At 38.6% G+C, this 131,752-nt stretch overlaps 2 protein-coding genes and 1 pseudogene across 2 annotated transcripts; all 3 read left to right on the top strand.

The window, feature by feature from the left end:
- Nucleotides 1-11,463: 11,463 nt before the first annotated feature.
- On the top strand, nt 11,464-11,902 carry LOC134472291 (ubiquitin-like protein ATG12; annotated as a pseudogene).
- A 2,646-nt stretch (nt 11,903-14,548) lies between these two features.
- Nucleotides 14,549-59,368, top strand: LOC100734717 (cytochrome P450 3A9-like). The gene is made up of 13 exons (XM_003469878.5): nt 14,549-14,739; nt 18,070-18,163; nt 18,713-18,765; nt 19,179-19,278; nt 20,821-20,934; nt 21,539-21,627; nt 22,858-23,006; nt 29,482-29,609; nt 32,244-32,310; nt 36,863-37,023; nt 57,187-57,413; nt 57,761-57,923; nt 59,168-59,368. The coding sequence occupies exons 1-13, from the start codon at nt 14,669-14,671 to the stop codon at nt 59,255-59,257; spliced, it is 1,506 nt and encodes a 501-aa protein (XP_003469926.3). The 5' UTR covers nt 14,549-14,668; the 3' UTR covers nt 59,258-59,368.
- A 62,077-nt stretch (nt 59,369-121,445) lies between these two features.
- LOC100721800 (gap junction gamma-3 protein) lies at nt 121,446-131,704 on the top strand. The gene is made up of 3 exons (XM_003470015.3): nt 121,446-121,583; nt 130,126-130,910; nt 131,382-131,704. The coding sequence occupies exon 2, from the start codon at nt 130,127-130,129 to the stop codon at nt 130,895-130,897; it is 771 nt and encodes a 256-aa protein (XP_003470063.1). The 5' UTR covers nt 121,446-121,583; nt 130,126; the 3' UTR covers nt 130,898-130,910; nt 131,382-131,704.
- Nucleotides 131,705-131,752: the final 48 nt, after the last annotated feature.

The raw sequence follows: 131,752 nt of genomic DNA, 5'->3' as shown, positions 1-131,752 counted from the left end.
GCAAGTGGTTTCTATTTGTTGCAGTCACTTTGGGTTCACTGATTGATACTGAGGGCATCTGAGGCTCACAGACTAGATAAGCTTTGATAATTGAGTAATAAAGAACTATCTTGGAAAAGGGCAGTGAGCTTTGGTCCTCCCAGGTGAGTGGACTGATGGGCTTGTTCGATGAGCTCATGTCCCAACACCTTGGATAGGAGGACTCACTTATCAGGCAGTTGGTACCAGCCCCCAGGGATATTAGGCTTTGCTTGAAGTTGAGCTGCCGGATGCAAGTCTTTTCAAGCATAAATGGGCTCTGACAGAATAGGTGGGATCAACAGTAATGTAGGGGCTGTCTCAGTCCCCACTGATTTTATGGTCACCTTTCAGGCAGTGGCATCTGTCAGGTTGTTTCCTCATATAACAGGATTATCTCCCACTTGATGGGTTTTACAGTGGATGATGGCCACTTTCCTTGGCATCCAAATGGTGGACAACAAATCTAAAATTTGGGGAGCATTTTTGATCTTTTGGCTCCCTGAAATCAATAAACCCTGTTCTTGATAAATGGCCCCATGAACATGGGTAGTAGCAAATGAATGTCTGCTATCAGTATAAATATTTCTTTACTTTCTGACAACTTGAGGGCCTCAGTGAGGGCAATGAGTTCAGCCCATTAGGCTGATATTCCTGGATCCAAGGTTTGTTCCCATAGAATCTGAGAGTCTGTGGTAATGGCAGCTCTTGCCGCCCACTTACCTTGATAGATAGATCCCATCAGAGAATTATGATGGACCTCCAGATAGGGGATCATCTTCCAAGTCCAGTCGGAGCCCCATGAGGTGATGAATTACCTCAATACAGTCATGGGAGGGGCAAGGAGTGGTCACCATCATCCAGCAGAGTAGCAGGATTTAAAGCTTCTGTCTCCTTAAAACTGATAGTAGTCGGGTCCAGAAGTAGTGTTTGATAGTGCATGACTCAGGAGTTGGACAGCCACGGATTTGGTGGAGCCTTGATGAGGGTCTCCAGTGAATGAGAGGAGACAATTAAGAGTTTCTGTCCAAAAGTCAACTTTTGGACCTCCTTTACCAGGAGGGCTCACCCACAGATAAGGAAATCACCCAGAGATACAGTAGCCATCTGTCTGTCACTTTATCAAGCCTCTTGGAAAGGTAGACAACAGGCCTCTGCCATGGTCCCAAACTCTTGGTCAGTACTCCTTTTTGCTATCCTTCACCTCTCATCAACATAGAGGGAAAAAGGTTTTTTGAGGTCTGGCAGTGCCAAGGCAGGAGCTTCAGTTAAGGCTATTTCAGCTGTTTAAAAGCTTGATCTTGAGAAGCTGTCCATTTTAGAGGGTCCTGAGTGGCTCCCTTAAAGAGTCATAAGAAGCTGAGCTATCTCAGCAAAATAGTAATCCAAAGCCAGCAATATCCTATGGCTCCTGGAAATTCTCACACTTGCTTTTTAGTCACAGGGACTGGAATCTGTTGGATAGCTTGCACCTGCTGGGAGGAAAGAGTCCATTTTCCTTCATGGATTTGGTAATCTAATTAAGTCACATGTTTTTGGCATAGGTGGGCCTTTTTAGCAGAGATCTTATAGCCCAGCTCATCTAAGGCATACAGAAGAGCTTGGGACAGTCTTTTTTACCAAAGCCCAATCTCTTTGCAATAAGCACATTGATTTTTATCTAGGGGCGCATAGACTTCGTATAGGCCTGTGTGACTTTGTTGGCTAGCATTCCCAGCATCTTTGTTCAATTCTGGTCTTTGGGGTCCACCAGGCTGCTGAATATTTTTTGAGCAATCTCTAATAATTGACTGAGGGACATTCTCTCAAATCCCTCAAGTTTTTGAAATTTTTGCTTAACATCAGGGGTCCACTGGGTTACAAAGGCAATATTAACAGTCCTTGCGTTTTCAGGTGCTACCGGACCTATGGGTGTATAAATGCGATGGGCCTCTTGCAATCTTCCCAGAAACCCCGAGGGAGACTCATTAGCTGATTGTCTCATCTCTGATACCTTGGACAAATTGGTGAGTTTTCTGGTGGTGTCCCTAAGGGCTTCCAAGAACAACTGGCAATACTGATCGAAAGCCTCCTTACCTCCAATCATATTAGGGTTCCAATCAGGGTGGGACAAAGGGGAAACAGTTATGGCATTTGGCATCAACGGACAGGTTTCCATCTGGATCATGTACTGCTTTTCATCCCAGGGTGGGAATGCGCTCTCTCTTCTCGACAGTACCTGTAGCAGCTGCTGACAGTCATCCCAAGTGGGATGATGAGTGAAAAAGATAGGTTCCAGAAGAGAAATGAGGCCTTTGGGATCCCTAGAAAAAGGTGGGTTCTGCTGTTTCCAATTGTAGAAGTCAGAGGTGGAGAATGAGGGCATCAGAGCAGGAAGCCGATAGGGTGAGGCAAAGGTTTTTTCCTAGTCCTTTGCCTTTTTGATATTCCATTTTAATCATCATTTTCTTAATTTTAGGATTTGAATCTATTTGTTCAGTTTCCAAATTGGAACTTGTTTGTTCAGCTTTAAAATCAGAATCTCTAGTCAGCATTAATTTCTCCTTTTGTAACAAATCTCTTCCCCACAAGTTAATTGGAATAGGTGCCTCATAAAATTAAAAGAAACTCTTTTATTGGTCAGGTCCCTCATACAGCAAAGGTTGATGCACTCTATAAAACATACTGAGGGGTCCTCAGTCTGATAAGGGATGTAGAGGTCCTTTGTTTCGGCCACGTGGTAGGCCATTGTTCTAATGTAATTACAGACACATGTGCAACAGTGTCTATCAGAGCTTTAAAGTATTTCTCATTAATTTTTATAAAACACATAGGCCTGTTTTAGTCACTTCCTTCATAAAATAAACCTTTTTGTAGTTTTGCTCTGAGGGTCTTGATCCCTCCTGAGCTGTCTATACTTAACAAAAGAGGGCTTCTCTTTAGGCAACAAAAACAATTGTGCCATGTAGTCTCCTGTTCAAAACCCAGATATCCATAGCACATGCAAGAACTTGTATTTCATGTCTACAACCACCATCAATCACCCTAGGCACAATAGTTATTCCTTTTAAATTTAGATCAGTCTTTTCCAGCACAAGACCAACTGTTCCTTCATGTGGGGGACCCCAAATTCTTGTCTTAGAAAGCATTTCCTCATTTATTGCTGGACATGGATTGGGGCCCATTCTATTTTTATGAGCCTGCTCTTAGACAAGAGTTTTTAGCACTACATCAAAATGCAGGAATTGGTCATTAGGAACGTTTGTGCCTGTTTGATATCATAAGGTATCAATTGATATGTATCTAAAACATTTTGTAAGAATCACACAGTAAATGCACTTTGGACTCCATTGTTAACCACACTTTGTCTAAGATTTTTTAACAGTTGTATTTTAAAAGGCTTATGAATAAAATACTCCTGATCATTATCATCTGTTACAACTCCAACCAGGAAGCAAGCAGGGAGGGTATTATTTGCTCCATTTGTGACTGCCTCTTCTGGCATCACCTGTAAGTTTCTGGATAGAGCCATATGAATGGTTTTTCATAAAGGCTTTAGCTCCTGCTGAGGTAATCCTTCTAGGGATTTTATTTTGGTGGCAGACACCTCAGCAGGGAGCTCTCTTCCTTCTGTGTCCGAATCAGAGTCTTTGGACTGTGAACTCTTTAACAGACTTAAAACTGAATGGATCAGATTCCAAGTTGAGAACATGCCAGGGGAAATGATGCGTACTGCCCTATGGGCTTTTAAAATATTTTCTTCAACTCTTTCCCAAATATTAATCTCTATAGTATCTCTTTGAGGAAACCATGGGTTATATTTGATTACCTCTTTTAACATTGTTGTTAAGTCTTTCTTTGGCACATGAGTCCCTGAGCATTTAAGCATGCTTTGGAGCAGTTGTAAATACCTTTGCTCCTCTGCTGAAACCTTTTGCCCCTTATTTTACTGTCAGATAAAATGGCTTTTCACAGTGGGGAGATTCACCCTTTTTTCTCCCTCTCTTCTCTTCCAGTCTCTTCAGAAGCATGGGTTTTTCCCTCAGCAGGCAGGACCTGGCTTGGCCCAAGTTTTTGGCTTGGTTTAAACAGTGTCAAGAGAGGGGGGTTTTCAAGTTGATGGTTTGAGGCCTAAGAGGCCTTTTAAGCCAGGGGGATCAAGAATGAGGTCAATCCAAACCTGAATGTACATAACTTGATCTGGGTGAGGGGACCGAAAACATATTGTTGGATGGCATGAGCTGTGGGCAAATCAAAACTACCTGCTGGGGGCCAGTTAGGAACCCAGGTGGGCCATTCAAGTTACAGAAGATACAGAGTCTCCCAGGATGTACTAGTTCTCCGTATCCTGGGCTCGATCCTTAAAGTCTCCAAAATGATTAAGGACCAGGTCAAAGGAGTCAAAGACATGATGGTACCTGGCCTATAGTTGTTAGTAACTGATCAAAGACAAAAACACAAAACAAGGTGCCACAAAAGACAAGGGAAACACTGAACATGCACAGGAAGGCTTTTCTGTCCACAGTTCAGGGACCTAAAGGGAAATAATTTTCATTATGACCCTTGAGTCCAGTAAGCCTCATGGAGCCTGCAACAGAAACCAAGGAAATGTTCAAATGGGCAATAAACCCCTAAGTTAGTAACAAATTTAATAAGTTCAAATGGGCAAAAATCCCAAAGTTAGTAACAGATTCAAATGGGCAGACTGCCCTAAAGTACAAAAGCACTGAACATAAAGTCAAATGGGCAAAGAAGACCCAAATTACAAATGGGCAAAAAAGCCCCAAGTTACACACTAACTAAAAGGCCCTGGAGGGCATCCTACTCTGGTGCAGAAGGAGCACTGGGCTCGTCTGCTGTTACAAATGTGTGTGCCAAAATCATATGGGTGAAAAAGCCCCAAGTTACAAAAGTAATACTTACAGATGTGAAGTCAATGGGTGAAAAATAATTTGGGGAGGGGTCCTTGAGATATCCCAGATGAGTCCTCAAATGTTGTACACAAAAAACAAGATAACATCTAAAAAACCCCAGCATTTTATTTAGGCTGGTACCCTGTGGCACAGTAGTGTTGGAATTTACAAAACTGTGAAACTAGGTTAGATTTTTAGGAGGCTTAAAAAGGAAAAAACTGCAAAGCATCTGTGGGACATAATAAGGGTGAAGAAGGCTTTGTTTCTCTTATTTGGCTTGGGGACAGAGTTCCTTGCTTAATCAGTTGCCTTTATGGAAATTTTTGCAGCTAGTGGTCAGCAAGTTCCTCTTTTACAGAATCTTAGCGACTTGTGGTCAGCTAATTCTAGGGACAATTATCTTTCACATAGTGGGACAAAGGTTGAGACAGAATATAGGCCACTTGCAGTCAACTAATTCCAGGAACAATTGTCTTTCACAAAGGGAGACAAAGTTTGAGACAGAGTACAGGTTTACCAGGGTAATGATGCATACAGAACAGGATAGCAGTGCTTTGGTTAGAGCACAATACAAGTAGCTATACTTATAAATTTACTGGTTGATTATAGCTGTAACCCAATTTATAGCCGCATAGTTGGGTTCTGTAAAAACCTACCCTGAGAAGTAGGGTTCTCTGCAACCCACTTGGGGACCTTCCTGACTCACAAGTTGCACCTCTCCTGCTCAATAAATACTCCCTACTCTTAGCCTCCATTGTTTCTAGAATTTATTGTTTAATTTTAGAGAACATGAACTCAGCCTATTGGACATCTAGAGGTCTAGAGGTCTAGAGGACATAGGCCTAAAGTTTTTTCTTTATACCATATTTAGGGGGTCTAATACTATTCCCATAACAGAAGAAGGTAAAAAGAGGGATTGAGAGGGTTACATTGATACATCAAGACTTTTGGTTTTTTAGTTAGTTATGTTCTTTCTCAATTCTTACTTCTCCCATCCCACCCTTGGTCTTTTGAAATATAGTGTTCTCTGAAGTACACAGCAGTTTTATCCCAACCTCCTTGCCTCCGAAGAGTAGTTTGTCTCTCTCCCACTGCAGACTCAGGGTTCCTTTTTTTTCTTTTCTAATGATTAGAAACTCCTAAACACCTTATGTATAAAGGTACCAATTACAAGATTCACTTGCTCTCTCTCTAACCAGTAATGGGAAGAGATGACAGGAGTCATTCTGCAAGATGTGTAACAGTCTCACTATCTGTTCCTTTAGAAGAATATGTCTCATGCTTAGGTTAGATGGGATTCTGAAAAATCTTGCTCTTTAGGAAGATACAAAATAAGAACGAGACCCCATGCAGCATCTTGAGCAAATTTTCTCAAGCAACCAGCCTCTGAAACCAATCTCTTTAACAGATACGCAGATTAAAGCAGATTAAACAGATTAAAGCAGACATATTTGTGGGTTCCTAAACATTTCAACATGAGGGAGGTCCTCTAATCTACTTTTTAGCTGCAAATTCATCCTCTGCTGAAACTGATAAGTGATCTATAGTTGCTAAATAACATCTACAGACTTTTACAATCTTCTGTGGGTTCCTGGTGTGTGTTACAGGTCTAAACATTTAAAGATTTTTTTGTAGTAGACTTTGGAATAAAATCCACCTCGTGATTTTTGAGTAAAATCCAGCTCCTTTTCCTGCTTTCCTCATCTGTTTCTATGTAACTAGCAAGGACACTTAGATTACTCAGTGACAAAAAGTGGCAGAGCCACCAATCATGGTGATTGTGGCCCTGGAAGTAGCAAGGTGAAGCTGTCCCACTGAGCAGCTCCTGTTCGGGAAAACAAAACAGACTGTGCTCCCAGTGAGAATCTTGTACTAGATTCGCTTCAAGCCACTAAATTAGCAACATGATTTCTGGGTCGGGAAGCCTGCTGATGCATGACAGAAGCCTGGTTTGGCAGAGTGTTTCACACGTGGTGCAACCTCTAGTCACAAGATGGAAGCCTGGTTTGAGGTGGACAGCACACACGACCTGGTCTTGGAGACCTAAAAGTCCTCCCTATCTTTTATTCCTTTTTCTTTAGCTTTTTCCAGAAGTACCAAAGGAAAACTTCAAAGATGGATAGTTCATCTGTTTTATAAGTAACTTAGTATCTATTCCTGAAGTAACACCTTTAAATTGTACTTTGTGAAATTGGGGCCACTTTAAATGGATGATTTTCAAAAAAATATTTTTTTTGCAATTCAGTATGGGGTAAGTATAAGTTACAAAGTGGGGAGACATGACATCTGAACAGAATCTTAAATTTAAATACAATATTCCAGCTTGATCTATTTTATAGAAAGAGGAAAAGCAGACAGAAATCCCGTATGTCCAGGGTTTTATGACCCTATATAAAGACACAGAATTACATGGATTTTGTATAATCTGTAATGTCTCTGGGCCAATAGGATCAGCCATAATGGATTCAGAACATACAGAAGTTGAAGTCTTGGGTACCCAAACTGGGCATCCCTGATGATGGTGGCACCAGCAGTAGAGTGAAGGGGTGTCTGAGGAGGGCTGGGACCTACCTCAGCTGCTTCATCTAATTCATTGTCTCAAAAGGCTACTTCCTTCACACCACCTTTTCTTTAATTTATCTTCTTCCTCCCTTACCAATGGAATTCAGCCTGTTGTTACTTGTTACTACCCCAGCGATTCAAAGGTTAGTATGTGTCCCCTCTGAGAAGTCTTGGGTGTGGCAGGGTGTAATAAGAGTACATGTTCCTTTTGCTGTAAGTGATCTAGTCCAGAGCAAACAAAAATTGAGACTATTTTCAGAGGACACATGGAAGATTCATAGACAAATTTCAGGCTTTACCTATAATTTATGATCTAACTTGGACAGATCTTCATGTACTATATTCCACTTGTTGCAGTCCTGAAGTGAAAGCCCATAAAAGTCAGCAGCACAGCCTAAGGCATATGAAACAAATGCCCCAAATAGTACAAGATATGAATGAAATTCAAGCGCCCAGTACCAGATTGGAAATGCCAGATTGTGGGAAGCACAATAAAATGATTAGTCATTTGATTGATGGGATGAGAAAAAGCATGAGTAAGCCAATTTTGAATAGATTAGAGAAATTACCTGAGCCAAAGAAGAAAATCCTTTATTTTTGAAGCACATCACTGAAATCTTCTGTAAACGTACTAACATTGAGCCCAATTCACAGGCAAGAGTACTTTTCATATTAATAGAAAGCTTCTGAAGCATTGTATGGGTTCACATAAATGAAATTTTACGTTTGGCCTTTGATGTCCAAAACAGGGACAAAGTAGTAGGAAGCACCAAGATCCAGGGAAAAAGAGCTACAGGTACAAGAACAGACCCTAGTTTTCATTTCAAATTGGAAAACATAACACTGATCTCTCAGAGTAACCCAAAGACTCCTCTTACAAAGGGAGAAAATAAAACAGGGTGGCTGCTTCCACTGTGGAGAGTCTGAACACTGTGAAAAAACTGCAGTAAGTGAGGCCCTTGTGTACCTCTTGTGGGCCCCTTCTGCAAAGAGGGAAGACACTGGCAATGACACTTCCTCTGAAAGGAAGAGAGACTATCTGCTTCCTTTTGGGCTGCCTAGAAGACAGAAGGTCCCCTAGGCCTCTCAAAGTTCCTATCAACATCACTTGCAGGAGCCTTGGGGAACTCAACCATGGACTTTAAGCCTGTTAGGTCAATTATCTCTTGAACAGATAAGGAGACAAGCCTGGACAAACCTCCAGTCTTGCACTGTTCATTCCCCAAGTCTTATTAATTCCCCTTCCATGTCTTTTGAATGCAGATTTAAGGGGAAAAAGAAGGAACAACTGTGTCAAATCTTGTTTGGAAATTCACTAAAATGTTTCTATATTCCATAGTGTTTGTCTGAGTTTGTAATTTCATATACTTATGTGTGTTTTCGTGATTAGACTTTTTCAAGCCTGCTATATGTTAAACCTCTCATGGGAAGAATTTTAATTGTCTTTTTTGGTGCTTGAAACATGTTCTGAAGGTACTAGACACACAGCATAATCAATGCATAGTGACACTGTGTTCCCAGTCCAGTCCTGATATCCCCAAATCACAGGGCCCAAAAGAGCTGGGCCATTCTTCTAACCACAAATTTTAAATACCTCTGGGTTCTTCCAAATCTGCAAGATCAAGTCTGTCATACTGAGAATGAGCCCTTGGTTACACAGAAAAATAATTTTGCTTTCTTCTCCTTTTAATACATAATCAAGATTATTAATTACATAATGTTAACCCAGTACAAAAATCATTCCAGAGAAATGATGCCTCCTAATTGAAATCATTTCACTGAGTCAGTGGAAATCAAATTATATTTCCCTTGAGTGATAGTATTGCCAGAACTAAGCCAAAGACCTGGTTCTGGTTCTGGTGTCTCATCAGATTAGTTCTGGCTACTCATCTCAAAACGCCATCTGAAGAGATAAATGGTGGTGAAAGCAGTAATGAGTTTATTCTCAGTGTAACTCCACTGGCAACAGTGAAGAACTTTCTTCAAGTTGCCAACAATAATGTTGGTGTAATACAGGAAACAAATGCAGGTAAGGGTTGAAGGTTTGAGTAAAATCCAGCTCCTTTTCCTGCAAATCTCAGGCATGGGATGATTGCTGGCTGGTGATTGAGGTCGAGCTATATCTGGTTGATTGCCCTCTCCAGATTGTCACATAGTGTTTCATCAATGATAAAAAGAAAGTTGTCCCTGCTTAGGGTGTAATTTCACTCTTATCACAATAACAGATCTATAGTTCCTAAATTCAAGGTGAATGTTAAGAAAATGACTCAGAAAAAGAACTAGATAGAAAGGCAAGACGGAGTTAAATCAATGAAGGGGTCTTCCTTTAGATTTAGGGCAATGACTGTAGAATTCTAAGCACTACTTGGCTGGTCTAAAGCAGCATATTGGAAAAGCCTGGAATTCATAATCTTTTTTGATTATGGTTTATCTGTCATTCTTCAAAATATCTTTCTCACTCTAATCTTGGTGTCTTCAATCTTGAAGGAGAAGCAGAGATCAGATAAGTTTATGTCTACTGTAAATATTCTCTATTTTTATTTATTTATTTATTTTATTTAAGAGGAAAAAGAGAAAAACACAAAACAAACCAAAGCGGTGTAAGGGTACACGTAATACAGAACTACAAAAAAAACAAAACAAAACAAAAAAGACAAAACAAACAACAACAAAAAAAAACCATAACAGTAAGAAATCACCTGTTAGTATATTACATATTATCATCTTGAAAATAGTTCCTCAAATCACAGTATCAAAGAATACAAGGTGGACATTCAAACAGGTAGACTGCAAACAGCTGTGTTCAATGATCCAAAAACATTGATACAGTCAGCTATTTAACACCCCTAAACACACTTGCTGTTATATCCGTTAGAGCTCTTTTTCTTTTTTTTTCCCCTCTCTTTTTTACAACAAAATTCACGCACTTTGGATTTCATTACTCCTTAGTGCTTATTACTTTTTTTTTTGGGGGGGGGAAGAATACAGTCAAATATGGCAAAACAAAGCTGTCAGTCAATACCAAGGATAGACATAGCACATGATGTAGAACAGAGTACAAGTTTATCAACAATGGTTATCAACGTTGTCCCTTGTTTCCTTAAAAAGAATTGTCTATCTCATTAGATATTATAAAGTTGGACAAAACAGTAGAGAACAAGACCAATAAAACTTAGGCATTGTAAACATGTAAATATTCTTTAAATGATTAAAATTTCCATATGAAGACCTGAGTAGGAATCTCACTCAAATTTTAAGGTAGCATGCAGACAAAAATGCACTGTGATGATAAAGATGGCAAGTGGCTACCGTGCATTTATTTACCCATTGGATATTGCAGGAAAAATGAAGAATCAATGCTTTCAGCATAGGCAGATCTTAATTCTTCTTTCAGTATCACCTGGACTAAAAATATGAAAATTTACAATGTCAGGCTGATTGTGATCCATATATCACTGAGTCTGTGTACCACCTGTCCTCTGCTAGTGACATCAGAGTCAGAAGACCATTTGGGTATTAGTCATCTATATATTCTAAGCACTTAAACCAGACATTTAAGGGTACACAGTAATTTTTTCAATAAATACATGCATAAATGAAAGACTAGAGGTCTTGGGATGTTCTTCCAGCATATAGGGCCTCTCTACAAATGTGCAGTAAAACTGTTAGCATAGAAATCTCTTAAAGTGTTTACTCTCTATTGAATTGATTTCACAAAAACGTGCCACTTCTTATTGATCTTTGTGGAACAAGACCTTTGTTGTTAGAACAGGGTGTGTTTATTCTTAAGGAATTGTTCCTGTTGGTATAAATCCCAATTCAGTTGTGCCAGTGCCAAGAGGTGACCAGGCAGGTGGTACAGAAAAACTGCTTACAAAGGCTGAGGATGCAAAAGAAGGAAGAGAAAAAGATGTGCATAGGCACAGTTTAAACTTTTATTTCTGTTTTGTTAACAATATCAAGGCCACTTCTGGCCCTGCTCTGCCCTGGGATGATTGTGGAGGAATCAGAGTCCCTGCTGCACCTCCCCGGTTGCTGTGGCTGCTGGCAGCCGGGCACTTGGGGAACTCTCCCTGGAAACAGCCACACCATAGCCTCATTCTTCTGCTGCAGTTTTGTCAGGGAAGGAAGGACCTGCCAGTGACACCAAGAAAAGAATTGACATCTGGGTAAAGGCTGTGGGAGACACCCCTATAAGGAAAGCAAATAAGTGGGCGGTAGAGCAAATGTTGACGATCTAAGGACTCATTGATTTTTTTTAGAAAGTCCTTTAAGTTTGTTGCCTCTGAACAGTTGTTTATTTATGTGACTCAATCATTTGCACTTTCCCAGATCAGGAAGTTTGAAGTAGTGGTAAGTTAGTCCTGTGTTACTGCAAATCTCAGGCATGGGATGAACCGCAGAGAAAAATAACTTGCTTCTCAAAATGATTGTTTAAAAAGGAAATGGCTCTGAAAAGTTTTGCTGCCAGTGGCAAGAGACTTAATGAATATGGACTGCTCAGCCTGTATCTGCTCTCACTCATGAATATGCATAAGAAAACATCCACAGAGTGAATGGATTCACAAAAATATGATAAATGTTAATACAAAAATCATCATGAAAGATTAACATTACAGTATGTCCATTGTTCCTGCCAGAATTATTGTTTCTGAAGAGCCTCCAAAGGAGAAAAGGAGATTGAAACTATAAATTTCTTCATTACTGGTTCTTAGTGTCTGAAATTGTTTACTCATATTATTGGTACTCTGTTGACTTTTTATGGTAAAATTAATTTTTTAAAAATAATTTTATTTTTGTAGCTTATTCAGGGATTCTCATTTTGTTCGAGAGAGTGAGTAGCTTATATTTATATTTTATCTACTGTAACGCCTTTTGTAACTAACGCAGACATGGTGACTGAATACCTTACATAGTCCAGCAGAGGGCTGCCCTGCTAGTCACAAAGGTTTGGCAGTTTGACTTTCCGTCATTGCTAGGTGATTAACAGAAGAAAAGACTGTTCTTGGTAACTTACAATATTATTAAGATGAAAGACTTTAAACAATAAATATAGTTATGTTGAGTAGCAAGTAATTTTATAAGTTCTGCAAAAATGAGTCATGCAGCAGTTTTCATTCCTGTCATTTAAGATTCTTTCATCACAATGTTGTGTTATTCTCAATTAGAAATGTCAAAAACTGGCTGAGTAACTCTGACAACATCAAGTGTTTCATACTGGATTTTCCAGATTGAAAGCACACAAATAATAACTGAAAAATAGCCTTAGATGTTATGTATTTCTGTGCCATGACTTCAGAGTACTGTTTTTACTATTGATATCAGATTGATTATTGCTCAAAGTGAGAGTCATTCCAATAAATTTAATTGAATATTCAAACAATAAAAAAATCAGAATGTTGAGCTTTTGATTGCCATTTAATTTAGGTATCCCAACCCCTGGAGCCTGGGTTAGGATGGGTCTGGGACTGTTAGGGATCTGGCCCCACAGCATGAGGTAAGAAGTAAGAGAAGCTTCATCTATATTTAGAGTTGCTCTCCATAGTTTACTTGACCATCTGAGCTCCATATTCTTCAGATTAGCTGCAGTATTGGATTTTCATATGAGCATAAACTGTATTGTGAATTGAGGATGTGAGAGACCTAGATTGCATGTTCCTTTGAATCATCCCGAAGTCACCCCCATACCAGCCTGTGGAGAATTGTCTTCCATGAAAACTGGTGCCCAAAAGGTTGGAGATCATTGGCTTCTAATTTTCTATTTCTAAATTAAATAGACAAGTGACATGGCTCTGAGTCAAGAACATGAGGTACTATAATTTCCAAATACTCAACCACTGCATCTCTTCCATTGGGAATCTGATAGGAGGCTCACTGGTCACAATGATTGCTTTTACCAGTCTCCTCCTAAATCATCTCTAGAGACCTGCTTTTCACTTATTGAATAATAACTAATTCATCTAAAACAAGGAGCCATTTGCTGTGTCAGTCATTGATTCAGAAAAAACTTGGAATCATATTTTTTGGATATTGTGTGTGTTATCTGTAGAAACAGCACCCATGACATTTGTGGTTAATGTATTTGGGAGTCTACCTTTCCATGCAAGCTGTTCTTTTCTTCTGCCCTTTCATACCGATTAATCATTGACATGCAGGCTTTTCTGAGAAAGTTAATACTTAACTTGTTGTTTGCTACATGACTCTCTGAAGCCCTGCAAATGCAGCAGCGTGAATTCATACTGTTCAGTAATGCAGCCATCAGCTTCAGCTTTTCCATGTCCTGTGTCTCCTTAGCGACCCTTTTGGCAGAAGGCTCTTTGCAGCCAGCCTGAATGCACCAGGAAGGCAGCTGAGATAGAAGCTTCACTTGCTCTCTTACCATAGTGAAGGAAGATTGAGTGGTTACCACAGACTCACATAGGCCATGTAGAAGCCCCGCAGTGTCTCCTAGCTCAACCAAATTATCTAGATGCCAACTCTGTAAAGTCTTCTTAAAGGTCTAGTAGCATAATAATGAATAATATTTTGACTATGCCCTGAAAAGCTCATGATCTTGTAAAGGCAAACAATCAAGGAAACAAAGTATATTGCACCAGATGCTGCAGATAACAGATGTCCAGAGGATAAAATGCTTCTATCCAGGACATTTAATAAGAAAAGACTAGATGATGAAGCTTTGACTGAGTTTATGAATTTTGAAGGATGAATAAGAATCTTCTGTGGGCACAGGAAAGTTTAGGCAAAGGAACTTGGACAAGTAAGTAAACATATATATTCTTGTTTGAGTGAATTTCAAGCATTTCAGTATAACTGGCACTGAATGCAAGAACAGAGTCCAGGTTTTGCAATGCCAATCACTTCCGACATGAGCAAAGTACTTTGTCCATAATGATAACACTGAGCTTTTTAAAATTTTCCACAAACTATGACTCAGAGCCCACAGTAGGCACATTTATGACTCTTCTGACTGCTGAGGTAGGGAAGCCACCAGACTTTGCAACTGGGGTGGAGCACAGATGGTTTTGCTACTAGTTGCACATCCAGTCCCACCTCCTTCCCCAGTAAACATTTGTGATTGGTCTCATTGAATTACAACTGGGCAGGAAAGGGGAGCTTTGCAGGCAGGGCCCTGAAAAGTATCACACAATTAGCTGGGAAGCAAAATCAGTGGAGAGAATCGCTGGAGGAAATTTGTAATGAATCTGATTCCAAACTATGCCATGGAAACCTGGGTTCTCCTGGTCACCATCCTGGTGCTCCTCTATCTGTGAGTAGCTGTCTAAAAAGCCCGGTGGTATCATATTTTTGGAATCATATTTTTTGGATATTGTGTGTGTTATCTGTAGAAACAGCACCTATGACATTTGTGGTTAATGTATTTGGGAGTCTACCTTTCCATGCAAGCTGTTCTTTTCTTCTGCCCTTTCATACTGATTAATCATTGACATGCAGGCTTCTCTGCATTTGAGGACTTGGGTTACAAATCATATTGCTCTTTCTCTTAGATCAAAAGTAAAAATGACAGGGCACTTGTTTAAGAGCTGGATGTTACCAAAATCTAAGGGATGATTACAAATCTAATACAACACTTTGAAGGAATCACTAAGTACTTGTCACCTAGAAAACTCCATTAGTGGTATCACTTGCTTTGGATAGTGATCAACCAGATTTATCCAACCAGAATTTAGCAAAGGTAGATTACTGTCCCATGTTCAGTGGGACGCAAACTTACACAGCTGCTCAGGATTCTGGGATAAGAGGTTTCTTCATGAGTTTTTATGTCATTATCTTTTTGTTCTCTGTCTGTTCACAAATGTGCACGAAGATAGCCCTTTGTTGACATAGGTTGTTCCTGTACCTTCTGTAGCCCACTCCAGCACCACTTGCACAATTCTCTAAGATCACACCTGACAGATTCAGGTGATATTCTTACCTCTCTGAAAATCCCCTTCCTTCTATAGCTGAATTCCTCTACTACACAATATACAGTACTCTTTAACTGTAAATAATGATTATTTTGAAAAGAAAATGATGTTTTGAACTTTTTTTTACATTTCTTTGACTTTTCTTCCTTGTTTCTGGGTGCTTAGCTTCAGGCCAGGTATATAATTTTTCCCCAATATAAAATCTACTGACAGCCTCAAAATGTGAGAATCCTCAGGCCAGCTTGCATTTAAAAATATTTTTCCTTTTAAAATATAGAGTCAAATTAGGGTCAACTAAAAAATTTCCTGTCCAATATTCCTATCCAATAAAAAAGTTCCTGTCTATGGTGGGATGCCAGGCACCAAAGAGCAAGAGAAAGAGGTGTTGTATTGGACTGTGGGTAGAAGAAGCTCCCATCATGTCACATTTGATTTGTATGTCAGTTTTACATTTGTAAACAGGAGCTAGTCAATGTGATGTGAAAACAGGAATTAAAAGTCTAGTGTAAATATTCAAAGAGAAAATTAGAAGTTTAGGGAAATATATTTTCCATAATACCTTAAAATATGGTCATGCCATTCTACTCAATTTTAAAATTTCCTTGAGATGAGTACATGAGTTGAATTTAGAATATGGTAAATGGCTAAAATTTTAAAGTATTTTTCATTATAAAAGACACATTGCCATCAGTTCCCCTCAGGTGCCCTCAAAATATTCCCTCTCATTTCAAGCAAACTCCATTATTCTTGTCACGTTTTGAAGTTGTTTTTGGAGTCCTCTATGGTAACTTTTTATGGATGCTTCAATGTCTTGCACCAATTCAAAATATTAAGGACAATTTCTGTCAAATAAAAATATTCAATGTGTCCTCAGCCAAATTATTTTCTTGCTCTGCTTTTTCTAGATTTTCCCTAAAGTTAAAATGACCATGAAACATAAGCAGTTTTAATCAATTCAGGATATTAAGGGAACCATAAAAGTACAACTAAAAACCATGAATAAATTGCTTCAGACAGTGGCAAGAGCAATGAGATAATGGGGCTCAAAGGCAGAGAAGCATTTTGAGGGGGGTTAATGCCAATGTGTCTTTTAATGTAAAATATTTTTAAAAATGTGGACCTTCACCACACATTTGGATCACCCCTTGTACATCACATTCCTTTACAAAGTTAAAATAGGAGTGCAGTGTTTGGGACAAGAGGCATGCTTAAAATGATCTCATCTTTTTAGAATAATGACAAGAAGATAAATATAATGTAAAAATGTCTATGTCTCAGATACTGCTTACATATATGGTTTTAAATATATCTGTGTAGCAGTTTGTTTTACTTTTTTTAAGTGTACCTGGCCACCAAGTTATCTCAGTCTCTCATTGTAAAAGACAGTATGAGCCAGTGATGAAATAAAAGATACCCAGGTGGGCATTAGGAGCAAATGAGAAAATATTCCTGTCCACTCAGGGAAGAACTCCTAGAGACACACATGTGTACCAGCCCCTGCTTAATGTCACTAGGGAGTAGAAGTGATGGCATCACATCTGCTTCCTAAGTCAACACAAGTACTGAAATGACACTGAAAAACTATAGTCTGATTCTCTCAGGAACACTCAAAGTCAAGTTTGTAGATTTTTATCAAGTATACAATCTTGGGTGCCTAAGATTTTCAACTACTGTTAGCTAATTTTTGTGATTTGGGGGATTTTTCAGGGAGTGTGAGTGTTGTAGTCAGGGGTTGTACACAGTGAACAATTCAGACCAGGACATGGAGTTTATAATATTTTTATAATGGTCACTGGAAGTTAACACAGGAGAATGTAGGAAATCTATCCGCAACACCAATGACATAGATTATTTAGTCAAGAGTCTAAACCCCACGGCAATGTCCCACATGAGTCCACATAAAAACCCAGAGCTCAGGACAACACCTCCACGAGTCCAACTGGAAGTTCAGAGCCCACAAGAAGGACTCACACCGGTCTCCTTTATGGATTCGTGCCAGGAAGACCCAAGGGTCAGAGGTGGAAGCCAGAAAGTCTATGCCAGCAGGATGAAGGAGCTGTGCTAGTGGGATGAGGGTTCCACACTGGAGCCGAGAAGTCACACTCACAACAAAGAGTGGGGCTGTCCTGAAAGGCACCACAGCTGTCCTCAGCGACATAGAGGCCCCGAGCTCTTCCGATGACAAGCACAATCGGGTACGTGCCAGAAAACAGCGTGATGATTTCATCCTGGAAACCAGGCAGCACATATCTTCCCCTCCGGAGCCGGGAAGCAATGCTGGATGTGAAGACCAAAGCTTCTCCAGGAGAACCAACAGCTCAGACAGCAACTCGTAGGAGAACCCACAATGCTTCCTTAATGCCTCAATCCCTCCCAACACCTCTCTTCTTTTCCACCTATTTATCCTGGCAACCCTCTTCAGGTGGAGCATCTTCTCTCAATACATGCTGATGTAATCCAGCTGGTGTTAAGTTGACCACCAGTTCTCAAACCATAACAGTGAGAGAGAAGATAATGAGCAATTGTAATTATACCTACTGGAGTTTTGATTATTGTTTATTTATTACTTATTATCTTCCTGGCTTGAACTCTAGTTCTTGAGCCAGTGACTAATGACTCATATTTATATACAGTTAAAATCCTTGCACCTGGTTTTCTCTGTTACTTTGTAGCTATGGGACCTCTTCACATGGCCTTTTTAAGAAGTTGGGAATTCCTGGACCGAAACCTCTCCCCTTTTTTGGAACTATTTTGGGCTACCGCAAGGTGAGTATTGTCTATGTGTAAAGGTGGCATCTCCCCAAATTTCTGTATTGAGTGGAAGTACTAGAAAGATAGCTGTGTCTTCATTAACTCACATTTTCACTTAACAACATGATTGAGACATAAATTTGCTGATTGACAGATGTCACTAGAATTTTCAAAATCCTACATGATCTAGAATTCCAAAGACAGTTTATAAGATCAACAAAAGAATGCTGAATGAAGAGATTAAAGAGCTTTCGTGTTCCTGGGAAACTCACTTTCCTCAGCTTTGGTTTCCTCACATGCCCACAGAGGAAATAATGTAGAGGTTTCAGGATTTCAGACATCACAACCAGAGCAAGAACAGTACTAAATGAGAAAGGGTTCCTTAACATTAATAGACAAGGAGGTATGCTTTTGTTACAGATGTCTCTGAATACAATTTTTCTTCTAAAAGCACATGAGACATATTAAGCCTGAATTCATGGGATTCCAGTCATTTGTATCTGTTAGAGATGTGGTCATTACATTTATAGCAATAATGGAATTTGGTTTTCCTTCTCTCCCCAGGGTTTTTGGGATTTTGATACAAATTGTTATAAAAAGTATGGAAAAATATGGGGGTGAGTATCCTGGAAACTTGCATTAGATTATTTTGTTAGGGTGAGGTATGCACTGTCTGAAGACAGTATCAGTCTAGAGTTTTGGGGATGCAGCTGTCCAAGACTTTTGGAGATGTGTTTGGGCAGGGCTCCAGTACATCACAGGAGTTGAAATCCACAGTCTAAATTGAGAACGCTGCATGTTATGATTTTTCTTCAGGCGATGATGGACAAGGGCCTACTAGCCTTATTTTCTGTCTATGGTTTGGCCATTCCTTTAGTCTCCACTTTTCCTTTCTTTAGTTCCCTTTAACTGCATTATTTGAGACCTTAATACTGCGTTCTTACAAATGTATGGTATTTTTTCTATGTTGATTTCCCTTTAATTAAATGCTGACAGTAAATAATTTTTCAACTCTGTTTTCCTACCACAGGTTTTATGATGGTCACCAGCCTGTGTTAGCTATCACAGATCCAGACATGATCAAAACAGTGCTGGTGAAAGAATGTTATTCTGTCTTCACAAACAGGCGGGTAAACATCCACTTTTCAACATTTCAGTATCGACTTATTAGTTCAATCTTATCATGAAATAATTATAAACTCACAGGAATTTGCCAAAAAGAGTAAACCAGGAGGTTGCAAGTACTCTTTATCTTGTTTTTCCCTAGATTATATTAGGACAAATTTATTGTGTAGTTACAAGTATAGTAATAGGAAAGTAATACAATCCATGGAGTTTCCAGTTTCTTATGCTCTCATTGTGTGTAGCTCTATGAAATTCATCACATGCACGCATTTGTGTAACAATCAACTCAGTCAGCATATGGAACTGTTTCTTTACCAAGAGCTCTCTGTGCTTGGTAGCCTGCCTTTCCTATTAACAAGAAACATTTTTCAGAGTAGTTGTTCTCCTTTGGAGGGGGCCAATATATTTACTTTTCCATTTATGATTGTGTTGTCATTGGCACTTCCTGGTTCTTTTCCTGTAGCTTCTATCATGTTATTTTTCTGTCTTAAATATTACATAGTTGTGTGCTTTACACTTAAAGTATATGATCCAGTTGGTGTTAAATGTTGTACAGTGCATGACGTTAAGGTCAAGTTTTTTTCTTTTCTTTTAGAACCATGTGTGTCCAGTAAAAGTCACATGGGTCTAGGTGTGAGGATCTGTTTTTCATTTTCAAATTTTATGCCATTTAATCACTGTCTTTCTTCCTCTTGTACCACACCATTATTATTGTGTCTATGTACTGAATCAACATAATGTATAATGATTCTGACAATCTCATTTCATATTTTTCAGAATAATTTCACCTATTGTTATTTTTTGCCTTGTCATACAAATTCAGAATAAACTTTTGTATGTCTTACAAGAAACTTACCAATATTTTGGTAAGAGTTGAATTCTTCTAATAGGTAACTGGATAAATCATTATTATTGGTATGCTGAGTTTGTATGTCTATGATGCCTATGTACCTCTCCATTTTTTAGGCATTTGTTTTGTTTGTCTGTTTGTTTATTCCTTCCATCAACATTTTCTAGTTTCTAGTACCCAGCCCAATACATGTTTTGCTAGAACTGTACTTCAAAGTACTTTATTTTCTCCAAAGTGATTAATAATAAAAATGTGTTTTTAAAATGTTTTCACATACTCCCATTTTATCTTAAATATATGCCTAGTTTTTGTGTATTAATTTTCATACTGAAACCTTGATGGAGGCATAGTTCCAGAGATTTTTGTGTACTACCTGAGACTTTCTATCTTAGAAAAAAATTTTCTTTTCCAAACCATATAACTTTTATTTTTTGCTTGCCTTACTGTAATAATTCAACTGGCTATAAGCATCAGTTAAAATTCAGAAAAATAAGGAATATTAAAGATTATATTCTTCAGGCTGAGGACATAGCTTAGCTGCTCAGGTGTCTGCCTGCAAGCATGAGGTCATGAGTTTGATCCCCAGTACAGAAAGAGAAAAGTTTATATCATTCATAAAGTCCATTATAACTATTCTTATTCAACATCATAGTCTACTATGGAGTAGGGCAAAATATCTTTTTTTTTTGAGCTGTAGACTTTTGGCCCAGTGGGATTTATGAAGAAAGCTATCAGTATATCTGAGGATGAAGATTGGAAGAGGATAAGAACATTGCTGTCCCCAGTGTTCACTACGGGGAAACTCAAGGAGGTAATATAATAAGAGAACTTTTAAAAGGAAACTTAAAGAATGAATCTTCATACTTGTACAAGTTAAGAATACAGTGTCTTTCCAAAAGGTGGTGCTTTGAATTTGAATTTTCTAAAAGTGGCACTTTATCTTTAGGTTTGATAAGACATATTATAATATTCAGTATTAGGACATAAAATATGTCAGTAGACATCCACAAACATACATCTGCCATAATACACATGCCTGTGTTTTAAATATGTTTATTATAAAGTAAGATTCCCAGAATAAAATCCCACTAGGATATCTACTTCTGGAAAAGACAGACTTGATTTCTTAGAAATAGATAAATCTTAGAAAAGGAAGATTATTTACTAGGAATTTTAGACTTACTTTTTATTGATTTATTAATCTTTCTTTAATTTTTCCTTAAGATATAAATTGCCAGAATTCATATGTTATGAATATCCCTATCATATTTCTTAGCAGATGATCCAATTAAACTTTTTAAGTCCAAAAAAATTCACTATAAATGACAGTTACAGTCTCATTCTTGGGAAAGTCAGACCATAGGATCTAAGTATCCTATCCTCATCTACCTAAGTGTGCTGTGTTTTGTGCTTAGATGTTTCCCATCATTGAACAGTATGGAGATGTACTCGTGAAAAACCTACGACAGAAAGCCAAGAAAGGTGAACCTGTCTCCATGAAAGAGTAAGTAGCAGTGAACTGAACTATTCTGAGACTCTCCTTCTGCCTCCCAGGGAGCTGAAATTCCTGATGCTGAATAACTGCAGTAACCAGAGAAAAGCAGCCATACTGCATTACAGTTTCAGCAGGCCATCCATAAAATACATCTTTCAAGAGAAAGTTGGGAAGCTAGAGCCGAGTCTTCCCTCTGTTTACAAAAGTCAAGAGTAATTTAGCGGCTTAATTATCTTTTTGGCTACTCTGGAGGATATAATGTACAGTTTAGAAAGAACAAAATACAATTGTACCAAACTTGTGAGTGTAGAGACCAGTGGTGATAGGAGAAGGCACCTGTAGTTATTGGAAGGTCCTGAGTGGGGCACAAATATGATGTGAAAATTAACTTAAATCACTTCATGAGTTTATAGAGATTGCCATAAAATTAATAAATATTAATCTTTTTATTAGTTTTTGTTCCTTTAACAATAACAGAATGAAGGTTCTAGAGAGGATATGAGTAGGACAACTAGAAAATTTATTGAGTAAACTGGAATTTTGGAATTATATAAGAGCCATGAATATGAACTGAGATTCTACTAAACAAACTGGAGGTTGTTTACTTAAATGTAGAATAATACAAATCCAAATTGGAGAGATTTACTATAGTTTTAAATTAGCAATAGTCTTGGTTTTCATATTCTGCAAGAATAACTCTGGACTGAGGACATCATCAGATTCCAGGGGAAGAAGAACAGATCTATCAGTAGCTTGAATAAAGGATGTAAATTAGAAGGATAGTGTTCCTAGCAACTCAGAACAGGTGTTACTGTTGTATGATGTATGAAAAATTAACTGTTTTCACTGACTATGATGAGTCAGGCCCTAGATCCATGTCACCTTTCTTGTTTTCCCTAGGAAGAATCAATGACTCCATCCTTGTCCTCATGATGCATCGTGTTTGCACATGTATTATTGTTCACACTATTGTAATATATCTGCATCTATCAATTTAAATCACTTTAACGTCCTTGTCACCCCTGGAAAAATGGAAGTTGTTAGTCCTCAACAAATACCCAACAAGTATGAGTGAGGAAGAACATAAAAGAGTATCCAGATTGTCCAATAGGTAGTTCTAATGGGGTGTGCACTTGTTTTTCCTGGCCATAGGAATTTACTCACACCCCTTAATTCATAAGTAACAGAAGAATGGAAGAGAAGTGCAAATTTTAATTTTTCACATCCTTCCCTACTCAGTGTCTTTGGGGCCTACAGCATGGATGTGATCACTGGCACATCGTTTGGAGTGAACATTGATTCCCTCAACAACCCACAGGATCCGTTTGTGGGAAAAGTCAAAAAGCTCTTAAAATTTAGTTTTTTTGATCCATTGTTCCTCTTAGGAGGTAGGTGGACTACTATTTTATTATTTATTGCTTTTTAAATTATTAATTGAGATATTATTCACATACCATCCTTCCTGTATATTTACACTATACAATTTTATGGTTTTTCAGTACGTTTAAAGTTTATCACAGCCATCATCACGTGTGTAATTATAAATCATTTTTATCAATTCAAAAGCCTGTAGCCTGGAATCATCAACTTTCCTACCATCTTTGGGCCTAGACATATATTAATCTCTTTTCTAATTCTGTATAATTTACTATTCTGGACATGGCATACAAATGAAAGTGTATAATACATAGCCTTTTGTTTTCTTTTCTATTTTTGTGGTAACGGGGATCAAACTCATTACCTCACGCTTGCCAGGCAGGCGCTTATGCCACTGAGCTAAATCCCCAGCCCTACATACCTTTTGGTGGTGGTTTCTTTTATTTGTCATTGTTTTCAAGTTCCATTCATCCTGAAGCATGTATCAATGTTCTACCTCCTTTCACAGGCAAAGAATATCTCATTGGACAGACATAGCATATTTCTTTTGTTCACTAGTTACAAACATTTGGATTGTTTTCATCTTTTGGCTATTGGGAACAGTAGGGCTATTGCTGTTATGGATGTTCTTGTACAAGTTTGACTTGAAAAAACTATTCTTAGTTATGTTTTCAATTTAATTTTAGTGTTACTAGTTCATCCTTGTTGTATGGAGTAGTAGGTTTTATTTCACCATATTTTCATATGCATATGAAACACTTTGATTAATTTAACTCTCCCGTACTTCCTCCCCTTCCTCTGCTCTCCTATGATCCCCTTTCACTTCCCTAATAGTCTCCCATCAACTTTCCTGTCGTGTCTCCTTTCTTTTTGAAAATATTTTTTTAGATTTACATATGGGACAAAATGTGATAACTGACTTTCTGAATCTGGCTTATTTTGCTTACTGTGTTGATCTCTAGTTTCATCCCCTTGTCTGCAAGTTGCATAATTTGACTTTATTGTTTTTATGACCAAAAACATCCTATAGTGTATATATACTACATTTTCTTTATCCATTCATCCATTGACAGACACCAAAGTTTAGTTTATTGTGAATTGTGCCACAATGAACATTGGTAGGTGGATGTCACTACAGTGTGATAACTTTAATCATTTGGAAATGTACTAAGGAGTGGTATAGCTGCATTGAGTGGTAGTTCTAATTTTCGTGTTTTAAAGAACCTCCACACTGACTTCTACAGTGGCTCTATTAGTTTACATTCCCACTTAAAGGGTAGGATATTTCCTTTTCTACTACATCTTCATCATAATTTTTAAAATATTCTTAATGATAGCTATTATTACCATGCTAAGATAGAATCTCAATGCAGTATTGATTGCTCTGCTGGATAAAAGTGCTGAACATTTTCTAGTACATTTATTGGCCTTTTGTACTTTTTTTTGAAAAGTGTTTATTTGCTTACTTAATGATTGAGTATTTTAATTTTTGAATGATTGAGTATTTGAATTTTTGGTGCTATCTGAAGATTTTTTGAGTTCTTTATATACTCTGAATATTAATCCTCTACCAGAAAAGTAGCTTTTAAATATTTTCTCCCAATCTGTGCAGAATCCATTCACTCTGCACTGTCTCCTTTGCTGTGCAGAAGCATTCTAACTTGTTGTAAATCTCTGTAATTACTGTTCTCATTTCCCATATTTTTGGAGTCCTAATCAGCATGCCTATGACAAGTGATTCCCTCTATTTGCCTCTTATATTTCAAAATTTCAAGTCTTAAACCTGGGTGTTTTATTTACTTTGAACTGATTTTGGTTCAAATTTTATTTAAAGAGAAGAAAACAAAACAGAAAAGGACAGAAATAATACACAATTTCAAAAAAACAGTAAGAAATCATTAGTTGATAAATTACATATTGTCCCCTTAGAAATAGTTGTTCAAGTTGAAAAAGTAAAGCTTACAAAGTGGACATTCAAACAGGAGACTGAAAACAGTTCTGTTTAATGGTCCAACAAAAACTTAGCAGTATGGTTATCAATCCTACACACTTAAACATACGTGCAAATATATCCTTTAGAGCACTTTCTTTTCCTGTATTTTTTTAAAATAGCAATTATACATTTTCAGCTTTATTACTCCTACCATTCCTATTTCTTATTACAGTACAGATATAATGTGATATTAATAAATATGATTCTTATTGAACTGATTTTTTGTACAGGATGAGGGATAAGGATTTGGTTCAATGCTTTATATGGGGATGTTTGGTTTTCCCTATACTATTTGATTTAAAATGATAATTTTCTCCCAAAGTGTATTTTTGACACCATTATAATACTCAGATTGCTACAGTGATATGGACATGTTTCTGAGCCATTGATTCTACTCCTTCAGTCTTGTGCCTGAGCCAGTGCAAGTACTATGAGTAGTATATAATTCGAAATTGAATAATGTGATGCTCTAGCCTTGAGTTTTCTTCTTAGGATTGTTTTGTTTATGCTGGATTTTTTAGATTTCCACATGAATGTTATAATTATTTTCTCCAATTCTATAAAGAATGCAATGACATATTGATGGGAATGATATTGAATTGAAAGATTGCTTTTGTTATGTGGTCATTTTAACAATATTAATTTTGTTAATCTATGGGAATGGTATTGAATTGGTAGGTTACTTTTGGTATATGGCCATTTAACAATATTAATTCTGCTAGTCTATGAACCAGGGAGGAAGGAGAGCTCAATATACAAAAGTCAATAAATGTACTATGCCCCATAAACAGAAGTCAAATGATAATCTGAAAACATACAGAAAAAACCTTTGATAAATTTCAATATAGCTTCTTGGCAAAACTCTTAAAAACTAGGTATAAAAATATCTTTTCTTAACATATTAACAACTATGCAGAACAAAACTGTAACCAATAACATGTTAAATGAGGAAAACTGAAACCATGTCCTCTAAAATCAGGAAGGAGTCAAAGATGCCAATTCTCACCATTTGAACTCAATTTACTACTTAAAAATGTAGCCAGAGCAATTACACATGAAAAATAAATGAAAGGATGCAATTAGGAAAAGAAGAAGTCAAATTATTTTTCACTTTCAACATCATTTGGACTCATTGAAATGACTGAAAACATTTTGTACAACGAAATAAGCTAGGACTGGCACACAATACAGTAAATCTACAGATGAATTTTAAGAGTATGGACATTTTAATAATTATTATTTTTTAATTCATGCACAGATTTATCTCTATTCTCTTTAATTTCAACAACATTTTATAGTTTTTAGTGTATGTCACTTTTTCAGATATGTTGTCATGCATGATACATTTTTAAAATTATTTTCAGTGAATTTCTTTGCTTTTGGATTTTTTCTTATGGTATATAGAAATATGACTTATTTTATATGCTAAGCTTAGATTCCAAAATGTAGCTGAATATATTAGTACTTGTACTATCTGATTAAAAATTAATATAGGGGTAATTTTTCCTTTTACATTATCTTGGAGGAAACCACTAAAGTATTAGTATCATGCTAGCTTTAAATTTCTGATGGATGAACTTTATTAGGTTGAAGAAATTCCATTCCAAACCTATTTTTTCATTTCTTTTTATTATTAGATGTTTGTTAAACATAATATATTGATCGTGGGGAATTGGTACATGTACATATTGTACTTCTGTCTTGATTATTTCTCACTTCTTTCCTTTCTCCCCACCCCCGGATGCATTTGATTTTTTGAATAACAAGAGTATTGTATTTTGTAAAACATTTTTCACATATAATACAATTGTTTTGTTTTGAATTTATTCATATTTCATAAAACATATTAATTCTAAGGTAGTTACTACCTAGTTATAGTATATGATCATTTTTATATGTTGATGGATTCAGGATGATAATATTTTGTTGAAGATTTTTCTCCAAAAATATAAGATATGTTAGCTTTAGATTTCTTTTCCCATGTTACCTTTGTTTATAATATTAGGGCAATATTGCCCTGAGGAAAATTTTGGAGAAGTGTCTATTTCAGACATGTTCCTGAACAATTCCTGTTACTTCTTTAAATATTTGTTAAAATGCACTGTCAAAACCATCTGTGCCTGACTTTTCTTTGTAGATGGTTCTTGATTTTTAATTCTGCCGTACTGAATGGTCTTTGCATAGGACTTCTATATACTTATATCTTTAGTCCATTTCTGTGATTTATATTTTTCTCTGGTTTTGTTCATCTAATCTGTTATAATATTTTTGTTATTGTTCTAATAATCTACTAGTTAATAAAATTCCTTTAGAGCCCTATTTTTGGATTTCATAGACTTCCTTAAAAATGTAATAGTATTTATTTGCAGTATATAGTGATTAAATTCCTTGTGAAGAAATTGTACATGTACATAATATATCTAACTTCTTTTTTTGTTCCCTGTTCCTCCTCTCTTTCTCTTCTCCTGATTCTCTTCTCATTTGAAAAGCATCTATTTTTCTATTTCTATAATCTCTCTTTTAGTTTGCTCTTTACATATAAGTGCAAACATGTGATACTTAAGTTCTTGTGTTTGATTTATTTCATTTAACATTATGATGTCAAGCTATGTTAACTTTTATTTGCTTTGTTTCTGCTCTTTGACTTTGAATGCTAGTAATTTCAGTCATTTATTTTTACTTCTGGGTAAATATAGGCAAGATTTTGCCAACTGTTAATATTTTCAAAGTGATTTTAATTTTCATTAATTTCTTCAATTGTGTTTTAGGTTTTATTTCATGAGACTCAGGTGTGGTATTAAATAATTTCTTCCTTCTCTATGCTTAGGTTCACTTGCTGTTTCTTCTTTAGCAACTTATGGTGTTAAGTTTGATTACTGATAGGAGATCTGTATTACTCAATACATACAACTGTCCCTCTGTGCTCTGCTTTTTATTATCATACATTCATTTTATTCATCATTTTTAAATCTCATTCAGTTTGCAACAATCGTTTATACTTTTTCTTGAACCCATGGGTCATTCGTGTGTGTTTTTATTAATTTTCACGTATTTCTGACCTTCCCGATTATTTCATTGTACACTAGCTGAGAAACATCCTGCATTAGTTCCACCCCAATTTCTCTTTCTTGAACAGCATGATCAGTTATAGCACCAGATTTAAGCCTGATTTATGTAATACTCCATTATATAAAAGAACCAAATGTTTTTTTTTAATACTTTTTGTGGTTGATGGGCATTTGGGTTGTTTCCAAGATTTAGCTATTACAAATTGTGTTGCTATAAACACGGGAGCACATATATCACTATGGCATGATGTTTTCAGTTCTTCTGGGAAAATACTCTGAATGGGGAGCATCTGGACTGAATTAGACCTCCAATCCTAGTTTTTAAAGGAATCTCCACTCTGATTTCCATAGTGGTTTTACCAGTCTACACTCCTGTCAAAGTGGAGGAGTGTTCCTGTTTCCCGCCAGTCCTGCCAGCATTTATTATTGGTTGATTTGTTGATGGCAGCCATTCTTTCTGGAGTGAGATAGAATCTCAGTGTTATTTTAATTTGTATTTTTCCAATGACCAGTGATTTTCAACATTTGTTCATGTATGTATTTGCCATTTGTATTTATTCATCTGAGAAGTATTTATCTCAGATGCCCATTTTTGGATTGGGTCTTTGAATTTGGGGAACCTGAAGCATAAACTAGAGGCTTTTATAGGTAAATAGATGCAACTTGAGACCAAAGTTGTAAGTGAAATATAGCAAAATCACACGTATAATTATCATATTGTCTCCCTAGTATAAAAAAACTGAAAGAGTAGTAAGATCCAAAATGTACAATACATATTGTGAAAATGAAAAGAAAAGAAAGTACTCAAAAGGAAAGAACAACTAGGATAGGAGAAAGGAGAAAAAGAAGGCAAAAGATTATATTTATAAAAGTATACATGTATATATATATATACAAGATAGATAACTATACTACTAATCTCTGTAAGTTCATCAAAAAGTTTGTGCTTTGTTTGATTGTTTCATCATTTTCATGCCTAAATCTTGTAATCTGAACAACTACTTCTAAGATAGCAATATGCAATGTATTAACCAGTGTTAATTTCCTACCATTTGAAAAATTGTATATTGTTTCTATTCTTTTTTTTGTTTTATTTTGTTTTGTTGTTAAAATTTTTTTAAAAATAAAATAAATAAATCCTGATTTGTGCAAAGTGACTGTTCTAATAATGCACCAAAGGATAAGAGGTCAAGGTGTTCAATCATGCTGTTTTGATCAATACAAATGGAGCCACTGATGATACTGCTAGTGATGGCCTGTAATGTGCTCTTGTTCAGGCAGTAGTCTGCAGCCCAAGAGAGTTGACAGGAATGGAATGGCTCCTACATGGGATCCCTGACAATTTACTAATCTGGGTGATATACAAATGTAATTGCTTGGGTAAATTTTTCATTTTCACTGTTTCCTTTTGTCTTTCTCCTATAGTACTTTTTCCGTTCCTTATACCAGTGATGGATGCGTTAAATCTCTCTGTGTTTCCAAGAGATGTTACAGACTTTTTAAAAAAATCTGTTGAAACAATGAAAGAGAGTCGCCTCAAAGAGAAACAAAAGGTAAAATCTGGTGGTAGTTGCATGTGAGTCTTTACTTGTTGATGACTTATTGTATACATACAATTTGTTCTTTGTCTCCTCCCGACTTCCCTTATGTCCCTCTCTTCTTCTTTCTGATTCTGTCTCTCTTTCTGTATGTTTCTCTTTGTCTCTGTCTACATCCGTCAGTCTGTCTCACTCCCTGTTTCCCTCTTCCCTTTTCTCCTTCTCTTTCTCTCATTCTTCTCCAGAACTTTTAATTTTCATTGTGAGAAGAATCTCACTATATCACTAAATTTCCCAGTCTCAGCTCAAATTTGCAATCTCTTGTACCTCAGCCTTCCAAAATTCTGGGTTTACAGATGTTCACTATTGTACCTAATATATATATATATTTCTATTATGCCATTTGCAGTAACCTAGCACCTTAAGGACTATAAGCATTGAATGTCATAAATGTGAGAGAAGATTAATAATATCCACAAGAAGAAAAATGGGGAAAGAGTACACAGAGAAGGAGGAAAGAGGGAGAGACTAAAAGTAATGAAGCTGCATTATGTACATGTACCCACTCTCTAAGATGGTTGTAAACTACATCCACTGGAAACATGTATTAATCAAATTATGAAGTTAGATGAAGAACTCTAAGAGAAACAGAGCTGTCACATTTTAGGGAGAGTGCAAAGTGATTCAGAGATAAAGCATTAAAATTAACTTATAGATATGATAACTAGTTTGTCATGGTATGTATAAAATTTAGATGTATCTATTCAAAATTACAGAAAAAAGATACTTCACACAGTCATTAAGGAAAAGCATACACAGATTTCTTAAACTATTAATGTTAGAACTACCATATGACCCAGCAATTTTCTGACTGAGAATGTATTCAAAGAAAATGCAAGTGGTACACTGAAAATACACCTTCACTCTCTGTTCACAGCAACACTCTTTTCTAAAACCTTTTATTGATGCATAATAATTGTATATATTACTGGAACTGAGTGCTGTATTGCCATACATCATTATAGCAATGTTCACTGCAGCCAAGAAATGGAAGCAACCAAAGTATGCATCAACTCATGAATGGATAAAGAAATTGTGGTACATGTACAGATTGCTGTTTGCAAACACCTTTAGAATGCTTCTCTTGGCTTCCCCATAATTAGATCTTGGCAGCTACTTCTCCTGTTACACCTTCCTAGTCCAGATAAAGTTCAAGATGTTAATCATATATTCTCCTGGCTTAATTCTTTTTTCCCTGGTTTAATTCTTAATAGTGGCTGATAGATTAATTTGCTATTTCCACAGCTCATCAGCATGTTTTAGGGATTTATCTGGAAATATTCCAGATATTTAAAAGATAAGATAATAAAAAGAGTGAAATTCTGTCGCTGGCAACATGGAGGGGATGGGAGATTGTTGTGCTAAATGAATTAAGCCACCCACAAAAGACAAGCACTACATGCTCTCATTCATAAGTGAAATCTAAAAAATGTTGATCTAGTAGAGGTTCAGTATAAAATGGTGTTCACCAGAGGACAAGGAGAATTGGGGGAGGGTGAAAAATGTTGATCTGTGAGTACCAAGTTAGGTTAGGTAAGAGCCAGAAGTTCTCATACACTGTCAGCTATAGATAACTGTACATTACTATGTATTCTTTTCATTACTATGTATTTTAAAAGCTAGAAGAGAAGATTTTAAAACTTTTCACCATAAACTATGAATGTTCAAGGAGATAAATATGTTTAACCTGATATGAATATAATGCAAGTTATACTTGTATCAAAACACATGATGCCCCATTAAGTATAATTTCCATGTTTATCCATACCTGTTAAAAATAAATTAGGAAACAACTATAAAGCTTTACCATTTTCTAACAAGAAAATTGTACTGTATCTTTACAATCAATACCATACTACCATATTCCATGGATAAAAATTATACTTATACTTTTGTTTCCCAGGTACTTTGCTTTTAGGTCTTGTTATCATAAAGAATCATTTTAGATTTCATATTACCTAATGGAAGGTCTTTGAGGCTTCCTGATGCAGTTTTTTGTATGTTAAAATTTGAGTCTCTTATGACTTGAATGGCCATGAGACTTCTCCATGCTTCATGTCTTTGCCCCATGTAGGCTGTACAACATTATAGGGATGTCCTCAGGTCAGGCAAGTATGACTGGGTATCACTAAAAATTTCACTGCATTTCAGGATGGTGGACTATTTCAAGATGGGTCTCAAAATCCTGATGACAATCTCTGGAAATGACAAACTAATCTATTGACCACTGGTTATGAATTAAGCCAGGAGAACAAAAGATTAACATCTACAACTTCGTATTGAGCAAGCAGGTGTGACAGGAGGAGAAGCTGCTATTCTCTGGTCAGGAATCTGTGTTAAGGAACCAGAGAAGTCAGGATTGGGGGAAGTCAGAGACTGAAAGCTATTGGACACAATGTCTGGTTTTCATTCAGGGAAAAATCTGCTCTCTTAAGTTTGTCGATCAATATTTTTTTCACCAATCACACAACAACCTCAACAAACTTTCATAGTTGCAGAAGGAAATTATATAATGTACCATACTGTACTGATTTATTTCTGAGGTCATGATTGATAGCTTGGCTCTGAAAATTCTCTTTCTGCTTCTAGCACCGAGTGGATTTTCTTCAGCTGATGATAAATTCCCAGAATTCCAAAGACACAGAGTCTCATAAAGGTAATTAAGAATATCCTAAGCTCTGATGATAGGGCAGCCAATAGAATGGGAGTTGTTCTCAAAGTGTACAGAAGGGTTTCCAAACAGTGAAAAGTTTCTGGAAAATTGCACAGAAAAACACAATTAGATATTATACTTGCTAATCAGAGGTTTATTTAGGAGAATGTACAATAATGTTCAAATATTGAAGTCACTGTACCCAAGCATTTCATGCCTGGATGTCATCAGTAGTCCTGGGTCATTTATATCAGAAAAAATGCTGGTTATTGGCTACATACAGACCCACTGAGCTGAAATTTCTCTCTGGAAATTTGTGCCTGTACATCTAATAACAAGGAACATCTCTGAACGGTGGTGATTTTCACTGTGAACACATGGTAGAAGTGTTTATGAGCTTAGTCTATGGTAAACTGTTTAACTTTCCTCATGTAATTGATAAGTACTGAGTGAGGAAAAACTTTTAAACCATGTTAATATCTTGCTCTTTATACTTTTATCTATCAGTTTTATCATCTTTGGAAGGCTTTTGAGGAAAATAATTATTGATATGATTGTTACAAAGTGAGGAATTTCTAACTCTATCACTTCTTACATAGTTGTAGATTAGTTTATCATTATAAGAAAGAGCTAACATGCCTTTCTGTCTCTTTCATCTTTCTCTTTCTTTCCTCCTCCTTTCCTTCTCCTCCTTTTATTCCCCAGCCTTCTCTCTTTCCCCTCTTCTCCACATTCTTTCCTTTCCTATCCTTTTCTTTCTATCTTTCTCAATCTCTATTTTGTTTGAATAATCTCACATAATAAATTTAATTTTTCCCATTATTTTTATTTTGATGCTAGAATTCTGTCAAATTTGTCCATTGGAAACCCTTTCTACTGGGCTTTTGAGTCCTAATTCTTTTCCCGTTGATCATTTATCTTTAAAGTAATCTTTTAGAAAATTAATGTGGGATCTAGTATTGATTTTTCACCTGTGGATATTTGCTTACAGATCTTGTCAAAGGATGTAAATATGAAAGTAAAATATACTTACATGAAACAGAAATGATACTTTTGTGTCCATGTATAATACTCACCCACTGACATACAGTACCTCTCTGTCTTAGTTACTTCTCTCTCACTGTTAGGACAAAATACCCAACACTCAAAATTAAGGAAGGGAAGGTTTGTTTAGTTCACAGATTGTAGAGGGTTTGGTACATAAGTAGCTAGTAACAAGGCAGAGTGGCATGGCACAGGGGCAACAATTCAGGGTGGCAGAAGACAGCAACAGTAAGAAGAGAAAAAAGCCTCTTTTCCTCCTACTCATGTAATAACTCGGACCCCAGTATAAAATCCAAGGAAGCAAGAGACTGAAATTTGGGGAGCAAAGGCTTTAGTAGGCCAGGTCTGGCGATGAGTCTCCAGGAGCCAATTTGGAGACTGCCTGCCAGAGACTGAAGGGAGAACTTTAAAAAGAGGCTGGAGGAAAATGGGGGGAGAAACAAAGAAACCTGTAGAGCCATCAAACTTGTTGATCTGAATCTGGAAACTGTATAGCTGTCCACTTAGTTCTGACAACCTCGGGAGCCTTTGGCACCTTTTGAGTTACTCTCATTCTGCAGATAAGAATTATCTGCAATAACATTTGGAGAAGAAAGTAGAAAGCTAATTATCTCAGGACAGCTCATTAACACTAACAGGTGGGAAGGGGTCGAAAGTTACAAGAAGCTGAAACTTACGCCTTCACAAGGATTTGGAACTTAACCCTTTTGGTGCATTAGGGTTAAGCCACAACATTTTCCTGTAATTTCTTTGAGGCTAAGGCACATTTTATGACAGACCACCACCAGGTCAGGAAGAGGTCACCAGAAACCCAAAATCTTTATGGCCTAGCCTAGATAGATAGATAAGGGGAGAGGGGAGGCAATAAGGCGCGATACAGAACAGAAAACGGAGGTTATGTTTTTTTTTTTTTCTGGGGAGGGGGATCAAGGTCAGGTAAAGGGTTATGCTAATAAGCAAATCTCCCTGCACACAAGCAAGTTAGTTCAAACAAGTGTAAATCAGAGGGCCATCCTAGTTTTCTTTAGCTCTTTAGTGGAGAATAGAATGATTGACAACCATGAATGAATAGAATGATTAACAACACTTGTTAGCTTGTTTTAGCACCACTTCTGTAGTTTGTAGAGGGCAACAATGGTTAACATATCAATTAGGTAAGGTTTTCCAACTCTTTACAGAGAAGAGCATTGATTAACATATCAGTTAGGTCATCCAAAGACATAAGAAGGGAAACACATACAGTAAGCCCGTGTTACAGGTTTTGTTATAATACACATATAACATATAATGAAGCTATTTTCTTAGAGTACAACACTCACACCATCTCTGTGCTCTTCTCCTGCACAGGTTAAGAATGTTTACAAAGTGAGGACCCTGAGTCCTGCTGAGCTGCTTAGTTAAACTTCTAAACTTCTCAAGTTGACACAGTGTGTCAACCATTACACTTCTTCAAGAACTCCTCTAATTTATAGCATTTTTCTGTGACATAATTTCACTTTGAGCAATATAAGGCTACAGTGGTGTGACAACCATCTGATAAAATTTCTGAATTTACTGGTTAATTCCAAAGAAGAAGAATGAGCCGACTCTGTCACATCAGAGTAAATATATTTTGTGTCTACAAAATGTTGACCCATTTATTATTATCTATTTGTCTACTTCAATATTGCTTTCTTTGTGAAGGAAATGCTCTACACTTTCATTGTTTAATAGAAAAAACTGCTAAATGTATGTGGTACATTTGATATGTGTCAAGCGACTCTAAAAAACTAAAGTATAAATTGTATTCAGTTTTAATTAAAATTTAAATATTCTCATGGGGCTAGTGCCTAACATAGTGGGCAGCAGAATCTAAACTTTGACTTTATAACTCACTTCAATTCATTGTTTGAAATTCATCCTCACTGGAAGAAAGATATTTTAGTAGAATTCCTACAGTATCATTACCAAAACCATTCTCATTATTAGTAAAATAGAAATCTGTAGATCTCTCAAAGTCCCATTTTGTATTGTATTTAATTTTGAATTTTAGATTGGAACAGGCAAAATATTTATTTCAAAGCTTTGGATATGCGTACGTCTTAATCCATTCCCTGATCAACAAGACCATTACCTGATGGCTCTTAGCTTCTCTTCAGAGAAATTCTAGAGGGGCAACAATGCTTATGCAAAGACTATTGTGAGATAAAGTAGAGCAAAGAGAAGGCACATACCCTGAAGAAGATGACACTGGGCCATGAATGAATAGTGTTACTAATTTTACTCAGCATTTTCTCATATTTCACACTCAGTGCCTTTATACTTAAACATTATTTCTTTTGCTACCCTAATACCATTCATTAGACAAGGGTCACTCATCAGTATTCTATCTGATTCCTTTCTGTGTAGTTTCTTTACAACCTGAGGCTTCCTATTTTGAAGAGTGGTGCCCCTGTATTCCTTTATGTGATGCTTCTGAAAGCTTGCTACTTGAACTAGGTTGTGGAAACCAGATCACCACAGTTTTTGAAAGATTTTAATAGGGTAGATCTTGGGTAGGTTTGAGATTCTGTGTTTCTAATCAGCTTCCAGATGTAGCTGATCCTCAATGTCTGTGGACCACACACTGACTAACAAGACTTTTACTGATGTTCAAAATTATTCCCTTAGGGCATCATTAGATGAAAGGTCATTAATATGCTTTACATTGATTACTTAGTATTGAACATCCATTCAAAGTGTTTCCTGCTATTTTTGTAAGTAGGATAATTATTGTGCTTTCTTGGTTACTTTTCTCTCATTGCTGGGACAAAACACTTGAAATCCCAAAGTAGGGAAGAAAAGATTTATTTGGTTCACTGTAGAGGCTTCAGCCCATAATCATCAGCTGGCTCCAAGGCAGGGTGACATGACACTGGGGCAACACTTCAAGGCAACAGCCAGAGCAAAAAGGAGGAAAATAAGCCTTTTCTCCTTTTTTATGTCATACACAGGCCACTCAATCCTCCAGTATGAGTATAACACTCACAAAATCTCTGTGCACTCCACTTGAGGATGTTTACAAAGTAAGGATCCTGGATCCTTACTGAGTCTTTCAGAAGTTTTAGAAGTTTAGAAGTTTAACAACTTCTAAAGCTGACACAGTGTATCAATCATAACAAATGCTATCAGTGTATTTACACATTCAAAGTAGTTTTATGGAAATTCAAGGGGTACTCTACTTAAAATTTGTATACTGCACACAAATCATAGCTCTTGAAATCACTAAGCTGTGTTGCCTATGGGGTTGGCATAATGAAGAGCAAAAGGCTAAGAGCTCTATAGATCTTAAGAAACTGAGTTAAAAAATTTTTTCTTTCTTTTCAGTCCCATAAAATTGATACAATAAAAGTGAAAACCTCTCACAGTGGGCCTCTAAAATGCTTGTTCCTTTTAATATGTGGATATTTGTGAGTTAATTGGGATTTCCCTTCATCTAAACTGTGATGTTCTACATTGACTGGTTTTCCTTAAAATGCATTTCTTCTATTAGCTCTTTCTGATCTGGAGCTTGTGGCACAATCAATCATCTTTATATTTGGTGGCTATGAAACCACTAGCAGCACTCTTTCCTTTGCTATGTATGCGTTGGCCACTCATCCTGATGTCCAGAAGAAACTGCAACAGGAGATTGATACAATTTTGCCCAATAAGGTGAGTGCATGGTACCTAGAGAGGGAGGGAGACGGTAAAGTCTTGAAAATAACATCTCTTAATCATTGTCTTAAGTTACTTTTTCACTGCTGGGACAAAATACTTGACACAAGTTGAAGGATAAAATGTTTATTTCAGCCTTCAGTGGGTAGAGGTTTCAGCTCATAGTCTGCGGGCTCCATGGCAGAGTGGCATGGCCAGTAGGCATCACAGAGGATCAAGAGTCCATGGCAGGGCAGGCAAGAAGCATTGAACGGCATTTGTAGGAAGCCTCCCTTTCCGCTTTATTCCATACAGGATAAAAACCTTTTTTTTTGTGGTGTCAGTCACACCCAGAACCATGGTAAACCATTCAGTGGACTAGTTTAGTACCACATACACTTAATTCCAGTAACACATACTCTAGATCCAGCCAGCTCTGAAAAGTCTCACATATGTGTGCATGAGGCATCGAAGAACATCTAGATACAAGCCATGACATTGCTGTCCTAGAGCCACTTTTGCATCAGTTCCCTTTATACAAAAGGCATTTATTCCACTTTTTAAGAATTTCCAAAGTCCTAATGGTCAAAGCATTGATGAAAAGTCCAACTCTGAAGTCTCTTCTGAGATTTAAGGCAAACTCTTAACTTGAAGTCCCTGTACAAATGAAAAAAAAACCCCTAAATATACGGTGGCATAAGATACACATTTCTATTCCAAAAAGGGGATAGAAAAAAAATAGAACCAAAGTGCAAGGAAAGAGCCTTGCTCTTTTTACAAGTTGGAAAATGTAAGCCCTGTGTGACTCTGAGCAGCAAGTAGTTCTCAAACAGCTTTATGATTTGAAGATGTGCTTGTGGTTTTGACTAGTGCCTCTGTGCAGGCAACACTGTCCCTACTAGTGTGGGTTGCGATGTCTATCCAAATTCTGTTAGCCTTCAAGATCAAACCTAGCAACAAGACCATTATACAATCAATCAAGTGTCAACTCTCAGGGGATCAGAAATGCTCCCTACCCCATAAAATGACCATAGCACCAGGTTCAGTGGTGACTTAGTTCTGGGCAGCTCTACTCTTTCACCTGAGTATCTTTGAATTTCTTCTGGCAACACCTGAAATAAAAATACTTTCATTTAGCACTGGTCTTCTCAGGATCCCCTTCCCCTTTCTATGTCTCAGAGATAGGCCCTGGAAGGACAAGCCTGGTGACCCTCACCCACCAGACATAACAAAAGCAAGTTCAAAAATCCAGCAGGTAAAACATTCAGTCCTTAGCTCCATATCGAGCATCTGGTACAATCTGTAATGTGAGTACCAAAAGGCTTGAGTGGTTCTGCCCCTGTCACTGTTGATGGATGTAGTTTCCATGGGTTGGCTCTCTCTTGGGATGGCTTTTCTCACTTCTTGAGGCTTTTCATAAGAGAATCCACATTCCTGGCATCTCCAACATGCTCCAAACTTCAGTTTCATACTCACAGCTTCACACACTTCTCACTCAAGGATACACTGCCTGGTTTCCTACACATTTTTATCAAATCTGCGTGGAAGCCTTTCTGAACTCACAACTCTTGCATTCTGCATGTATCTAAAATCAGCATGACATGATTGCCAAAGTGTACTGCCTTTCTGCAACATGGTGCTTTGGGGTTCTTTTATCAAAGTAAAGTCTTTCACTTTTTAAAAAAGATTAACATAAAAGAGGACATAACACAGGTCAGAACAGAACAATTTAAGCTACATAGTGTTTCACCACAAGACAACCTGACATAACAGTAGCTACCATAGTGTGTTTTTCTTTGAACTATTTGAGTATACCTTCATATACTATAGTATGAAATATAAAAAGGCAGTGTAAAACCATTCAAGAGAATGAAAGTATTACAGGGTATTCAGAATCAACTAATGGAAAATGAACAATGGTTACTATATTATCTGCTTATCTATAAAAATCTTTGTTTATACGATCACATATAAAATAATCAATAAGATACAACATGATAAAACCGATGGAGACAGAAGAACAAAAAATTGGTGGGACTTCAAAACAGGATTTTATTAAATCAGCACTAGCTATTATAATGTCTTGTTTACTTCAAAATAGCTGTTCATACCATCACAGACAATAAAATCAAACAACCTAGAATAAAACCGTTCCAACTAATGAACAAAAACATTATAAGTCTTCATAGCAATATCATGGGGAGTCATGATTACCACATACTTTTATCTATTCTTATCATTTCTTACACTAAGGAAACTATTCAGTATTTATACAGGTGAGTTTGATTTATTTTGCTTATGAGTATGGTCTCAAACTGTGTCCATTTATTTATAAATATCTCAGTGTGATCCTTCTTTATACTTACTACTCCATTGTATAAAAATACCACAACTTATTTGTTGATTCCTCAGTTGATGGACACATAGGTTGTTTCCAAGATCTGGCTATTACAAATTGTGCTGCTATAAACGTGGGTGCACATATATCACTGTGGTATGATGCTTTCAGTTCTTCTGGGAATATGCCTAGAAGTGGGATAGCTGGAACAAATGGGACGTCCAATCACAGCTTTTTGAGAAATCTTTCAGAGTGACCTCCACAATGGTTGCACTAGTCTACACTCCCACCAACAATGCAGGAGAGTTTCTTTCTCCCCACAACCTCTCCAGCATTTGTCGTTGGTAGTTTTCTTGATTCTGGCCATTCTTTCAGGAATGAGATGGAATCTCAGTGTGGTTTTAATTTTCATTTCTCTAATGAGTAATGATGATGAACATTTCTTCGTGTATGTATTTGCCATTTATATTTCTTCATTTGAGAGCTGTGTATTCATCTCAGATGCCCATTTTTGGATTGGATCTTTGAATTTTGGGGATCTGATGTTTTGAAATTCTTTATATGATTTAGATAGAAGTGCTTTGTCTGAGGGACAGTTTACTAAATTTTTCCCAGTTTGTGGGTTTTCTTTTCACTATGCTGGAAATTTCTTTTGATGTGCAGAAACTTTTTAATAAGACATGATCCAAGTTATTGATTCTGGGAAGTATTTCCAGTGTGGTTTGATTCCTGTTCATGAATTTTCTATCTACCTCTATAACTTCAAGGTTTTTACCCAATTTGTCTTCCAATAGATTTAGTGTTTCTGTTTTAATATTCAGATTTTGATTCATTTAGATTTTAAATTGGTACATGGTGATAAGCATGGGTCTAGTTTTAGTTTTCGGCATATGGAGAGCCAGTTTTTCCAACACCATTTATTAAAGAGACTGTCGTTCTTTCAGTGAACATGTTTGGCCCCTTTATCAAAGATAAGGTGGTTGAGTGTGTTTATAGTTGTGGCTGTATCTTCTAATCTATTCCATTGATATTTAGGTCTGTTTTGATTCCAGTACCATGTTGATTTTGCTACAGTTGCTTTGTACTATAACTTCAAGCCAGGGATTGTGATGCCTTATGCCTTGCCTTTGTTGCTTAGAACTGTCTGTGCTATTCCAGGAGTTTTCTGGTTCCAGGGGAATTTTAGGAGTGATTTCTCTTGATCTATGAGGTATGTTGATGGTAATTTCATTGGGATTGCATTAAATCTGTATAACAGTTTTGGTATAATGGCCATTTTCACAATATTTTTTCTTCCTATCCATGAGCAAGGGATGTCATTCCATTTTCTGAGATCCTCTTCAATTTTTTTTCAGCGTATAATTTTTCCTGTATAGATTGTTCACTTCTTTTGTAAGAATAATTTCTAAATATTTCATTTTTCTTGTTGCTAGTGTGAATGTTGTGACTTCTCTTATTTCTCTCTCTGTGATTTTGTTGTTAGTATATAGGAATGATACTGATTTTTGAGTACTGATTTTATATCCAGCTATATTGCTGAATTTATTTATTGTATGTAACAGTTTTTCAATGGAAGTTCGGGGGTCTCTATGTAGAGTATCATTTCATCTGCAAATAATGGTAATTTAAATTCTTCTTTTCCTATCTTTACCCCTTTTATTTTTCCCTCCTGTCTAATTGCTCTGGCTAATATTTCCAGTACTATATTAAATAGGAGCAGCAATCAGGGACATTCTTCTCTTATGCCTGATTTTAAGGTAAAGGCCTTCAGTTTTTGACCATTTAGTATAATACTGGCTGGTGGTTTGTCATAGATTGCCTTTATCATATCGAGGAAAAGACCATTTATTCCAATTTTTTTGTAAGATTCTTATCATGAATGAATGTTGGACCTTATCAAAAGCTTTTTCTACATCTATAGAAATGATCATGTGATTCTTACTTTTGGTTTTATTTATTTGGTGGATTACATTTATTGATTTACATTTGGTGAACCATTCCTGCACGCCTGGGATGAATCCCACTTGGTCATGGTGTATAAACTTCTTGATGATTTGTTGCATCCTCTTTGCCAGTATTTTATTGAGGGGTTTTGCATCTGTGTTCATTAGGGAGATTGGCCTGTAGTTCTGTTTTTTAGTTGGGTCTTTCTCAGTTTTAGTACTACAGTAATATTTGCTTCCAGGAATGTTTTAGGAAGGATTGCTTCTCTTTCAATTTCACTGAAATTTTGTGTAGTGTCAGCATTAAGTCTTCTTTGTATTTCTTGTAGAATTGTGCATTGAATATGTCTGGGCCTGAGATCTTTGTAGGTAAGGACTTAATTACATTTTCAATTTCATTAATAGAAATTGGCTTATTCCATCATTTTATATCTTCTTGATCTAGCTTTGGTACTTCATAAGTTTTTAGGAATCTGTCTATTTCTTCTGTGTTATCAAACCTATGAGAGTAGAGGTTATTGAAATAGGTGTTCATGATCTTCAGTATGTCTACAAAGTGTGTAATGATTTCACATTTTTCATTCCTTATTGCATGGATTTTAGTTTTTTGTTCCCTTTTTAAAATAAGGTTGGCTAAGGGCTTATCATTTTATTTATTCTTTCAAAGAACCAACTCTTTGATTCATTGATTCTTTGGATTGTTTTCTTAGTGTCTATTGCATTAATTTATGCCCTGACTTTTATTATTTCCTCCCTTCTTTTGGCTTTGGGCTTGACTTGCTCTTCTTTTTCTAGATGTTTGAGGTGTAACATCAGGTTATTCATTTGTATTCATTCTGTTTTCTTGATGTGGGAACTATGTGCAATAATTTTTCCTCTAAGGACAGCTTTCATTGCATCCCACAGATTCCAGTAAGTTGTGTTTGTATTTTTGTTTGCTTGTAGGTATTGTTTAATTTCTTCTTTAATTTACCCTGTGACCCACTGATTACTCAAGTGTATATTATTCAATTTCCATGTGTTTGTGGGGTTTTTGCAGTATCTTTTATCATTAATTTCTAGTTTCATGTGCTATGATGTGATAACATCTATGGGATAATTTCAACTCTTTCGCATTTATTTAAATATGTTCTGTGAGGTACTAAATGTTCTACTTTAGAGAATGTACCTTGTACCCCTGAGAAGAAGGTATACTCTGGTGTTGTTGGATGGAATATTCTATATGTGTCTACCAAGTCCATTTGTTTGCAGGTGTGATTCTGTTTTGTTATTTCTTTGCTGATTTTCTGTCTGGTTGATCTGTCCCTAATGGCAATGGTGTGTTAAGGTTTCCTGTTATAATTGTGTTATTGCTAATTTGGTTTTTCATTTCTGTTAATAATTGCTTTATATAACTGGGTGCCCTGAAATGTGGTACATATATATTTAAGATTGTTATCTCTTCCTCTTGAAGTTTTCCTCTATCCAGTATGTAATGACCTTTTTTATCTCTTCTGATCATTCTTGGTTTGAAATTCACATTGTCTGCAAATAGAATAGCTACCCCTGCTTTTTGGGGGTTCCTGTTGCATGAAGTATTGTTTTCCATTCTTTGAGTTTCAGTCTGTGAGTATCCTTTTGGGTTAGATGGGTTTCTTGTAAACAGCATATGGTTGAATGTTGTGTCTTAATTTATTCTGCCAGTCTGTTTCCTTTAATTGGTGCATTGAGACCATTTACATTAATGGTTATAACTGTTATATAATGGTTATAACTGTTATATATTGGTTTATTGTTGAAATGTTATAGGGGCTGGGGATTTAGCTCAGCGGCATAAGCGCCTGCCTTGCAAGCAGGCAGTCATGAGTTCGATCCCTGGTACCGATAAAAAAAAAAAAAAAAAAAAAAAAGAAATGTTATCTTCCTGCTGTTGCCTCTATCTCTTTCCATTATGTTTAATTGTCTGCCTTGCTTAGTGTTTTTTTCCTAAGTGTATCTAAATTCTCTTTCAGTATTCTTTGCAGGGTTGTCATGGAGATTATGAAGTTATTCAGCTGTTCTTTCTCATGGAATATCTTATTTCTCCATCCATTTTGAAGGACAGTTTTTCAGGCTACATCAGTCTCGGTTGGAACTCATTTCCCTTTAGGATCTGAAATACTTCACTTCATGCTCTTGACTTTTTTGTTTGTGCTGAGAAGTCTGATGTGATTGTGATAGGTTTTCCTTTATAGGTGATCTGTCTTTTCTCTCCAACAGCTTTTAATATTCTGTTCTTTTGTTTGATTTCTGGGATGGTGATTATTATATGTCTGGGTGGATTTGTATTTTGATTATGGCTATTTGGAGTTCTGTATGCTTCACTGATCCCAATGTCAGTTTCCACTCTCTTGTTTGGGAAATTTTCAGCTATTACTTCTGTAAATATCCTTTTGACATCCTTTGTGTTTTCCCCTTCTTTTTCATTTATCCCTATCAATCTTATGTTGTTTTTCTTTGCATCATCTTGCAGCTGTTGAATTGTTATTTTGTGATTCTTTGTTATTTTTAAAAGATCTTTCCTTTCCTTTGCAATATTGTCTTTGAGGTCTGAAATTCTATCTTTACTTTCATTGAGGCGGTTTTTAAAATTTTCAATGGAATTTTTTATTTTCTGTATATCTCCTTGCATCTGCTTTATGTATTCTGTTTGTTTCTTATATTGTTCATCCAGGGATTCTTTTTGTTTTGTTCCCATAATTTTTAAACAGTGTCCTCTTTAGATATGTTTAGCATCTCTTTTATTTCTTTTATCATTTCTTCTTTTACCTGGGACATTATTTCTAGTTTGAATTGCCTTAAAGATTCCCGAAGTTGCTTCTTTAATTCTGTTGCTATTATTTCAGGTATTTCAGGTGTATGGCACATATTTTCTTCTATATACATAGCTCCTAAAGTTTCTTGGGATGGGCTGGAGATATGAGGTTGTATTATGGTCTTTCATTTTGTCATTTTTCTATATTTCTGTGTTTCAAGTGTTATTCCAAGGCTTCCCCTGGGCCTGTTGGAAATCCTCTTTTATGCCCTCAGCTCCTGTCACTCTGGCCACCCAGTTCCCCGTATTAAGAGAGGGTCACTGGGGGAGGGGCCAGCAGGCCCAAGCCCTGCATAACTGGTTGCGTGTGGCAGGAAGCTGTGAAGTTCTTTGGCTGGTAGGAGCAATGATCCCAAACTCCAGAGCTTGTGATGTTTCAGGGACACTCACCTCAGGCTGCCCCGTCTCCAGAGTTGAGAGAGCAAGCAGGCCAAAAACCCCAGAGCTGGAGGAGCACAGCAGGAATTCAGGAAGTTGGTGCAGGCAGGCCCAAGACCTACTGAGCTAGTCCAATGTGTCAAGAAGCCATGAAGTTCCAGTGGGAGCAAGGATCTTAAACCCCTAGGGCTCATGATGGTGTGGGGACACTCACCCCAGGCCACCCAGACTCTAGAGTTGAGAGCACAGGCAGGGCTCAGCAGTTCTCAGGAGCCAGAAGTCTTTCACTTTTACAATACTGAGGCTGAAAATAATTGAATCTTGGGCTATTATTTCTGTTTTGGAGTTCAAAAGCACTTAGTTTTTAAATGTTAATCTTTTCAGCAACAAAACTGTTTTCTGGGACGCTTTGCAGTCTGCACCTTTTCTAGACTTCCTTTCTGGTCACACATAAACCTTTTAAAATCATTCTATTGGGCTTTTTGCCTCTTCATTCTCAGCATAGATCTGGCTAAAAGTCCCCAATAGTAGACATGTCTCAGCATTAGATTATCTTGAAATTTCTTTTGCCAGATTCATAAGTCTGCCACACTTAATATCAGTCTCAGGCAGAGTCTCTGGACAGGAGAAACATGTCAGCCAGGGCATACATACATGATATGAAGAGAAGCTGCCTATAGAGTCTTTCTTATTTGAAATTTCTTCAACCTGGTTTTCCCCAGCTGCATTGCAGTCAGAATTCTGGTCTTCTGAACTCTGACCAGAATCTCCTATGAAGCCTGGCTCACAGTATTCTATAACTACTTCCAGAATTTCTGAGCTTTCCCATAGTCTTTCTTCATGCCAGTTCCAAAGGCTCCTGAACTACATGGCTCAGTTGCAAATACTCCACTTTACTAGAACCAAAATCTGTCTTGGGTTTTTTTTGTTGTTACTGTGACTGAATACTTGACATCAATTAAGAGATGAAAGGTTTATTTCAGCTCACAGTTTGTAGAGATTCATTGCCTAGGCAGCTGGCTCCCAAACACAGTGGTCTGGCAGAGGAAACATTCCATGTCAGGGAAAGCAAGAGCAGTGAGCAGCAGTAAGCTTCCCTTTCTGTCTTATCCCATCCAGACCATGAGAATTTTGGTGATGTCACCTATATGAAGGGTGGACCTTGCCATTATTCACACCTACCACTACGCTAAATCACTCATCAAACTAATTTAATACCACATCATCTTAATCCAGGTGTCACAAACCCTAGAGTCAGCCAGCATCTAAAAGCTCCATCAATTCGTGAGGTTTTGACAAGGAAGCATCTAAATACAAGCCAGTGCAATCACTGTCCCCAAAATTCTAAACACAGATTGTCTTCACTCATTAATAAATGATATGCAGAGAAAAAATGCTGAATAAAATGTATGCACTGGTACAGTTCCTTAAAATGCATCAATCTGTTGTATTGATTATGTTATGATAATACCTAGTAGGAAACGTCTACATCTCTACATTTATGAGCATTTTCAGGCAAGTATCTGATTAGTTGACTCATTGATATTGTTGAGCATACTTGTCCTGTCTATACACTGAGTGATACTGGTCTTTTTTTTTTTTTTTTTAATTTAAGAGGAAAAAGAGAAAAACACAAAACAAACCAAAGCGGCGTAAGGGTACACGCAATACAGAACTACAAAACAAAACAAAACAAAACAAAACAAAAAACCATAACAGTAAGAAATTACCTGCTAGTAGATTACACACTATTTTCTTGAAAATAGTTCCTCAAATCACAGTATCAAAGAACACAAGGTGGACATTCAAACAGGGAGACTGCAAACAGCTGTGTTCAATGTTCCAAAAACATTGATAAAGTCAGCTATTTAACACCCCCAAACACACTTGCTGTTATATCCGTTAGAGCTCCTTTTCTTTTTTTTTTTTTCCCTCTCTTTTTTACAACAAAGTTTACACATCTTGGATTTTATTACTCCTTAGTGCTTATTACTTTCTTTGGGGGGGGGAAGAATACAGTCAAATATGGCAAAACAAAGCTGTCAGTCAATACCAAGGATAGACGTAGCACATGGTGTAGAACAGAGTACAAGTTTATCAACAATGGTTATCAACGTTGTCCCTTGTTTCCTTAAAAAGAATTGTCTATCTTATTAGATATTATAAAGTTGGACAAAACAGTAGAGAACAAGACCAATAAAACTTAGGCGTTGTAAACATTACAGGACTTCCAAAGAAGACAATAGTCAAACCAGAATGGGTATCTTAGTGAATCTTATTGTCTTCAAAGTAGTTGCCTATGTCTTCAAACTTGATACTATCATATAGAATGGAACAGAGTCTAATCAGTCAAGACAAGATCGTGGGAGTACTACAGGACTTCAAAACAAGTTAATAGGAAATCGAAAAGAGTTACTATTTATATATCCTAATTTTTTTGAATTTTTTCTTTAATTAAGACAAACATAAGAAATGACTAAATAATTTTTTTTGAAACAATAAGGGGGAGATTGAGATAAAACAGGACATAACAATATAACAATAGAGGTCACAGCATGACTGTTTCAATAACCTAGTACTTCACCACCTTATAACCTGACTTAATAGTAGTTACCATAGTGTCTTTTTCCTTGAAATATTTGGGTAAAACTTCATATACTCTAGCTTCAAATATTTTCATATCAAGAAGCCCAGAATAAAGCCTTTCTAATTAATGAGTGAAAACTTTATAAGGCTTCAAGGCCACCTAATGGGGAATCATGATTACCACATATTTTTATATATTTGAATCTTTACTTACATTAGGGAAACTATTCGGTATTCACACATGCGAGATTGATTTATTTCACTTATGAGTATGGTCTCAAGCTGTGCCCATTTATTGATAAATATCTCAATGTGATCCTTCTTTATAGCTGAATAATACTCCATTGTATAGAAATACCACAACTTTTTTATCCATTCCTCAGTTGATGGGCACTTGGGTTGTTTCCAAGATCTGGCGATTACAAATTGTGCTGCTATAAACATAGGTGCACATATATCACTGTGGTATGATGCTTTCAGTTCTTCTGGGAATATGCCTAGAAGTGGAATAGCTGGAATAAATGGGATTTCCAGTCCCAACTTTTTGAGAAATCTCCAGACAGATCTCCACAAAGGCTGTACCAGTCTACACTCCCACCAGCAGTGCAGGAGAGTTCCTTTTTCCCCACAGCCTCTCCAGCATTTGTTGTCGGTTTTCTTGATCCTGGCCATTCTTTCAGGAGTGAGATGGTATCTCAGTGTGGTTTTAATTTGCATTTCTCTAATGACCAATGATGATGAGCATTTTTTCATGTATTTATTTGCCATTTGCATTTCTTCATCTGAGAATTGCATATTCATCTCAGATGCCCATTTTTGGATTGGATCTTTGAATTTCGGAGGTCTGAGTTTCTTTAATTCTTTATATGTTTTAGACAAGAGGCCCTTGTCTGAGAGAGAGTTCACTAAAATCTTTTCCCAGTTTGTGGGTTTTCTTTTCACTATGCTGGAGATTTCTTTTGACATGCAGAAACTTTTTAATAAGAAGTGGTCCCAGTTATTGATTCTGGGAAGTATTTCCCGTGCGGTTTGAGTCCTGTTCATGAATTCTTTACCTACTCCTATGTCTCCAAGGTTTCTACCTATTTTGTCTTCCAATAGATTTAGTGTTTCTGTTTTAATATTCAGATCTTTAACCCATTTAGATTTTAATTTAGTACATGGTGATAGACATGGGTCTAGCTTTAGTTTTTGGCAAATGGAGAGCCAGTTTTTCCAGCACCATTTATTAAAGAGACTGTCGTTCTTCCAGTGAACCTGCTTGGCTCCTTTATCAAAAATAAGGTGGTTGAGTGTGTTCGTAGTTGTGGTTGTATCTTCTAATCTATTCCACTGATCTTCAGCTCTGTTTTGATTCCAATACCATGTTGATTTTACTACTGTTGCTTTGTAGTATAACTTCAAGTCAGGGATTGTGATGCCTCCTGCTTTGTCTTTGCTGCTTAGAATTGCCTTTGCGATTCTAGGTCTCTTCTGGTTCCAGATGAAATTTAGGAGCAATTTCTCTAGATCTATAAGGTATGTTGATGGTATTTCTATTGGGATTGCATTGAATCTGTATAACAGTTTTGGGAGAATGGCCATTTTCACAATGTTTGTTCTTCCTATCCATGAGCAAGGGATGTCTTTCCATTTTCTGAGATCATCTTCAATTTCCTTTTTCAGTGTATTATAATTTTCACTGTATAAGTCTTTCACTTCTTTCGTAAGAGTAATTCCTAAATATTTCATTTTTTTGCTTGCTAATGTGAATAGTCCAGTTTCTCTTATTTCCCTCTCTGTAATTTTGTTGTTCGTGTATAGGAATGCTATTGATTTCTGAGTATTGATTTTGTATCCAGCCACATTACTGAATTTATTTATTGTATCTAAGAGTATTTCAATGGAGTTTAGGGGGTCTTCTATGTAGAGTATCATGTCATCTGCAAACAGTGATAATTTAACTTCTTCTTTTCCTATCTTTACCCCTTTTATTTCTCTTTCTTGCCTAATTGCTCTGGCTAGTACTTCCAGTAGTATATTAAATAGGAGTGGTGATAAAGGACATCCTTGTCTTGTACCCAATTTTAAAGTAAAGGCTTTCAATTTTTGGCCATTTAGTATGATGCTGGCTGTTGGTTTGTCATAAATGGCCTTTATTATATTGAGGTAAAGACCATTTATTCCAATTTTCTGTAAAGTTCTTATCATGAATAAGTGTTGGACCTTATCGAAGGCTTTTTCTGCATCTATAGAGATGATCATGTGATTCTTATTTTTGGCTTTATTGATATGGTGGATTACATTTATTGATTTGCGTATGTTGAACCATCCTTGCATTCCTGGGATGAATCCCACCTGGTCATGGTGTATAATCTTCTTGATGATTTGCTGGGTCCTATTTGCCAATATTTTATTGAGGATTTTTGCATCTGTGTTCATTAGGGAGATCGGTCTATAGTTCTCTTTTATAGTTGGGTCTTTGTCAGGTTTTGGTACTAGAGTAATATTTGCTTCCAGGAATGACTTAGGAAGGATTGCTTCCCTTTCAATTTCATTGAATAGTTTGAGGAGTGTCGGCATTAGGTCTTCTTTATATTTCTTGTAGAATTCTGCAGTGAATCCATCTGGGCCTGGGCTCTTCTTGGTGGGCAAGGACCCAATTACATTCTCAATTTCATTAGCAGAGATTGGGTTATTCAACAGTTTTATATCCTCTTGATCTAGCTTTGGTACTTCATATGCTTCTAAGAATCTGTCTATTTCTTCTGTTATCAAACTTTTGAGAGTAGAGGTTTTCGAAATAGGTGTTGATGATCCTCTGTATTTCTATTGGGTCTGTAGTGATTTCTCCTTTTTCATTTCTTATTGCATGAATTTGAGCTTTTTCTTTCCTTTTTTTAATAAGGTTGGCTAGGGGCTTATCGATTTTATTTATTCTTTCAAAGAACCAACTCTTTGATTCGTTGATTCTTTGGATTGTTTTCTTAGTCTCTATTGCATTGATTTCTGCTCTGATTCTTATAATTTCCTCTCTTCTTTTGGCTTTGGGCTTGACTTGCTCTTCTTTTTCTAGCTGTTTGAGGTGTAGCATCAAGTTATTTACTTGTATTCGTTCTGTTTTCCTGATGTGGGAACTCAGTGCAATAAATTTTCCTCTCAGAACGGCTTTCATTGCATCCCACAGATTCCGGTAAGTTGTATCTGCATTTTCATTTTCTTTTAGGTATTGTTTAATTTCTTCTTTAATTTCTTCTGTGACCCACTGATTACTCAAGAGTGTGTTATTTAGTTTCCATGTGTTTGCGGAATTTTTGCAGTATCCTTTGTCATTAATTTCTAATTTCAGAGCGCTATGATCCGATAATATGCAAGGGATGATTTCAACTCTTTTGCATTTGCTTAAATATGTTCTGTGAGCTAATATATGGTCTATTTTAGAAAATGATCCATGTACTGCTGAGAAGAATGTGTATTCTGATGTTGTTGGGTGGAACATTCTGTATATGTCTATCAAACCCATTTGTTCACAGGTGTGATTCAGTTCTGTTATTTCTTTGCTCATTTTCTGTCTGGTTGATCTGTCCCTTGGTGTCAGTGGTGTATTAAGGTCTCCTGTTACAATTGTGTTACTGATAATTTGAGTTTTCATTTCTGTTAATAATTGTTTTATATAACTGGGTGCTCTGGAGTTTGGTGCGTATATATTTAAGATAGTTATCTCTTCCTCTTGGAGTTTTCCCCTTACGAGTATGTAGTGACCTTCTTTGTCCTTTATGGTCATTGTTGGTTTAAAGTTCACGTTGTCTGCAAACAGAATGGCTACTCCTGCCTTTTTTTTGATTCCTGCTGCATGAAGAATTGTTTTCCATCCTTTGACTTTCAGTCTGTGAGTATCTTTCTGGGTTAGATGGGTTTCCTGTAAACAGCATATGGTTGGATTTTGTTTCTTGATCCATTCTGCTAGTCTGTTTCTTTTGATTGGTGCATTGAGACCATTTACATTAATGGTTATTACTGTTAAATGCTGGTTAATTGTAGGAATGTTATCTCTCTGCTGTTGCATCTTTATCTTTCGGTTCTGTTTAATTATTTGCTTTGCTTAGTGGTTTTTTCCTTTGTGTATCTAAACTGTCTTTCAATATTTTTTGCAGGGTTGGTTTGGTGTTCATGAAGTTCTTCAGCTGTTCTTTGTCATGGAAGTATCGTATTGCACCATCTATTTTGAATGATAGTTTTGCAGGATATATCAGTCTTGGTTGGAAATCATTTTGCTTTAGGATCTGGAATACTTCACTCCATGCTCTTCTTGACTTTATCGTTTGTGCTGAGAAGTCTGCTGTGATTCTGATAGGTTTTCCTTTATAAGTGATTTGTCTTTTCTCTCTGACAGCTTTTAATAATCTATTCTTGTGTTGGATCTCTGGGATGGTGACTATTATATGTCTGGGTGTAGTTTTATTTTGGTTATGACTGTTTGGAGTTCTATATGCTTCACTGATCCTGATGTCAGTTTCTGATCTCATGCTTGGGAAATTTTCAGCTATTACTTCTCTAAATATCCTCCTGACATCCTTCATGTTGTCTCCCTCTCTTTCATTAATCCCTATCATTCTTATGTTATTCTTCTTTGCATCGTCTTGCAGTTGTTGAATTGTTGTTTCCTGGTTCCTTGTTATTTTCAAAAGATCTTTCCTTTCCTGTTCACTAGCTGCAATCCTGTCTTCAAGGTCTGAAATTCTATCTTCACTTTCATTAAGGCAGTTTTTACAACTTTCAGTGGAGTTTTTTATTTCCTGTATATCTCTGTGCATCTGTATTATGTATTCTGTTTGTTTCTTATATTGCTTGTCTAGGGATTCTATCTTTTTGTTTAGTTCCTCCAATTTTTTATCTGTGTTTTCTTTAGATATATTTAGAATCTCTTTCATTTCTTTTATCATTTCTTCTTTTATCTGGGAGATTATTTCGAGTTTGAATTTCTTTAAAGCTTCCTGGAGTTGCTTGTCAATTTCAGTGGCTATTGTGTCCGATATATGAGGTGGATGGGATATATTTTCTTCTATATACATCGCTCCTAGGGTTTCTTGAGATGGGCTGGAGGTTTGAGGTTGTAATTTGGTCTTTCGTTTTGTCATTTTCCTATATTTCTGTGTTTCAAGTGTTACTTGAAAGCTTCCTCAGGGTCTGTTGAAAATCCCCTTCTATGTTTGGAGCTACTAGGACTCTGGCGCCGCGCTACTCCAAGCCATTAGGCCTACAGAACTAGTGGCCCTCCTCTGCCTGCTCAGAACTCCGCACTTCCAGACAAGCTGGGCCTCAGGGACACTGTGCGCCCATCTGCCCCTTGGAAGCTCCACAGTTCTTCAATCGCAGCCGGGTTAGGGTACTCACCACAGGTCGCAGTGCTTCAGGAACCTGTGGACCCTCCCTGGTTGCAGAGATATCCAGAGTCCTCCAGACACGCAGAGAGGCCAGTGAGGGCACCCCAGATCTGCCCCGCTCCTCCTCTGCAGACCTGTGGCCAGGCGCGGCAGCTAAACAGGCTGGGCTAGGCTGGTAGTGTGGGCCAGCCCACCTATCGGGAGTTCCGCAGGTCTCCAAATGAAGCCAGGAATGGGGAGGCTGATGTGGAAGCCTCAAACCCACCTCTCTCCTTCACTGCACCTGGAAGCCTGAGGGAACTCCAGCAGTCTGGGCGCAGAAATCCAGAGTCCTCCAGACATGCAGAGAGGCCAGTGAGGGTACCCCAGATCTGCCCAGCTCCTCCTCTGCAGACCTATGGCCAGGCGCGGCTGCTAAACAGGCTGGGCTAGGCTGGTAATGTGGGCCAGCCCACCTATTGGGAGCTCAGCAGGTCTCCAAATGAAGCCGGGAATGGGGAGGCTGATGTGGAAGCCTTAAACCCACCTCTCTCCTTCACTGCACCTGGAAGCCTGAGGGAACTCCAGCAGTCTGGGCGCAGAAATCCAGAGTCCTCCAGACACGCAGAGAGGCCAGTGAGGGCACCCCAGATCTGCCCAGCTCCTCCTCTGCAGACCTGTGGCCAGGCGCGGCAGCTAAACAGGCTGGATGATACTGGTCTTGACTGAGATGGGCAGACTGGCTCAGTTCTGTACACAAATTCTCATGTAACATTCATAGAGCTAGAGGTGAAGAGTCTGAACTGTGAGCCATGCTGTCTGACTCCTGACCCAAGCACTTAACCTATAAAATAAATCCTCTCCATTGTCAAACAAATTGATAGCCACATCATTCTCATACTTTTTCAAATCTCTTCTTAAACTGACATTTTGTGGAGTAAAAAGACTTTGGGACGACATGGCTAGTTAGGCATTGAGGTGGGCACAAACCGTGTTCTTCCCAGGTCACAGTGAACTCTTGAAGCACCAAGCAGGAGACCGCTCTACCCATAGATATTGAGGTGAGTGTGGCTTCTATCCTCCTTAAGACATTAAAATAGAACTGAAATTGTGTGCTCTAGTGTCGATGTCCGCTCCCGGCCGGCAGGAAGGACACACGACAAAGTCTGGTAGTGGACAACCTTTTCTTTTTATTTTTCTTCTCCGTACAGCCTGCCCTGGGTTCTCCCAGCTGAAGCCTCCTCTGGTCCGCTCCCCGCGGCTCCTTCTGTGCTTCAGTCTGCCCCAAAGCCTCTACCGGTCCGCTCTCCGCGGCTCCTTTTGGGCTTTTACTTCTGGGCTTCTACCTGGCTTCTTCTTCCGCCCAGGGGTGGCACCGGTATATATACGGGTACAGTGTCCAATCATGTTAAAGTAAGCAAGGCAAGCTGATTGGCTAACATCATCAGTTGCCAGGCAGACTATATTGTTGAGCGGGTTGTTTACGCGGTAAGCAGGAAACTAACGTGCTCGATGGGAGGGGCAATCTACCTCAGGCTTCACTCTTTACTACAGGCCTCACGTCCGCCAAGTGAGGCGACCGGGCTCGGGGCTGTGGCTCCCAACATCTCCCCCTTTTTTATTTTTTATGAATGTGCGCATCGTAGCCCTTCCTGGACTGGGTGCAGAGGCTTATGCCCTATGCGTAGGCCCACCGTAGGTCCTTGGCTTAGACCCTGGTCGGCCGTCCCATGGTCTGCCAAGGCCCTGAGGCCCTCGTCCTTTTTCTAGGGCCAGGCACAAACTGGACGGAACCTGGATGCACACAAGCTTGCACTCATTTTCTCTCCGTAAAGAAATCCCCTCGGAGAGAAATTTAGACCTGGGCAGCATCTAACAGTCCAGCGGCTTACGTGCAGGATGGGGTAGGGCCTGGCTTAGGTTGAGTCGCGCTGGGGAGGCACGCTCTTACCCGTCATTGACTCACCTACCCTGCTGTGTATTGTCACCTTATGGAGGAGAATGAGGGATGCCCGCCATATCTAGACTCGGTCGTGGGCCAATTGAGCAAGCCATGCATATGCCTGAGGATCTTCTTGTCCATTTCGGGCTACCGCTATTTCTATTCATCTTATTGGTTGGTCTGTGATGGATCTCCGGTAGGGCAGGTCTGATCTTCAGTCGAGGGCTTTGTCGCCCGTGTCAGTCTCTCCGGTACCCACAGTGGTTCTCGTCCCGATTCCTGTGGGAAAACACAAACCGCGCCTCGGTTCCAGCTGACCACTGGATCTGGGCCCATCCATTGTCCTGTCAGGACATCTTTTCACTTCACCCACCCTTTATGGTTGGGGGAAGGGTTGCAGTGCTCCACAGCTGGGGAGCGATTATCATTATTTAAATTTAAAAAATTGTGTGTGAATAGTGCCATGGATAATCGTGCCTTTGGGGCCAGGCCTTGGCCTACTCCCCCTTTTTGTTTTTTATTTTTTATTTTTATCTTTTTCGTTTTTTTTTTTTTTTTTTTTTTTATTGGTACCAGGGATCGAACTGGCGATTGCCTGCTTACAAGGCAGGCGCTTATGCCGCTAAGCTAAATCCCCAGCCCCCGTTTCCTCGACCGGCGTTTCTCTCAGCCTGCTCTGCAGAGAACTCTGCGTACCAGGCTCGCCAATCCAGGTAACTGCCCGAGGGCAGACACGCCTTTGCCAGCTGAATCCAGTCCGCGGGGGTGAGGGGCCCAGAAGACAGGTTCTCCAGCATGGCAATGGTGTAAGGCGCAGTCGGCCCAAAGGTTGTAACTGCATTTTTAAGTTCTCTAATCTGCTTTATCTCAAAAGGCTCCCATACATTGCGTCCCTGGCCCATAGCTACTTGTACAGGAAACATCCCGTAGGGGCCACTATCTATCCCAGGTGGATGTACCTCATGAGACAAGCGTCCCCCCTGCCAAAGCCGCCTGTAAAAATACCGACCCGCCGGCGGCGGAGCATAAGACAGCGGCCGTGATTGGGCGGAAAATGGGGGCCCGTGCATCACTTCCTGTTCTGGCGAAAGGGGAGGGAGCTCCCAGGCGGCCACCTCGTGGCGAGGGATCGCCTCCGGAAACGGCCCCCAAGGTGGGGCGGAAGGCTTCGCCTCCCTCTCGCGCCGGGGAGCGCTCAGGAGCTCTCTACTCCTCCGCAGACCAGGTTGAGCAGAGCGCAATTCGCGGGGCAACGCTGGAAAAGAACCCTGCGACTCCTTATTGAGCGACTTAGGCTCCTGACAGCTGGTCTCTTTGGCCTCCTTGCCATTCAACTTTCCCTCGTCCTCGGAGTCAGACGACTCCGAGGCTAGAGCCCCGTCCTCCTCCTTAGCATCCTTGTTCCCCTTGACGGACCCCTCTCGGGAGCTCCCTGACTGGGCCTGCTCAGATACCCTGCGTACTTTTGTAAGCTCTTGAGAGCTTTCTCCACAACCACCCTCGCTCTTAGTGTTGCTACCTAACATGTTTCCCATCTTTTAATATGTTACTCACCGCGTGAGGCCCAAGGAATCCGCCACTTACGCGTGAGCCTGAGGGGAGTCTAAAAGCCCTGTAGGTGCGCGCCACCCAGAGCCCAGGCTTATCCCCAACTCACCTGTCTCGCAGCTCTGTACTGGAGCGTTGTCCACTTCCACGTCTCGGGGGTGATCAGTCCCCGTGCGGACCTCCAAATGTCGATGTCCGCTCCCGGCCGGCAGGAAGGACACACGACAAAGTCTGGTAGTGGACAACCTTTTCTTTTTATTTTCCTTCTCCGTACAGCCTGCCCTGGGTTCTCCCAGCTGAAGCCTCCTCTGGTCCGCTCCCCGCGGCTCCTTCTGTGCTTCAGTCTGCCCCAAAGCCTCTACCGGTCCGCTCTCCGCGGCTCCTTTTGGGCTTTTACTTCTGGGCTTCTACCTGGCTTCTTCTTCCGCCCAGGGGTGGCACCGGTATATATACGGGTACAGTGTCCAATCATGTTAAAGTAAGCAAGGCAAGCTGATTGGCTAACATCATCAGTTGCCAGGCAGACTATATTGTTGAGCAGGTTGTTTACGCGGTAAGCAGGAAACTAACGTGCTCGATGGGAGGGGCAATCTACCTCAGGCTTCACTCTTTACTACAGGCCTCACGTCCGCCAAGTGAGGCGACCGGGCTCAGGGCTGTGGCTCCCAACACTCTAGTAGCCTCAATTGTAACTTATGTCACATCGGGAAAGTAAGTAGTAGTTATGCCCCAAATTATCTATGGAGTTTATATTTGATATAGTACTATCTATTTTTACATGTGATAAAAAGTGTAGCTGTTATTCTTATATGATATAGAGTTATGCAATTTTTTCAATGCAATTAAAATCAGTCACACGGGAATTTTCAACTAGGAAGAAGGATTTTCTCTTTTGCAACTTCTATTCCCTTTGTATAGACATATAGCCTCTCTGTTACAGGATGACAGTGACTTCCGCAAATTTTCCTTGAAGATCTATTTGCCATGTATTTTCACATGAGAAGGAAAAGTAGTACATGTTAATGTTGAGGATTTCAGAGTCTGGGCTGCAGTATGTCCCAAGGACCACCTATATGCATAACTACTCTACACCTGTCAGTGGGCCATTAAGCAGGTCAATGAACCTGACAGTTATTCAAATGATTTACTAATGTTAAGGCCCTTTACCAACATGGTTATTCTTTGGATTTCCTGACTCTTTATTAGTACTGCACAATCTGAGATGAAATATAATACCAAAACATAATTCATGAAAATCTGTTTCTTCCTAGACACCTGCCACCTATGATGTCTTGATGGAGATGGAGTATCTGGATATGGTGGTGAATGAAATTCTCAGATTATATCCAATTGCTGGTAGACTTGAGAGAACTTGTAAGAAAGATGTTGAAATCAATGGAGTGGTGATTCCCAAAGGGTCATTAGTGTTGATACCAATCTATGCTCTTCATCGAGATCCCAAATACTGGAAAGAGCCTGAGAAGTTCTGCCCTGAAAGGTAAAAATACTTTGGGAAAATAAACCCACTCTGGTGTAGTGTCTTCCAAGTATGCTATAATGTCTACCCTTACTGGACAGGAATACCATTTTGAATTTGAAAGCTTATATTTTTTTCACAGATTTATCTTGTTTCAACCAGAATGAAACTCATGTAGGAGAAGGCCAATAGAAATGATCTTTAGCTTGCAACTCTCATAGCAATAACAAAGAGAATTTTCAATGTTTGGAAAACAAAATCATCTGTATACAACTCTTTGGGGGCAGAAGTCTCAGTGGCATTCTCAAACCAGTAAATATTATGGTATTCATGTTTCACTGACTTTTTATGTGCTATTATGAAACCAGATTCAGTAAGAAGAACAAGAACAATATTGATCCTTACATATACCTGCCTTTTGGGACTGGACCCAGAAACTGCATTGGCATGAGGTTTGCTCTCCTGAACATGAAACTTGCTATCATCAGAGTCTTACAAAACTTCTCCTTCCAAACATGTAAGGAAACACAGGTAAGACAAATCTTTCTATACAAATAATGATTTACCAAGAGGTTTTTTACTAAACCCAGGGTACTATTTAAATAAAAGTCCATGGTGGTTTGTTAATCATTCCTTTGTTCTATGGATCAGGCCATTTATACAACTTTAGGATCCTTTACAATTGGAGTTTTAAATTTATGAAGACAATGTGTAAAGTGTCTTCAAAACTCTTTGCAGGTTTGTAAGGCATTATTATATATGATCTCTGTGCAGTTGAGGAATGCTTAAATTGTTTTAAATCACCTGCAGTTGGGACAAGTTGTGAACAGTTATAAGGTGCAATCATCCCATTGGCATGATATGACAGTGATCTGTTTCCATGATTCATGCACTGAATATGCACTTCCTCTCTTTCAGTAGGGTTTCTGTATGGGAGATGAGAATAGAGTTGGCTTCCTTTTATTTGTGGCTTCAGGCCAGTTGTATAGATCCTCTGAAAGTATAGATAAAGGGCCATAACTCTGAGATACTGGATATTCTGGCATATCTGAAATGAGGCTGATACTTTCTGTAAGCCCCCAGCCTTCTCAGGTAATATTACTCACACTTCATGAGAATTTGCTTCCTCTCCATATCCTGAGGTCAGAAGGTTATTATGTTGGAGGTTCCCAAAAATTGAAGAATGTGACTAGTGAGAATTGTGTAACGTGTTACTTAAAAATTATAGGATTCAGAAGTTCCCGCTATGCTATAATGAAAGCCAAGAAGAGATGTCAGAAAAAGCAAAGCAGAGCATAATTATCCTGAAGGTCTCTTTCCATTATCAAACTGAATAGGTTTACATGGCAGGAGTAACTAGACTCTATAAGTGAAGCACCATCCGTATATTTGAAATGTGTAGTACCTGCACAGAGTTCTCTTGTAAGTTTCAACAAACACAAAATTAACTTTTTATGGTTTTCACAAAATAGACTTTAAAACTTATTATATTTACTTTAAGTTGTATACACAAAATAAAAATATCAATGAGGTTTTTTCTTAGACCTGGTACAGAACAGGTGTTCATGAATTATTGTTTTAACTGAGCAGATGGATTAATGTTTTCACTACCCAATTTTTACACACTTAAAAAGTAATTATAACCAATTTGAGGCATATTGCATTTAAGACAGTTTTCATATATTTGTAAATAATTACTGGCTTTGCTATACATTTTCATTGTGTTGTTGATTCCACATTGGTCATTTCTTCATGTGTTTGTTTCACTGTTACAGATCCCTTTAACATTCAAAAAACAAGGACTTCTTCAACCTGAAAAAGAGGTTCTTCTGAAAGTTGTGCCAAGAGAGCAAAGTGGAGTCTAATTTTTCCTAGTTTTCTGCTATGTTCTCTTTTTCATGAAAACTTTGTTATAGAACGTTAGTGACCAATTTGTGAAAAGTATTTAGAAATAAAAATGGTCTTAATCTTCTAAATTTGATTAGAGATTGTGGATTTTCAGTGTGCTTGCTCACTATGTGTAGTGTTTCATAAGATTAGTGGCAAATATATACACATTCTCCCTGGGTCATGTGATTCTCTCCTCCATTTAGCATATGATAACACTTTCAATCAAAGAATACACATTCTTCATTAATTTAATTGACAAGTTTTAGTGAAAATGAGAATTTTTGGATGACACTAAAAGTAGAATTTATATCAAATGTTTCCTTTGTAATATTCCATAATGAATACTGTATTAAGGTATTGAATTAATATCCATCTACAAAAGAATGACATTACTCAATAAGCATTAAGAGGATCATAGAACTGAATCATAGAAAGTAGTCTTTTGTTCATTAAAAATTAGTGGATGTATGAGGCCTGTTTTAGAATCCAACTGGATTATTTTTTATATTTATTTAGTTTATTGGTGCAATTTAAACATAATGATCACATTCACTATAGGAGATGTGTACCTGTATAGTATGTCATAGTCCCTCTTTTTATTTTCTCCCATTTCTACCCCTCCCTGCAACCCTTCTTCACTTTCTTATTTGTAAGTTTTGTTTCCATTTTATCTATTTTTCTCATTTACCATCTTGTCATTTCCTTCTCCATCCCACATCTCTTTTTGAACAATTTATTCCTACTTCAGAATACCTATTATATATTTTGGTTCGTATTTACACTTTCAGTTTCTCAAGACAGAAAAACAATGCAATATTTACACATATGTGCTTGAGTTCATCTTATTTAAAAACTTTTGCATAGCAAAAGAAATCACCAACAAGTGTAAAAACAACCCACAGGTTGGGGAAAAGTTTACCTAGTTGTTCTTCAGACAGAGGACTACTATTGAGAACATACAAAATTAAGAAAAAAAATCCCAGACCTCCAGATTTAAAGAGTCAAACCATAGATGGGTCCCTGAAATGAATAGATATTTCTTAGAAGAACAAATGACAAACAAATATATGAAAAAGCATTCAACATCAGTGATCATTAGAGATGCATATTAAAACAAGGTTGCATTCCTTTTCACTTCAGAAAGAATGAATATCATCAAGAAACAGCCAATTTGCATATTAAAAAGCAGAGTTAATGCCATCTTGGTTGGAAAGCTATTGCTATTGAATACTGTACTATTGTTAGCAGAAGTAAAGGTGTTCCAGTTAGCAGATATTTATTGCATGTCAATTGAAGGAGCAAATGGAATCGAAAAACACTTGCCAAATATAACTAAAATACAAAGAAAGAAAGACCCAAAGCAATGCAATTAGAAATGAAAAAGGTTTTATATAAACCACAATGGAAACTGTCAAAAAATTATTAACAACTATGTGACAAACAAGTATGCCAAAATTAAGAGAAGTTAGAAGAAATTGATAGATTTCTGGAAAAATATGAATTTCTAAAACTGAACCAAAAAGATTTTAAAATCTTGAATAATTCAAACAGAGGCAATGAAATTAATGCAATAATAAAGTACCTACCAATCAAGAAAAGACCAAATTTGGATAGATTCACTGCTTATTTCTATAAAAATTCCAGGACTATTCTAACACCAGTACTTCTTGAACTTTTTGAAGATGTACTGCCAAGTCATTACTGGAAGCTACTACTACCCACATTCCCAATCAAGATAATGAGCCATTCAAAAAAAGAAAAAATTAAAAATATGGACCAATTTCCTCAATGAATATAGAAACAAAAGCCTTCAACCAGATACTGAAAAACAAAATAAAATAATTAAGTAGATCATACATTATCACCAAGTAGGATTCAATAAATGTAATATATCACATAAACACAAGCAAGTAAGAAAATCATAGGATCATTTAAATAGATGCAGTAAAAGCTTTTGAGAAAATCCAACATCCTTCTATGATAAAAACAATTGAATAAAATCAGAATAGAAGGTTCAAGAGATGGATGGGAAGAGGAGGGACAGAAGAGAAGGTGGACAAAAAGGTGCTAGTATGTATTATGTGTATGTAACAGTTCCTACAAGAAATATGAAAATTATGTATTATAAACACATGCTAATAAAAAAGATAGAAAAATTATCTAATGCCAGTGTTTTCTAAAATTTTCCGTGAAATTAAAAGGGAATGAATATTTCTAAACTAATTCCTTAAAACAGCAGTACTTTGATATAAAAACCAGGCACTAACTTAACAATAAAAGAAAACTACAGGCCCATATTCCTAAGGAACACAGACGCAAAAACTCTCAACAAGATACTGACAAACAATATTTAGTTTGTACTTCTGACTGATTTATTTCCACAGCTTGCACTTGACTATGTATAAAGACATCATGTATTCTTAAAGAGATATTTATTTATATATTTAACATAAATCTTAATATAGAATGTTATGAAAACCACTTGATATATATGAGTTATTTTAAATATATCATATATATGCACATATTGTACTGTAAGCAAAGTAAGCAGCATTTAAAAAGCCCCAAAATAAATGTGATACTACTCAAGTTACTAAAAAAATAGGTATATCCAGTGAGACTCGGCATGGTTGAATAAAGGAGGATTCACATTGGAGTTACTCAGAGAAAATAAATGTAAAATTACAAGTAATTGGAAAAAATGGAGGGCCAAAATCAATCTAAAATAAGAGACTTGCAGATCAAACAAAGCATAAGAATAGGACTTTATAAAATGACAGAACAGCTTACAGCATTGCCTGTGAAAATTCTGCCTACACGTGGAAGGGAATGCATTCTAGGAAGTTCTCAAAAACTGATGGACTGCAAATCTGAGGCAAATTCAAGACATACAGGATAAATTTGGGGTATAAGGCCCCTTGCCTCTTTGCCTTCCTCCAAACAGAGAAAGCTACAGCCTGGCAATAGATTTTGCTGGGACACAGAGGAACAAGTGACCAGGGAGGTGCTTCTATCCTGATGGGTCAACAGAATTGTTTTTTTGTTGTTGATTTGTTTTTGTTTTTGTCATAGGTCATACTAACAAACTGGAACCTCTAGTGACAACAATGTTATGTACCACAGTGCTGAAGGTAGTGAATGGAACAGCACCATCCTTCTTGTCTTGATCCTGAGAGAGGAGAGAGAAAGGGGAGAAAGCAGAGAGAGAGAGAGAGAGAGAGAGAGAGAGAGAGAGAGAGAGAGAGCTTAAAAAGCCTTAAACTTTTGGTGGGGCAATGATTGAAAATTCAGCACCCCACCCACGCCTGGCTCCCAGCAACAAGAGAAGAGAGAGATGTAATGGAGCGTGAACAGAGGAGGCTCTACAAGGCCCAGAAGGGCCCAACTGTACAGTGGATGAGAGCAGCCTTACACTGTCTTGTCTGAGGGTGCTGAAGAAACCTAGAGAACAATAAAGAGGCACATATGTTTAGGAGATATGGGTGGGTGAACAGAGATTACAGAAAGTTGATGGCTGCAGCCTGGCTCCAGGGCCCACACCAGAGGCCAAGATCAGCCCGGAACCCAGCACTACTCCTACTTCAGTCTTGACACTTTTATATAGCACAGATTTGAGTGCTGACTTGAATAATACCACAGAATTGAGGACACCAGAATTATTTTATTTATTGTTTCTTTTGTTTTCCTTTTTCTCTCTTTTCATGGCTACTTAGGCTTTACTTTTTTAAATTAAATTTGGTAAATTATAGTTATACATACACAATATATTCATTATAGGAAATCTGTACCCAAATGTGATATATTTTGATTCCTCTTTTCCCCCAACCTTCCCCTTCCTCCCTTCAACCCATCTTCCATTCTCCCTATTTATGAAGATTTGTTTGCATTTTTTTGCCTCCTTGCTTTTTCATTCCCTCATCCTTTCCCTTACCTTTCAAACAATTTCTTCCCCTTTCACAACATCTATTGTAGGTTTTGTTCTTATTTACTCTTTCACCAGGAAGATGTTGCAAAGTTTACACACGTGAGTCCAATTTATTTCACTTAAGAATATGGTCACAAGTTGCATACATTTACATAGAAATGCCTCAAATTTATTCTTCTTTTAACAGAGTAGTAGTATTTTAAAAACCTCTTTATCCATTCACAGATAATCTCCAGAACTGATCTAAGGGCCTATGATAGAAGTTGTGTTAGGATTCTGAGGGTATAGGAAGTTAACAGTTATGGGCTCTCTCCACAAGGTCAGTCTATTTAGGCCCTGATAAAAGGAGGAAGGCATATACATTGTAGGCTTTATTCACCTTAACATTTGGAGCTTGGTATCATCTAGGTGAGAAGAAATAAATCTTACCAACAGACTGAATAAGTGTTGTCCAAACATAAGAATCATAATGAAAAGATTCATAGGGACAATCAAAGGAGGAGCCAAGTCAAAAAGCTGCTCTTAAGGGATTGGAATAGAGTTTGTAACTACTTAAGTCTTGCTTAATATCTGCTCTTGGGTGTTTATACAGTCTAACATTTTCTTCTATGATCTTTAGGTTATCTTCCATCTAATGTGAATTATTTATTCAAAGGGAGTGATTTTGCTTGGAAGTGAGCCAGCTCCCCTGATTTTGGACATAAGAAAATTGGGGGTTTTGTGTTTCTGAAAGACTATTTCACTTAATAAATTTAAAGATTCTTTTTCTGTCTCTATAGGTGCTGTCATGTCCTTCCAGTCTTGTTGAACTATAATAGTGATGTTACAGGTTAACTGGAGACTCCCAGCAGGAGTTAGTGCTAATAGGGATTAGTGCAGTGTATGGAGCCTGCTTTTTACATCTAGCCTAGCTTTGTATTTAATGTCATTCTTACACATTCTCTATATATTTTTTACACTTTTCTGCTGGGGGTTTAAGGCCCAAGTCAAGGAAGGCTTGTGTGGTTCAAAAATTATTCTCTTCTCTTCTCCTCTCCTCTCCTCTCCTCTCCTCTCCTCTCCTCTCCTCTCCTCTCCTCTCCTCTCCTCTCCTCTTCTCCTCTCCTCTCCTCTTCTCTCTCTCTCTCTCTCTCTCTCTCTCTCTCTCTCTCTCTCTCTCTCTTTCTGTCAAGGTCAGTTAAGACTCATGAGGTGTTACTTTTGGGGCCAGGAGGAGAGCTTCTGGATTTTTTTGTTTTGTTTTGTTCTATCATTTATGCCATCAGCCAGGATGGGTAATGATCTTTCTTGATCTCATTCCTTCCCTCTGAAGCATGAATTTTCTTCTTTAGTAACCTTTCTTTGAGAACAATGCATATTTATTGAGCCATGTCTTCTAGGATTCAACAATTTCCCTGCATGGGGGGGGGGTTGGGTGACTCACCAGACTTGTAGGAATTTCTTTAGTGTGGCCCTATCATGCACTAGTCCTGACTGACTTTGGAAGCAAAGACCAAAATATTATTGGCTATTTTCTTAGTCCACTTACAAGTCTTAGCTATGGTCACCAAGCCTCAGTTACTGAATATGGAGAAGATCAGTTTCCCCAGTATTCCCAGTGGCAACAGTAGGTTTGATTATCATAATCTTCTCTGGATGCTGAGCACTTTGAGAGATAAAATATGGTCAAAAGACTACTATGTCTTTTATCAATCACGATTGTCTTTTACAAATCACATTCCCAAACTTTTGATCAGCCATGCTCAGCCAGGTCTGAGGATTTGGGCCTGCCTGCCTGCACACTCAACTCTGGAGATTGGTAGCCTGGGGTGAGTGTCCCTGCATCATCCCAAGCCCTGGAAGGGAGTTGAGATTGTTGCTCCTGCTGGCCAGGGAACTTTTTGGCTTCCTGCCACAGTGGACTGGCTCAGCAGGGCTTGAGCCTACCTGTACCAACTTTCTGGCATCTGTGCTTGGCCAGCACCTGTGATCTGGGCCTGCCTGGCTGTGCCCTCAACTCTGGAGATGGTGGCCTGGAGTGAGTGTCCCCGCACCATCCTGAGTCCCTGGAGGGAGTTTAAAATCTTAGCTCCCACCAGCAAGGGAACTTTGAGGCTCCCTGCTACACTGAACCAGTTCAGCAGGACCTGGGCCTGCCTGCACCAACTTTTGGGCAGCCATGCTCAGCCAGCTCCAGGGATTTGGGCCTGCCTGCCTGTGTCCTAAACTGTGGAGAATGGGCAGCCTGGGGTGAATGTTGCCACACCATTCCAAGCCCCAGAAGGGAGTTAAGATCGTTGCACTGGTCAGGAAACTTTGTGTCTTCCTGCCACACTGGACCAGCTCAGCAGTGCTTGAGCCAGCCTGTCCCACACCCAGTGACCCTCTCTCAAACCAGGGAACTGAGCAGCCAGAGTAGCAGAAGCTGAGAGCATAGAAGAGGATTTCCAACAGGCCCAGGGAAGGCCTTGGTATAACACTTGAAAGACAGAAATATAGGAAAATGACAAAATGAAAGAACAAATTACAATCCAAGCAACCAGACCATCCCAAGAAATCTTAGGAGCTATTTACATAGAAGAAAGCATATGCCATACACCTGGAATGCCTAAAATAATAGCAACTGAAATAAAGAAGCTACTAAAGGAAGCTTTATAGGAATTCAAACTAGAAATAATATCCTAGGTAAAGAAGAAATGATAAAAGAAATGAAAGAGATGATGAACATATCTAAAGAAGACAATGTTAAAAATGGGAGGAAATAAAGAAAGAGAGAGAATAAGAAATCAACAGAATACACGAAGCAGATGCAAAGAGATATACAGAAAATAAAAAATTCCATTGAAAGTTGTAAAAACCACCTCAATGAAAGTGAAGATAGAATTTCAGACCTTGAAGACAAGATTGAAACTAGCAAATAGGAAAGGAAAGATCTTTTAAAAATAACAAAAATCAAGAAATAACAATTCAACAGCTGCAAGATGATGTAAAGAAAAACAACATAAGATTGATAGGGATAAACAAAAAAGAAGGGGACAACATAAAGGATGTCAAGAGGATATTTAGAGAAGTAATAACTGAAAATTTCTCAAACATGAGAATGGAAACTGACATCAGGATCAGTGAATCATATAGAACTCCAAATAGCCATAACCAAAATAAAAATACACCCAGACATATAATAATTACCATCCCAGAAATCCAATATAAGAATAGAATATTAAAAGATGTCAGTGAGAACAGAGATCACCTATACAGGAAAACCTATCAGAACCACTGTAGACTTCTCAGCACAAATAATAAAAGTTAAGAAGAGCATGGAGTGAAGTATTTCAGATCCTAAAGGAAAATGTTTCCAACCTAGACTGATGTACCCCAAAAAACTGTCCTTCAAAATCGATGAAGAAATAAGATACTTCCATGACAAAGATCAGCTGAATAACTTCATGATCACCAAGCCAACCCTGCAAAGAATACTGAAAGACAGCCTAGATACATTAAGGAAAAAAACACTAAACAAAGCAGACAATTAAACAGAGCAGAAAGATAAAGATGCAACAGCAGAAAGATAACATGTCAACAATAAACCAATATATAACAGTTATAACCATTAATGCAAATGGTCTCAATGCACCATGGCACAATGGATCAAGAAAAAAAAATCCAACCATATGCTGTCTACAAGAAAGCTATTTAACCCAAAAGGATACTCACAGACTGAAAGTCAAAGCATAGAAAAAAATACTTCACGCAACAGGAACATCCCCCCAAACAAAGCAGGGTAGCTATTCTGTTTGCAGACAAAGTGAACTTCAAGCCAATAATGATCAGAAGGGATAAAGAAGTTCATTACATACTGGTTAGGGGACTCCAAGAGAAAGAGCTAACTATCTTAAATATATATGCATCAACCTCCAGAGCACCCAGTTGTATAAAACAAGTACTAACAGAAATGGAAAACCAAATTAGCAGTAACACAATTCTAACAGGAGATCTTAAACCACTATTGACACCAATGGACAGATCAACCAGGCAGAAAATCAACAAAGAAATAAAAGAACTGAATTGCACCCGTGAACAAATGGATTTAATAGACATATACAGAGTATTCCACACAACAACAACAGAATACACATTCTTCTCAGCAGTACATGGGTCATTCTCTAAAGTAGACCATATATTAATTCACAGAACATATTTAAATAAATGCAAAAGGTTTGAAATCATCCCTTGCATGCTATAGGACCATAGCGCTATAAAATTAGAAATTGATGATAAAAGATACTGGAAAAATCCCAAAACACATGGAAACTGAATAGCACCCTCTTGAGTAATCAGTGGGTCACAGAGGAAATTAAAGAAGAAATTAAACAATACCTACACACAAATGAAAACACAAATACAACTTACCAGAATCTGTGGGATGCAGTGAAAGCTGTCCTCAGAGGAAAATTTATTGCACTGAGTTCTCACATTAGGAAAATAGAATGAATACAAACAAATAACCTGATGTTACACCTCAAACATCTAGTAAAAGAAGAGCAAGTCAAGCCCAAAGCCAAAAGAAGAGAAGAAATTATAAAAATCAGAGCAGAAATCAATGCAGCAGAGACTAAAAAAATCAATGAATCAGAAAGTTGGTTCTTTGAAAGAATAAATAAAATCGACAAGCCCCTAGCCAAATTTATTCAAAAAAGGGAAGAAAAAGCTCAAATTCATGCAATAAGGAATGAAAGAGGTGAAATTACTACAGACTCTATAAAATTACAGAGGACCATCAACACCTAATTCGAAAACCTCTATTCTCAAAGTTTTGATAACACAGAGGAAATAGACACATTCCTAGAAGCATATGAAGTACCAAAGCTAAGTCACGAAGATGTAAAAGTACTGAGTAACCCAATTTCTATTAAAGAAATTGAAAATGTAGTTAAATCTTTATCTACAAAGAAGAGCCCAGGCCCAGATGTATTCACTGCCGAATTCTACAAGAAATACAAAGAAGACCTAATGACAACACTCCTCAAACTCTTCAATGAAATTGAAAGGGAAGCAATTCTTTGTAAATCCTTCCTAGAAACAAATATTACTCTAGTAACAAAATCTGAGAAAGACCCAACTAAAAAAGAGAACTACAGACCAATCTCCCTCATGAACACAGATGCAAAAATCCTCAATAAAATATTGGCAAATAGGATGCAGCCAATCATCAAGAAGATCATACACCATGACAAAGTGGGATTCATGCCAGGTATGCAGGGATGGTTCAATATACATAAATCAATAAATGTAATACACCATAGCAATAGAGCCAAAAGTAGAGAACCACATGATCATTTATATAGATGCAGAAAAAGCTTTTGATAAAGTTCAACATTCATTTATGATAAGAGCCATGCAGAAAATTGGAATAGATGGTCTTTACCTCAATATAATTAAGGCCGTCTATGACAAAGCAACAGCCAATATCATATTAAATAGCCCCAAATTGAACATCTTTACTTTAAAATCAGGCACAAGACAAGGATGTCCTTTATCACCACTCCTATTTAATATAGTACTAGAAATACTGGCCAGAGCAATTAGACAAGAGAGAGAAATAAAAGGCATAAAGATAGGAAAAGAAGAAGTTAAATTATCATTATTTGCAGGTGACATGATACTCTACATAGAAGATCCCCATTGAAAGACTCCTAGATATAATAAATAAATTCAGTAATGTAGCTGGATACAGAATCAATACTCGAAAATCAATAGCATTCCTATAATAAGAAAATCACGGAGAGAGAAATGAGAGAAGCCACACCCTTCACACTAGCAACCAAAAACATGAAATATTTAGGAATTACTCTCATGAAAGAAGTGAAAGACTGAGGTTCCAAAGACACCACAGCCGGTGGTGAGTGCTCAGCACACTCTGCCCAAAGTCCAGACTGTTCGGGACCCTCCAGGCTTCCGGGTGTAGTGAAGTGGAGAAGTGGGATTGAGGCCTCTACATCTGCCTCCCCATCCCGGCTGCACTTGGAGAACTGTGGAGCTTCCAACAGGTGGGTGGGCCCAAACTATCCTCAGAGCCCAGCCTGTTTGGGACTCCCGCACCTCGCCATCTGTGTGCAGAGGAGGGGCTGGACAGATCTGGGGTGCCTGCATCAGCCTCCCTGTGTGTCTGGAGGACTGTGGATGTCTCAGCGGGCAGAGGAGCATCGCAAGTTTCAGAGGCCCTGCAGCCTGTGGTGAGTGCTCAGTGCACTCTGCCCAAAGCCCAGACTGTTCGGGTCATTCCAGGCTTCCTGGTGCTGTGCAGTGGAGAGGTGGGTTTGAGGCATCTACATCTGCCTCCACCTCTTGTCTGTGCTTGGAGCGCTGTGGAGCTTCCAGCGGGCAGGTGGGCGCACAGTGTCCCTGCTACACCTCAAACAGCTAGAAAAAGAAGAGCAAGTCAAGCCCAAAACCAAAAGAAGAGAGGAAATTATAAAAATCAGAGCAGAAATCAATGCAATAGAGATTAAGAAAACAATCCAGGCAGAGGCCCCGTCCTTTGTCTGGAGGAGGAGGGGTCCCGGGTTCCTGGGGCACCTCGGCCTGTACCCAGCCGCGCCTGGCCGTCAGTGTGCGGAGGAGGAGCTGCGCGGATCCGGAGAGCCTGCAGAGGCCCCTTCCTTTGTCTGGAGGAGGAGGGGTCCCGGGTTCCTGGGGCACCTCGGCCCATACCCAGCCGCGCCTGGCCGTCGGTGTGCGGAGGAGGAGCTGCGCGGATCCGGAGCCGCCTGCAGAGGCCCCGTCCTTTGTCTGGAGGAGGAGGGGTCCCGGGTTCCTGGGGCACCTCGGCCCGTACCCAGCCGCGCCTGGCCGTTGGTGTGCGGAGGAGGAGCTGCGCGGATCCGGAGCCGCCTGCAGAGGCCCCTTCCTTTGTCTGGAGGAGGAGGGGTCCCGGGTTCCTGGGGCACCTCGGCCCGTACCCAGCCGCGCCTGGCCGTCAGTGTGCGGAGGAGGAGCTGCGCGGATCCGGAGCCGCCTGCAGAGGCCCCTTCCTTTGTCTGGAGGAGGAGGGGTCCCGGGTTCCTGAGGAACCTCGGCCTGTGCCCAGCTGCGCCTGGCCATCCGTGTGCGGAGGAGGAGCTGCGCGGATCCGGAGCCGCCTGCAGAGGCCCCTTCCTTTGGCTGGAGGAGGAGGGGTCCCGGGTTCCTGAGGCACCTCGGCCTGAGCCCAGCCACGCATAGCCATCTGCGTGCAGAGGAGGAGCGGGGTAGATCCGGAGTGCCCGCAGGAGGCCCTTCCTTTGTCTGGAGGTTTGTGGATATCTCTGCAAGCAGGGAGGGATCACAGGCTCCTGAGGCACTGCGGTCTGTGGTGAGTACCCTAACCCGGCTGCGATCCAAGAGCTGTGGATCTACCAAGGGGCCAGGTGGGCGCACAGTGTCCCTGAGGCCCAGCTTGTCTGGAACCGCGGAGTTCTGAACAAGCAGAGAAGGGCCATTGGTTCTGCAGGCCCAATGGCCTGGGGTAGAGTGGTGCCAGAGTCTCAGTAGCTGCAAACATAGAAGGGGATTTTCAACAGATCCTGAGGAGGCTTTCAAATAACACTTGAAACACAGAAATATAGGAAAATGACAAAACGAAAGACCAAATTACAACCTCAAACCTCCAGCCCATCTCAGGAAACCCTAGGAGAAGTGTATTTAGAAGAAAATATATCTCATCCTCCTCATATATTAGACACAATAGCTACTGAAGTTGACAAGCAACTCCAGGAAGCTTTAAAGAAATTCAAACTCGAAATAATTTCCCAGATAAAAGAAGAAATGATAAAAGAAATGAAAGAGATTCTAAATATATCTAAAGAAAACACAGATAAAAAATTGGAGGAATTAAACAAAAAGATAGAATCCCTAGACGAGCAATATAAGAAACAAACAGAATACATAATGCAGATGCACAGAGATATACAGGAAATAAAAAACTCCACTGAAAGTTGTAAAAACCGCCTTAATGAAAGTGAAGATAGAATTTCAGACCTTGAAGACAGGATTGCAGCAAGTGAACAGGAAAGGAAAGAACTTTTAAAAATAACAAGGAATCAGGAAACAACAATTCAACAACTGCAAGATGATGCAAAGAAGAATAACATAAGAATGATAGGGATTAATGAAAAAGAAGGAGACAACATAAAGGATATCAAGAGGATATTTAGAGAAGCAATAGCTGAAAACTTCCCAAGCATGAGATCAGAAACTGACATCAGGATCAGTGAAGCATATAGAACTCCAAATAGTCATAACCAAAATAAAACTACACCCAGACATATAATAATCACCATCCCAGAAATCCAACACAAGAATAGATTATTAAAAGCTGTCAGAGAGAAAAGACAGATCACTTATAAAGGAAAACCTATCCGAATCACAGCAGACTTCTCATCACAAACAATAAAGTCAAGAAGAGCATGGAGTGAAGTATTCCAGATCCTAAAGCAAAATGATTTCCAACCTAGACTGATATATCCTGCAAAACTATCATTTAAAATAGATGGTGAAATACGATACTTCCATGACAAACAACAGCTGAAGAACTTCATGAACACCAAACCAACCCTGCAAAAAATATTGAAAGACAGTTTAGATACACAAAGGAAAAAAACCACTAAGCAAAGCAAATAATTAAACAGAACAGAAAGATAAAGATGCAACAGCAGAGAGATAAGAATCCTACAATTAAACAACATTTAACAGTAATAACCATTAATGTAAATGGTCTCAATGCACCAATCAAAAGAAACAGACTAGCAGAATGGATCAAGAAACAAAATCCAACCATATGCTGTTTACAGGAAACCCATCTAACCCAGAAGGATACTCACAGACTGAAAGTCAAAGGATGGAAAACAATTCTTCATGTAGCAGGAATCCAAAAAAAGGCAGGAGTAGCCATTCTGTTTGCAGACAACGTGAACTTTAAACCAACAATGACCATAAAGGACAAAGAAGGTCACTACATACTCGTAAGGGGAAAACTCCAAGAGGAAGAGATAACTATCTTAAATATATACGCACCAAACTCCAGAGCGCCCAGTTATATAAAACAATTATTAACAGAAATGAAAACTCAAATTATCAGTAACACAATTGTAACGGGAGACCTTAATACGCCATTGACACCAAGGGACAGATCGACCAGACAGAAAATGAGTAAAGAAATAACAGAACTGAATCATACCTGTGAACAAATGGGTTTGATAGACATATACAGAATGTTCCACCCAACAACATCAGAATACACATTCTTCTCAGCAGTACATGGATCGTTTTCTAAAATAGACCATATATTAGCTCATAGAACATATTTAAACAAGTGCAAAAGAGCTGAAATCATCCCTTGCATGTTATCGGATCACAGCGCTCTGAAATTAGAAATTAATGATAAAAGATACTGCAAAAATCCCACAAACACATGGAAACTGAATAACACACTCTTGAGTAATCAGTGGGTCACAGAAGAAATTAAAGAAGAAATCAAACAATACCTAAAAGAAAATGAAAATGCAGATACAACTTACCGGAATCTGTGGGATACAATGAAAGCCGTTCTGAGAGGAAAATTTATTGCACTGAGTTCCCACATCAGGAAAACAGAACGAATACAAATAAATAACTTGATGCTACACCTCAAACAGCTAGAAAAGGAAGAGCAAGTCAAGCCCAAAGCCAAAAGAAGAGAGGAAATTATAAAAATCAGAGCAGAAATCAATGCAATAGAGACTAAGAAAACAATCCAAAGGATCAACAAATCAAAGAGTTGGTTCTTTGAAAGAATAAACAAAATCGATAAGCCCCTAGCCAACCTTATTAAAAAAAGGGAAGAAAAAGCTCAAATTCATGCAATAAGAAATGAAAAAGGAGAAGTCACTACAGACCCAATAGAAATACAGAAGATCATCAACACCTATTTTGAAAACCTCTACTCTCAAAAGTTTGATAACACAGAAGAAATAGACAGTTTCTTAGAAGCATATGAAGTGCCAAAGCTAGATCAAGAGGATGTAAAACTGTTGAATAACCCAATCTCGGTTACTGAAATTGAAAATGTAATTAAGTCCTTACCCACCAAGAAGAGCCCAGGCCCAGATGGATTCACTGCAGAATTCTACAAGAAATACAAAGAAGACCTAATGCCGACACTCCTCAAACTATTCAATGAAATTGAAAGGGAAGCAATCCTGCCTAAGTCATTCCTGGAAGCAAATATCACTCTAGTACCAAAACCTGAGAAAGACCCAACTAAAAAAGAGAACTATAGACCGATCTCCCTAATGAACACAGATGCAAAAATCCTCAATAAAATATTGGCAAATAGGATCCAGCAAATCATCAAGAAGATTATACACCATGACCAAGTGGGATTCATCCCAGGAATGCAAGGATGGTTCAATATACGCAAATCAATAAATGTAATTCACCATATCAATAAAGCCAAAAATAAGAATCACATGATCATTTCTATAGATGCAGAAAAAGCCTTCGATAAGGTCCAACATTTATTCATGATAAAAACTCTACAGAAAATTGGAATAGATGGTCTTTACCTCAATATAATAAAGGCCATTTATGACAAACCAACAGCCAGCATCATACTAAATGGCCAAAAATTGAAAGCCTTTACTTTAAAATCAGGCACAAGACAAGGATGTCCTTTATCACCACTCCTATTTAATATAGTACTGGAAGTACTAGCCAGAGCAATTAGGCAAGAAAGAGAAATAAAAGGGGTAAAGATAGGAAAAAAAGAAGTTAAGTTGTCATTGTTTGCAGATGACATGATACTCTACATAGAAGACCCCCTAAGCTCCATTGAAAGACTCTTAGATACAATAAATAAATTCAGGAATGTGGCTGGATACAAAATCAATACTCAGAAATCAATAGCATTCCTATACACAAACAACAAAACCACAGAGAGGGAAATAAGGGAAACTGGACTATTCACATTAGCAAGCAAAAAAATGAAATATTTAGGAATTACTCTTACGAAAGAAGTGAAAGACTTATACAGTGAAAATTATAATACACTGAAAAAGGAAATTGAAGATGATCTCAGAAAATGGAAAGACATCCCTTGCTCATGGATAGGAAGAACAAACATTGTGAAGATGGCCATTCTCCCAAAACTCTTATACAGATTCAATGCAATCCCAATAGAAATACCATCAACATACCTTATAGATCTAGAGAAATCACTCCTAAATTTCATCTGGAACCAGAAGAGACCTAGAATCGCAAAAGCAATTCTAAGCAGCAAAGACAAAGCAGGAGGCATCACAATCCCTGACTTGAAATTATACTACAAAGCAACAGTAGTAAAATCAACATGGTATTCGAATCAAAACAGAGCTGAAGATCAATGGAATAGATTAGAAGATACAACCACAACTACAAACACACTCAACCACCTTATCTTCGATAAAGGAGCCAAGCAGGTTCACTGGAAGAACGACAGTCTCTTTAATAAATGGTGCTGGAAAAACTGGCTCTCCATTTGCCAAAAACTAAAGCTAGGCCCATGTCTATCACCATGTACTAAATTAAAATCTAAATGGGTCAAAGATCTGAATATTAAAACAGAAACGCTAAATCTATTGGAAGACAAATTGGGTAGAAACCTTGGAGACATAGGAGTAGGTAGAGAATTCATGAATAGGACTCAAACTGCACGGGAAATACTTCCCAGAATCAATAACTGGGACCACTTCTTATTAAAAAGTTTTTGCATGTCAAAAGAAATCTCCAGCATAGTGAAAAGAAAACCCACAAACTGGGAAAAGATTTTAGTGAACTCTCTCTCAGACAAGGGACTCTTGTCTGAAACATATAAAGAATTAAAAAAACTCAGACCTTCAAAATTCAAAGATCCAATCCAAAAATGGGCATCTGAGAGGAATACGCAATTCTCAGATGAAGAAATGCAAATGGCAAATAAATACATGAAAAAATGCTCATCATCATTGGTCATTAGAGAAATGCAAATTAAAACCACACTGAGATACCATCTCACTCCTGAAAGAATGGCCAGGATCAAGAAAACCAACAACAACAAATGCTGGAGAGGCTGTGGGGAAAAAGGAACTCTCCTGCACTGTTGGTGGGAGTGTAGACTGGTACAGCCTTTGTGGAGATCTGTCTGGAGGTTTCTCAAAAAGTTGGGATTGGAAATCCCATTTATTCCAGCTATTCCACTTCTAGGCATATTCCCAGAAGAACTGAAAGCATCATACCACAGGGATATATGTGCACCTATGTTTATAGCAGCACAATTTGTAATCGCCAGATCTTGGAAACAACCCAAGTGTCCATCAACTGAGGAATGGATAAAAAAGTTGTGGTATTTCTATACAATGGAGTATTATTCAGCTATAAAGAAGGATAGCATTGAGATATTTATCAATAAATGGGCGCAGCTTGAGACCATACTCATAAGTGAAATAAATCAATCTCGCATGTATGAATACCGAATAGTTTCCCTAATGTAAGTAATGATTCAAATATATAAAAATATGTGATAATCATGATTCCCCATTATGTGGCCTTGAAGCCTTATAAAATTTTCACTTATTAATTAGAAAGGCTTTACTCTGGGCTTTTTGATATGGAAATATTTGAAGCTATAGTATATGAAGTTTTATCCAAATATTTTAAGGAAAAAGACAGACACTATGGTAACTACTATTCTTTAAAAAAATTATTATTTAGCTATTTCTTATGTTTATTTTAATTAAGGGAAAAACTTAAAAAATTAGGATATATAGTAGTAACTCTTTTTGATCTCCTATTAACTTGTTTTGAAGTCCTGTAATACTCCCAAGATCTTGTTTTGACTGATTAGACTCTGTTCCATTCTGTGCGATAGTAGCAAGTTTGAAGGTATAGGCAACTAATTTGAAGGCAATAAGATTCACAAAGATGCCCATTCTGGTTTGACTATTGTCTCCTTTGGAAGTCCTGTAATGTTCACAATGCCTAAGTTTTATTGGTCTTGTTCTCCACTGTTTTGTCCGGCTTTATAATATCTAATGAGATGGACAATTCCTTTTAAGGAAACAAGAGACAATGTTGATAACCATTGTTGATGACCTTGTACTCTGTTCTACATCATGTGCTATGTCTATCCTTGGTTTGGACTTACAGCTTTGTTTTGCCATATTTGACTTTATTGTCTCCCCCCCAAGAGAGTAATGAGAACTGAGGAGTAATAAAATCCAAAATGTATAAATTTTGTTATAAAAAAGAGAGGGAGGGGAAAAAAAAAGAGCTCTAACGGATATAACAACAAGTGTGTTTAGGGATGTTAAATAGCTGACTATATTAATGTTTTTGGATCATTGAACACAGCTGTTTGCAGTCTCTCCGTTTGAATGTCTACTTTGTATTCTTTGATACTGTGATTTGAGCAACTATTTCCAAGATGATATTATGTAATCTATTAACAGGTGATTTCTTACTGTTATGTTTTTTTTTTGTAGTTATGTATTATGTGTAACCTTACACTGCTTTGTTTTGTTTTGTGTTTTTCTCTTTTTCCTCTTAAATAAAAAAAAAAAAAAAAAAGAAAACAATCCAAAGAATCAACGAATCAAAGAATTGGTTCTTTGAAAGAATAAATAAAATCGATAAGCCCCTAGCCAACCTTATTTTAAAAAGGAAAGGAAAAGCTCAAATTCATGCAAAAAAAATGAAAAAGGTGAAATCACTACAGACCCAATAGAAATACAGAAGATCATCAACACCTATTTCGAAAACCTCTACTCTCAAAAGTTTGATGACACAGAAGAAATAGACAGATTCTTAGAAACATACGAAGTACCAAAGCTAGATCAAGAGGATGTAAAACTGTTCAATAACCCAATCTCTGTTAATGAAATTGAAAATGTAATTAAGTCCTTACCTACAAAAAAGAGCTCAGGCCCAGACAGATTCACTGCAGAATTCTACAAGAAATACAAAGAAGACCTAATGCCGACACTCCTCAAACTATTCAATGAAATTGAAAGGGAAGCAATCCTTCCTAAGTCATTCCTGGAAGCAAATATTACTCTAGTACCAAAACCTGAGAAAGACCCAACTAAAAAAGAGAACTATAGACCGATCTCCCTAATGAACACAGATGCAAAAATCCTCAATAAAATATTGGCAAATAGGATGCAGGAAATCATCAAGATTATACACCATGACCAAGTGCGATTCATCCCAGGAATGCAAGGATGTTTCAACATACGTAAATCAATAAATGTAATCCACCATATCAATAAAGCCAAAAGTAAGAAACACATGATCATTTCTATAGATGCAGAAAAAGCCTTTGATAAGGTCCAACATTTATTCATGATAAGAACTTTACAGAAAATTGGAATAGATGGTCATTACCTCAATATAATAAATGCCATTTATGAGAAACCAACAGCCAGCATCACACTAATGGCGAAAAATTGAAAGCCTTTACTTTAAAATCAGGCACAAGACAAGGATGTCCTTTATCACCACTCCCATTTAATACTGTACTGGAAGTACTAGCCAGAGCAATTAGGCAAGGGAGAGAAATAAAAGGGGTAAAGATAGGAAAAGAAGTTAAATTGTCATTGTTTGCAGATGACATGATTCTCTACATAGAAGAGCCCCTAAACTCCATTGAAAGACTCTTAGATACAATAAATAAATTCAGTACTGTGGCTGGCTACGAAATCAATACTCAGAAATCAATAGCATTCCTATACATGAACAACAAATTCACAGAGAGGGAAATAAGAGAAACTACACTCTTCACATTAGCAAGCAAAAAAATGAAATATTTAGGAATTACTCTTATGAAAGAAGTGAAAGACTTATACAGTGAAAATTATAATACACTGAAAAAAAATTCAAGATGATCTCAGAAAATGGAAAGACATCCCTTGCTCATGGATAGGAAGAACAAACATTGTGAAAATGGCCATTCTCCCAAAACTGTTATACAGATTCAATGCAATCCCAATAAAAATACCATTAACATGCCTTATAGATCTAGGGAAATTGCTCCTAAATTTCATCTGGAACCATAAGAGACCTAGAATCGCAAAGGCAATTCTAAGCAGCAAAGACAAAGCAGGAGGCATCACAATCCCTGACTTGAAGTTATACTACAAAGCAACAGTAGTAAAATCAACATGGTATTGGAATCAAAACAGAGCCAAAGATCAATGGAATAGATTAGAAGATACAACCACCACTACAAACACACTCAACCACCTTATCTTTGATAAAGGAGCCAAGCAGGTTCACTGGAAGAACGACAGTCTCTTTAATAAATGGTGCTGGAAAAACTGGCTCTCCATTTGCCGAAAACTAAAGCTACACTCATGTCTATCACCATGTACTAAATTAAAATCTAAGTGGGTCAAAGATATGAATATTAAAACAGAAACACTAAATCTATTGGAAGACAAATTGGGTAGAAACCTTGAAGACATAAGAGTAGGTAGAGAATTCATGAACAAGACTCAAACCGCACAGGAAATACTTCCCAGAATCAATAACTGGGACCACTTCTTATTAAAAAGTTTCTGGATATCAAAAGAAATCTCCAGCATAGTGAAAAGAAAACCCACAAACTGGGAAAAGATTTTAGTGAACTCTCTTTCAGACAAGGGGCTGTTGTCTAAAACATATAAAGAATTAAAAAAACTCAGACCCCCAAAATTCAAAATCCAATCCAAATTGGGCATCTGAGATGAATATGCACTTCTCAGATGAAGAAATGCAAATGGCAAATAAATACATGAAAAAATGTTCATCATTGTTCACTAGAGAAATGCAAATTAAAACCACACTGAGATTCCATCTCACTCCTGAAAGAATGGCCAGGATCAAGAAAACCAACAATAACAAATGCTGGAGAGGCTGTGGGGGAAAAAGAACTCTCTACACTGTTGGTGGGAGTGTAGACTGGTACAGCCTTTGTGGAGGTCAGTCTGGAGATTTCTCAAAAAGCTGGGATTGGAAGTCCCATTTATTCCAGCTATTCCACTTCTAGGCATATTCCCAGAAGAACTGAAACCATCATATCACAGTGATATATGTGCACCTGTGTTTATAGCAGCACAATTTGTAATCGCCAGATCTTGGAAACAACCCAAGTGTCCATCAACTGAGGAATGGATAAAAAAGTTGTGGTATTTGTATACAATGGAGTATTATTCAGCTATAAAGAAGGATCACATTGAGATATTTATCAATAAATGGGTGCAGCTTGAGACCATACTCATAAGTGAAATAAATCAATCTCGCATGTGTGAATCCCGAATAGTTTCCCTAATGTAAGTAATGATTCAAATATATAAAAATATGTGGTAATCATGATTCCCCATTATGTGGCCTTGAAGCCTTATAAAGTTTTCAGTTATTAATTAGAAAGGCTTTATTCTGGGCTTCTTGATATGGAAATATTTGAAGCTATAGTATATGAAGTTTTATTCAAATAGTTCAAGGAAAAAGACAGACACTATGGTAACTACTATTAAGTCGGGTTATTTGGTGGTGAAGCACTAGGTTGCTGAAACAGTCATGCTTTGGCCTGTATTGTTATATTGTTATGTCCTGTTTTATCTCAATCTCTCCCTTATTCATTTAGAAATCATTTTTTATTTTTTATGTTTTTTTAATTAAGGGGAAAAATTTAAAAAATTGCAGGATATATAATAGTAACTCTTTTTGATTTCCTATTAACTTGTTTTGAAATCCTGTAATACTCCCAGTAACTTGTTTTGGCTGATTAGACTCTGTTCCATTCTGCATGATAGTATCAAGTTTGAGGGTATAGGCAACTACTTTGAAGGCAATAAGATTCACTAAGATGCCCATTCTGGTTTGACTATTGTCTCCTTTGGAAGTCCTGTAATATTTACAATGCTTAAGTTTTATTTGTCTTGTTCTCTACTGTTTTGTTCAACTTTGTAATATCTAATGAGATAGAAAATTCTTTTTAAGGAAACAAGAGACATTGCTGATAACCATTGTTGATAACCTTGTACTCTGTTTTACATCATGTGCTATGTCTATCCTTGGTTGTGACTGACAGCTTTGTTTTGCCATATTTGACTTTATTTCCCCCCCAAAGTAATAAGAACTAAGGAGTAATAAAACCCAAAATTTGTAAATTTTGTTGTAAAAAAGAGAGGCAAAAAAGGAGCTCTTATGGATATAACAGCAAGTGTGTTCAGGGGTGTTAAATAGCTGACCATGTTAATGTTTTTGGTTGGATCATTGAACACAACTGTTTGCATTCTCACTGTTTGAATGTCCACTTTGTATGCTTTGATACTGTGATTTGAGCAACTATCTCTAAGATGATAATATGTAATCTATTAACTGGTGATTTCTTACTGTTTTTTTTTGTAGTTCTATATTACTTGTACTCTTCCACCACTTTGTTTTGTTTTGGTTTTTCTCTTTTTCCTTTTAAATAAAATTAAAAAAAAAAGAAGTGAAAGACCTATACAGGGAAAATTATAATATACTGAAAAATGAATTTGAAGATGATCTCAGAAAATAGAAAGACATCCCTTGCTCATGGAGAGGAAGAATAATTATTGTGAAAATGGCCATTCTCCCAATACTTTTATACAGATTCAATGCAGTCCCAATAAAAATACCATCAACATACCTCACAGAACTTGAGAAATCACTCCTAAAATTCCTCTGGAGTGAGAAGAGACCTAGAATAGCAAGAACAGTTCTAAGCAGCAAAGGCAAGGTGGGAGGTATCACAATCCCTGATTTGAAGTTATACTACAAAGCAACTGTAAAAAATCAACATGGTACTGGTACTAAAAAAGAGCCAATGATCAATGCAATAGATTAGTAGATACAACCACAACTACAAACACACTCAACCACCTTATTTTTGATAAAGGGGCCAAACATGTTCACTGGAAGAACGACAGTCTCTTTAATAAATGGTGTTGCAAAAACTGGCTCTCCATATGCTGAAAACTAAAACTAGATCCATGCGTATCACCATGTACTAAAATAAAATCTAAATGGATCAAATATCTAAATATTAAAACAGAAACACTAAATCTATTTTAAGACAAACTGGGTAAAAATCTTGAAGACATTGGAGTAGGTAGAGCGTTCATGAACTGGGTTCAAACCACACGGGAAATACTTCCCAAAGTCAATAACTGGGATTGCCTTTTATTAAAAAGTTTCTGCACATCAAAGAAATCTCGAGTGTAGTTAAAAGAAAACCCACAAACTGGGAAAAAATCTTAGTGAACTGCCCTTCAGACAAAGGACTTCTGTCTAAAACATATAAAGAATTACAAAAATCAGACTCACAAAATTCAAAGACCCAGTCCAAAAATGGGCATCTGATACGAATAAACAATTTTCAGATTAAGAAATACAAACAGCAAATAAATATATGAAAAAATGTTCAGCATCATTAGTCATTAGAGACATGCAAATTAAAAGTGCACTGAAATTTCATCTCACTCCTGAAAGAATGGCCAACATCGAGTTCCAGGAGAACATGGCGGACAGATAGCAGATACTACGGAGGCTCTCTGAAAGGCTTGGTTCAGAAGTCAGGAATGGTGCGGACTAAGGAGACATAAGCCAGTGGAGATATGCTCTGCTGACTCAGGAATGAACTGGGCTGAGAGAAACCAACTTGGAATGCAGTCCTGGCACTAAAACAGGAACAGAAAAGCCTCGGGGTGGAGGCTGGACCCCATGCCATTGGAAGCTGCGATTTGGGTTTCTGCCTCTACAGCGGCTCGGCAAGGAGAGGGACACGCAGAAGCTCTGAGAACGGGAGTCTGGGAATGGAGTCGAAAACAGGATGGGCAGGGAGGCGTACACTGACTTGTGGTGAGGTGAGTGAGAGAAACTGACACTCTACCACAGTTTGACTCCAGCGGAGGACTTTCTGGGCCAGAGCAGTCCTGTGGGAGCAGGGCGTGGTGGCGACTCCAGCCACACATCACCCTCTTGGGCGGGATTGGTGAAAAGTGCCTGGCCTGCGTGACGCTGCTTGTGGACCCGGTAGGCTGGCCCAACCCAGATCCCAGAGCCTGATGGTGGCCGGGAGCGGCGGGCCCCACATAGGCTGCCTGATCTGCAACTTCCTGGTGTGCTGCGGTGGGTGGGAACACCTAACTGGAGCAATTTGATCAGGCTGTGGCTGACAGGGAGAGAAGCTGGGTCTCCTATGTAAGCTTGCATATATAAGGAATGGAGAATATGGGAAGAGGCAGCAACAAGAAAGGCTCCTCGGCCCCCAATTCTGAGAAACAGGCAATAGCGGACACTGCACCAATAGACATAAAGCACCATATAGAGAGCCTCATAGACCAATTCAGGAATGAAGTTATCAATGACCTGAAGCTAGAAGTATGCAGAATAGTTAGAGAAATGCTAAGCACCACCCAGGAAAAAACAGATGGTGGAATGGAAGAACAGAAAAAGAGGGGAGAATTGTTTGATGGAGAAAACAGAGAAAGCATAGAGTACGTAAAGCAGGTTCAAAGGGACTACCAAGAAACTAAGAAGTCTATCCAAGACTGGCATAACAGCTTGAAAGAAACTAAGGACAGACTATCTGAACTGGAGGGCAGACGTGTAATATGGGAGAATGAAATGAAAAACTTCTTAAAAATAACAAAGAAACAAACAGCAATAATACAAAGACAAGAAGATGATAAGAGGATCCATAATTTAAGGATTAAGAACATAAAAGAAGAAGTAGGGACACAAACAAGTGAACTACAAAAGCTACTCACAGAAATAATCCAGGAGAATTTTCCTAATTTAGCAAAAGGTAAAGATACTCAGAAGTATGAGGCATACAGGACCCCAGCTACTTACAACCCAAACAGAGAACACCCAGGCATATAATAATAAAAATTCCAGAAATTCAATACAAGAACAGAATATTAAAAGCTGTCAGAGACAAGAAACAGACCACTTACAAGGGAACACCCATCAGAATTACAGCAGATTTCTCTGCACAAACCATCAAATCACGAAGAGCATGGGGGGAAATAATTCAAGCTTTGAAAGATAATAATCTCCAGCCAAGATTGAGATATCCTGCACAACTGTCCCTGGAAATTGATGGAAAAACAAGGTGCTTCCAAGATAAAGAGGAACTGGGGGAATTTGCAACCACCAATTCAACTCTACAGAAAGTATTGCAGGATATTCTAAAAAAAGAAAGATACAAAGAACCCAGAAATAGAGGCGGGGAGGCCACACCAAATGGAGCAGAGAACAAAATGAAGACAAACTGACAGCTACTGACAGAAAAAGAGCTCAACAGAAATGAGGCAGAGAAGATTGGATGATAGGAACAGCTATTTTGGAGAAAATGACATCTTAATAGGTAATATTGATTTAGTATCATCTTGTTTTGAAGTCTCATCTAGCTTTTGTTCTTCTGTCTCCAATGGTCTAAATAGTTTGTATCTTATTGGATTTTGTTATGTACAATAGTATAAGCAAAAACCTTTTAAAGACAAGGAGATTATACAGAAACCATTGTTCATTTTCTGTTAGTCGATTCTAAATACTCTGTAATGCTGTCATTTTCTTAAATGGTTTTACATTGTCTTGATATACTTAATGCTACAGTATACGAAGTTATACTCAAGGATTTCAAGGAAAGAGTCAGTATGGTAACTACTTTTGTGTCGGGATTATCTGGTGGTGAAACACTATTCTGCTTAAATGGTTATGTTTTGATCTGCCCTGTTTCGCTATTATGCCCTCTTTTATCTCAATCTCCACTCCATTATTTACTTTTTTATTTTTTTATCCGTTTAATTAAAGGGAAAAAAATAGCAGGATATATTATAGTAACCCACTTTGACTTTCTATTATCTCGATTTGAAGCCCTGTGTTACTCTCACCATCTTGTTTTTGACTGATGTTCCCCTATTCTGTTTTGCTGGATAGTATCAGGTTCGAAAGTTTAGGCATCAGCTGTGAAGATAATGAGATTCATTATAATGCCCATTCTCGTTGACTTTTATCTACTTTTGAAGACCTACAGTGTCTCCAATGTTTTGGTTTTGTCGGTTTCGTTCTTTACTGTTTTGTTCAATTTTATTATAACTGATGATATAGGCAATTCTATTAGAGATAGCGGGAGACATTATGGTAACCATTGTTGATCACCTTGTATTATGTTTTTACATTATCTATTATGTTCACCCTTTTGACTTGACTGATTCTGTTCTGTTATGTCACATTTGGTTTTACTCTCTTCCAAAAAAGCAATAAGAACCGTGGGAGCAATGAAACCCAAAATGTGTAATAGTCATTGTACAAAAGAGAGGAAAAGAAAGTGCTCTAAACTATATAACTGCATGTATATTTAAGTGTATAAGATAGAAAATGATATCACAGAGTTTTATTGGATCATTGAACAGAACTGTTTGCCGTATCATTGTTGGAATGTCTACTCTACAAGCTTTAATTTTGTGACTTGAACAATTATTTCTAAGATGACAATATGTAATCCATTAACTAGTGATTTCCTACTGTTCATTTTTTTTCTGTAAATCTGTATAACTTGTACCCTTTCACTGTTTTTTTTGTCTTTTCTCCTTAAATAAATAAAAAAAGAGAATGGCCAACATCAAGAAAACCAACAACAACAAATGCTGGAGAGGCTGTGGGGAAAAAGGAACTCTCCTGCACTGTTGGTGGGTGTGTAGACTAATGCAACCATTGTGGAGGTCAGTCTGGAGATTTCTCAGAAACCTGGGGTTGTAAGTCCTATTTGATCCAGGTATTCCACTTTTAGGCATAATCCTAGAAGAACTGAAAGCATCATACCACAGTGATATATGTGCACTCATGTTTATAGCAGCACAATTTGTAATAGCCAGATCTTGGAAAGAACGTATGTGTCCATCAACTGAAGAATGGATAAAAAAGTTGTGGTATTTTTATAAAATGGACTACTACTCAGCTATCAAGATTGATCACATTGAGACATTTATTAATAAATGGACACAGCTTGAGACCATACTCACAAGTGAAATAAACCAAACTCACATGCATAAATACCGAATAGTTTCCCTAGTGTAAGAAATGATAATACATAAGAGTATGTGGTAATCATGATTCCCAATCATATTGGTTTGAAGCCATATAATGTTTTTACTCATTAACTGCAATGGTTTTAACCTGTGTTGTTCAATTTTAGTACCTGTGATGGTATGAATAGCTATTTTGAAGAAAACAACACATCATAAAAGCTAGTGCTGGTTTAGTATCATCATGTTTTGAAGTTCCATCAAGGTATAGTACATTGGTTTCCACTTGGTTTTACCATGTTGTATCTTACTATACTTTACTCTATGTGATAGTATAAACAAAATTTTTATAGGCAAAGAAATAATATATAAACCATTGTTTGTTTTCTATTAACTGGTTCTAAATACCCTGTAATTCTTTCATTCTCTTGAATGGCTTCACACTGTTTGATATGCTTGATGCTATAGTATATGAAGTTATACTCAAATATTTCAAGAAAGGAGACACGATGGTAACTACTATTATATTAGATTATCTGGTGGTGAACCACAGTGATGCTTAAGTTGTTCAGTTCTGACCTGCGTTGTTCTGTTACAATGTCCTCTTTGATCTCAATCTCCCCCTGTTTTAATTAATCTATTTTTTCTCATTTTTTTAATTAAAGGAAAACTAAATTTAAAAATAGCGGGATATACTATAGTAACTTTTTGTTTTCCTATTAACCTGATTTGAACTCCAGTATTGCTCTCCCCATTTCATTCTGTCTGATTATACAACATTCTGTTTTGTTAGATAGCATCAAGGTTGAGGGTTTAGGCAACCACTTTGAAGGCAATAACATTTACAATGATGCCCATTATGGCTTGACTATTATCTTTTGAAGTCCTGTAAGGTACCCAGTGTAGGTTTTATTGGTTCTGTTCTGTACTGTTTTGATCAATTCTATTATACCTGATGATATAGGCAACTTTTTAAAAAAATAGCAAGAAGCACAATGGAAACCATTTTTGATCACCTGATATCCATTTTTGCATCATGTACTATGCCCATCCTTCTGTTCTAACCGACTCTGTTTTGTTTAGTCACATTAGGTTTTACTCTCTTCAAAATAAAAAAAAAGTAATCAGAACTGTGGGAGCAAAAAAAAAAACCCAAAAAGTGTAACTGTTATTGTAAAAAAGAGAGGAAAGGAAGGTGATCTAAGGGATATAACTGAATGTATGTTTGAGTGTGTAGGATGGAAAAACATATTACTGAGCTTTTGTTGGATCATTGAAGGGAACTCTCTGCAATCTCACTGTATGAATGTCCTCTTTATATGCTTTAATTTTGTAATTTAGACAACTGATTCTAGGATGACGGTGTGTGGCTTATTAACTAGTGATTTCTTAATGTATAATTTTTTTCTTGAAATCCTGTATTATTTTTACCCTTTTACTGCTTTGTTTTTTTATTTTCTATCTTTTTTCTCTTTAAATAAAAAAATAAGAAGCACTATGCAGATATGAACAAATTTGTTGAAAAGTTAAGCTAAGTTCTGATGGCTTCTGTAAACATGTTGAATCTGAAAGACAAGAAGCACAGACATTAGTCAAAGATCAAGATTCCAGGAAGCCAGGCTCCTCTTTCTGTCCACCCTATCCACAGTTCCATTACGTAGTCTTTGGGAAGCTTTTATTTATTTATTTATTTATTTTTGTCTTTTTCCTTTTTATCGGTACCGGAGATTGAACTCACCACTGCCTGCTGGCAAGGCAGGCATTTATGCCGCTGAGCTAAATCTTCAGCTCCAAGAAGCTTTTTTCCCTTGAAGCTATCACTGCCTTCCTGAACAGAAGTAGAGGAACCCAGTGATGCCTGGCAGTTCAGAGGAACTGTTGGAGGCCTGGCCAGGGAAGCACTGTCTGCTGGGCCCCACTGTACCTGTCAGTGTGAGCCACAACTGTGTCTAATCCTTCCCAATCCTGATTTCACTTAGGAAGAGTTTAGTTCCTTTGAGTTAGTGCTTTGCCTTGGGGACACACAGGTAAAGCACGTTAATTAACTACACACTGATCTTCTATAGATAATTCACCTTGAAGTTCATTTAAAATTGCCCTTGTTGATTGGCAATGAGACACATAAGGACAGTTTCCTTTTTTTAACTTTTTTTATTTTGAAGAGGGTAAAATTAAACACAACAGAACAGAGGAAAACAATGTAAGAGACATAAATTTCAAAGCAAGACAGAGATCTTCACTATCTATCATATTGTCTCGTTTTCTTCCAAATAGTTGTCCATATATTCATATACAGAGAATTCACATGAAACAACATAGTAGAGAACTGATCTAAATAGGATGAGGAAGGTGTTTTAGGTCTTCAAGCCCAGATAGTAGAGAAGTCAACAATGGCTGTCATCGTGTCTCTCATTGTCTTCAAAATACTTTCCATATCTTCAAGTATGTTGAAATTATACAAAACAAAATAGGCTAACGTCACTCTGAACAAAGAATAATAGTATCGCTGATTTCACATCATGATGCTATGGAATCAGCACTGGGTACATTAATGTCTTGTTTTCTTCAAAGTAGTTGTTCATTTCAACATGCATTATATAATCAGTTCTCATAAATTGTTTATAGGTTCTACACATGCATCAGTCTCTACATGTATTTCTATCCTTTCCATACCAGAGGGAAAAACCAAGCATAGCAAGACAAATCAAAACAAATTCCTGTAAAAATACGAAACGAAAAAATCATATAAAACTACACAACAAGGTGATCTACAATGGTTACTCTGTTGTCTCTTGTTATCTTCAATAGAATTGTCCATATCATCAGGCATAGTATAATTGAATATAGCAGCACATAACAATATTAATAAAAACAAAACATAGTAGACAGTGTAAAACTTCAAAAGCAAGTAATAATCAAACCAAAATGGGTATCCTAGTGAATTCTGTCACCTTCAGGGTAGTTGCCTATTCTGTCAGACTTGACACTATCAGTCATAACAGATTTGAGTAAAATCGGTCAATACAAAACAGCAAACTAACCAGATTCAACTAAGATCACTCATGATAAAACAATGTAAGTTATACAGGGCTTCAGATTAAATTAATAGGAAATTAAGGATGATTAGTGTACTATATCCTGCTATTTTTGGGATAGCTGTCTGTGCCCTCAATTCTAGTACAAGTAGACCAACTGGAACAGAATATAATCCATCTAAACAGAACAGTGTGAGCAATGTGGGTTTTAAATCCTGATACACTTTTAACAGTACCCTCTGCTATCTTTTAAAAGACTATTCCTACCCTTTCACTCCCATAAGGTGCTGAGCATTTTGGGTCCTACCAACTCCCTCAGTTTTTAGATGGGGGACAACCTGCTATTTATCTAAGTGGTTCAGAACCTTCTCACTCCTGGACATGATCTCAAATTGTATTCCTTTACCTACAAGTCTCAAGTTTTTCCTTTGTTATAGCTGAGTAGTTCTCTACTGCACATAAGTATCCTGTCTTTCCAACCTATCTGCAGGTATTTCTCTATGGTTCCCTGTCACATAGAGCATTTTTTTCTCATATTTTATTTTTGGTCCATAAATCCTTTTTCAGGTTAATTATATTTCATATACAGAGCATCTTGGTGGGCCCTACCTCCTGATCTACTCTTCCTGTTTCTTTTTTTTTTTAGTGTATCAAGGTCATCTATGTCAGAGATTATAGCCAACCTTGTCCGTCTCATTTCCACTATGCTATTTTTCTGCCATTGCTTGTCTACCTTTCTCCTTCATTCCACTGTCTGCCTCATTCATTGAGGCATGAAACTGTTCCTGAAATTGTGATAATTTTGTCTCTCTCTAGAATGTACTTCAGTGTTCTCTTTAGGATTGGATTGGTGGTCACAAATTACCCCAGTTGCTTTTTGGCATGGAAGCATCTTGTTTTGCTATTAATTTCTAGAGAATTTTTCAGGGTACTTCAGTCTGGGCTGGATGTTATTTTCTTTTAGGGCTTGGAATACTTTACTCCAAGCTCTTCTTCATTTGATGGTCAGTGTCAAGAAGTCCACCACTATTTTGATGGGTTTTCCTTTATAGATGATCTGTTTCTTTTCTCTGATGGATTTTAATATTCTGAACTTATACTGAATTTTAATGATCTTGATTATTGTATGTCTGGGTGTAGCTCTGTGTGGTTGTAGGTGGCTGGAGTTCTGTATGCCTCATTCATCTGAATACCATTTTCTTTTCCTATGCTTGGGAAGTTTTCCTTATTTCTGTGAATAGCCTTTGTATTTCCTTTGTTTTCACTCCTGTTTCTTCACTCCCATGTTTTATTTTTAAGTTATAGATCCTCTTGTCATCCACTAGACTGTATTGTTGCTGCCTGTTTCCTTATTTTTAAGAGATCATTCCCTTCATGATCACACATTGCAAACCTTCACGTTTTAATAGACTATCCTTAGTTTCTTTGAAGTAGTTTTGCCAGCTTTCAATGGAGTTTTTAATTTCCTGGTTACCTCTTTAAATCTGCTTCATGTAGTCTAGGTTTACAACATATCCTTCATTGAATGTTTCTCTCCTTTTTTATGTTCCTCCATTCTCCAACCTGTGTCTTCTTGAGAGTTGCTTATCATTTCTTTTGTTAATTTACTTACATCTTGCCTTACTTGAATTAATATTTCAGTTTTGAGCCCATCTATGTGGTTCCAAAATGTACTTTATGTCCACTGATTCTGTGCCTGATACTGCATGTTTGCTGCCCTCAATCTCTTTTGTATTTACCTCTCCTGAATCAATATTCTCAGAGTTGGGGGCTGGAGGCTTTTTCTTATTTCTTTCTCGTCATGTTTTTGGTTTCTTCCACACAGCTGTATAGTGGAGGTCCCAGCCCTTTTCCTTGTTGGTTATGGTTCTTCTGAAGCCCTCTGTTTAGGGATTTCTTCCCTCTCCAGTTTGCTGTTGGTCACTGAGATGCAAGCAGGGATGGAGTATGCTGACCTCTCCCCTCCAGGCCAGTCAACATTCCGAGGCCTTGGCCACATTAGTGTATGCTGTGTGTAGGGAATTGCTTTGGGATGACTTATTGGGCCCTGGCCAAGGGCATGACCCAGGCCAAGTAGATCCCACCAATCTGCTCTGGGAAGAAGGCAACTGACTGAAGTCACTGCCATTCCTAGTTTATGCCAATCCTGCTTGATTCCAACATGTCATCCAGTTGGTTGCCCCTTTCCTGTGAAAGGGTCATATTCTCAGCACTCACTGTGGGTTAATGCAGGTCCCTCATTGGCTCTATTCTCTGTTGGGCTCACCAACATCCAACTATAGCACAGTTCCAGTGAGTTACAGTGACCCAAGTTCAGGTGGTGTTGAGGCGGTGTGAGTTTAGGTCGCTCTGACAAGATCACTATGACTGCTAATCTTAGCTGCTCCAATGGTAGCCAGGGACTGCATGTTTAACCAGCTCTTTTCCCTTTAGTTTATTCCTGAGTTGAGAGGACACATCTCCTTCTGTCCAGATCTCTCTAGGATGTTTTATTCCAGCACCTGACTTGTCTTTCCCAGGGAGGCTCTGTATCCTGCTGCTTACTGATCTGTGATCTTTAGCTCCTCATGACAGTTTCCTTTTATGTACTAAATGGTTCAACATCTCATTTATCTCATGAAGTACACAGCATAAAATACAAGTCCCTGCTTCCCAGGTCCACAGAATACAAGTCATGCAGACACTGTCTTGACACCATGAAAATTCTCCTCTAAGTCATCTGCACTTCATCCCAACAAAATGGCCATGTCAGGTGATGGATTTGATCCAGTGTCAGTACGACTTCTAGGCGTAGGTGCTGAGCTCTCCAGATGGGCTCTGGTGTCTATATAGGGGACAAAGGCTTCTTATCCTAGGTGCTTATCTGATGACTGCTTACTCTCACTGGGGTGCCCTGCTGGCTTCTTCCAGTGATGGAGGAGGGAGGCAATAGCCCCTGCACTTCCTTTTCTGAGGCTGCCTTCAGGCTGGAAAGCTGATGGGGAAAAGAGGTCTCTGTGCTCTCCAGTGCTGGCTTGGAGTTCAATGTCCCACCCTGCTGCTGGTTCCACAGCTCTACCACAGGGGCCTTAGATTTTAAGAATTTTGATGCCTTCTCTGTCCCCTTCTGTGCTTCTACAAAGAAAAAAAGGACAGACAGGTAAAGCATTTACCATTACTAGTGAATTTTTGAAGCTAAGTTTTTGTTCACCTGGAAGGCAAAGGTTAAGAAATATTTTAATGACTTCGTACAATTCGTGGTGTCTATTCTCTGAGTATGCATTAAATAGTTACAGTTAGACTTAGTGTTCTTGTAATTTAACACTGGCTGCCTATGTTCAGTCCCACATCAGGCTGAGCAAGTACAGGCTGGCACACAACCCCTGCTGCAAAGGTCCTTTTGAAAGTAAAGTGAGTTCCCCATGATTCTGGAAGGCTTCTTGTCCTGGTGGAAGATACCCTGAGAGCCTAGCCTTAGGGGAACATGCCATGCCCACCCCATCACATTACCAAGTTCTTACACAATGATGGGGCAAAATTCAGGGCACAGGCCAAAGAAATCAACTGGGTGTGAATGGAGCCAAGAGCTGGGAGTTTGCAAGAGAAAAGTGAGTGGTCAAATGTTAGAATAGAGGAACAAAACAGCATGGAAGGTTGGCCCTCTTCTGGGGCCTCTTTCAAGAGGCTCAGAGACCAAAGGCCCTTAGTCTGTCCTCCTAGCAGAAGTCCTGGCTGCAAATAAATCATCAATACCCCTGGTGTGGGGACAAAACTCGCCATCATTCAGACACAGCCTGACTGAAGCACCTGCAGTGGACAAGTGGGCTCATCCATAAATGCCATGACATCACCAAATAGATTAATTTGCTGTCAGTAGTCTCTGGGGTTTGACATGCCCTGCCATGAGAAGGATTTTGACAACAATGCCATGATCTACCCAGCACACAGACCAAATCCTGGGGTATTACATGGAGGTCAGAATAACAAACACCCTTCTGTAAATCCCTGAAATATTAATGTGAAACTGCTCTGAAAACATACACAATATCTTTATGCAAAAAGCAAATATCACATTGTTTCCCTTCAGTCATGGAAGGAGTGGTGAGTCTCCATTTAACTCCTGTGGTGGCCTCAGAATTCCTCAGGCCTGCTTCTCTTCACATCTGTGACAACACACACAGACCCACAGACTATGGGAGGTACTGGCCTGCCCTTGCCTGGGCTTCCCCAAGAGAACATATTTCAACTGAGCTAAGGATCCAAAAGGGCTCAGAGAAACCCAGGTGATGTGTTAAAATACCTGAAATGATTTGTGCGGTCTTTACTCATGAAGATCCTCAGTGCCTAGGGCAGGGCCTGGCAAACTTTCTTTTCTGTGAAGGGTCAGGTGATGAACACTGAGTGTGGCAGGCTGTGCAGTCTCAGCTGCAACTACTCACTTCTTTTAGGAACACCAACCTCAGGTAGACACTGGCTGATTCAGCCACAGTCTACAGACAGTGACATTTCAATTTGATGCATTTTTCCAGTAAAACAAAGTACTACTACTCTCTGGAAGCTTTGAACACGTGAAATCCATTCTTAACTCACACATGATGTGAAACAGGCTAGGGTCAGCTTTGGCCTTGGAGGTGCAGCTTGCCAACTCATGCACTTGCCCCCAACTCCCATTATTTTCATTCTTAACAAGCTTCTCAGGGCCCCTCCTCAGGGAACCAGTTACAAAGGGGGAGGCCCTCCTCCCTGCCATCATAGCACAAAGAGCTGCTAAATCATGAGAAGACACAGCCTACACACAAGAATCTGAGATGCCTGGTGCCCTGGAATGAGATAGCAATGCCAGGAGTCTTAAAGGTATCACTGGTAGAGGTGGCAGCTAACATTTCTAACGGTCCAGATCATTATGAGTTAAGATGTACTCTGAATGCTTTAAGGAATCAGGAGAGTAAAGCAAATACTGCAAAAGTATCACTTCCAAAAATGCATGAAACACAAAATGATCCCTTGTTAGCAAATGCTCAGACACTCAGAGTGCCATAAATTACAGGGATCATAAATTTTACTTCCATGTAACAATCCTTCAGTGCTAGGGATAAGTGTCAAGTATTCAAAATACACAGGCAAAATGAATCACATAGGGCTTGTGAGTCGAGGTGGTTAAAGCAGGGGCCCTGTATTATTCATATACCCTTTCAGGGTACTTGAGGTTCCATCTTCACGTGTTAATCACCATTTTGGAAAAAAATCAACTTATCAGAGCTTTCTCTTCTCAATACCAAGAATCTCATTTTATCCAGGATATACTCCAACAGGTGGCATCTGTTGGCCCTGCTTTCTATCCTTAAATGCTTGATTTTCTTTCAAAAAGATCCAATGCTCTCCACATCCAGTACATTGGTGAGCAGGAAGCTGCCCTTGGGTCTCCAGAAATAGTTGACAGTCTTCTAGCTCAAGGTCTTCAGTGAGTGTAGTTCTGGTTCTTTTACAGAGTCTTCTGAGTCCCCTGAGTGCCTCTTCTTTTTCTTTTCTTTTCTTTTTTTTGTGTGTGTGTCTGTGAAGGTCAGCATCAGAGTACACTACACAAAGATCCACATCCAGCTGATGCCCACAGAGGTAGCAGCCAAAAATTAGCAACACAAATACTAGCACCAACTCAGACAGCACCTGGCACTGTTGTCTCAGCTAAATGCTTATCTAGTTTAAAAAGTGGGTTCTCTACTTTCACCTGTAGTAATTTTTAAAGCCCAGGGTCATAAACTCACCAACTTTATGACTGACAGGACTTAAGTGACATCTTTTGAAATCAGTGGCCGAAAGAAAGGAAAGAAAAGGAAAGAAGAGGGGAGAAGACAGGACAGTACAACATGACAGGACAGGACAGGACAGGGAAGGAAAGTCCACGGAGGCCCTAGAGGGGGAGTGGGGATGAAAAGAGACAAGAGGTGCGAAGAATGGAGGCAAGACAGGATTCTGATCGTCTCATTTATTGAAGGAAAAAGTAACAAATATATAGGGTATTGAGGGAGAAGGGATTTGGGTTCTGAGATGACCGCAGGTAACTTAGCAACAGCAGGATGTTCTAACGAGGCCGGGAGCTGCAGGGTAATTTGAGTCTCCTGTGTGTGGGCCCATAAATCACTGTAAGGGTCAAACCACAGAGACATGTGACAGTCTAGGTGAGGAAAGATAGAAACTTAACTACTAAATAGAAACTTAACATTAAGATGCCTATTATCTTATTAACATAAGATGATGGCCAATTGCAGGGTTTCCCACAGGTCCCCCTTTACTTTAAAATATAAGAGACTTATAAGTGGCTGCATCATTGAGGAGACTGTGCCTGTCAGGTCAGGACTCTTTCACATGGGTCCAGTTCTGTCTTACCTGTCATTGGAGGCAGGGCAGCAACAAGCCCAGCTCCTGTCTTAGGCAGGAGTTGGTTAGTGCATGTGAGGTTCAGTTGCCCATCTCTGGCTATCCAGTCTATCTCACCAAGGTAAGAAAAATGGAGCAAACAGCATGCTTTCACAAAGCATTATCATAATTCGGTTTTGCGGGCTCCATGTAATTTTCTCTATCAGCCATTTCAAGCCTGTGGTAATAGGCCTGTATAGGTTGCATTTTTATGGCATCCACCTGTTGACAAAAGCCATCAATTTATTAAAAGAGAAAGGACCTAATGAAAGTAAAATTAACAGTCCAAGTAATGGTCCAAGCAAGGGGCATAAGAGTGCCCTGGGCCGTGTACAGCCAACAATCTTTAGCCAAATCAGGGTTAGAAACTTTAAGGGCTATATAAGTGGCTATTAAGATATCTATGGTCTGGGTATCTAGATCAGTTCTCCGTGATTTTGGGAATGCCAGGGGGTGGTAGTGGATTTGAGGGAATAGATTATCTGCAATTTGTTAGACTCATACCTGCATCATATGTTCCCTGATCCCATCCTGTGGTCCGCCACCATCAGAAACATGAATAGGCGGGACCTGGTGCCTGCATATGGGTTTTGCAGGTGTGCCAGGACATGAAACATGGGATTAAACAAATAGATCAAATGCAACAAATAGAGGATAATGATACAGATGACTCCAGGGGAGATAATGCCCCCTGAGAGATTTTTTCCCTCTCTTGTTTATCTGATGATGAAACCAGGAGCCTGGATCCTGTCACTTGGAATTATGATGATTCTACTACTGCTAAGGAAGGGAGGCTTTGGATCCCCTCCCAATGCAAGGGCTCTGAGTGCCACTCTGTTCAGTTAGTTAGCCATGTAATTGTAAGGGAGGTATAGTTAAAGCGAAGCCCACCTCTTACACTAGAATGACAGATTGCAATGATAAGATGGCATACCTTCAATACAGCGCCCAAATGGGAGGAGGCTATGCACAAGAATGAGTATGTCTCTCCAAGCCTCCTATAACCCCCCAAAATAAGGATCAATTAGACCTGAAGTATGTACAGAGTTCCATGATTCAATGCATCCTTCTTGCTATGCTTCTGTACAAAAATGCACAAAAGCCAATAATACTTTTTTTACAGCCATATTGCAAACAACTTTCAGAGGTACTTTTGGAGGAGGTGATTGGTCCCTTATTCCACAGGTCCTTGTTTATGTTTCTGAGATAAGAATTATTTAACAGGCCTTGCTGATAAGCAGTTCCAATGTCAATGGTACCAGGGATTGAACTCACAGCCTTTATATTTTCCAGGCAGGCACTTGTGCCACTGAGCAAAATCCCTGGCCCCAGGGACTGAACTCACAACCTTATGCTTTGCTGGCAGCTGTTTAGGCCACTGAGCTAAAGCCCCAGCCCTTGCTGAATCCTCATGAGAGAGGAACTCATACTGCCCTTTGTAGGCAATTTTCTCCATGCTCAAGTAGCTGCTGTTTGAATTTGAGTGAAAAGTGCTGGGTTAAATTGCTTTTGGGCCTTTCTGGCTGCATGGGTGCCTCCCCTGTTATACTAAGATACTGAAAAATTAAAATAGTTGATTAAAAGATAATTTACAAAAATAGTTACTTTAAAAGATAGTTATTACTTGCATTTTATATGGAACAGAAAATATGGGGAAGGGAAGCAACAAGAAAGGCTCCTCGGCCCCCAATTCTTTTTTTTTTTTTTTAATTTAAAGAAAAGGAAACGAAAAAAAAAATACATGGAGATTAAAAAAGAAGGGTAGAAATAATTCTAAATTACAGACAAACAAAAGGTAAGAAATTGCCAGTTGATAAGTTACAAATTGTCATCTTCGAAATGGCTGTTCAGGTTATAGAATTAAAGTACATAGAATGACATTCAAAAAAAAAATGACCCTACAAACCATTCTGCTCTATGGCCGAACAAAAGCTCCGTAATATGATTATCAGTCCCACCTATTTGTTTTACATCTCTAAGAGGATAAGGTTAACCATATCAAAACAGAACAGAACATTTAAAAAAAAATAAAAAACAATTTAAAGAAATACAGATTTCAAAGCAAGTCCACTGGAGATCTACCTTATCTAACTGTCTCTAGCTTCTTACAAATAGTTGTCCCTAACTTCACCCACTTTCTATACTTATTGCATATTATAGAACTAATCAAATCATTACAGGATGATGGAGTCTTTTTAGGTCCTCAAGTTCCAAATTAGGGAAGACAATACCAACTACCATCACATCTCTCATTCTCTTTGTGATAGCCGTCCCCATCTCTGCATATGCTGAAGTTGAGCTGAAGAAACCAGTCCAGAGTCATTTTAATCAGCAAGCAATAGATTGCTAGAATTTATATTATAATGCTACAAAATAAGCCTCGGGTTTTTCAGGTCTCTTCCTCAGAGTATTTGTTCCTATCCTCTCTGTATTATAGGGAAAACCAAGTCATAACAAGACAATGAAACAATTTCCTAGATAAACATGCAATGGATAGGACTTATAAAACTATAATATAAATGATCTTCCGTAGCTACTATGTTTTCTCTTGTTATTTTCAATAGATTTGTCGACAAAACTGGCTTATTATAGTTAAACATACTATCACCTATTTTTATAAAAACTTATCTTTGACTGCATTGTAGTATTTGAGAGCTGTTACTGATTCATACCAGTATGGATATCCTTTACATCTTGTCATGCTCAGAGTAGTTTCCTCTACTTTTAGGGTTGATTCTAACACGCATACCGATTTCAAATAGGATCAGTCAAGGCCAACCAATAGTCTTATGATTCAGATACAATTAAGATCAGTCATAGTAAGACAATGTAAGTAATACAGAATTTCAGCCTAAGTCAATAGGAAAGTAAGGATAGTTGCCATGGTATAACCTGCTATTTTTGGTTCTAGAGGTCTGTGTCCTCAAATCTGATATGAGTGGACAGACCAGAACAAATTTAATTCAATCTAAATATGTCACTAGGACTACTGTGTCTTTTAAATCGTTATACACCATTAGCAATGACCTCTGCTTTTTTTTAAATATAGTTTCAGAGCTGTCTCTACTAAAGACTAGCTTACCGTCTCTGCCTCATGTCTGCTACTCCACTTTTCTGCTATAATTTGTGCACCTTATTCCCTCATTCCATGGTCTGCCCCGTTCACTGAGGCTTCTCTGCCACTGTAGCTGTAATCCTGATATCTCTTCCTCTCTTTCTCTGTAATGTCCTTCAGTGCTCTCTGTAGGGATGGATTGGTGGCCACAAACTCCCACAGTTCCTCCTTGTCTTGAAAGTATCTTATTTCTTCATTAATTTTTAGAGAGAGTTTTGACGGATATATGAACTTAGGTTGCATATTTTTTTCCTTCAGGACTTGGAATATTTCTCCCCACTCCCTTCTTGACTTAAGAGTTTGTGTTGATAAGTCTGCTGTTATTTTGATAGATTTCCCATTATAGGTAACCTGCATCCTTTCTCTGGCTGCTTTTAATATTCTGTTTTTTTGGTGGATTTCTGGGATCTCGATTATTATATGCCTAGGCGTAGATCTGTTTTGGTTGTAGGTAGCTGGCGTTCTGTATGCTTCTTTTATCTGGGTATCATTTCTTTTTGCTATACGTGGGAAATTTTGCTTTAATATCTCTGTGAATATTTTTTGTATTTCATTTTTGGATGTTCCTGCTTCCTCACTCACATTCTTTATCCTTAGGTTATGTATCTTTTTATCATCTTCCAGTTTTAGAATTGCTTCTTTCTGGTTCCTTGTTATTTTTAAGAGGCTTTTTCTTTCACGTTCATAAGCCCTAAATCTCTCTTCAAGTTTCAGAAGGTTGTCTTTAGTTTCTGTCAAGGCATTTTGCCAATATTCAATGGAGTTCTGAGTTTCCTGATATTCTCTTTGGATCTGTTTCATGTATTCTAAGTTATGCTTAAATTCTTCTTCAGATGCTTCTCTTTCTTTTCTGATTTCCTCAGTTCTTCCATCTGTGTTCTCTTGGGCGGGGCTTGTCATTTCTTTAATTAATCTCTTTATATCTTGCCTCACTTGGATCAGGAGTACATCTTTAAATTCCTCTATGACATCATGTAAGTACTTTTTAATTTCAGCTGATGCTGTGTCGAGTAGAGGATGGTTACTGTGCTTGTTCTCTTCAGTGTTTAGTTCTCTTGGGTTTAATTTCTCCTGTTGAACAGCTGGAGGTTTTTTTTTATTTTTATCTCTTGTCATGTTTCTGGTTTCTTTCAGACTGTCCTGGAGTTCTCTGGCCCTCTCCGAATTGCTTAGGGCCTTTCAGAAGCGTGCTGGCTTGAGTTTTTGCTGTCCTCCCCAATTTGCTGTTATCTGGGGTAGGCTGGGATGTAGGGGCGGTACAGTCTAGTCTCTAGCCTCTGTGTCAGTTAGTTCATAAATTAGGCTGTACTTTCTGGTTGTCACTGAGTTGTGACTATTTTGTATCTGCTTATTGGGCCCCAAGCAGAGGCTTGGTTTAGCCCCAGTAGCTCCTGCCAGTTCTCTTTGAATCAGCAGCAGCTGAGTAATGGCACAGGATTCTGCCCAGGTCCTAGCCGTTCTCTTCCAAACCTCTCTGTGATAGGTGCACCAGAAAAGCAGATCTGCCCAAAACAAAGATGGCTCCCACTAAGTTCTCTGTGTGGAGCTGAAGCCAACAAGTAATCAGGCTCTGCCAGGACTCAAGATGTCTTCCACCAGCCCTCCCTACAGGGGGACCTGGTGATGTCACCAAGCTGCGATTTCTGCCGCCAGGCTAATATGTCTGCACCAGACTCTGTGTTATTGATTTCCCCGTGGTGGCGGGCCAGCTGTTCTCTGGCCAAACCCAGCAGCCGCGGGGTTTTCTGTACTCACCAGAGTCCGGTGCAAGTCCTCGTTCCGGGACCGCCGCACACCAAGCTGTCCACTTTTCCCCCACTCACGGCTCAGCGCTGACCGGTCAGATTTCTGTGCACCGTTTAGATTTGAATCGCCAGAGCTTTGTACATCCGCTCTGGTGCAGCGGTGCAGAACTGGCTGCTACTTGGAGTCTCGATCTGGGTCTCAGTTTCCCGCGGTCTCCAAAAGCAACTCAGCTTTTCGTGCTGGGTCCACGAGTCTGTTTGTTGATTTAAGGGCGTGGGATTTGCAGCCTCCGGTCTCAGCACGACTTTAAATCCTCCAGTTGTACTGTCTTGGTTAATAAGAATCGCTATCGATTTGTCTGGTCCTCTCCATGCTGTCTTTTTTTATCTTTGAGTTTGAATTCTCTGGAGAGATTCTTCGCTCGATCCCCTAGCTCGCCACCATTTTCCAATCTTCCCTCGGCTCCCAATTCTGAGAAACAGGCAATAGTGGACACCGCACCAATATACATTAAGCGCCATATAGAGAGCCTCATAGACCAATTCAGGAATGAAGTTATCAACGACCTGAAGCTAGAAGTATGCAGAATAGTTAGAGAAATGCTAACCACCACCCAGGAAAAAACAGATGGTGGAATGGAAGAACAGAAAAAGAGGGGAGAATTGCTTGATGGAGAAAACAGAGAAAGCATTGAATATGTGAAGCAGGTTCAAAGGGACTATCAAGAAATTAAGAAGTCTATCCAAGACTGGCATAACAGCTTGAAAGAAACTAAGGACAGACTATTTGAACTGGAGGGCAGACTTGTAATATGGGAGAACGAAATGAAAAACTTCTTAAAAATAACAAAGAAACAAATAGCAATAATACAAAGACAAGAAGATGATAAGAGGATCCATAACTTAAGAATTAAATTTAATCCCTTGGTGATTGGTCCGGAATATTAAAGAAACATGCAAAACGTGGTCACTAGGGGGCGCCAGATCACCGTGACGCATTGAAATCCCGAGGACGCCGGCAGAGGGCAGCTGTCCCGCTCCCTGATTGGCCCGCAGGTCTACAACCTCTTAGGGTCCGGGAGACGGAGAGCTGAGGGGTCAATCCAGGCGACTTCCGAGGCTTCCATGATGGGGAGGAGATCAGAGGTGGGTATTGGCAACATTAACCCATTCCAGTTTCACGCTTTAGTGATCTCGTCACGGGATGAACTTTTCCAAGCCCGGCCTTCTTTGCTGGGGCCATCTGGGCCCATATGTGATGCTGCCTCTTGGGATCTGGAGCCCTCTGTGCACAGCCTGTCTGTCCACCGGAATTCGCTCAGTGGGTTAAAGAAAAAAACTTAAGCACCATTTTCACTTTCTCCCCCAGACCTAGATTTTGTTTCTTTTCTTTAGTCTGACGGAATTGCGCACCAAGTCCAGCTAGGAAAGCGCTATGCACCCGTCTCTCTCACCCTCCTAGTCTCAGGCGACCCATGGAAAGTAGCACCTGGAGTGAGTGATGGCAGCCAGAAGATGTGGGCTAGAAATTGACCATCACAAAAACAAGACTGGGTCAACACAAATTTTTGGTTTTTTTTCAGTAATGGGTGAAAGGATTTTGCCCTAGACAGAACACTACAGCAGTGAGAGGTGGGACCAAGGGAAGCTTACCTTGAGGGCATTTTCCCCGCTCCTAGGCAATTTACCTGCATGTGAAATGAGTTCCAATCGGCTGCTGGCGCATCAGTAATGCCCTTTTAGGCACCACCACAGACCAAAGCTATATGAATGCCCTGCACACCACGTGTCCGGCACAGAAAGTCAGATCCCAGCGGTCATGGAGTTTCTCTCCACATTCTTAAAATAAAGGCCACTTTACTTTATATGCTGCCTTCTAGCCGTGCGCCGAAAATCCTTATCAATGGGGATTGAATTTTCACACTGAGCTACATCTCTAGTCTTTTAATCAATCAATTAATTAGATTAATTAATTTGTCTTGAAACGGGTCTTACTAAGTTGCTAAATGCCCTAGGCCAGGTTCGAATCTGGGATCTTCCTGGCTCAGTTCCCAGAATGTTGGATCATACCACATTGGGACATTTACATTTTATTTCAAACTCTCAAAGTTAGGGTGTCGAGAAAGTAATATTGGTGAAGAACTCTGATGTCCGTCTGTCTGGGTCCCTTTCAAACAATGGGCAAAAGACTCACTTAGGGTCAATAGCAAGATGGTAGTTTAGGGCCTGAAAGGGGCCCTGATTTCACATGGTACAGGATGAGGGAGCAGCTCCTTCACCCTGCACGTTGTCATCTTGGATCCTTGAAGTGTCTCTCTGGGAGGCCATCTTCCAGAGTCCCTGTGGAAAACTTTTAAACCTTTAACATCAAGGAACTAGGCTGGAACTTGAGGGGAGGTGTCTCCTACTGTCCTCAACTCTAATCTAGCGCCCAAGTCTTTCCTCTAGACACCCTCCTTCCCTGCGGTTTGGAGACTGAATCCAGGGCCTTTTCACTGAGTTACACATATTCTAGGCCTGTTTTTTATTTTGAGACGATCTCAATAAATTGCTAAATTGCCAAGTCTGGGTTCCAGTTTTCTATCTCCTGCCTTGGCCTCCAAGAGTACTGGGATTGCAGGTGTGTGTCACTGTGCGGGACTCTAGTTATCACACTGTGGTTCCAACGCAGTATTAGGAAGAAAGTGTTTTGAAAGTGAAACCCCGGTTGTCCTGGTTTGAATGCAGTCTCTGAGCTGAGCTACACGCTTACCTTGGTTGGTTTCTGGGTCTTTGACATAACATCATCTTTTGCCACAAGAGAGTTTCTGTTCTCTGGGAGAGGATTGCAGCCGCCTCAGCAGGGCAGTGTTTATTCACAAGTTTTTTCTTGTAGACAATTGGATTATCAGAAACGAAAACACTGTAGAATATTCTAAAACCAATTAAAAATTAATTTTCGGTCTTATGTAGATTCCTTGTGACTTTTCACCTAAGAGTTTGTCTTGTGATTGCAAAGTGATTCTTTCTTGTCTATCCTGCTTTCGCTGTCCCCATTCCCAGATTCCTGATGTTCTCACCTCCTCTGCCCCTTTTCAGTCATTCTTCATAGTTTTTCCTTTTCCCATTTATTTTTTTTGATCAGGGCAATCCCTAATTCTATCCCTCACCTTCTTCTTTTGATTACTTGACACAGTAACTCCTAAGATAAAATTAGAATTTTATCTAATAAGGTGGGTGTTAGGGTTAATATTTAGGTTTTATAGGATGGCAGTGCTTACTTTTTGGATGAAAATTCAATGGATACCATGGTTCATAGTACTGATTCCATAAATGCCGTCTATCCACTGTAAGTACCTTGTATCGATTTCTCCTGTTACTTATGACTTCTGCCTATACCTTTTCTGTTCCGCTGTGGTTCTGGATCCTCTGTATCTTTCTCACCCCTGCTTAGGAAATGGTTCAGGTTTTTTCCTGGTCTTTCTTTCTGGAGGCAGACTCTTGTACTTTGTTCTTTCATTCTCCTCTTCACCCCTTCTAATAATCATACATACCTTGATTCTGAGTCTGTTTCCTGATTTGTAAACTGTGCCAGAGAGTGCATAGGGAGGGTGTCATGTGGCTATGTCTGTCTATACCAAGGCAAAGCACCTAGCATGGACTATAAGCTCTATTTACTGAATTCTAGATGCTGAGCTGCAGCCTTGAGAATGGATAGAGTAGGGGTCTCCAGTTCCCTGGGCCATACACACAAGTACAGGTTCATGGCTTGTTAGTACTCAACTGCACAACAGTAGGTGAGTGTTGTAAGTGAGTGAAGCTTTGCCTGCATTTGTAGTTGCTTCTCATCCTTCTTGTTATCCCCTGAGCGCTACATTCCATTAGATTTTCCACAGGAGCATGAACCCTCCTTCGAGTGCATGTTTGAGGTATCTAGGTCATGCATTTCTTTAAACTGACTGAAACCATCATTTTTATCTCCATTCTTTACCCCTGGTTAGTAGGAAGATTGACTTTCATGAAACTCTGGTTCCAAGAAGGATGGGGGCCACTGGGGCAGAGGGTAGATGGAGGGATGAACCTTCCCTGTCTAATGAAGCTTACTTACATAGACTGGTTTTGTTTCACTGACTTTTCTCAATAACCATTAGAAAACTCACTGATGCAATATGTGCTCACAGTGATGTTTCTAGTGACTGGCAGAGTTCTCAGAGATGATGGGTCTGACATCTTCTAAAGGGCGATCAGCTGCAGGAGGGTGGGAGTATGGGGGAGACAGGCCATAGATTCCTGGATAATCAGGTTTGCTGGTACATGACTGCATTCTAGGTCCTTGAGAGGTAGAGACTGAGGCAGAGGCAGAAGGATGGTGAGTTTGAGCTCACCTGGGCAATTTAGCTAGTTAGTGAGAACCCGCTTCAAAATAAAAAAATTAAAAGTCTGGGGATGTAGCTCAGTGCAAGGCCCCTGGGTACAATCCCCAGTACAAAAGAAAAAAAGTGACCATGATGTCACTTGTGATGTGAGCTGTAACTTGGAATGAGAATATGGGGAGCCATGGGGAGGGAAGCAGCAGCTGTGTGGTGAGAGGGGAGAATGTAGCAATGCTTGTAAATTCCTGTTTGTTCCCCTATTTCAGAAAAAATCCTGTCTAGTGTATGAGAACAAGCCATCAAAGGCAGAAGATGCTATGAGATTGAAGAAAGAGGCAGACAGACCACAGACTGCCAAAATGCAGTTTATTAGGGATTTAGAGATGGAGTCTATCCTGGGAAGCAGCAAAAGAGGTGGCTCTCTTCATCCCACGGCAGGACAAAGGGCTTTATATGCTGAGCTAGACAAAGTAGGGCAATGGGAAGGTGTTTGGTCTTTCTCCAAAACGATTAACATGTCCACCAAAAGTTAAGAAACAGCTTAAATGTCAATAGGGAGCACAATATTTTCAACTGTCTATTGTAATATCTTTATCCTATGGAGTTGGGGCTGTGTGGTAGGGTCACCTGGGGGTGAAATGATGGTATTATGATGGTATTTGATCTAAAATGTGCCCTGAAAGTCTCATGTGTGTGGAAGGTGAACGGATCATAGGAGTGATATACTTGCCAGTGGAGTAGCTGTTAGAAGGTAGGGCCCGATCTGGGTGTCGTGGCACACACCTGTAATCCCACACTCTGGAGCCTGAGACAGGAGGATCACTGAGAGCTCAAGGCCAGCCTGGGCTACATAGTGAGTTCAAAGTTGGCCCAAACTTTGTAACAAGACCCTGTCTCAACAAACAAACAAACAAACAAACAAACAAACAAACAAAAATTAGGGCCTGGTTAAGAGGTGGTCACTGTGGGTATAGCCTGGAAGGGTATATTTTTGTTCCTGGCAGCCATAGATTGAACAGTTTTTCTTCTGCCACTCCTTTCTGCCAACATGGTTCTGCCTTGGAACCAGACAATGATGGACTGAAACCATGATCCATAATAAATCCTTTTGTCCTTTAAATTGTTAATGTTGGGTATTATGTCCCAGCAATAGGGAAGTGACTAAGATAGGTGGTTATGACCAAGATGGATGTAGTCATGTCAAGTTGATTTCCAACATCTCTTTGGGTCTTTCGAATAGTCACTTAGTGTTGCCCCACATGCTTGTAAAAGAAATACATCCCACCTTCTAATCACAGCTCTGAGTCCATTGGCCTTATCTGTCCTTGGGAAGTCCATGATGCCTTTCAAGGTCACCATGAAGATTCCCTTTCTAGTTTTATACACTTGGTTCTCTTCTTCCATTTGTATCATCTGGCTGTAGGGTCCAATACCTTAGCTTTGCTGCTTTTACAGCCATAGAGGATAAAGGCCTTGTCATTTGCATGGGCTATGACTTGAAAAACCAGGGAAGATTCCATGAGACTTAGACAGTCTGGTGAAGGCAATGTCATAGAATAAAGACCTGCAAAAGTGGAGAGAACTTTGAGATGGTGGGTCAGCTATGAAGCCCCATCACATGCCTGAAAGGGTCAAGCAAGTTCTGCTCACCAGGGATCAACATGATGTCAAGCCTTTTCAGCCTTTCAACCTCTCAGCACTGCATGTGCACAGGGGCAGAAGGACTTGCCTTATATGAAGAAAGTATAGGAAAGTGATTTTACTATAGAATTCAGATAGGCAGAAAAAATAAGCAAGGAGTAAAACTGAATACGGCTTCTGTATCACCAGTTATTTTTTTCTCTTTACATTAAAGGGAATAAAACCAAGCAAAATAAAACAGAATAAACTCAACCAAAACAAACCAGTGTAAGTGACACAAGACTTCAAAACAATAGGAAATCAACAGTGGTTACCATAATGCCTCTTGTTGTCTTCAAAATATCTGCAGATACCTTCAGACATAGGAAAAATCAAACAAAATGAACAGAATAGGACCAATAAAACAAAACAATGAATGCAATAAAGGACTTCGAAACAAGATAATCCAAAATGGCTACCATAATATATCTTAGTATCTTAAAATAGCTGCCCATGCCATTTAATATGATAAAATCAAACAAAATAAAACAGAATAAGACCTAACCCAACAAAACAATGAAAATGATCTAGTATTTCAAAACAAGACGATAGGGAATTAACAACAACTACTACCTTTAGGAGGAGATCCTCCATGTAGGCTACACTGCCTATTATCCTCTGAATAGATGATCAGGCTACTTACTGGCGTTAGGCCTGCAAAGTCAGTGAAACACTAAATACTACAAGCATTAGATTGTATGTTACCTCAATAGCTATCATTGCAGCCTGTGTTTCTCCAGATCAGCCATTGGTTACAAGGGGAAGGGGGTGGTGGCTCTTCTTGTTTCCCAGCCCACACGCCAGAAGGGGCTGGCCTCTGGCTCTCCTCGCAGTGCCCATATATGGCACTGATTTGCAGGGAGGGCTTGCTTTTTGGTGACTTCTTGTTCTCTTGCCTTTTTCCCCCCTTAGTACTGGGGATAAACCTAGGAATAGTGTACCACTACAGTTTATCTCAAGTCCTTTTCTTTTCCTTTTGAGACAGGGTTAGTTGCTTAGTTGCTCAGACTTGCCATCCTCCTACTTCAGCCTCCCTAAGTGTATCACCAATTCTTCGAGTTGAACTTGTTGCTAAGTTTACTTTCTGCCGTATTGGTGAGAAATGCACTGGTATATACCATGACCACATTCATCACAGGGAATTTGTTCCTGTACATCCTTGATTTGTCTTTTTTTCTCTTCTCATTTTCCTAACTTCCTTTCAATCCCCTCTTCCTCTTCTTATTTACAAAGCTTTGTTTCCATTTTATCCTTCTTTTCTCCTTTTCTTTTCCTTTTTTCCTTTCCCCTTGCCTTCCTTAGTTCCCCTTTTCTTTTGAACAATTTCTTCCTGTTTTATCATATTTCTTGTACAATTTGGTTCCTATTTATACCTTCAGTTTCTGGCATCAGAGAAACAATGTGATATTTACGTATGTGTTTCATTTATCTCACTGAAGAGTATAGTCTCAAGATCTACCCATGTAGCAATAAATGTCTCAAGTTTATCCTTCTTTATGGCAGTAGTACTCTATTGGGTAAAAACACCACACACTTTTTTTTAACCCATTCATTGATTGATGGGCTTTTGGGTTGTTTCCAAGATTTCACTATTGCAAATTGTGTCACTATAAACATGAGTATGCACATATCACCATGATATGCTGTTTTTAATTCTTTTGGGAAGATACAAAGAAGTAGAATAGTTTGGTTAAATGTCCTAGTTTTCTGAGGAATCTCCACACTGATTTCCATCATGGTTGTACCAGTCTGTTCTCCCACCAACAATGGAGAATTGTTCACTTTTCTCCATAGTCCCTTCAGCATTTACTATTTTTTTTATGTTTTATTTTTATTTTATGGAAAAAGATAAAACAAAATTTCATAGCAAGATGATAGGAGAATAACAAAAGTGAATACATTGCATATTGTTACCTTTAAAGTAGTTACTTAGGGTACAAGATACGGGAATAATAAATTCTCCAGTTGATATAAGCACACACTTTTCTATGAAATGAGACAGTAATGATATAACTTTCATTTTCTCTCTCTTTTCCCTTCCTTCCTTTCCCTTTTCCCCATTCTAATTCCCTTTTATTTTTAAACATTGTCTTCTTATTTCACAATATCAATTGTACATTTTATAACTTATTTACTCTTTCAGTTTCTCACATCAGGGAGACAATATGATATTTATACATGTGAGTGTGATGTATTTGACTTATGAATATGGTCTCAAGTTGCATCTATTTACCTATAAAAGTTTCAGGTTTGGGCCAGGGATTTAGCTCAGTGGCTCAAGTGCTTGCCTGATAAGTGCAAAGTCATGAGTTCAAACTCCAGTACAAAAAAAAACAAAGAAGTAAAAGAAGAAGAAGAAGAAGAAGAAGAAGAAGAAGAAGAAGAAGAAGAAGAAGAAGAAGAAGAAGAAGAAAGAGTTTCAAGTTTATCCTTATATATGGCTAAGTAGTACTCCACTGTACAATAATACTACATCTTTTTAATCCATTCCTCAGTGAATGGAACATTTGGGTTGTTTCCCAGATTTTGCTATTGCAAATTGTGCTGCTGTAAACATTGGTGCACATATATCACTGTGATATGATGTTTTTTTTTTTTTTCTGGGAAGATACCCAGAAAGGGAATAGCTGGGTCAAATGGGACCTTACTTTTTGAGGAATCTCCATGCTCATTTCCCAGTGGCTGTACCAGTCTGTACTCTCACCAACAATGGAGAAGTGTTCCTTTTTCCTCACAGCCCCTCTAGCATTTGTTATTGGTTGATTTTTTGATGATAGCCATTCTTTCTGGAGTGAGATGGAATCTCCATATTGTTTTAATTTGCATCTCTCAGATTACTAGTTGAACATTTCTTCATATATTTATTTGCCATTCGTATTTCTTTATCTGAGAAGTGTATATTCACCTTAGCTGCCCATTTTTGGATTGGGTCCTTGAGTTTAGGAAAGCTGACTTTTCTCAGTTCTTTATATGTTCTAGGTATTTCCCACTCTGTGGGCTGTTTTTTGCTCTGTTGGTGATTTCTTTTGTTGTGCAAAAGCTTTTTAATAAGATGAGATCCTGGTTGTTGATTGTTTGCATTTCCTGTGTGATCAGAAAAACTTCTACAATCTTTAGAAATCATTGGTGTATAGTTTCCTCAGATTTCTATGTGGCAATTGGCCTAGGATTAGTGTGGCTCCTTTCATGGTCACGTAGTATCCTGGGCCTAGTGTGGTTGTATCCAGCTCTGTGGGGGTGACATTTTCCTGCTGGTTCTGATACTTTCCTTCTGCTGATCCCTCTTCAACCATCGTTCCATGTGTCTCTTACTGTGCCTAAAATCAGAAAGATTCACCCAGTTACCTATTCTATATACCAACCAAATTGGGCTGTTATCACTAATGGGATAACTTTGGTTATCCTGATAACTGTTAACTTTAGCTAGGAGGGATGGCGGCTTTCTTTCTACATTTCTTTCCACCCCCAACTCTTATGTGATGCTTGACCTTGGGGTGCCTGGCTACTCTGAGCTCTGGCACACATTGCCAACACATGTCTGTAGGAGGCTGGTTTCATCTGGTGGGAGAGGAAGAGACAAGGAGGGCATTGTTGGTAGAATAAAGAAGTGGAATGAGACCTCTCTTTACCCTTGGGGGCTTCTTTCCTGGCACCAATCCTCAAAAAGCTACTATGAAATAAAGATTTGTCTTGCTGCTTCAGTGTCCTGACAGCAGCTTAGATATGATTAAACAGGACTCCCCTCCCTCCAGCCCACAGGAACAACCTAGCTTCCCCCTAATACCCACACTGACCCAGACTGTGGACATTTATAAATGGGCCCATTGAGGAATCAGAAGAAATTCATGCAACTTTGAAAAACGTTCCTATTCCTTGGATCCTGTGCATCTCCCCACTTTACACTCCCACTGCAGACATTTAGACAAGTACTTTGGTCACCCTGACTGGCCGGACTATCTGTGTGGCCTTGAATAGTGGGGTTACAAGCTCTTGTTTCTAAGAATATGATCACATACCGTGTGCAAAAATGTGCTGAATGCACCTGGCTCACTAGTGCTTCCCTGAGAAGTGGTTTAGCAGAGGGGAAAAATATGACTCTGGAACCATCCTTGATTCCCATCCTGTCTCTTCTACTCATTAGTTCAGGGTCTGTTTTGGTTACTTTTCTCTTGTTACTGAAATAAAATACCTGACACCCAAAATTATGAAAGGAATAGTTTATTTATTTTACGGTTTGTGGTGGTTCAGTCTATAATCAGCTGACTCCAAGGCAGAGTGGCATGGCACAGAGGGAAGAAGACAGCAAAGCAACCAGAGCAAAATGTGGGAGAAGAGTAAAAATCTCTTCTTCTCCTTTATATTATACACAGCCCATCCCCCCCTCCAGGGTGAGTGCAGTGCTCACAAAATCTCCTTTACCTGCTCTTGCACAGGACGAGGATGTTTACAAAGTAAGGACCCTGGCTCCTTGTTGAGCCCATTAGTTAAACTTTTAGACCTCTCAAGTGGACACAATGTATCAAGTAAAACTGGATCTTTTGCAGGAATTTCACTTTTCTATACCTTAGTTTCCTTACTTATCTATTGCATGAGGATAATGTGAATGCCACGTCCTAGGGTTAGATGGAGGGACAAATAAGTCAGTGTTTGACAAGTGCTTGGAAAATTATCTGCCACATTTTAGCTTGCCTTTTAAAATTGCCTTTTCCTAGAGGAGTTCTTATAAAAGACTGCTTGGGTGGACAACATTTAGTTTTCTGTGTTTGGGTTTAGATCTCTAGCAGATAAGGGAAAAGATGCTTGGAAAGAGAGACTGGGAGTCCAGAGCTCCCAGTGGCCTCCCCAGCTGTGCAGATAAGCCACACAGTGGATCAGGCTTGCCTTTACACCTCAATTTCAATTAGAAAGAGGGCAGTTAAATTCTTTTGATCTTCCCCTAGGTCTGTGTCCTCATTAGCTCTAGCTGACATCTAGCCTCCTAACTTTCCAGGAGAATGAAGAGAACAATTTGTGCTGTACTGTGTACAAGTCATCAGCTCAAAAGATACCTGCATGTCTAGTCCTGAGTCACCCTCAGGGAAGGGGAAACCACCCAAAACATTAGGTCAGGAGAATTATTGTGCAGCCCTGGGAAGGATACATTATCTCTCTGAATCTTTTTTCCCTTTCTATTTTCCTCTTTTTCCTTTTACAGTGAAAATAAATATAGGGGAAACTACAGAAAAGTTAAATGTACCATTTAGCAAGTAATTTTAATTCAGAGACTCATACGTACACATGACTCAGGTTGAGAAATAGGAGTTGTACAAGAAAAAAATCAATAACACTTGTTAAAGAATAGTAAGCAAGATTTTATTTAAGGTGGAGAACTATCTCATAGGTACAGAAATCATTATGATAGAATTTTACTGTAGGGAGAGATTGAGAACTTCAAATGCAGCATAAGTAAGAGGAAACTTAAGGTCAAGGTGTAGGTAGGGGTCAGGTGATGCGAAATGGCTAAGAGAAGACATCAGAGATTTCCAAAATTCACCTTGCTGAAGGTAGGCCAGGATGAGCAGATGTCACCCAGAGTAGTAGTGGACAATGAGGAGCCCAGTCAAATATGAAGGATGAGAATTCTTGCCAACCTCATTTGTGTAGGCACCTCAAACAGTGTTTCACAAGGAGGAGTGCAGAGAGGTAGGTCTACCACAAGTTTTAGGAGCCTAAGTTTGGTCCTGCAGAGAATCTTTGTCAAACATTATCAACTTTATAAAAGTCTCTGAGTATCCTCCTGATCATCTTCCCTCCTTTTCGGGACAGTTGGCTCCTCTCGATGTCTTATACTATTCTTCTTCTTGCTTTTCTTCGTTGAAAGTATAGCACCTATGTGGAGAAGAAAGTTATACACAGGAAAAAGGTATGGAATTCAAAAGGGCAGCATTAAGCAAATAAATTAGTAAATAAGCTGACAAGTCTAAAGAAGAACCACAGTGTAGAGAGTGGACTAGATGTCAACAAATCTGAAGCAGGGGCACTAGGTTGGTATACTTCTATTTTGTTTATTTTCTTTATTTTTTTGCTGCTGTTTTGAATTTGAGACAATGTATATGATAAGTAAATGGATAAGATGTGGTCAGGGAGCAGGAGGTTGTTAGTGATAATAACCAATTTATGGTTGGTGTATAGAACAGGTAGCAAACTTCATCATCATTAAGGTACAGAATATGGAAATAGAGGATTTTTATTTTTTAAAGGTGTGAAATTATAATACGTTTATGATTAAACCTCTCCAAAGGCTGTAAGCTTGAATAATAGGAAGGGTAACAGTATAATGCTATTTAAAGACTTGTCTTCTGCAGCAGGATTGCTTGCTTAAATTCTGAAATGTCTACTCCCTAGCTTGTTGACCTTGAAAGTATCACTTAGCACCTTTATTCTTCATCTCTGTCCTCTGTTAAAGAAGATACCAGCTCTTATTTCACAAGGGCATTATGAATCGTGAGTAAACACTCCTGCAACACTTAGAAGATTCGTTATTTATTAACCTCTGAACAATGTTGATGAAATAGGAGAGTTAGTGGAATATTTTTCCTTGGATGCCAAGATGCAATGCCTAAAAAATACAGCACATGCAATGTTCCAAAGTGATTTGCTAGTCTGAAATGCAACACTTCAAAGAAAAATCAAGCACATCAGCCATGCTACTCTTAAACCCTATGCTGGTATCAAAGTAGTATAAAATGGTATAATTGTAAAAATTAGAAGAAAAGAAGACATCTTTGGGAGAGGTTTATTGTGAGTTCTCATCAAGAGGAAAGGGTGAAGATACTGACTCCCATATCTCAAGCCTAGTTGAGGCAGGGCTCTTCTGTATTACTGAGTCCTGCAGATAAATCAGAAGAGCAAAATGTGTCAGATCAGCAAATAAGTGGTGGCTGCACTGGAATTGGCTGCATGCCCAGTTAATAAAGTGTGATATCAGTAATTTTATCTCAGCTGAACTGTAAATGAGGCATAAAAGTAATTGGAAGATAACGTGAATATGTTTTTTATTTATTTAAAGAGAAAGAAACAAAAAATGGGTAGAAATAATGCAGAATTACAGAAAAATAAACAGTAAGAAATCACCAGTTGATAAGTTACATATTGTCATCTTAGAAATAATTGTTCAGGTTACAAAATTAAAGTATGTAAAGTGACATTCAAATAGTGACACTGCCAACAGTTCTGCTCAATGATCCAACAAAAACTTAGTAACATGGTTATCAGTCTTACACACTTGTTTTTTATCTTAAAGAGGGTAAGATTAAACATATTACAACAGAACAAAACAGTTCAAAAGGAAGCAATTTATTATTTTTTAAAATTTTATTTAAAAGGAAAAAGAGAAAAAACAAAACAAAACAAAGCAGTGTAAGGGTACAAGTAATACAGAACTACAAAAAAAAAAACCCCCAAAAAACACCAAAACAGTACAAAATCACCAGTTAATACATTATATATTATTATCTTAGAGATAGTTGCTCAAATCACAGTATCAAAGCATACAAAGTGGACATTCAAACAGTGAGACTACAAACAGTTGTGTTCAATGATCCAACCAAAAACATTAATATGGTCAGCTATTTAACACCCCTAAACACACTTGCTGTTGTACATTTTAGAGCACTTTTTTTTCCTTCTCTTTTTTACAACAAAACTTACACATTTGGGGTTTTATTACTCCTTAGTTCTTATTACTTTTTGGGGGGAGAGAATAAAGTTAAATATGGCAAAACAAAGCTGTCAGTCAAAACCAAGGATAGACATAGCACATGATGTAAAAACAGAGTACAAGGTGATCAACAATGGTTACCATAATGTCTCTTGTTTCCTTAAAAAGAATTGTCTATCTCATTAGGTATTATAAAGTTGAACAAAACAGTAGAGAACAAGACCAATAAAACTTAAGCATTGTAAACATTACAGGACTTCCAAAGAAGACAATAGTCAGACCAGAATGGGCATCTTAGTGAATCTTATTGCCTTCAAAGTAGTTGCCTATACCCTCAAACTTGATACTATCATACAGAATGGAACAGAGTCTAATCAGTGAAAGCAAGATAGTGGGAGTATTACAGGACTTCAAAACAAGTTAATAGGGAATCAAAAAAGTTACTATTATATATCCTGCTAATTTTTAAATTTTTCCCCCTTAATTAAAAAAACCATAAAAAATAACTAAATAATTTTTTTAATGAATAAGGGAGAGATTGAGATAAAAGAGGACATAACAATATAACAGTACAGGTCAAAGCATGACTGTTTCAGCAACCTAGTGCTTCACCACCAAATAACCCGACTTAATAGTAGCTACCATAGTGTCTGTCTTTTTCCTTGAAATATTTGAATAAAACTTCATATACTATAGCTTCAAATATTTCCATATCAAGAAGCCCAGAATAAAGCCTTTCCAATTAATAAGTGAAAACTTTATAAGGCTTTAAGGCCACATAATGGGGAATCATGATTACCACATACTTTTATATATTTGAATCATTACTTACATAAGGGAAAGTATTCGGTATTCACACATGCGAGATTGATTTATTTCACTTATGAGTATGGTCTCAAGCTGTGCCCATTTATTGCTAAATATCTCAATGTGATCCTTATTTATAGCTGAGTAATACTCCATTGTATAGAAATACCACAGCTTTTTTATCCATTCCTCAGTTGATGGACACTTGGGTTGTTTCCAAGATCTGGCGATTACAAATTGTGCTGCTATAAACATAGGTGCACATATATCACTGTGGTATGATGAAAAGGAAGCAATTTAAAGAAATACAGATTTCAAAGCAAGTCCACTGGAGATCTTCACTGTTTATCTTATTGTCTCTAGTTTCTTCCAAATAGTTGTCCCCATCTTCACATACATTAAATACATACTGCATATTATAGAAGTAGTCAAATCATTACAGGGTGATGAAGGCTTTTTAGGTTTTCAAGATGTGACATTGGGGAAGACAATAATGACTACCATAGTGTCGCTCATTCTCTTCATAGTAGCTGTCCTTATCTTCACGTATGCTGAAATTGAGCTTAAGAGACTAGACTAATATCACTCTGAACGGTAAATAATAGTATTGCTAGATTTTATATCGTAATGCTACAGAATTAGCATTGGGTTTCTTAGTGTTTCTTCTTCTTCAGAGTATCTGTTCATTACATCTTGCATTATATAATCTGTTCCCGTAAATAGTTTAAAAAATTCTTCCCATGTGTGAATTTTTCTACATGTATATCTATCCTCTCTGTATTATAGGGAAAAACAAATCATTAACAAGACAGCAAAAGAAATTCCTAGAAAAACATGCAATGAAAAAGACACACAAGACCACAACATTAGGTGATCTACCATAGTTACTATGCTTTCTCTTGTTATTTTCAATAGACTTGTCCACATCATCACTAAGCATAGTGTTACATAGCTATTTTATATAAACACAACTTTGAAAACATTGTAGGACTTGAGAACTGTTAATAATCAAAACTGGTATGGATATCTTTTACATTTTTGGGTCAGATGTCTATGCCCTCAAATCTGATATGAGTGGCAGACCAGAACAAAATAAATTCAAACTAAACAGAGCGATAAGACTACTGTGACTTTTAAATCCTGATACACTATTAACAATGACCTTTGCCTTTTTAAAAAAGTGTATCAAAGCTATCTATACTAAAGACTATAGCTTACCATCTCTGCCTCATGTCTGCTACTCCACTTTGCTGCTATAATTTGTCCACCTTACTCCCTCATTCCACTGTCTGCCCTGTTCATTGAGGCCTTTCTGCCACTGTTGCTGGAATCCTGGTATCCCTTCCTCTCTCTCTCTGGAATGTCCTTCAGCACTCTCTGTAGGGTTGGGTTGGTGGCCATGAACATCCATAGTTCCTCCTTGTCTTGGAAACATCTTATTTCTCCATTAATTTTGAGAGAGAGTTTTCTGGTTATGTCAGTCTTGGTTGCAAATTATTTTCTTTCAGGGCTTGGACTGTTTCCCTCCAGGCCGTTCTTGATTTGAGAGTTTGTGTTGGTAAGCCTGTTATTTTGATAATTTTCCCATTGTGGGTAATCTGCTTCTTTTCTCTGGCTGCTTTTAGTATTCTGTTCTTTTGGTGGATTTCTGGAATCTTGATTATTGTATGTCTGGGTGTAAATCTGTTTTGGTTGTAGGTGGCTGGAGTTCTGTATGCCTCATTTATCTGGATATCATTTCTTTTTCCTATGCTTGGGAAGTTTTCCTTTAATATATCTGTGAATATTCTTTATAGTTCATTTTTGGTTACTCCTGCTTCCTCACTCACATGCTTTATTCTTAACTTATTTATCCTTTTGTCATCTTCTAGCCTTTGAATTATTTCTTTTTGGTTCCTTGTTATTTTTAAGAAGTCTTTTCTTTTATGATCATATATCATAAATCTCTCTTCAAGTTTTGAAAGGCTAACTTTAGTTTTTGTCAAGGCATTTTGCCAGTTTTCAATGGAGTTTTTAGTTTCCTGGTAATCTCTTTGGGTCTGTTTCATGTATTCTAGGTTATGTTTAAATTCTTCATCAGAGGTTTCTCTTTCTTTTCTGATTTCCTCTGTTCTTCCATCTGTGTTCTCTTGGGAGGGGCTTATCATTTCTTTAATTAATCTCTTTATATCTTGCCTCACTTGGGTCAGAAGTACAGTTTTAAATTGGTCTATGAGGTCATGAAGGTATTCTTTATGTCTGCTGATGCTGTGTCTAGTATTTGATGGTTACTGTGCTGGTTCTCTTCTGTGTTTACTTTTCCAGGACTTATTTTCCCAGGTTCGACAGCTGGAGATTTTTAAAAAATTTCTATCTCTTGTCATGTTTCTGGTTTCTCTCAGACTGGTGTGTCCTGGGGGGGTCTCTGGCCCTCTCCGTATTGCTTAGGGCCTTTCCGAAGCATGCTGACTGGAGTTTTTGCTGCCCTCCCCAATTTGATGTTATCTGAGGTAGGCAGGGATGCAGGGATGGTGCAGGTTAGCCTCCAGCCTCTGTGCCAGTCAATCTGCAAGTTAGGCTGTACCTTGTGGACATCACAGAGTCGTGACTATTTTATATCTGCTTATTGTGTCCCAACCAGAGGTGTGGTTCAGCCCCAGCAGACCCTGTCAGTTCTCTCTGTGCCAGGAGTGGCTGACTGATGTCACCACAGTGCAGGGCTCTGCCCAAATCCCAGCTGTCCTCTACTAGACCCCTCTGCATCAGAGGCAACTATCTGATGTCACCGGGTGCCAAGGTCTACCCAATTCCAAGATGTCCTCCACCAGTCCTCTCTGTGTCACTGATGCTGCCATGGCGCCATCCAATTAGGCTCTGCCCAATTCCAAGATGTCCTCCAGCCAGCGACAACAGCTGCGGGACCCAGTCCCTAGTATTCACTGGGACTCAATGCAGATCTTCCTCTTGGGTCCACTGCACACTGCACCCCTTGTCTTCACTGCGTTCCCAGCGCAGCACGGATTGGTCAGAAAACTTCACAGGGAGCTCCAGAGCTTCTCGCAGTCTCTGGTGCAGCCAGGTGGCCTCGGCTGCTTTGTAGGGCCCCAGGTCTGAATTTCTAGCAGTCGCCAAGAGCCAATACAGCTTTTCCCCTTGGATCTACTGCTCACTCTGCTGCATCCTCCCGTTCAGGGTGTGGGATTCCCAGGCTCCTGTTATCAGCAGCTGCATTCTCAGCACGACCTTAGATCCGCCGGGCGTGCCTAGGACAGTGCGGAACAGGGCTCAGTGAGTACCCGGCTTCAGCTCTCCACCTGCATTTTTCCTTCCTCTTCCTAGTTTTATTTTTCCCTTCGATTACCACCTTGGTTAATAAGAATCGTTATCCATTTGTCTGGCCCTCTCCATGTTGTCATATTCTAGTGTCTAATCTGATTTCTCCACAGAGACTCTGCACCCAGACCCTTAGCAAGCCACCATTTTCGAACCTGAAAACCGATAATTTGAATACATGAATTTGGCAAGTTTTGTTCCTGTGGGCCCTTTGAAAAATTAGGGTACGAACTTCAGCCAAGTATAAGGAAAATTCCAGCAAAAGGATTGGTGGTCACGTAATATAGGACTAACCAGCTGGGCGCGGTGACTGATAACTGTAATGCTGGCACTTTGGGAGGTTGAGGTAGGAGCATTGAAAGTTTGAGTCCAGCCTGGGCAACTTAGTGAGACCTTGACTCAAACTGAAAAATAAAAAAACACAGGGGATGTAGCTCACTGTAGATCCTAGGTTCAATCTGCGTGTGTGTGTGCACTCACACTCACAAGAAAAGGATCAACCAGAGCCACAACATGAAGATGATGGTTGCAGTAGAGGGTATAAAAAATGTAAATTACTTTTTTGTACTGGGGATTGAATCCTGAGCCTTCACAATGAGCTATTTCCCCAGGTCATTTTTATTTTTATTTTTAAAATTTTAGTACAGGGTCATGTTAAGTCCTTCAGGCTTGCAGTCTTACTGTCTTGGCCTCACAAGTAGTTGAAATTATAGGTATGCACCACTCTGCTTAGCCAAAAGCTGTAAATTCTGTAAAATTTATGTAACTAATGAGAGCTATTGGCAGGAGGGGGGAGAGGAGGTAATGAGTAAGGTAAATAGAAAGATAAAGGTATAGATCAAATAATGAATACATAAGTTAATACTACAGCTAGGTGTATTGGATGCAGAGAAGATGAGGTAGGAAAAATATAATAAATTCATCAGTGCTTATAAATAGAGTTGTCTTGGGAATTAGATTCAGGCAGTCTGTGAAGTTCAGGTTAGATGGTAATTGTTAGATAAAAGTACAGGAGTTCTAAGTTTTTAGAAGAAACACACCTGAACCTGGGGTAGTGGTACATGCCTGCACTAGGGTGGGTTTGAGGCCAGCCTGAATTACAAAAGTTAGACTGTCTCAAGAAACCAAGGAACGAAAACAACAAGTGAAGAAACAAAAACACAAGACAAAACAAAAAAGAAATCCACACCTGAAACAATGAACATATAAACCACACAGTACAAGATTTTTAGGAACTACAGATGTGCAAAGAATACAATAAAATAATGATAAACCATATCAATTAAAAGAAAAATATACTATGATTAGATTTATAAAGCAAGAGTGTTGTTCCCCACCCATATCTCAAAAAAAGCTGGGATGTACTAGCATGCAAGAGACCCCGAGTTTTATCCTTAGTACCATTTACAAAAAAAAAAAAAAATTGAAAATAAAAGTTTTACCAGGCAAATCACAAATGAATAGGCAGTAGTCTTTTAGTATAAAAATGGATAATACTAAACAAGGTAAAGAAGAACATTATAATTTTTAAATGTGTAGTTTACAATAAGTTAAATTTATTGTGTCTAGGCAAAAATGTAGTAACTGTCCATTATGAAAGAGACACAGGATGATATGTTTGGTGCTACAGTATACGAGGTTATACTCAAAGGTTTCAAGGAAAGAGACACTATGGTAACTACTTTTATGTTAGGGTATCTTGTGGTGAAATACTATTTTGCTTAAATGGTTATGCTTTGACCTGCGCTGTTTTGTTGTTATGTCCTCTTTTTTTTTTTATCTCAATCCTCTTTTTATTATCTACTTTTTCACTTTTATCCTTTTAATTAAGGGAAAAATAAATAAAAAATAGCAGGATATATTATAGTAACCCACATTGGTTTCCTATTAACTTGATTTGAAACCCTGTATTGCTCTCACCATCTTGTTTTGAGTGATTTTCCTCTATTCTGCTTTGTTTGAGAGTACCAAGTTTGAAAGTATAGCCAACAACTGTAAACACAATAAGATTTATTATGACGCCCATTCCAGTTGATTGTTATCTTCTTTTAAAGTCCTGTAATGTCTCCAATGTTTTGGTTTTATTCTTTACTGTTTTGTTCAATTTTATTATAACATGATATAGGCAATTCTTTTTAAGATAGCAAGAGGCAGTATGGTAACCATTGTTGATCACCTTGTATTTTGTTTTTATATTATCTAATATGTCCATCCTTTTGATTTGACTGACTCTGTTCTGTTATGTCATATTTGGTTTTACTCTCTTCAAAAAAAGTAATAAGAACTATGAGAGTAATAAAACCCAAAATGTGTAATTGTCATTGTACAAAAGAAAGGAAAAGAAAGTGCCCTAAAGAATATAACTGCAAATATATTTAAGTGTATAAGATAGATAACGATATTACTGAGTTTTGTTGGATCATTGAACAAAACTGTTTACAGTCTCACTGTTTGAAAGTCCACTTTATATGCTTTAATTTTGTAACTTGAACAACTATTTCTAAGATGACAATATGTAATCTGTTAACTAGTGATTTCCTATTGTTTATTTTTTCTGAAAGTCTGTATAACTTGTACCCCTTTTGTGTTTTTTTTTCTTTTTCTTCTTAAATAAAAAAAAAGAAAGAGACACAGGAGGTACTAGGAGAAATAGGATTATTCTGGAGAAAGTGTTCACAATTCATAGACACTTGAAAGGAAGGATGAGTTATGGATTATCTAAATGGCATGAGATATAAAAATGTTTCACATACATATGTGTTCATATGTGTATAAGCATGTATATATAACTATTCTGAAGATAGAATATAGTACATCCTGACAGTCACATATCAGAGCTTCTCTGTTTTGAAATGATTGGATCATAATGAAGGCTTAGTATAGACATTTGTCAAATGGTCATCAAAGAACTGAGCTAATTTGCAATAAAACAGGCAATGTATATGAGTGTGTGCATGTTATAGCACATTCATGCCAGTTTTAGGAAAATATTTGTGATTCAAAAATACTTGTGATTTTTATGGGTAGATTGGTAAAAATCTAAGAGTAGCAGATTACACATTTTGGTGACTTACAACTAGACAAGCTTATTTCCTAGAGCAGGTGGCAGCTCCTCTATTTCATCTGGGCTAACTTTCCCTGCCATGTCGTGGGGAGCTGTGTGGGCTAGGAATGTGCTCAAGACTCCAACCCTGGACAATGAAGAGCATCAGAGAATTAGAGCCAGAGGGGCCTCATCTCCTGCAGGGACCACAATTGCTGGAATAGATCTTTTGCAGAGTCTTAGATAAGAAGGTACTGATCAGAGTCCTGGACATAGTCTGGGAAAACAAGGGGTATTAGGAAACAGTATTGTGGGTGATGGATGTCTGATTTAGTGCTGGCTTTTAGGATAGTTTTGTATTCAAGCAGTGATTTTGTTAATAAACAGAAGAAATATGCTGGTACATTATGCCTGAGGAAGGGGTGGTGCCTGGAACTGAGGTTACCTCTAGCCAGCTTGCTTCCAGAGTCTAGTGTTAACACGGGGCTATCACAGGTAACAGAGCAGTCCAGCACTGCATTCCATAATTCCTCAGCCTTGTGAATTACTCTTCCACCCAGCTTTGCACCTCCTTGTTCTTGGCTACATCTCTGGAGGGTTTCTGGCTTTAGTGAAGGGAGTGGGAATGGGTATGGAGTCAGGTATAATAATTCTTGCTGGGCCTGATAGAGGGGTCCCTGGGTCCCCGAAGAGATGGGGAGCAAGTTTTCATCCAGTTGTGAGGAGAGAATCTTGCTATTTCTCCCAGGCAAGTGGGTAAACTTGTGCTTTGGTATTTTAGATAGGAAAGTAAGGGTTTAATAGTGACTAAAAGTTCTATGTTGGAAATACCCTTAAGTCTTCACTCTCTTTTTAGATCACCTGAGAATCCCCATCTCTGGTCACTTAGGGAGCACATCCCTCACCCTCAACAGCAGCATTTATTCTTCAGAGTTGGAGCTTTAGCTGCAGGGCTGTCACGTGCTCCTCCTCTTTTTTTTTTTTTTACCCTTCATTGAGGCTGCCAGGAATGAAAAGGGGAGGGGAAAGAAGAGAGTGGCAGTAGGAGGAAGAGCCAGGGAAAGAGCCAGGACCCTGTGGTCTGCAGCCTGAGGATTCTTCTCTTGACCTCTTTCTCCTGTGGTTGGTGCTTCTACTCAGAGCTGCCAGGTGAGTGTAAGTGAGTACATGGGCTGAGGGTGGCCAGGTTTGCTGAGGGACTCTGGTGGCAGTTGTAGGGGCTTTCCTGGCTTCTACAGAGGCCTCTCAAATCTGACCTCATGAATCAGTTGGTGATAGTATTGCAACTAGATATGATCCAGGAGTCAGGGCTGTGTCCTGAGATTTTGCCTTCCTGCTGATATTTATGGCCACACTTTGAATAGAAGCATTTAGCATGTTGTTCAAGCCACACTGGGTAGATGGGAGCAATGGGCATAGGTTTGCATTAAGGGGTTGTGCCTTCCCCTCTAGACATTCCCTTCCTCATCCCTTAACTCCTTGGGATGGATTCCGCCACTAACAGAATCCTGATATTTTTCTTCAAAAGAATATGTAATATTTGGAAAAATTCTTATCAAAATCATGATGTTTTAGATATATGAAAATCCACTCAAAGTCTAAGCTTTTTTCCTCTCCTGATTCTTGAGTTCATTGAAGTTACTTGGTTATCTAAGATCTTAACAAAGCTCTGATCCTACCAACTCCCAGACTAACTATGTGAAAACTATTCTCTCACTGTTAGAAACAGAACGTTGTCTCTGAAAGGGAACTTTGTCAAGGGTTGCTCCTGCTCCTTTTCTTCCTTAGCACCTAAGGCCTTGGTGTTCAGTCTTGGGGTCTCAAAACCTGTGTGGCAAAGCTGTAACTTGTGTGTTAGAGGAGAACGTGAATCTCAGGGGGTGAGACAGATGGGCTGGAACAGCTGGACCAGACAGGAAGACCACAGTGTCCCAGAAAAGCAGGCAGAAAGGAGAAGGGAAGGACTGCTGTATAGGAAATTCCTTTCAATCTGTCTGAAGATTTTGGGGGTGGAACTTGTCTGAACTCTCTAGGAGGCCCAGGTTAAGGAAAGCTACAAAAGATACTGCTGGATATCTTGCCTTACAGAGCTGCTAACTGGTGCCAAGAATGGGAGAGTTTTGTGATCAGCTAGTGACCCTCTGAAGTCGTGGTTCTAAAGTCAGGGTGAATTTATCCCTAGGAAACTTAGCAGTGTCTGGACACATTATTGGTTGTTACCATGTAGGCAGGAGGGAGGAAAGGTGCTGCTGATGTTTAGTGGATAGAGCCCAGCGGTGCTGCTAATACAGTATCCCACAGGATAGCACCCACCCTACACAAAACACTACTGGTTTCAAATGTCAATAGTGCCACGGCTGAGGAATTTAAAATCAGCATAGGAACTTGACTTTTGTTTTGATCCTATGTAAAGCTCTATAACATTTGTTGAAAAGTTATTTTATTTTTAGCTACTTTACTAAGTACTTTTCCCCCTTCTAAGTATGTTACAGGTTGAATATCCCTTATCTGAAATTCTTGAAATCAGAAATATTTAGAAATTTGTTTTCTTTTGGTTTTGGAGTTTTTGTGTATACATAATGAGATTTTTTTGGTCATGGGACCCGGTTGGCAGCTCTGTAAGGCAAGATACCTGCAGCAGGTATCTTTTGTAGCAACTCTAAGCATGAAATTTACTTCTGTCTTGTACAAGAGTGATAAAAGAATATGATGAATTGGTAAATTAAAAAAAACTTGTGCACTTATTACAGTAAAAGATACTTTTCCAAAAAAGATGATATAAATGTTTTTGAAGCAAGGAGGGTATTCTGAGGGGATTAATGGCAATTTGTCTTTTATTGTGATTTAAATTTACAAATTTATTATAGTTATGGACCACCCCTCATTGATGAGAACTTCTAAATAGTTAGCTAATGTTTTTTCTTTTTTTGGTTTTCTGGAGGCAAGGTCTCACTGTGTAGGGCAGGCTGGCCTTAAATTTGCCTATATAGCCCACACTAGCCTCAGAGTCACAGTGATCCTCGTGCCTGAGCCTCCCAGGAGCTGGGATTACAGGCATACACCACCATGCCTGGCATATTTATGGTAATTTCTGTCAAATAAAAATGTTACGGTGTGTCTTCATTCACCTTATACATTGGATCTGGGCACTGTGTGACTTCTGGCTCTTCCTCAAAGTTAGAATGATTGTGAAAGATAAGTGTTTTGAACTGATTTAGAACACCAGGGAAATCATAACAATGCAACTAAAGACACTCATGAAAGAGGACTTCTAGAACTGCTTCAAAAGGGGCAAGGACAATGGGATGTGAGGGGATGGATTTTATGGGATATTAGTGACAAGATGTATTTTACTGTCATAAGTCAAAAAAGTTTATTTATTTACTGTATATTTTGATCACACCTCACATATATACCTTACACACATAGCCTGGAGATAATTTTATAGAACATTTCTGGTACACCTGTATTCGATCATAACATGTCACACGAGGTCAAGTGTGAAACTTTCCTCTTCTGGTGTCTTACTGGCACTTAGTTTTGGACTTTGGAGATTTTGGATTTTACTTTTTTAGTTAGGGATGAAAATAAAGAATTTTGTTTTGCTGTTATCTTGGTTTTCATGTAAGAAAAGTAGGCTGTGTTTTATATCTGTTTATCTTTTGTTACTTCTGCTATTTAAACAGCTTCCCAAGTATGTTTCTGAGTATCCCAATTTGATTCTTCTTAGAATCTGATACATTGCTTCAAAGTGGATTTTAATTGTATTATATTGATGATCCATTTATTCTATTTTTATAGGTTTAAAAATCCATTTATTCTGAAATTTAAGTCTTGGAAACAACTACAATTTCCACCTCTAATTATGAGATTAATTTCATGTCTATAGAAATTGAAAATTGGTTGCTCATAAAAATTTTAACTCATTTTTACACAGGAATTTCAGTGAGCTGATATGCCTCTAGGATACATTCATCATATATACAACAGCCCATGAAAGAAGTGGAAAGATACGAACTGAGGGAAGTCTGACTTCTAGGGGCTCAAAATATAGTTTCAAAACAGTTGGTAGACAGTGACAAATTTCTCTTGTCAATTAATTACCTTAGAAAGGTTGAAAACCTTTTGATTCATCACTTTTAACTGGTCAGAAGTAATAATTTTACCTATGCTTTGATATATGGCTTATTCTTATGTATAGTTTATAATACTAATTTCCATTTAAAGTTGTTTCATGCATATTCCTGGGTACTATAATTGAGAAACTGACATGAGACAAATTAGGCATGGTTATTTTGCTAGGTTACCTTACAGAACCAAGTCATTGTTATTAAAGTTAAAGGGAGGGCTGGGGATTTAGCTCAGCAGCATAAGCACCTGCCTTGCAAGCAGGCAGTCGTGAGTTCGATCCCTGGTACCGATAAAAAAAAAAAGCTTAAAAAAAGTTAAAGAGAGATTCCTAATCATATCCATAGCTGGAGGTGAAATAACAGAGGGGTAAATTATAAGGAAGACAATTTGGAGATCAAATTTTTGAAGAAACAGAAGAGATCCAAGAACATAGATTTGGAAGGGGCAGTATCCTTGGACAAGGGCAGGGTCATTTCTTTCCCTAAGATGTTGGATAAGAAAATATATGTGAAGATGAAATAGTAAACCTGTAGGGTTTCACACCAGAATTTCTATTCCCTCTGTGGAACAAGATGCATAGTATGTTGTCATAGTCTGTTTAGGCTGCTATAACAAAATACTTTAGATGGGGTAACTTTTGAAAGTTTATTTCTTTTGGTTCTAGAGGTAGGAAAGTCTAAAATCAGAGCACAAGCAGACATGGCATCTGGTGAGTGCCTGTTTTCTTATAGATGGTCCCTTGTAGCATCCTCACATGGCTCCCTCTAACCTCCTTTACAATGGCACTAATTCTGTTTATGAGGGGTCTGTCCTCATGATCTAAAGGCTCCATCTTTTAATACTATCATACTGGGTATTAAGTTCCAACATACAGATTTTGGGAAGACATCAACCTTCGGACCACAGCACATGGTCTTTTGGGATTGAGAAGAGCCAAGTGCAAAAGCATTTGGCTTTTCTTAAGGGACGGTTACAAATAGCTACTAGGTATTTGAGGAGGGCTGTTGACTAGGACAGAGATAAAGATGTCAAAGCTGGGTTTGAAATGTGATGGGATTTTGGTGGTAGAACCCAGGAATTTCTGAAACTTGCCCTTAAATGTGATTGTCTCTTACTGTGAGGCATATATATACACACCTAAAAAATAGTGGCAAAGGAGAGTGAAAAATTGAATTTCTATCCTGTCATTTCTGGTTTTAGGCTCAAACACAAGGGCATTTAATTATGGATAATTCTGCTGTGTTTCCTTCAAGATATTCACATGTTCCTATGTTGGTAAGGTCTAAAGAGTATCAGCTACTAAGTACTGTTGAAGCCTTCCTGTTTATTTCATCCCAATCTTATTTAGCCTGCTGATCTAACTGTATCTGAATCTTATCCCCATGGTGGGAGTGACTGACGGTAAGGCAAAAGAGAGTAGAAGAGCGCAATAGAATGAGTGTTCCCTCTCAGTGTTAGCACTAAATTGGTTAAAGTGACACTGTTAGAGCCACCAGATAGAGCAGCCGTCACTTGGGAAGCAACAAATAAGGGCAGAAATAAAAAGGCACTCTCCTGGGCTATTACTATTAATCTTTCCGAAAGGGGGAGAGGGATGGAGGTTAAAAAAGACAAAGAGAACCCCTGCTGAATGTCCTTCCCATTCTAGCAATACAGAAATGGAAGCTAGGAGAAGGGAGGGAGAGAGAAAAGGGACAGAGAAGGAGAGAAGGAGAGTGGCAGAGAGAGACAAAGGTATTGAGAGGTTTTTTTTTTTTTTTTACACAATTCACTACTGTACTATTTATCTTACATAAATGACTCCATTAACTAATAAATAGGTGCAGAGTTTTGATGTTTGCTATAGTTTTAAATGAATGTTCTCCAAAGAGTTAGGTATCCAAGTTGAGGCATTTGTAGGTGCTACGAACTTTTTTTTTTTTTTTTTTTTTTTTTTTTTAATTTTTATTTAAGGAGAAAAGAAAAGAAAAAAAAACAGTGAAGGGGTACAAGTTATACAGATTTACAGAAGAAAAAAAATGCGCAGTAGGAAATCACTAGTTAATAGATTACATATTGCCATCTTAGAAATAATTGTTCAAGTCACAGAATTAAAGTTTGTAGAGTGGACATTCCAGCAATGATACTGCAAACAGTTCTGTTCAATGATCCATTAGAACTCTGTGATATCATTTTCTGTCTTATACATTTAAATATACATGCAGTTATATAGTTTAGAGCATTTTCTTTTCCTCTCTTTTGTACAGTGACTATTACACATTTTGGGTTTCATTGCTCCCACTGTTCTTATTGCTTTTTTGGAAGAGAGTAAAACCAAATGTGACATGACAGAACAGAATCGGTCAAGTCAAAAGGGTGGATATAATAGATAATATAAAAACATAATACAAGGTGATCAACAATGGTTACCCTAATGCCTCCCGCTATTTCTAATAGAATTGCCTATATCGTTAGTTGTAATACTATTGAACAAAACCGTAAAGGATAAAACCGACAAAACCAAAACATTGGAGATATTGTAGGTCTTCAAAAGTAGATAGAAGTCAACGAGAATGGGCGTTATAATGAATCTCATTATCTTCTCAGCTGATGCCTAAACTTTCGAACCTGATACTATTCAGCAAAACAGAATAGAGGAACCTCAGTCAAAAACAAGATGGTGAGAGTAATACAGGGCTTCAAATCGAGAAAATAGAAAGTCAAAGTGGGTTACTATATTATATCCTGCTATATTTTTCCCTTTAATTAAATGGATAACAATAAAAAAGTATATAATGGAGTGGAGATTGAGAAAAAGAAAAAGAGGGCATAACAGCGAAACAGGGCAGATCAAAACATAACCTTTTAAGCAGAATAGTGTTTCACCACCAGATATTTCCGACTTAAAAATAGTTACCATATTGACTCCCTCCCTGAAGTCCTTGAGTACAACTTCATATACTGTAGCATTAAGTATATCAAAACAATGTAAAACCATTTAAGAGAATGACAGCATTATAGAGTATTTGGAATTGACTAACAGAAAATGAACAATGGTCTCTGTATAATCTCCTTGTCTTTAAAAGGTTTTTGCTTATACTAACGTACATAACAAAATCCAATAAGATACAACCTGGTTAGACCATTGGAGACAGAAGAACAAAAGCTAGATGAGACTTCAAAACAAGATGGTACTGAATCAGCATTACCTATTAAGATGTCATTTTCTCAAAAATAGCTGTTCCTATCATCCAATCTTCTCTGTCTCATTTCTGTTGAGCTCTTTTTCTGTCAGTAGCTGTCAGTTTGTCTTCTTCATTTTGTTCTCTGCTCCATTCGTTGTGGCCTCCCTGCCACTATTTCTGGGTTCTTTGTATTTTTCTTTTTTTAGAATATCCTGCAATACTTTCTGTAGAGTTGAATTGGTGGTTGCAAATTCCCCCAGTTCCTCTTTATCCTGGAAGCACCTCGTTTTTCCATCAATTTCCAGGGACAGTTGTGCAGGATATCTCAATCTTGGCTGGAGATTATTATCTTTCAAAGCTTGAATTATTTCCCCCCATGCTCTTCGTGATTTGATGGTTTGTGAAGAGAAATCTGCTGTAATTCTGATGGGTGTTCCTTTGTAAGTGATCTGTTTCTTGTCTCTTACAGCTTTTAATATTCTGTTCTTGTATTGAATTTCTGGGATTTTTATTATTATATGCCTGGGTGTTTCTCTGTTAGGGTTGTAGGTAGCTGGGGTCCTGTATGCCTCATACAGCTGAGTATCTTTACCTTTTGCTAAATTAGGAAAGTTCTCCTGGATTATTTCTGTGAGTAGCTTTTGTAATTCATTTGTTTGTGTCCCTACTTCTTCTTCTATGTTCTTAATCCTTAAGTGGTGGCTCCTCTTATCATCTTCTTGTCTTTGTATTATTGCTGTTTGTTTCTTTGTTATTTTTAAGAAGTTTTTCATTTCATTCTCCCATATTTCAAGTCTGCCCTCCAGTTCAGATAGTCTGTCCTTAGTTTCTTTCAAGCTGTTATGCCAGTCTTGTATAGACTTATTAATTTCTTGATAGTCCCTTTGAACCTGCTTCACATACTCAATGCTTTCTCTGTTTTCTCCATCAAGCAATTCTCCCCTCTTTTTCTGTTCTTCCATTCCACCATCTGTTTTTTCCTGGGTGGTGTTTAGCATTTCTCTAACTATTCTGCATACTTCTAGCTTCAGATCATTGATAACTTCATTCCTGAATTGGTCTATGAGGCTCTCAATATGGTGCTTAATGTATACTGGTGCGGCGTCCATTATTGCCTGTTTCTCAGGATTGGGGGCCGAGGAGCTTTTTTTGTTGCTTCCCTTCCCCATATTTTTTGTTCCTTATAAAATGCAATCTTACAAAGGAGGCCCGGCTTCCCTGCCTGTCAGCCACAGCCTGATCAAATTGCGCTGGCTAGTTGTTCCCGCCCACCGCTGCGCACCAGGGAGTCGGAGGAGGCAGCCTACGCGGAAGTCAGTCGCTCCTCCGGGCCATCGTCCGGCTCTGGGATCTGGGTTAGGCTAGTCTAGCCTAGAGAGTCCGCCAGCAGCGTCACTCAGGCCAGGCACTTTTCTCCAATCCCGTCCGAGAGGGGAATGGCGCCCAGAGAGATCTCCGCTAGAGTCAAACTGTGGTGGGGGGTCAGATTCTCACTCACCTCGCCACCAGTCAGTTTTCGTGTACACCTCTGTCCGTCCTTTTTTTTTTCGACTCCGTTCTCCCGTTCCCAGAGCTCGGCGCTCCCAGAGCTCGGCGCGTCTCTCCTTGCTGAGCCGCTGTGGAGATAGCCGGCCGCCGCACGGCGGGAAATCCAAACCGGTTTCCGATGGCGCGGAGTCGAGCCTCCACACTGAGATTTTTCTGTTCCTATTTTAGCGCCAGGACTGTATTCCAAGTTGGATTCTCTCAGCCCAGTTCGTTCCTGAGTCAGCAGAGCATATCTCTACTGATTCGTGTCTCCCTAGTCCGCATTATTTCTGGCCTCTGAGCCGAACCTTTCAGAGAGCCTCTGGTAGTTGCTGTTGTCTGTCCGCCATGTTCTCTGGTCTCCGGTGCTACGAACTTTTAAGAAGTGGGATAAAGGCTGTGGATATAGCTCAGTGGCACAGTACTTGAGATCCTGAGTTTGATTCCCAGTATAAAAAAAGGTGAAAATTAATAGAAGATTTTTAGGTCTTGGAGACATGCTCTTGAAAGAGAGCTGCAGTGGGTTGGAGAGGTGAGCATTTGCTCCAACATATGCTCCTTGCTATTGCCACCCAATATATGTGATGCACTCAGTGGGTGACTTTGCCAAGCCTATGCTATACTCTTTGGACTTTGAGCCTCCCAAACCATGATTTAAATAAACCCCTTTTCTTTACAAATGTAATAGACTCAGGTAATTCATTTTAAGCACGCAAAGCTGACTAATATAATATTTGATCAACCAGATCTTTGAAGAAGGGAGAAAAAGGCGTTATGGGTGCTTGGGTTAGCAGTGACAGGGTAGCCTGGTGCTTTCTCTAAAGAGCAGTTGCAACATGTACTGATCATTGTTCTCTGTTTCTCAATAGGATGTGTGCTAGGTTCCTGAGGCAGCTGTTGGCTCAAGAGAGCCAGTGCTCCACCCCTGTGGGGCGTCTCCTGCTTCCTGTGCTCCTGGGATTCCGCCTTGCTCTGCTGGCTGCCAGCGGACCTGGGATCTACAGTGATGATCAGAGTGAATTTGTGTGTCACACCCAGCAGTCAGGCTGTAAGGCTGCCTGCTATGATGCTTCCCATCCCCTTTCTCCACTGCGATTCTGGGCCTTCCAAGTCATCCTGGTGGCTGTACCCAGTGCCCTCTATGTGGGGTTCACTTTGTGTCATGTAATTGAACACTGGGAAGAACCAAGAAAGGTGAAGAAAGAGGAGGAGACCCTGATCCATAAAGGAGACAGCTGCAGAGATGCCTCAGGGGCTGGAAGTCACAAGATATTTTGGGCCTATGTGGTGCAGTTGGGGGCTCGAGTGGTCCTTGAAGGGGCAGCCTTGGGGGGGCAGTACCATCTGTATGGGTTCAAGGTACAAAGTTCCTTTTCATGTCGTCGAGATCCTTGCCTTGGCAGCGTAAACTGTAATCTGTCCCGTCCCTCTGAGAAGACCATCTTTCTAAAGACCATGTTTGGGGTTAATGGGCTGTGCCTTTTGTTTACTCTTTTGGAGCTCATGCTTCTAGGTTTAGGGAGATTGTGGAAGATCCAGAGGCACAGATTTCTCTCTTCTAACTGCTTCTCAACTTCAGAGAGCACCACAAGACAAAAGGAACCAACCAATACCTTCCCAGTGGTGGAAACGAAAGAGTAGTGTCAAGAAACAGGTGAGAAGGACCCTGACCACTCTTTCCCTTCTTGCCCTAAGGTTACTGCCCAATAATCTCTACCCAGGGCAGGTCCTTCATCCTTCAGGGAAGTGCAATTTCCAGATGTTACAAAGTAGATGCATTCTACTTTGTAGATGTTACAGGCAGATGCATTCTGACTACTGCCCCCAACTCATCTCCCAGGATCCTTGCCCGTCAATTGGGTGGTTCCTTCCCATGAATCAGGATTAGAGTTCTAATATGTTGCACTTCTTGCTTTTCCATTTAGTTGTTTCCTCACTTAGAAAAAAATCTCAGCTTTTACTTGACCTCTGCTGCCTGATCTCTGCAGAAGTATGAAGACACTCAGCTCTTCTATAGAAAACCTTATGAGAGGATCCTTGGGTTAGCAATAACAAAGTAGCCTAGAGCTCTCTCTAAAGAGCAGTTAGCAACATACATTGGTCACTGTTTTCTGTTTCCTAACAGGATGTGTGGCAGGTTCCTGAGGCAGCTATTGGCTTATGAGAGCCAGTGCTCCACCCTTGTGGGGCACCTCATGTTTCCTGTGTTCCTGGGATTCCACCTTGTTCTGCTGGCTGCCAGCAGACCTGGGATCTACAGTGATGATTGGGGCTGTGATGGGCCATGCAATTGAAAGCATTATCTTGAAGGATTCCTGATTATGGCTTCTTGCTGGAATTATCTGGTGTCATCATCACAGTTTTTATATGCTTGGTTCAAGAATCACTGAACAGAAGCATTGAACCACGACTCTCCCTTGCAATGCTCAATAAACACTGATGACTAATAATGGTATTCTTGTTGCTGAAGACAATGTTCTTTCTTGTCTCAATTAC

This window comes from Cavia porcellus, unplaced genomic scaffold (genome assembly GCF_034190915.1).
Source record: "Cavia porcellus strain 051 isolate PalLab524CR breed Dunkin Hartley unplaced genomic scaffold, mCavPor4.1 scaffold_23, whole genome shotgun sequence".
Lineage (NCBI taxonomy): Eukaryota > Metazoa > Chordata > Mammalia > Rodentia > Caviidae > Cavia > Cavia porcellus.
The sequence above is the reverse complement of the archived record's forward strand: the minus strand, read 5'-3'. Positions and strand labels throughout refer to the sequence as shown.

What these genes read in the sequence shown, in the direction of transcription:
- LOC100721800 (XM_003470015.3), top strand. Translation starts at nt 130,127, where the DNA reads ATGTGTGCTAGGTTCCTGAGGCAGCTGTTGGCTCAAGAGAGCCAGTGC.
- LOC100734717 (XM_003469878.5), top strand. Translation starts at nt 14,669, where the DNA reads ATGAATCTGATTCCAAACTATGCCATGGAAACCTGGGTTCTCCTGGTC. An exon ending in AAGTATGGAAAAATATGGGG is followed by an intron (nt 18,766 to 19,178) that starts GTGAGTATCCTG and finishes TTCCTACCACAG; the next exon opens with GTTTTATGATGGTCACCAGC. An exon ending in TCCATTGTTCCTCTTAGGAG is followed by an intron (nt 23,007 to 29,481) that starts GTAGGTGGACTA and finishes TTTCTCCTATAG; the next exon opens with TACTTTTTCCGTTCCTTATA.